Source organism: Durio zibethinus, chromosome 13, assembly GCF_047325235.1.
Source record: "Durio zibethinus cultivar Kanyao isolate XHJ-2024 chromosome 13, ASM4732523v1, whole genome shotgun sequence".
Classification (NCBI taxonomy): Eukaryota; Viridiplantae; Streptophyta; class Magnoliopsida; order Malvales; family Malvaceae; genus Durio; species Durio zibethinus.
Genome location: NC_143174.1, coordinates 22187579 through 22331757, shown reverse-complemented (window position 1 = coordinate 22331757; position 144179 = coordinate 22187579). Strand labels below are relative to the sequence as shown.

The 144179-nt window shown below is 30.8% G+C and overlaps 9 protein-coding genes, 1 long non-coding RNA gene and 4 pseudogenes across 22 annotated transcripts; 5 read left to right on the top strand and 9 right to left on the bottom strand.

Annotated features, from left to right (window-relative positions):
* Nucleotides 1-18391: 18391 nt before the first annotated feature.
* Nucleotides 18392-20182, top strand: LOC111304169 (transcription factor MYB1-like). Its single transcript, XM_089742482.1, has 3 exons — nucleotides 18392-18690; nucleotides 18838-18967; nucleotides 19273-20182. The coding sequence occupies exons 1-3, from the start codon at nucleotides 18558-18560 to the stop codon at nucleotides 19928-19930; spliced, it is 921 nt and encodes a 306-aa protein (XP_089598608.1). The 5' UTR covers nucleotides 18392-18557; the 3' UTR covers nucleotides 19931-20182.
* A 13354-nt stretch (nucleotides 20183-33536) lies between these two features.
* LOC111303059 (transcription factor MYB123-like) lies at nucleotides 33537-35099 on the top strand. Its single transcript, XM_022899065.2, has 3 exons — nucleotides 33537-33773; nucleotides 33909-34038; nucleotides 34209-35099. The coding sequence occupies exons 1-3, from the start codon at nucleotides 33641-33643 to the stop codon at nucleotides 34852-34854; spliced, it is 909 nt and encodes a 302-aa protein (XP_022754800.1). The 5' UTR covers nucleotides 33537-33640; the 3' UTR covers nucleotides 34855-35099.
* Nucleotides 35100-39709: 4610 nt separating this feature from the next.
* LOC111303060 (RNA polymerase III RPC4) lies at nucleotides 39710-42886 on the bottom strand. The gene is made up of 10 exons (XM_022899066.2): nucleotides 42716-42886; nucleotides 42559-42614; nucleotides 42391-42448; nucleotides 42245-42284; nucleotides 41324-41428; nucleotides 41191-41243; nucleotides 40991-41051; nucleotides 40680-40765; nucleotides 40363-40599; nucleotides 39710-40108 (listed from the first exon to the last, which is right to left on the bottom strand). Exons 1-10 carry the CDS (start codon nucleotides 42752-42754, stop codon nucleotides 39959-39961), a joined length of 885 nt encoding a protein of 294 aa, XP_022754801.1. The 5' UTR covers nucleotides 42755-42886; the 3' UTR covers nucleotides 39710-39958.
* Nucleotides 42887-44390: 1504 nt separating this feature from the next.
* On the bottom strand, nucleotides 44391-46329 carry LOC111304168 (mediator of RNA polymerase II transcription subunit 20a-like; annotated as a pseudogene). The gene is made up of 5 exons (XR_016326613.1): nucleotides 46209-46329; nucleotides 45965-46107; nucleotides 45702-45881; nucleotides 45512-45622; nucleotides 44391-44980 (listed from the first exon to the last, which is right to left on the bottom strand). The product of XR_016326613.1 is annotated as a mediator of RNA polymerase II transcription subunit 20a-like (transcript).
* A 227-nt stretch (nucleotides 46330-46556) lies between these two features.
* Nucleotides 46557-57342, top strand: LOC111303058 (protein CTR9 homolog). 2 transcript variants are annotated; one of them, XM_022899062.2, is made up of 24 exons: nucleotides 46557-46883; nucleotides 47145-47211; nucleotides 47337-47531; nucleotides 47849-47949; nucleotides 48275-48328; nucleotides 48428-48544; nucleotides 48680-48743; nucleotides 48834-49048; nucleotides 49625-49709; nucleotides 50062-50162; nucleotides 50265-50357; nucleotides 50645-50713; nucleotides 50835-50927; nucleotides 51129-51395; nucleotides 52024-52104; nucleotides 52198-52356; nucleotides 52619-52714; nucleotides 53529-53630; nucleotides 53711-53818; nucleotides 53908-54132; nucleotides 54819-55085; nucleotides 55205-55276; nucleotides 55797-56117; nucleotides 56984-57342. In XM_022899062.2, the coding sequence occupies exons 1-24, from the start codon at nucleotides 46743-46745 to the stop codon at nucleotides 57179-57181; spliced, it is 3291 nt and encodes a 1096-aa protein (XP_022754797.1). In that variant the 5' UTR covers nucleotides 46557-46742; the 3' UTR covers nucleotides 57182-57342. The 2 variants fall into 2 exon arrangements, with proteins under 2 accessions (XP_022754797.1, XP_022754799.1); XM_022899064.2 differs by lacking the exons at nucleotides 52024-52104; nucleotides 52198-52356.
* A 2029-nt stretch (nucleotides 57343-59371) lies between these two features.
* On the bottom strand, nucleotides 59372-61609 carry LOC111302570 (growth-regulating factor 1-like). Of its 6 annotated transcripts, none has more exons than XM_089742066.1 (4): nucleotides 60943-61581; nucleotides 60358-60817; nucleotides 59756-60222; nucleotides 59372-59610 (listed from the first exon to the last, which is right to left on the bottom strand). In XM_089742066.1, exons 1-4 carry the CDS (start codon nucleotides 61127-61129, stop codon nucleotides 59603-59605), a joined length of 1122 nt encoding a protein of 373 aa, XP_089598192.1. In that variant the 5' UTR covers nucleotides 61130-61581; the 3' UTR covers nucleotides 59372-59602. The 6 variants fall into 6 exon arrangements, with proteins under 6 accessions (XP_089598192.1, XP_089598191.1, XP_089598188.1 ...); XM_089742065.1 differs by having other exon boundaries at nucleotides 59756-60228; nucleotides 60943-61457; XM_089742062.1 differs by lacking the exon at nucleotides 60943-61581 and having other exon boundaries at nucleotides 59396-59610; nucleotides 59756-60231; nucleotides 60358-60831.
* A 2115-nt stretch (nucleotides 61610-63724) lies between these two features.
* LOC111302569 (uncharacterized) lies at nucleotides 63725-76789 on the bottom strand (annotated as a pseudogene). Its single transcript, XR_016326837.1, has 20 exons — nucleotides 76682-76789; nucleotides 75481-75750; nucleotides 72679-72977; nucleotides 71991-72176; nucleotides 71786-71869; nucleotides 71520-71579; nucleotides 71009-71053; nucleotides 70303-70502; nucleotides 69559-70019; nucleotides 69019-69145; nucleotides 68718-68908; nucleotides 68531-68638; nucleotides 68015-68077; nucleotides 67594-67668; nucleotides 67456-67506; nucleotides 66813-66890; nucleotides 66025-66159; nucleotides 65183-65290; nucleotides 64138-64241; nucleotides 63725-63951 (listed from the first exon to the last, which is right to left on the bottom strand). The product of XR_016326837.1 is annotated as an uncharacterized LOC111302569 (transcript).
* Nucleotides 76790-83127: 6338 nt separating this feature from the next.
* Nucleotides 83128-86399, top strand: LOC111303057 (12-oxophytodienoate reductase 3-like). The gene is made up of 5 exons (XM_022899061.2): nucleotides 83128-83311; nucleotides 83589-83729; nucleotides 84356-84486; nucleotides 84661-84843; nucleotides 85608-86399. The coding sequence occupies exons 1-5, from the start codon at nucleotides 83235-83237 to the stop codon at nucleotides 86264-86266; spliced, it is 1191 nt and encodes a 396-aa protein (XP_022754796.1). The 5' UTR covers nucleotides 83128-83234; the 3' UTR covers nucleotides 86267-86399.
* A 2652-nt stretch (nucleotides 86400-89051) lies between these two features.
* On the top strand, nucleotides 89052-89882 carry LOC111304167 (auxin-binding protein ABP19a-like). The gene has a single exon (XM_022900689.2). The coding sequence runs from the start codon at nucleotides 89105-89107 to the stop codon at nucleotides 89735-89737; it is 633 nt and encodes a 210-aa protein (XP_022756424.1). The 5' UTR covers nucleotides 89052-89104; the 3' UTR covers nucleotides 89738-89882.
* Nucleotides 89883-90755: 873 nt separating this feature from the next.
* On the bottom strand, nucleotides 90756-95608 carry LOC111303056 (O-fucosyltransferase 35-like). The gene is made up of 9 exons (XM_022899060.2): nucleotides 94869-95608; nucleotides 94110-94235; nucleotides 93870-93969; nucleotides 93643-93713; nucleotides 93466-93554; nucleotides 92880-93012; nucleotides 92414-92646; nucleotides 91687-92163; nucleotides 90756-91532 (listed from the first exon to the last, which is right to left on the bottom strand). Exons 1-9 carry the CDS (start codon nucleotides 95307-95309, stop codon nucleotides 91331-91333), a joined length of 1872 nt encoding a protein of 623 aa, XP_022754795.1. The 5' UTR covers nucleotides 95310-95608; the 3' UTR covers nucleotides 90756-91330.
* A 3904-nt stretch (nucleotides 95609-99512) lies between these two features.
* LOC111302568 (GCN5-related N-acetyltransferase 6, chloroplastic-like) lies at nucleotides 99513-101854 on the bottom strand. Of its 3 annotated transcripts, none has more exons than XM_089742060.1 (5): nucleotides 101565-101854; nucleotides 101159-101342; nucleotides 101008-101060; nucleotides 100113-100217; nucleotides 99513-100009 (listed from the first exon to the last, which is right to left on the bottom strand). In XM_089742060.1, the coding sequence occupies exons 2-5, from the start codon at nucleotides 101169-101171 to the stop codon at nucleotides 99875-99877; spliced, it is 306 nt and encodes a 101-aa protein (XP_089598186.1). In that variant the 5' UTR covers nucleotides 101172-101342; nucleotides 101565-101854; the 3' UTR covers nucleotides 99513-99874. The 3 variants fall into 3 exon arrangements, 2 of the variants coding, with proteins under 2 accessions (XP_089598186.1, XP_089598187.1); XM_089742061.1 differs by having other exon boundaries at nucleotides 101159-101375; nucleotides 101565-101794; XR_016326609.1 differs by lacking the exons at nucleotides 101008-101060; nucleotides 101159-101342; nucleotides 101565-101854 and having other exon boundaries at nucleotides 99513-99590; nucleotides 99692-100009; nucleotides 100113-100985.
* An 8405-nt stretch (nucleotides 101855-110259) lies between these two features.
* LOC149515427 (uncharacterized) lies at nucleotides 110260-111170 on the bottom strand (annotated as a pseudogene).
* A 2295-nt stretch (nucleotides 111171-113465) lies between these two features.
* On the bottom strand, nucleotides 113466-116313 carry LOC149515426 (uncharacterized; annotated as a pseudogene).
* Nucleotides 116314-116472: 159 nt separating this feature from the next.
* On the bottom strand, nucleotides 116473-120206 carry LOC111293148 (uncharacterized). 3 transcript variants are annotated; one of them, XR_016326607.1, is made up of 4 exons: nucleotides 119477-120206; nucleotides 118355-119010; nucleotides 116851-117009; nucleotides 116473-116716 (listed from the first exon to the last, which is right to left on the bottom strand). It is a non-coding gene; the product is annotated as an uncharacterized LOC111293148 (long non-coding RNA). The 3 variants fall into 3 exon arrangements; XR_016326608.1 differs by having other exon boundaries at nucleotides 116473-117009; nucleotides 119477-119744; nucleotides 119897-120206; XR_016326606.1 differs by having other exon boundaries at nucleotides 116473-117009.
* Nucleotides 120207-144179: the final 23973 nt, after the last annotated feature.

Genomic DNA, 144179 nt, shown 5'->3' with positions numbered 1-144179 from the left:
AAATTTAGAATTATATTGTTATATTATATTTGCTTTATTATGTTTATTTTTTATTTTATATTGAGACAATTAATCAATTTCTTTGTTTGTTTTTCTTTTCTTATATATTCATAAACATGCATATAGATTGCATATCATTTTTACCATAAGGATATCTTCAACAAAAGCTCTTATGGAACTTAAAGAACGTTTAGTTTCTACGTCGTTTGTGTTCTTTAAGTGTAAGTTACCTATGGATGTGCTGGTAGAGTAAAAAAAAAGGCAATGAAAGGAAGGACATTATTTACTATTTGGCTATGTCTTTACCTTGCCTATGGATGTTTGATTGCTCATTAAACCAAATGATCTGAAAGACCTGTCAAACATATGAAATAACATGGTTCTTTTAAGAAAACAAGTTTTTTGTCAAAAGTTTAGGCATATTGCACATCTCCTATCGGTGAAGGTTGAAAATTCACTCATTAAGGTAATGATATAGTTTTGGGACCTTTCTTATCATTGCTTCATCTTCAATGAAGTTAATTTGATGCAACCATTAAAAAGTATTCGATTTTGGTGGGTATGTATCTTCAGTATTCAAATAGGGTTTATGTAAAGAAGTAAAAGCTAGGATATCATAAAAAATTGGTTTTAAGGATAGAAAAAGAGCTCATACATTTACATGTTAAAAAAAAAGAAGACATCAAGGTATTCTATAAAATTTTTTTTGAGATTTCATCTTTAAACACTCTGATGATGACCAAAAAATGAATGTGTTTGCTTTAGCAATATATGAGATGGTGATACTCTTCAAAGTCTTAGGCCATATTAAGATAGAAGTGGTAGATTTATTTAAGCAGATGACAAGATTATGTAATCTTTCACCGATGATATTGGCAAAAACTATCAGATCATTGAATTATTATATATAGAATGATAAAACATGCTTTTTAGGTTACACACCATTATTGTATCTATGGATGAATGACCATTTCGAATACAAAAAGAGTGTTTTTTTCCAAACTCTATCTTCGCAATCAAAATCTAGTCAAGGAGTAAAAGCGAATGGCCAAAAGCAAAGTCCAAGGAAGAATGTGAATATTTGCTACACAAGCTCACAACTTGTCAGGTGAAATAGTTAGTTTCATGGATGAATCAAGAATCCATGCTGTATCAATATGGAGATGAAATAGGGGTTCCACATTTAGGCTTATGGGGGTCAACAAGCTATGCATCCTTAATGGTGAAAAGACATTATAGAGCTGAACAATTTGTTCTCATGACACGTAGGCTCAACCACTTTGATTATTTATATAAGGAGCCTAAAACATTTCAAAAGATTAATAGCATAATCAAAACTTGGAAGAAGCCTAAGCGAGTAAATCCTGGGTCATTTATTGATAAAGTCACTTATAGGTATTTGGTGTAAAGAGCCAAGAGGGGCAAATATGTTGTGTTTACTTTTAAAGATTATTATTAGCCAGTGAACCAGAAGTTGGATGAGATACCTTCAGAGTTGAAATTTATAAAGAAAGAATTTAAAGTTAAGAAAGATAAGATGAAGTAAGAGATTCAAAAGCTTCAAGAAGTGATGGAGTAATGAAATGACAAAGTAAAAAAGCTAGAGGTCAGAGTCCACAAGATCTCTAAGGAATGTGATACAGTATTTAATGATTTGACTGATTTTATCAGCAATATAGGAAGTTGAAAGCTAAGAGTAAAGCCCAAACAGTTGTTAGAGAATGAGATAATGCCCTTAAAGAGTTGATGGAGTTACATCAAGAACATAAGAGGCTACATTTCTAGGTGAAAGCTAAAAAGATAAATGTCGTTGATTTGACTTGTGAGAATAAAAAGTTAAAAAAAGAATATTATCACATAAAAGATGATTATGTTAAAGCCTAAAAGGAAAACGAGATGCTTAAGAGGTATATTTAGACATAAAAACAGAAATTGAATGAACATAGGGATCATATCATGGCACTCATAAAAAAACATAGAAAGTTATTCTACCAAGTATAGTTTGGCAAAAGAGAAAGTTTGAAAAGGCAAAGGTACATAGAGTATCTTGCAACCCAGGTAATCAAGACAGTGATCAAGATAAAAAAAAAATAGTAAAAGAGGCTAAGGCTTTAAAAACATTGGCCACACCAGTAGGAGAGCATAAGCAACAGCTGTTGAACTTCATTGAGGAAGCCAGAGATTAATATGAGCAAATTAAACATTTTTAGAAGTAGAGAATAATAGATTTGATGTAAAACAGACTTTTGTGTAATAAATAAAAGTTTACTTTTGTTGAAAATCTTTAAAAGGGCAAATATTTCTTTTTTTTTTTCATGCATTGCATTGCATTCATTCATAATTAATTTTTAATCATGTTAGTCCATAATAAGATCAATAATTTAAGATTATGGTACACAGGGTTTAAGGATAGCTCAATATCAGTATAACACCCAAGCCCAAGATAGAAGAATGGAATAAGATAACACAAATTGTGTGGAAAAATTAAAAAAGGCCCAAGAGGAAATTAAGAGAAAGTTGAGTAAAATCCTTGAGGCATTGGGCAAGTTGAATAAAGGAAATGCGGTAAAAAAAATATGTTTTATATGATATTGCTGACCTTTTATACCCTTTGGGTTATGGCCTTTATCAGGCTCAATCCACTCCAAGCTTTTCATCACAACTGTTTACATTTCTAGTAGGTTACACTTATTCATAAATGCCACTTGCACCCAGCTAAAGGAATGTCAAAAGTTAAAATAACCTTGTCCCTACTGAAAAGACAGTTGAATCGATCCAAGTTCTCAATTTGGATAACTCAAAAGAGAAGTTAAAAATGAATAAGCTTTGAAAGACTCAAAAGTTGATCAAAAGATGAGTATGCTTGAAGAAAGGTTAAGAGCTATGAAATGTATCAATTTTTATGGCTCTATGGATGTCGCTGAGTTTTTTCTAATTTTGAATGTGGTTATACTACCAAAATTTAAGGTGTCGAAATTTAAAAAATATGATAGTATGAAATGTCCCATTACGCATATTACCATGTATTGTCATAAAATGATAGCTTATGCTAGTAATAAAAAATTGCTTATGCATATATTTCAAGATAGTTTGACTAGGTCTGCTGTAAGGTGATGCATCCAATTGAACAAAACCTGTACCTGATCATAAAAAAAGTTCACTCACTTTTTTATTAATCAGTATCGCCATATTATAGATATGTCTCCTGATTGTCTTTTTTTATAGAGTATAGAGAAAAAGGCTATTGAGCCATTTAAGGAATATACCCAGAGATGACGGGACATAATTACTCAAGTCTAGAAATCTTTAACCAAAAAAAAGACAACGATTTTATTTGTAAGCACTTTGAAGTTACCTTATTATAAGAAAATGATAGAGAATGTAACTAAAAATTTTATTGATATGATGATTTCAAGTGAGATCATTGAAAATGCCATTGGCAAACTTGAAGGAAGAAAGCCTTTTGCTGTCAAGAGAATACCTTAAAAAAAAAGAAAGTGAAGCCTAAGCTATGAGTTTCAAAGGGTAACAATTCAAGAACTACATTATTTATCCATAACCCATTTACCCTACATCCTACCCCACCCTAAATAATGCTACAACCAGCTCTACAACCTTAATATCCACCCACCTATTAATCGATATTCAAACCATTTGCCAACATATACAACCCTAAAGTCTCAATTGCTGCAAGACCCTTTACATGTCCAGCCAACCCAATAAGTGGTCCATAAGAACCATAAAATAATCGAGAAAACCCTATATTCGATCCCATTCTTATGACTTATACAGAATTGTACTAAAAACTCTATAAATATCATTTGGTTACTTCGGTCCTTGTAAAACCACTTAAACATCCTATCCTAAGTGGTATGATTCTACTACCCATTGTGATTATCATTATAAAATTGATGGTCATTCCATAGAAAATTATACCATTTTGAAGCATAAGATGCACAATCTAATAAAAAAATGGTTGATTAATTTTGATACCAGTGGAAAGACAACACCTAATGTTATGGCAATTCATTGCTTAATCATGTAATGAATGCTTTGAATAAAGATAAAGAGCATTGCAAGAATAAGAGAGTAGAGAAAATTAAGACCTCTTTCAGTTAATTATTTGATATCTTATATGAGGCTGGTATGGTACAACCAATAAATCTACACTCCTATCATGAAAGATGTATTCCAAATTAAAAGTGTAAATACTATAGCAGAGCTCCAAGCCACTCTATTGAAGCTTGTAAATAATTTCATAAAAATGCATAAATTAATGGACTCTTATCAAATTGAGTTTTACGATGAAAGAAAAACTTCAAAGAAAGTTAAGGTGTTTATGATCAATAAGTCATTGAAGTGGATGCCAAAATTGATAACCATTTACTGCGGTGAAAAACTAAAGTCAATCATAGATAAGCTCATCCCAAAACCAGTAACTCTCAAAATTTGTAGCTTGTTCCCTTATAAGAATGAAAAGTCTATGCCATAGAGGTATGGTTATGAAGTGATAGTTTAGAGGCAGAAGGTGACCAAACCTAAGCCAAACGTAACCAACATGACTAGTGTAGTGGCATAACCAGAAATAGAGGTGTTATACTCTAGAGATACTAGAAAAAGAAATAAAAAAAAAGTAACAATGATGGAAAAAAAAGTTAAGCCAGAGTTAACTTTAGAAAAAAGTAGTTCAAAGCCTATGTTTGAAAAAAAAAATGCAAGTTCTTAAAGTTGATAAAGCATAGTGAGTATTTTGTAGTTGAGTAGTTAAATAAGATACCAATCAGGATTTTTTTGTTATCACTGCTATTGAACTTGAAACCACACCGTAACACCTTATTAAATGTGTTAAATCAAGTTTATGTGGCATATAATGTGTTTGTGAAATATGTGAACCATTTGACAAGAAATATAGTGGTGACATATTATATAGCCTTCAGTAATGATGAGATATCACCTGAAGGAAAAAGAAGCACAAAGGCTCTACATATCACTATTAAGTGTAAAAGTCATACCATAGTTAAGGTCTTTATTAACAATGGTTTGGCTATTAATGTTATGTTCATATCCATCTTAGCAAGGCTACCTATTGATATGTCCCATATAAAAAGTAGTCATATAATCATTTGAACCTTTGATGGGACTAGGTGTAAGGTATTGGGAGACAATGAAATGCCTTTAAAAATCTAACCTTACACTTTCAATGAAAAATTTTAGGTTATGAATTTTTTTTATCTTCTAGCTATATACTGAAAAGGCCATGGATTTACATGATAGGTGTTGTTCTCTCATCCTTACACCAAAAAGTCAAGTTCAATGTGGATGGACAATTTTTAATTATGGCTGGAGAATAAGATTTGTTGGTGACTTAGCCTATGATTGCTTTCTATGTAGAAGCTGCAGGGGAATCATTGGAGTGTTCTTATCAATCTTTCAAACTTGTCAATACAATGGGTAAATAATCTAAATTAAGCCAACTAGATTTTTCTAAGATTGTGGTCAATCATATTGTTAATAAAAGTTGATATCTTGAAGTTAGGTTAGATAAAAATCTACAAGGGATAAATGAGCTACCAATGATAACAAATAATAGCGAAAGATTAAGCTTAAGGTATAAAGCTAAGCAATGGGAAATAAAGAGAAAGTGAGATAATTGAAGAGGAAAAAAATTGGTGAAAAGCATACTGATGGTTATCCCGCACTTGTATAAAACGTTTAAGCCAAAAGCATATATGTACCAGGGTTAGAGGAAGATGCTGAAGAGAAAATGAGTATGGAAGAAGCTTTCATCAAGTTATCTATCTAGATGATAGGTGAAAAGGATGCATAAGTCCAAGAGGAAGAGGTGTTGGCCCATCCATGTCTATAAGATTTTGAACTAAAAAAATTAGAGTGTCATTGAGATACCTGTTGTCCTTAATATCTTTCTAATGTAATTATAACTCCTAATTGCTTATGTCCAAAAGCATTGGGATGGTCTTTTATGTATAAGCCTTTCTTCATTTATTATCTTAATAAAAGAGTAAGAGTGTGCATTTTTATTCATTTATTCTATTTAGTTTCTATTGTCCTTTCAGACAAAGCATTTCACCAATACTTCCTATTTCATTTAATTTTAAGTCCCCAAATGACTATGAAAATAATTATGATAACAGTTAAGGATTTAATTTTAAAAACTAAATTAATGCTGATGAACTTGACATCGAAGAAGACTCTAAAGAATAAAATTTACCTTCAAATCTAATAAGATTGATTGAACAAGAGAATAAATCTATTAGCCTTATCAAGAAGTCACTAAGATAATAAATTTATTGGATGATGAGAACAAGAAGAAAGTTAAGGTTGGTATATCATTTTTATCGGTTGATAGACAAATGTTAGAGGATCTGTTTCAAGAATTTATGGATATGTTTACTTAATCCTATTAGGATATATCTAGACTCAGCACTGAAATAGTGGAGCATAGGTTACTCATGAAGTTTAAATGTAGGCCTATTCAACAAAAGTTGAGAAGAATGAAGCTTGAAATGCTGTTAAAAATTAAAAACAAGGTAAAAAAGTAGTTTGACGTAGATTTTCTGCAGGTGACCAAATATCTCGAGTGAGTAGCTAATATAGTACCTGTTCTTAAGAAAGATAATAAGGTATGAATGTGTGTAAATTATCATGATTTGAATAAGGCTAGTCTAAAAGATAATTTTTCTCTACTTTACATCAATAAATTGATGGATAATACAGCCCAATATTTTGTATTCTTTTTTATGGATGGATTCTCCGATTATAATCAGATAACAATGGCCTAGGATGATATGAAGAAAACTACTTTTATAGTTATGTGGGTTACTTTTTATTACAAGGTTATACCCTTTGGATTGAAAAATATCAGGGTAACTTATCAAAAGGCTATAGTGACACTCTTCTATGACATGATGCATAAGGAGATTGAGGTATATGTGGATGATATGATCACAAAATCTCATGAAAGAGAAGACCATGTAGCTAACTTTAAAAATTTGTTTGAGAAGTTAAGGAAGTTTCAGCTCAAGCTAAATCTATCCAAATACATATTTAAAGCTAGGTCAAAAAAATTGCTAGGCTTTCTAGTTAGTGAAAGAGGGATTAAAGTAGATCCAAACAAGATATGTATAATCCAGAATCTATATATGTAATCCAGAATCTATCTCCTCTAAGCACATCAAAGGAAGTATGATATTTTTTTGGTGGATTGAATTACATCTCTCAGTTTATTTCTCAATTTATCTCCAAATGCAAACCCATCTTTGAACTTTTTTGAAAAAACAATCTTGGTGGGTGGAATGAAAAATGTCATGAAGCTTTTTATAAGGTTAAATAGTACTTATCAAATCTTTTAGTGTTAGTACTACCTATTTTAAAGCTATCTTTTAATTTTATATTTAATTGTACATGAGAAGTCAATGGGATGTGAAATGGGGTAGCAAGATGAATCTAGTAAAAAGAAAAAAGTTATTTACTACTTGCGTAATAAGTTCATAAAATATGGGTCTAAGTATTCATCATTGAAAAAAATATGTTGTGCTTTAGCTTGGATAACTAAAAAACTCAAATAGTACATGCTCTATCATATCATTTGGCTTATAGCCAAATAGACCCAATTAAGTACATCTTTGAGAAGCCATCATTATCTGGACAGATTGCAACGTGGTAAGTAATGCTCTTGGAGTATGATATTATATATGTAAGCTAAAAAATAATCAAAGGAAGTGCCATAACAAAATTTCTTACAAATTATGCTACTAAAAGCTATGATCCAATGAAATTTGATTTTTTAGATGAAGAACTAATAGTCATCTCTGAGTCAGAGAAAAAAATGATAATGAAAAGTCTTGAAAATGTACTTCGATAGGGCTATTAATACCTTGGGACATGGAATTAGGTAATTTGATATCTCACAAAAAACATTATTATCTCGTTACAACAAGGTTGAACTTCAATTGCACCAATAATATAATAGAATACGAGGCCTATGTCATGGGTTTACAAGCTAGTTTGGATAGAAAATTAAGGTATTAAAGGTGTTCGAGCATTCAATTTTAGTCATTTATCAATTGAAAGGAGAAAGAAAGATAAAAGATTCGAAGCTTATCCCATATCATAAGTACATCTTAAAATTGCTTAAACAATTCAAAACTATCCAATTTGAACGTTTACCTCATTAAAAGAATTAGATTATGTATGCCCTGGCTACTCTGACGATGATGATTCAGGTTAATAATAATATTAAGATTCTGCCCATTAAGTTAAATATCAAAGATATGTTATTACATTGCACCAATGTGGAGAAAGAGGAAGATAGAAAGTTTTGGTATTATGACATCCTGCAATACTTAAGAAATTAGTAATATTCAGATCAGAGTTATAAAAAAGTCTTGAGGAGATTGGTTATGAGTTTTTTCTTAGATGGTGATGTCCTCTATAAGAGAAGTAGAGATCAGGTGTTATTACGATGTATAAATGTAGCTGATACAAAGAAGATTATAAAAGATGTACATGATAGGGTATGTGGGGAACATGCTAATGGTTATATGATAGCAAGACAGATTATGAAAGCTAGATACTACTAGTTAACAATGGAAATTGATTGCATCAATTATACTTGAAAAATCATAAATGTCAAATTTATGCTGACAAGATCAATGCTTCACTCACTGCTTTACATGTTTTGGCACTATCTTGGTAATTTTTTATGTAGGGCATGGATGTTATTATTCCTATTACTCCTAAGACATTGAATGAGAATAGATTCATTTTTGTGATAATCGATTACTTCATAAAATGGGTTGAGGTAGCTTTTTATACAAATGTGATAAGATCAATGGTCTACAAGTTTATAAAGAAAGAAATAATCTGTAAATATAGAGAGGCTCATCTCAAATAGTGCCAATAACTTAAACAACAAGATAATGAAAATGATATGTTCTCAATTCAAAATTAAACATCATAACTCGACATCATACTACCCAAAAATGAATAAGGTAGTGGAGGCTACAAATAAGAATATCAAAAGAAATTTTAAAAAAAATGATTGAGACTTATCGAGATTGGTATGAGAAATTATCTTTTGCTTTATATACCTATCGAACGTTGGTATGCACTTCTACTAAGGCAGCCTCATTTTTCTTAGTTTATAAATGAAGGCTATATTCTAGTAGAAGTAAAAATCTCATTTATTAGAGTGTTAACGGAAGTGAAATTAAAGGAAGCTAAATGGATTCAAGAGCACTATGAGTAATTAAACTTCAATTTAAGAAAAAAGGATGGTAGTGCTATGCCATGGTCAATTATATCAGAGAAGGATAATGAAAGCTCATGATAAGAAAGTTTGACCTCATCAATTTTGAGAAAACAAGTTTGTATTAAATTTTTTTTTAAATCAGCATGATAATAGAAGACAGTGGACCCCAAATTAAAAAGGACCATATGTTATAAAAAAGACTTTTTCAGGTGGAGCATTGATCTTAAAGGAGATGGATGGAAATGATCTTTCCAATCTTATAAATTTTTATGCCGTGAAGAAATATTTTGCTTAAAAAAAAAAAGAGAGTTTAAATCAAAAAACTGAAAGGAGAGTTTGAACTAAAAAAGGGTTTATCCAAGTTGAAAGCTTGTAAAGGCAACTGGGATAAGGAGAATACAACATCATTTGAAAGGTTCACCTACATGAAAACTAGTATATTTTGAAGAGCTCTAAAGTGCTAAGGATATTGTATGGTTGAGTTTTTGAAAAAAATTTGAGATATATTGTCATGATTATCTGATCATTTATCTTAGGATATTGTTATCCTAAATAGCCATCCTTGTAAGCTTTTACCTTGTCCAGTTGCACAAGTTTATCTTAAATAGCCATTATTTGTAATCTGGCTTTTTTTTCAAATAAAAGATATTCATTTCATTCTATTATCTATATCTCATTTTCAATCATTGCATTTTCCTTTCTATTTAAATGCTTTGTAATGAATAGAAGAAATGTATAATTTGCATCTTATATATCTTGAAATTGGGATAATGATTGATAATTGAATAATATCATGAGAGATTGTATATTGCTTTAGGAAAGTTAAAAGAGACATTGACAAAAGATGAAACCCTCAAAGTTTGGTAAGAACATTGGGTTTGAAGAGAAAGGAAAGAAAATTTCTCGAAAAAAGAAGGCGAATGCCCATTTTGAATAATAAAGAATAGAATTAATTTTGTTCCTTTTGTTGGAAATTTGAAGAGTTTGGAGTTAAAAAAAAAAGAGTTTTGAGAACCTTATTATCACAATTGAAATTTCATGGCATTGCATTGGTATAATCTAGCATTTGCATTTTGGTTGAGGGATGCATTTGCACCCTATAGCAAATATTTGACTAATATGCATTATTATTTAGGACATACGTTTACATCATATGGATTTGTTATATTTGCATCATTCGCATTATCATATATCATATATAATTTTTTGACTTTAATGAAAAATTTTGAACTTGTGATTCTTTGGACAAGGAGTACATTTTTTGTATTATGAAGGCATTTCTTTTAGAGGAGTTTTTCTCAAAGATTTTTGAATATGATATATAAGACCTTCAGGCATGATTTATTACAATTTGTGGTTGTTATTTTCAAGATTATTTGATTTCATATTTCGATCTTAGCTCGATTTAAGTCATTTTATTTTTAGAAGTGTGATTCAATCCCGATCACTAAATTTTGATTTGGACTTAGTCCAGATCATTCACATTTCTAACTTGTGATTTAGTCCTGATCACTTATTTTTGGCTTTGGCATAGTCCATGTCATTTATTTTTATGACTTACGGTTCAATCCCAATTAATCATTTTTTACCTTGTCTCAGTTTAGGTTATTTATTTTTTTGACTTATGGTTCAATATCGATTAGTCACTTTTGACCTTAGCTCAATCTAAGTCATTTAATTTTCTGACTTGTAGCAAAATCTCGATCACCTTTATTTTTTTATTTTGGCATAACTCGGTCACTTTCGACTTTGGTTCAATTTGATCATTTTCACATTTGAATTTGGCTTTATCTAAGTCATGTAACTTTGAACTTTTACTTGACATATGTAATTTTATTTGTCAAATCTTAATGTAATGGCTATTTATGTTTTTGCAGCATTCCTATTTCATAGGAATGTGCAAAGAGAGGCAACTATAGACATCCCATTTCGTTATGGCATATATTCAAATTCTCAATTCGATTTTGTCAGGACCGTTGGGCTTTTGAAAAGCCATTTGGGTTTTAAATTGGCTTTGAATAATTGGGCATTGAATTGATTTTAGGCTTTAAGCCTAACATAAGTCTATTTGGCATTTCATGATTTCATTTCTGGTTTACTGCCTTAATAAAAAATTGATAATTAATTAAATAAAAGAAGAAAACAACAAACAAATAAAAAAAAAAAGGAATCAAGGGTTTGATTTGGTACTTGGGATTTAATCTAAGAAATTCAGCCTGAATAAAATAAAAATTAAGCCACGAAACATGATAATATCAATCAAGAGAATAAATTAGGTAATAAATGGGATAGAACATGTTTGAGATAGATTCAATCTTTGTTATTGAATAAGAAATCCCTAAAATTTTTGTAAAAAAACCTTATAAATCATCCTCAAACCTACACAAAAACGATAAAGGAGAATAAGAAAAAAAATGCTATAGTATATTTTAAGTTTTGAAGAGCTTTTGGGTTTCTAGGGATTTAATCCTGAAAATTTGATTTTAGGAATTAATTTCTGGTTTTGGATTCTATTTGTAGTTTGAGATTTTCGAGTTAGCTTCTAGGGAATTGTTTGGATTCTAGGATTGGGTAGTTTTTTTTTTATTTTTTTGAAAAAAAATCTAGAAATTGGGATGAATGTTTAAAATTTTCGGTTGAATTTTCCTACCAAAATTGAAGTTTTCGATTAGATCCTAATGAAAAATTTAAAAACTAGTGACAAAATCCAATTTTTGGTCACCTGAGTTTTAAGGGTAGAAAGAGAGTAGAGGAAAAAAGGCTTAGAGGAAGAAAGGGATAGGCAATTCTAAGTAAAATAAAAGAAATTGTGGTTTTTATATAGGGTTGGAATGATGCCGTTTTGGGAAAGATCTTGACTTGTGTGACCCGTGCGCCACTTGCGTGCAGGATCAGACTTGATTGCAAATGGCTTTTCTTTTTTGTTTCATTTTCTAATTTGATTTTTATTTTATTTTATTTTTGGTTTAATTTAGATTTTTTATTATTCTATTTTTTTAATTATTACAAAAAAATAAAATTTTTCTTTAACTTTTTACAAGACACTTTTATGAATTTTAATTTTATTCCATTCTAAAAAAAATATTTTCAAAATAAATTCAAAAATATTGTTAAACTATTAAAGAATTTCATAATTCAATTTCTATAGAAAAATAAAATAAATTATTTTAGTTTAATTCTACCAAACTATTAGACAATTTGAATTTTAAAATTAAATCTTATCAAATTATTGGAAGGTTTAATGAATTTTTTAAAAATAAATTTAAAATAAAATCTCATTAAACTATTGTAAAATCTGTATCAAAGTAAATTTTATTAAACTATTAGAGGATTTTACTAATTATTTTTTTCAATAAAATATATTAATGAATCCGACAACTTAGTTTATTTAGAGTGGAAAACTAGTCTTTGTTAATACTATTGAGATGAGAAAATTATCTTAAGTTACTATCAAACTATTAGACTAATTTTAAGATTAATTTATAATAATTAAATTATTAGGTAAATTATAAAGGTATCTTAAGGCTTGGATAATTTAAAATCAGATTAATACCATCTTTTGGATGAACGCTATGAGGGTATTATAATTTTTCTCACGCATAATTGTACTTTTAAACCTAAAATTTAATTTCATGGATCAGAATATGTTATTTAAATATATCTAAGTTAATCTTATAATTTCTCTTTAAATAAGAAAGATTTAATTAAATAACCAATTACATCTAAATAAAAAAAAATTAGTTGTGACTTCAAAATCTATATCTAATAATAAATTCACGATTTTATATGTTATACATTGCTCATCAAGTCTCGAGTGTAATTTTAGAAAAAATAAGCATAAGTAGTTGCTTGCCATTTGGAAGGCAGTGACTATTTTGCCTTAGTTTTCTCTTGGTATAAAAAATGCTTTTAGCTCTCTTTCGAAAAGTTGACCATTTTTTTCAAAATATAAAAAATTAACCCTTTAGATATGTTGCTTCACTTCATTTCAAAAGCCATTAATTTTATTTCAGACATGTTTATTCATAAAAGGGTGTCTTAGCTCCAATTGGGACTTACATATACTTCCATTAACTCTTAATTTAATGCATATTTACATACAATTTCTTCAAGGATCAAATCATTATCTCTCACTTTGAATCTTTTATTTTTTGATTCACATGTGTTCAAAAGTTTCTTGAAGTGTAATCTTAATTGTTTTCGTTTAGACGTTGTATTATAGAGATAATGCTTTCAAGAAGCTATTTATACTAAAATAAAAAACTCTTATCCTAATAAAAAAAGTTTCTTAAAAATGTATTTTCTAAATTTTTTTCTTCTTTTTCTTCTTCAAATCAATTGCATTAGTTATTACATATATAACAATTTTAAAATAATATACAAAAAATACATGATCGGATTAGTCCAAAAGGGTTGGCGCCAGGCATCGCCTTGAAGGTGTTATCTGTAATGCCTGGTCGGTTTAATTCCAAGTGTCTATTGCATCCGGTTTTACAATTATCATGATTCATGCATGTTTATAAGAAGTTTACGAAATTTAAATATGTTTGCCTAAAAGACTTCAAAGTCAATATTTTACAGTAACCAAAAAAACAAAAAAACCTTAACGTAAAACAGCAAACTACGTTATCAATGTGGTCTTCTTTTTTTTTCCTTCTTTGTTGTGTCATATTTTATAGATTACTGAAATGTTGGAGTTTTTATGTGAGAAATCTGGGTTCAACGCTTCCAAGATTCCAATAAGATTCTATCTCTCCCAATCATCGTATTCGATCATAAGTGGATCCTGCAGCCCGCAGCTTCTTAGTTTATTAAAAAGGAAGCAACAATTAAACCGAGAGCAAACAATTATTGACAATAATTTGAAAGAACGTAGATTCGACGCTGCTTTTATTAGAACTTGTGGCTCTGTCAGTCATAGGACGACTTTTTCAAGTCCCGGGCTCCCAAGTAAACGGACTTGTTGACTTCAAGACTGTTTAATTATCGGATCAAACAATAATTACCCTAAATAATTATTTGCCCTTGTTTTGGTTTTAAAAAAAAAACTATAATAAAGGAAAGAGAGTTTGATGATCAAAAAAGAGTTTGAATGAATAAATAAATATATATTATAAAAAATTATCTATAGATCATAATTCTATATTCAGAAAAGGATTTCCAAAATGTCTTAATATTAATTATTTGTTTTTATATTCCAAAATTTTCACATACAAATGCCAATTTAATTTCATGGAAAGATGTAAAAAATAAATGACCAACGTGCCAAATAGCATATTTTTCCTTAAGATGGAAGATAATATCACGCAAGGAAATCAAGCCACTTGCAAAAAATCTTTATGAATAAACTGTCTCATGCAGATTATTTTGATGAATTTTCTTGTCAACTATATGAATATTGTTTAATTTGAAATATTGTCAAAGGCTTCGAACACAATCCATCAGATACCTGGGGAATAAAAATGGTCCATGATTCCCTAATTTTATGTAGTCAATCAAATTATGCAAATTATAATTTTATTAATTATAGCTCCATCAATTAATGTTTGCTTTTCGCAGCCTTCTTTCAACATCACAGCTTTGCTTAGTAGGACTATTACCTATTTTATTAAGGAAATTCTTAATCTCTTCCCATGTTTCTATGTTTTGTTTTGGATTTGCTGATGTTTAATTTAACTTTCAGACCTTAATTCGCTCGTACGTTACCATACTCGAAACATGGTTGGGGGGCGATGGTTTGCATGTTTTAAGCAAGAAATGATCTACTGGTCATTTTGTCATTAATGGTGAGCAGGCAGGCAGGCAGGCATGCGTCGAAGATTATCAATCAAAATTTAATTACGACCTAACTAATTAAATTGTTTTGTTTAATGAATGTGCACTGTATATATTATATTTAAATGGAGGAAGATTATATTTTGATTCTTGTCCCTTCTCTCTCGATCACAAGTCATTGTTGGCTATATAGAGACCAAAGAAATAGACTCACTCAAATATCAATGTACAATATTAACGGGATTCTAACTTTTTTTTAAAGTACAGGGCATGGGGAAGGGGGACGAGGTCCAAGGGATTATAACTTAAGCACAAAGTAAATGATGAGATCAAGTTTATTATATATCCCATATCGGTAAGCGTTAATTTACATTTTGAATTAGTCAATGCTATAGCTATTGATCTCTACCTTTGTCTTTGGAGGGTCTAAGTATTTCTTGCCCTCAAAAATCTTGGACATAATCTATTTTTTTTTAATTATATAGTAATTCTTATAGGAGGAAAGACCTTAATTAATAATTTGTTCATAATACTCAACAATTATTTGGAATCCTAGAAAATTTTTTGTTAAACAAGCATGCTAATATGGAATTATTGTTGTGCCTTTGTGAGTTTCGGCGAGTATAAAGCAAAAGAAAAAACAAGGCTTTAAGGATGTTGCAAGTATCACTTTCTTTTAAATATATTTCATCCCATCAATTATGATATACAAGAGAAATGAATGAATGGAATAGTTTTAGAATACAATGATATCTTGTTTGATAATATTTTGCATTAGTTAAATCAAACCAGTGCATACTGATAAAAATATATATTTTTTATACACGATTTCGAATTTGACCTCATGAACTATATGTAAGAGATTTTTTCTATTTGAGAGAATGAAAGGGAAGGATTAGATAGATGTTGAGCAAGTGTTCTTCAAATGTTTTGGACAGAATTCTAACCTCTCTATTTACAAAAAATTTAATAAAAAACTTTAATTCTTCAATTGTGTTGATTATAAGTAATGTGAAAGAAACTTAAACTCGCTTACATATATACTATTGCTTAAACAAATTTAAATTTGGAGCTGTTTTAAAGTTCCTTAGTGATTGCAAATGATTACATGGGATGTCTAATATTGTTATCAATGTGATTCAACGAAATGAGAGAATATCAATTTCTTTCTTATTCCCCTTAACATCCGACAAAATAAATTGAATATTCTTAAACATGTTCATAATAACACTCAAAAAGAATCATATCATAATCATACTCATACAATTGGACAGAAATTGTCTACAATGAACATCACATAAGTCATGTAGTCACAGGAGATGGTCGCTTAAACATGTTTAGCTAACTTAATTACCTTCCTAATTAGTATATAATCATACCACACCAGCTGTCTTATTTTACTTATGGTTCTTGGGAAATGCAGGGTGCCAAGCTGTCTACAGTAAGCCCGCATGACTAAACTGTGTTCTTCCGAGAGAATATCAAGCGGATACCTTTACACATAGCTACCTGATATTCGCAAATACCTGCTATTCTGGCTGTAGATTCTTTCCTATTCTTGATTTAATTTGTTGTACTTTTTTTTTATCTGCTCAGATTTTACAGCTTGTCCTGGTTCTGATGTAATTAACCTTCTGCAACAGATTCAATTTCGAATATTCTTCTTTTGATGCCATCTGTTTGATTAATAAATTTTGAAAAAAAAAATGAAACATATAAGTTACGCCCACCACGTTGTTATCAAAGCTGGTAGTATAAGATTTGTCTTTTATTATTATTTCTTTCTCTTCTGTCATTCTCGTAGAAAGCTCAAAAGCTTCCAATCTAGAGGGTCAGTGTCGTTAAAAAAAGCCTTTTTTTTTTTAAATTTATTTCAATATTGTAAAACCGAATTTTCCACTCAAAATGTGAACCGTCCATGGGTCACAAAGAGACAAAACCAACTCTTATTATTGTACCATCTCGTGTATAACGACATAAGGCGATTGAAACAGAATAAAGGAAAAGGAAAAACAAAATGATGCACGAGATCCAAATTTGTTGGAATAAAACAGGCTGGAATCTAAAGGGGGTCCGAAAAATAATATTTTTAATGTCTCCATGGAGTGACCGTTCAATCAGGATGGAGCCCCTCTTTAAGGGTTTCACGTCAGCATGTTAGGTGCAATCTAATGCGGAAGTTAGTAAACCCCGAATCGACCGATTGGGTAGTAGGTGAAGTCATGTGGCCCTTTTGAACGATAGATAAGAACTATGCAATCCAATACTTCACGTTTCATTCGTTTAATTACTCAAACAATTTGTTTTTTGATTTTATCAGTTGTTTTATTTCTTGATAATGATGATGAATATTAGATAGTGTTTGATTTTAGAAAATAAAATTAGTTTTTATTTTTATTTTTTAAAAAATAAAAAAATAAATAAAAACTTGTTCGGTAATTAAAAATAAAAACAAGTATTTAAAAAACAAAAATGAAAGTAAATTAAAATATGAAAATAAAAAAAATTTTTAATTGTAAAAACAAAGAATATATATTACTTTTTTTCTTATGTTTTACAAGTTATTATATTGAAATATTTTTTAATGTCATTAATTAATAAATATACGATATATATATATAATTAAATGACATTAATAGTAATATTATTGAACATTTTATTTATTTTTGTATTTATTTTAAAAAATATTTTTATTTTTGTTTCTCAAATATATTTTTTAAAAAAACAAAAAATAAAAATAAAAAATATTTTCTCCAACAGCGAAGTCTTAATATTTCCTGTTTGCAGGCAGGTAGCCTTAAAATTTTGAATTTGTGACCTTGAATTTTGCAAAGCACGTGAATCTCATGCTACAAGTAATTGTTGAAAAACAGTACGTACTACCGTAAATGCTACTTAAGGAAATCAATTATTAGATATGTAAGCCGCATGTATAATTAGTGGAGTCATTATTGTAAAAATTCCAAGCGATATTTAACAGCATTTATTATAAGACAGGGAGAAGATAATTTTTCATTAAATTCAATTGTAAATAAATCTATTTGGATTGATCTGAAAAAATATAAAACTAAAAAATTCCAAAACCTTCAAAAAATTTTCCAAAATATATATACATAAACTGTTAGTCTAAGATCAACATTTCTTATAGTGAAAAATGAAAAATAAAAAGAAGACATTAACTGTTAATCCTTGGCAATATATTATACTGTAATTCTAAACTACTTAATTAGGTGAAAGTGTCTGTATGCAAAGGTCAGCCCCTGTATACGGTATTTGTTTAGAAGTAGTTGAGCAGCTTCTCTACATTTGTGTATATAAAAAGGCAGGACTTTCGCCCTTTTTTTATACAAATCAAAGAGAGGGTTGAAGGCCAAAATCATCAGTAGAAAAGGACGTGCAATAATAAGTTGTAGTAAAAGAATCCAAAGTATAGAGAGTATTAGTAGTGAGAGAGAGAGAGGGAGTGGTGATCAGCTATAGCAAAATAATAAGCAGGGCAAGGCGTACGTAAATGGGAAGGAGGCCTTGCTGTGCTAAAGAAGGACTTAATAGAGGGGCATGGTCTTTGATGGAAGATAAAATCCTCACAAACTACATTAACATCCATGGTGAAGGCAAATGGAGAGACCTTCCTCAAAGAGCTGGTACGTACTCATTGATTAATTGCTTGATCGATCAGCTTTAGTTTTAATTTTGATTTTCTGGTGCTTTTCTTAATTTTGTTTTTTCTATTAATCCATTTGTATAATAATGAATGAATGTGCTTATTGAGTTTAATTTGTATGTTATAGGGTTGCAGCGATGTGGGAAGAGTTGCCGACTACGGTGGCTGAATTATCTCAGGCCAGATATTAAAAGAGGAAACATCTCTACCGAAGAAGACGAGCTTATTATTAGACTACACAAGCTCCTTGGTAACCGGTATTTACTTGAGTCTTTTTCCCTTTTAAGTGTGCGAGATTGGAAAAATGTTGGCTTGGAAGAAAATGAGCTAATGAACAGTAGTAAATATCGGTGAAATAGTGCACTAAATTGTTTTGTTTTTGCCCGTAAAGATCTTTTTCATGAATGACTTTCTTTGATAGGCGTCACCATTTATGTCAAATTTCTCAATTATTGTTGTTTTGACGGCAAATTTCAACTGTGACCTAACTGATTCTAGTTCTGGATGCTTTTTAAATAAAGCCAAAGCTAAAAATTTTACATGTAAATTTGGGCTCATTCAGATGGTCTCTCATCGCCGGTAGATTACCGGGGCGAACAGACAATGAAATCAAAAACTACTGGAACACGAATTTGAGTAAGAGAGTGCAAGGCCAAAAGATTACTCCCAAGAGTAACCAAGCTTCTAAAATGCAGCTTAACAAGCTGAGTAAACTGAGTTGCATCAAATCCTCCCCGAAGGGGATCACGACAGATGATCAGCACAAGGTGATTCGAACCAAAGCAGTGAAGTGCACCAAGGCCGTCCATGTTATCCCACGACTGTTAGATAATCAGACAGCTGAAAACAATATTTTAGGCCCCAAATCTGAAAGTAACACAGCTAGTGAGACACCGTCTTATTCAGCCATCCATGAGGATAATTCTATCGATTTCTTGATGGACTTTGACATCAATGAGCTTCTTGTATCGGACGCTCCAATCTCGTCAGACTTGCATCCAATTCAACAAGTTGATGAAAATGGTGACAATGTGGTGGAGAATCGGGAATACGGAAATGGTTTCAATTTAATTGATGAAGTCGAGCTTAACAGTTCAGTGGATGAAGCAAGGCCTGATTACTTGGAGGCTACCACTGACCTTTTAATCCAAACAAGTGAAACTTTGGATCTCCGAAGTCTAGCATCTTATTTGAATTTAGAAGATGAATGGATTAATTAATTAAAGTTAAACAAAATTAATAATATCATAATTCAATTATTTTAAGTTGTTTATCGAATTATCATAAGAGTTGCCATATCCCGTAACATTTGATTTCAAATCTGAATAACTCAAATCCTCACCATAACATTAAATAGGAATTAACTGTAGCTAATTGGCCCCAGATTATGGTCATTAGAGAAAGTTGTAATTTCAATGTTAATTAGAATTATTGAATATGTATAGCCTTAAAGATATATATATCATTAATGTGAAAATAACAAAAATAAATGTCTTCAAATGCTTTCTTACTTTAATGTCATGCCTCACATGTGTAACGCTTGGAATCATATCAAAATCCATGTGCATAATATGTTGTTTTGTCGTTTATAAAGAAATATAAAAGGAATGATTAACTTTAATGACAATAAGCTAGGGGAATAGGCTACACCGTAAGTGAAAAAAAAGCAAGTGTCAAATGTACTGCATATTCATCGTGCATGAGATATTTTATTTTTATTAAAAGTAAGATTGGATAGTGCCAAGGGTTTTTTTTTTTTTTTTTTTTTTATCAAAATGAGATAACCAATTTTTTTTTAAAAAATTATTTTATATGAGTTTTAATATGCGCTAATGTTAATATTAATTATAATTAACAATACGTGCGAGAAGTAAAATGATTATCATATATAAATATAATATTGATTCATTAATAAGCAACTTTCATGTTATATTATATTTCAATTAATTTTAACAACTTAGCCATAAAATTAATACATTAACTAATATTTTCTCTTAAATAATAAAAAATATGATTAAATTATTTTTTAAAAATAAAATTAATTTTAAGATATTTCACAAAATTATATATTTTTAACTCAATAAAAGATATAAAAATTTTAATTCAATAACAAAATTCTATTCAAGTATTTAAAATCCAACGCAATGATACTAAAATATATATTAAATAAGTGTAAATGTAAAATACAATAAAAACTACACCATAGCAATTTTTTCATTGTGAAGATATATATAATAATAGCTATATTTATTAGTATTAATTAAGTTTATAGTAGTTGTTCTTTCTAAAAATAGTTTATACTAGTTATTATTATATTTTAAATTAATGTCTTTTTCTCTCATTTTCCTTCAATATTTATTATTTAAATGACTGATATATTATTATGTTTTTTTTTTTTACTATGGAACTTATTATTAGGTTGAATTAATTTAAAAAAATATTTGGATAACAAATATATTTTCTTTCTTTTATCTAAGAAAAATTGAATAAATAAAAAATAAGAAAAGTTAGATTAGATTAATTTGAGAATTTAGTGTGCAATTGTTTTTAACTAGCTAGTCTTTGTCCATTATTCTTACACTACTTTATATTAGGAAAGTATTAATTTGGATTTTGAAATTGGAAATCATTCTTCATTCTCCCCTTTAATATTCTCAAATATTTATAACCATTAAACAATCTAGAATTTAAACTTTAAGTTAAGAAGTTTTATATTTCAATTAAATTAATTAAGAATGGGATAAGATTTGTAAGACAAATAGAGATATATTCTTGTGAAGTAAAATTTTTTTGAAACACTTTGATCAATTAAAATTTTAATTGGCTTTTCGAGATGCATGAATTTGCTTTCTAAAACTTGATATTTTAAGATATTTTAGATATTTTAATTTTTCGTTTTCATAACAAGACTAAATTTTGTTTTTTTCTTAACAATAATTAAACCTCAATTATATTTTTCAACTCCAACTTTTTCAATAATTTTCTATGCAATGCTAAATTAGGCTTTTTTTTTTTTAATTACCTAACCTGTCAGAGAAATATTGAGAGCTAGCTAGCAACCAAATTAGAAGGAAAAGCACATGCAAAAACAGTACCATTTTCTGTGACAATTAATTCTCTCCGAAAAAGTCATGTTTGTACGACTTTCCCCACTAACCTCAATCTAATTATATTATTATAGCTGCGTCCTATACTTCCAATACTCTTGGGTTGGCCAAACCCTAAAATGATTTTGCCGAAGAAGAAAGTCTCGGCGGCAACATGAGTGCAGTGTGAAACCACTTTTTTGTAGCTTTGTCGATTGCCGTGCTCCATCTTATTAATCACGTCATATCCGATGTCTTTTTCTTAATTATTTTCCCTTTGTTCGGTTGTGTTGGTCGTGTTGTAGCATTCAATAAACCCTACTCTAAACTCAGATGTCTTGCTCTGTCTTCACATGTCGCTGTGGTCACATGTCTTTGGGCCCCAAGCTTTATACTGTTAATTTGTAAATTTTATACAATTATTATTGTTGTTGGTCTTACAATTTCTTTAGACCATACGGGACTCCTCAATCAATGTTGTAAATTTTGTTGACACGGCGATATCATATAATACTAAAAATTGATGTGACGTTATCACATCATTATTATATAATAAAAAATTAATAGTTGAATGATGAAAAAAATATTTATTTAAATTTTTATAATTGAATTCAAAATTTTAAAATATGGACTAATTTACTCTTGTTGGTCTAATTTCTTTAGACTATATGGTACTCCTCGTCAATCAATGCTGCACTTTTTACTATTAATTCTAATTAAGGTTTAATGAAGACTCGTAGTGGGTTTATATAAAATGCACAAACAGTTTTTTCAAAATTATTGTGCGAGGGATATTTTAATTTTGGTTTTAATTAAATTAATTAATCAAATTAATTTAATTAATTTAATCATTCTATCATTGAATAAATTTAAATTAGTTATTGAACATTATTTTATGAAAATTTCAGTTTTCAATTAATTTGATTCAAAAATCAAATTAATCGAATTAAACAAAATATAATAAACTTTATATATAAAATTAAAAATATATGAAATTATTTATTTCATTTCAAATTATTAAAGCTTTTAATTTTATATTTGGATATTTAAATATTTTTATTAACTATTTTTATTTATTTTATTTTAAATATAAAAAATTAAGAATTTAAATTATAATTTAATTTAATATATTTTATTATTTGATTAATTAAAAATTTAATCGAATTAACAAAATTAATTTTGATCAACTAATTTTTGAAATAAAAAAATTTAATTTAATTAATAAAAATAATTTAATTTAATTTTAAGTAACTCAATTCGAAATTAAGTAAAATATCCGAATGAACGGCCCTTATGAGCCCATTTGCTTCATGTGGCAGCTAGTGATCGTGTCTGTCTCAAAGAAAGATGTTGGTTCTGCCACTTTCTCAAGGACCAAAAATATTGAATAACATTCGCTTGTGGTTGTGGTCCTTGTGGTCCTTTTTTCTTTTTTTCAACATGTTTTTTTATCCTTTCTTTCGTCCCATTTATCTACTTAACAGCCTTTTTTTTTTTTTTCATAAACAACTTAAAAATATAAATAATATATATAAATCGAGAATTATTTTACATTTCACTAAACGATCAATCAAAATATACGAATTTATCTTGATAATATATAGTTATTACTTAAATAATACATAAAAATATGAAAAATATCTCAATAGCTGTTGCTTGTACTTACTACTACTTACTATCTAAAAGAAATTGAAAGGCGAAGTTCGTTGTGAAGAACATTATTAATGTAAAAAGAGTTTCTTTAAACTTGTCATTCAGTGGCAAAAAAAAAAAAAAAAAACCTTTTCATTCAATAAAACAAAGTGATGACATGGGTTTCAATTGATCGTTGAATCTTAATTAAATGATTGGCACCAAAAGTTTTGAGATAGCTTTAGTTAATAAATATGGTTAAATTGATCTTTCTCATGTGCCCAACTACCTAGCTGGCCACCTATTTTGTTTATTCACATTTTAATTTGTGATTGGCTATGGAGTTATTTTCTTATGGCCTATGCCCATTAATTATGAAGCGTCTCGATTCCTTTTTTGACAGCCACACCATTTGTCTTTTGATGTTAAATACAACTACACAAACGAGACTTTGTCATAAATTCTAGCAGATGATGATGGTGCATCGAGACGTTTAATTTCTTTCTATATTTTATTTCATGTTATTCGAAGAGCACCACCATGGGAATATGAGCCCATTTCTTGGGACATATCTGTGAAATTGAATTTTAAAACCCAAATTTCCCCTTTTTTTTATAACATGCAAATTAAGTTGAGTTTGACGTTTTATCAGTAATATATGCGTGAAAATGTATTAGGGAAAATTTTTCTAATAAAGAAAAAAGGAAAGAAGCTATCATTGTTTAATATGAATATGTGCTATTGATCTCCTGATTAAAAAAGGGCGTTGTTGTCTTGCTTATCGATTGGAATTTATTAGAAAACATATATAGGGAAGAAACGCAGGAGAAAAACATTGAAACTCATTTAAAGCTGTAGAAAACAAATAGGCATAGAATTGGTAGCTTGCCAACCCCCCAACTTAATTGCTCTATGTCAGTAATAGTACATATATGCTAATTGAATCCAAAATCAAGTCGTCAATAATACAATCCTATTAACTTTTAAACTAATTTTAGAATTATATAAGCATGGTTCAACCTAACCAATTTATATTGTAGCTATCAATCTGGTGTCTTACCTTAGATGAATAAATAATAGTACTAAACTGAATTTAGGATAGAGATTTTAGGTGTTCTCTTTTATGCTAAAAAAAATGTAATAATAATCAATACCATTCGATGCAAAGAAAATTAGAAAATTTTCTTTTAGATTGAACCCAAAATTTAGCTTTGATTTATGTAATCTCCTTTAAAATAAGGTATCTAATAGTTTAAAGTTCAAATCTAATCACTAGAGATGGCAATCCAACTTATCTTCGATGGGTTCCGACCTGACCCGATCTCTTAAGATTTTTTTTTTAAATCAGATTTCAGGTCAGGTCGATTAAGATAATAATAAGAAAAAGTCAAGATTGGGTTTTAGGCAAATCCGACCCCATACATATATAAAAAATTTTATTTTTTAATTAATTATTTAATTTTATATTTATATTTATATTAAAAATATTTTATATTAAAAATAATATTTTATTTATTTCGGATCGAATCATGTACTATTTATATAATATCAGGTCAATCAGGTTTAGGTATGGAAAAAATTTAAAAAAATCATCGACTGGATCAGGTTGGGTTTGAGGCAAGCAAAAACCCATCACAACCCAACCCATTGTCATCCATACTCATCACCTGTAATCAATCTCTTTTTGTATCCTCACACAACAATCTCTTTAGTATCAAAAAAGTTTTCTTCTAAATGACAACCTCTAATCCTTCTTTTGAATTTTTGCTTTCAAACTTTAAATTTAATATAAACTTTAGTAGCTAATTTTATTTTTCAAAAATTTAAAATCCAGTTACTGGCAGAGTAAGTTGACATTTGTAGTATGTTCTTAAACCTAAAACAAAAAGCTAAAAATGCATACAATTTCTTTGTTGGCCTATAAACTGAAGATGATTATGGTAACTGTGATGAGTTTTTGGTCAAGAAAAAAGAATGCATTTAAGAGCTAGGCAGGAGCAAACCAGACAGTTGTGTTAATGGCAATGCATAAAAATTTGTTCTTGTGTAAAGCAAATGCAAGAAAAGAGATTTAAAATCACCTTGTCGATTTCAATCTTTTTATTAGGAACGTGGGTTCCAGCTTATCGTTTTTAGCCAAGTAAAAGGCTCAAAGCCTTTTATTTTTTACTAAGGAATAAAAAGCCCTAAATAATAAAAGAAGTGAGGGGTTTTTTAGGTGTGAAAGTAAGAGTGTCACCAAAAAAGAAATAAAAAAAGAACCAAAAAAGATAGAGAGAAAAGGGACAAGGGATAGTTGGTTGAATGAAAGTCAATTCGTGATCTAATTGAGTTAAAATTTTGTTAACAAGTTCATAATTCAATGATTTACATTTTGAACAATGGAGATTGGGTTTGAAGCTATCTAGGAGCAAATCCAAAGTGTATTTGTTGAGTCACTTATTTAATGAGATTTTTTTAATTATCTTTTTAATTATTGATTAGCTCTAGTTTTAGCTAGAGAAAAATTTTGTATATCATTATTTGATAGTGAAGATTTTTCTGGTGATTTGTATTTTTTTTCTCTACACTTATTGTTTTTTTATGTAAATCTTAGTATGCTTTATTTTTTTCTTACGTTATTGATTATTGTCTATTATTATGGGCTTATTACAATATATTGCTTCTATGTTTTTGTGTGTCACTTCAAGCCCAATAAATGATATTAGAGCAAGGTTATTTTGAGACATCGATACAGAAATATCTTAAGATAGAAGTAAATTATGTTTGAGATCATGAAGAGTGATACATGTTTCATAATAAAATTGATAGCATTAAATTTTTTAATTTGAAAGCCTATGATGGAAGATTATTTATATTACAAAGATTTGTATGAGTTAATATTAGATGATTCAGCTAAACTAGTAGATACGAAAGATGAAAGCTAAAAAAAGTTAATAAAAAAAAGTTAGCCATAATCAGAAAATGGTTTGATATAAGCGTGTTTTATCATATAGTGAAAGAGATAGATGCCCACATCATTTGAAAAAAAAATTGACAGCATTGTATGAAAGAAAAACAAGCATGAAAAAAATTATGCTTATTAAAAAGTTTATAACTTTACAATATAATGATGGATAATCAATTATAGAACACTTAAGTGATTTTCAAGATATATTCAATCATATAACTACTATGAAACTTAAAACGGTTCATGAAATAAAGGCATTATTTCTTTTGGGTTCATTATCAGACAACTAAAATATTTTAGTTGTGATTATTCTTAATTCAGCTTTTGATTACAAAGTGATATTAGAGATGATAAATGACAATATGCTTAATGAAAAAGTAAAGCAAATGAATTCAGACTCTGAGAATCAAGCTTTTGTCATAGAGAATAGGGGTAAAAACATCAATAGAAGTTAAAACTTGAAAGGCTATAGTAAGTTTAAACATAGATCTAAGTTCAGAGATAAAGTGAAGTGCTACCATTATGATAAATTAAGTCATATAAAGTGATACTAAAAAATCTTAAAGCAAAAGTAAAAAGATAAAAAAGACAAGAATTTAGATGACAACAATATTGTAACGGTTAATATAGATAATTATTCAGTTACTTTGATTTGTACACATGACGATTATAATCATATTGGTGATCTTAGTGTTAAGTGGATAGTTGACACAAGAATGACATATTATTGTATTCCTAAAAAAAAATTATTTACAACTTATAAAGTAAGACACTTTAGTTGTATTAAAATGAAAAATAATAGTGTATCACAGATTATTGGGATCGAGAATATTGTTGTACAAACTAATACGGACTACACGTTGACTTTAAGAGATGTCAGGCATATTCTGAATATGAGAATGAACTTACTTGCTATTAATGTCTTTGATAAGGAAAGATATGAAAGTTGATAAAAGAATGGATAATGAAAGCTTCTTAAATAATTTATGATAATTGCAAATGAAAAACTATGCTGCATAATATACAAACATAAATGCAATTTAACAACAACCAAATAAATGTCGTTGAAAATAATGCTTCAGTAAACTTATGGCACAAGAGGTTAGCACACATGAATGAAAAAGGGTTATAGGTTTTGGTAAAATAATCTCTCATTTTCTTAACTAAAGATATGTCTTTCGATTCATATGATCATTGTTTATTTGACAAGTATCGTAAAAATTTTTTTTGTAAGTGTTCTCAAAGAAAAGAAAAAAGATTGAAATTGATTCATTCTTATATATATGGTCCCATTAAAGTTGAGTCATTAAGAGGTAGCAAGTATTTTATTACTCTTATTGATAATAATTCACGTAAGACTTAGGTGTATACATTGAAAAATAAAAATTATGTACTACAGTATTTTTAAAAATTTCATGTCATGGTGAAAAAGATGACAGAATTACCATTGAAGTATATTTGACTGATAATGATAGAGAATACGCATCTAAAGACTTTAAAAAATATTGTTCAAAGCATAAGATCATACATTAGATCAAGCATGAGATGATAAAACTTGAAAGATCGTAGCATAATGGTGTAATTGAAAGGATGAACTGCACTATTGTGAAAAAAGTTAGATGTATATTAAGGATGAAAAAATTACCAAATCCATTATGGGGTGAAGTAGTCAACACAGGTTGTTATTTACTTAATCAGTTCCTTTAGGCTTTAACATTTTAAAAAAAGTATGGATAGAAAAAAATGCTTCATATATATTATATCACTTGAAAGTTTTTTAGTGTAAAACATTCATATATGTGTCGAAAGAGCAGATGTCAAAACTTAATAATAAAGTCACACATTGTGTATTTATACGATATGGTGATGAAGAATTTGGCTATAGGGTATGTGATCTAGTGAAAAAAAAAAGATAATCAAAAGCAGAGATGTGATCTTTCATGTAAAAGAAATCATAGCAGACTTTAAAAAAAATGAAAAGACTATATGAGTTGCTGTGGAGTGTAATATTGCAATATCGATAGAGGTTCATAAAAAAGAGCCACGGATGATAAAAATGAATAAGAGCTAAAATTTAAGGATATAAATGAGCCAATTACAGTTAGTGATGATTAGATACAATTAATTTTGAGTAGAGAGAGTAGTCTTTTCTACTAGAGAGTGTTAAACATGGTGAGTAATCATCTCCACCAAAGAGTGTTGAGTAAAATGAGTTACCTTTAGCATCAAGTAGTGTAGAGTCTTAGCTTAAAAGATCTATCAGAGAGCACAAATCATCTATTGGGTATCTAAGTTTATATTTTATTTTAGTTATCAGTAAGAGAGAGTAAAAAAGCTTTTAAGATGTACAGACTACTTCAAATAAAGAGTATTGGTTAAAGTAATGAAATAAGAAATGGACTCATTGCGAAAAAATGATACTATGATTTTATTAAACTTTCAAAAGGGAAAAGACCATTGAAGAATAAATAGGTGTTCAAGCTAAAAAATGATGTTGACAAGCTGGTGAGGTACAAAGCTCAATTAGTAATAAAAGGTTTTTCTCATAAAGTTAACATCGATTTTGATGAGATATTCTCTCCAGCTATAAAAATGAGTTTCATTCGAATGGTACTAGAATAAGTAACTAGTTTAAATCTTAGGTTTGAGTAACTTGATGTTAAGACTGTATTCTTGTATGGTGACTTATAGGAGGACATTTATATGGATCATCTTAAGGGTTTTAAAGTGAAAAAGAACAAGCACTTAGTTTTCAAACTAAAGAAAAACTTGTATGGCTTGAAACAAACTCTATGGTAGTGGTACAAAAAAGTTGATTCTTTTATGGTGAGTCATGCTATAAAAGAACAACAACGGATCTTTGTGTATATGTTAAAAATAATTTTAATGATAACTTCATTATTTTCTTATTATATGTTGATTGTGAAATAAGATGTTGGTATCGTTCGTAGGTTAAAAAAAAATTGCCTAAGTCTTTTGATACGAAGGATTTAGGTCTAGCAAAGTAGATTTTCGATATGAATATTATCTGAGATATGAGAGTTAAAAAGCTGTGATTGTAAAAAAAAATATGTTGAATGAGTGCTTAATAGATTAAACATGCAACACGCTAAATCAATTAGCAGTCCACTTACCAACTATTTTTATTTGAGTAAGAAATCTTGTTCGAAGACTAAGAAAGAGCAATTAATTATGTCTAGTATTCTTTATTTTTTTGTAATCAATTTTTTAATGTATCTTATGGTTTGCACATGGTTTGACATTGCTCATACAATTGTTTTAGTGAAAAATCTTCTTTAAAATATGGGAAAAGGTTCATTGAAAAGTAACGAAATAAATTTTCAGATATTTAAAGGGCATTTCAAAAATGTGTTTGAGTTATGGAGCTTTACAACTAGTTTTAGAAGAGTTTACTGATGCTGACATTATAGATAATCTTGATGGTTAAAAATCTACTTTAGGATATTTGTTTTGCAAGAGAAGTTATGTCTTAGCAATCTAAGTTATAAAAGTGTGTTGTCTTATCAACTACAAAGACTGAGTATATTGCAGCAACTGAAGTAGGTAAAAAAATACTTTAGATAAAATATTTTTTTCTTAAATTTGGGTAAAATCAAAATGAGTATGTGGTGTTTCGTAATAACCAAAGTACTTTAGATTTGAGTAAGAATGTCATATACTATGCAAGAACAAAGAATATTGATATTAGATACCATTGGTTGCATTTGGTGATTGAGGAGCAACAAATACAGTTAAAAAAAATTAATACTGATAAGAATGTAATAGATATGTTAACTAAGACACTTTCTAGAAAAAAATTTAAGCTCTGCAGTAACTGGCCAAAATGAATTCCTTAACCAAAGTAAGTTTCAAATAAGACTACTATGGTAATAGATCTCCTCCTAATTAGGCTAGAAGGGGAGATTGTTAAGAATGTAGGGTCCAGCCCCATCGTTTTTGGCCAATTAAAAGGCCCAAAACCTTTTGTCTTTAACCAAGGAATAAAAAGCCCTAAATAATAAATAAGTGGGGGCTATTTAGGTGAAAAAGTGAGTGGCACCAAAAAAGAAAGAAAATAAGTCAAAAAAGATAGAGAGCAAAATGAGAAAGGAGAGTTGATTTAATGGAAGTCGATCTGTGATCCGATTAAACTGAAATTTTATCAGCAAGTTCATAATTTAGTATTTATATTATGATCGGTGGAGATCGGGTTTGAAGTTCTCTAGGAACAAATCTAAGATATATTTGTTGAGTCAACTATTTGGTGAAATTTTTTCAATTATCTCTCAAGTTGTTGATTAATTTTAATTTTACCTAGTGAAAATTTTATATATCAATTATTTAATAGTGAAAATTTTTTTAGTAGTCCATGATTTTTTCTCTACATTTGAGGGTTTTTCATGTAAATTTTAATATTTTTTATTTTTTTTCTACGTTATTAATTGTTCTTTATTACTATAAATATATTGTGATATATTACTTTTATATTATTGTATTTATCGCTTCAGAGTCAATACTTTTAACTTCAATCGGTACCCAAAAGCGAAGAGAAAGCCAATTTGTTTTGGTTAACTTTGACAATGATCAAATACTAGAAACCAGAAAGAACAAGTGCTATGTATTGCTACTCATAATAGGTAATAATGAAGGAAACAGAAGCTAACAAGGGATATTTTAGAATAATAGAATGCATTTACTGTTGGAAATTAGGGCCTCATGTCCATATCGATAGACGGTGAAATATGGTTATTTCTTGCCAAATCACAACAAATGCATGTTCAATTGTTCATGTATATACCTACAAAATCGCATTAATTTCGTCTTTTTTTTTTTTGGCATCTAAAGTCAACACAAGTCTCCTATAGTTCTTTCTAGTATAAGATCCTTAGATAAGTTTGTTAAATTGAAATGCTTCAGATTTAACTTGTTAATTTGATGAGTCAAGGTTGATTTAAGTTTGTTTTCAATACTACAAGTCTAATTATAGTCTTTAAGAAAAAATTCCGATTGTTAAAACTAGAGAGTCTAATTATTTTAAGATCCAGAATTCGAATTCTGAAATGATTAATTAAGATTCATGGAATGCAAAAAGACTATTTCTTATTGTTCGTGTAAATTTCTCTACATAAAAAAGAAATTTGGTGTAATTATTGCTAAGTTTATATATATATATATACATGCTTCATACATGTTGTTCTTTTTGTGGTTATTGTTTGAAATTTTATGGTTGAACTTGTCGATGAGGAGCTCCTTGAATTTGGAACAATGTAAATAATTTGATTTTCCCAAGTCAAATAAAATTGTAAGAAATTCTTTTATGTAAGTAATAGGAATAGGAATGAGAAATCATTATGATTTTGTTAAGAAAATAAATTTTATAAACATGAAAGGGTAACCTTCACCATTTGGAAAAATCGAATAGAACTTTGGATTTGTTTGCATCATTAAATTGTATTAAGCCTTCTAGTCTCTTTTTTTTCATCGGAAAAAAAAAAAAGGAAAAGAGTACATAATGATTGCATATAAGTAAACATGCAGATCATTGCCCCAAGCAGTACTCGAAGCACTATGAGCTTAAAACTCCCAAACTCCTAAATCAAATGTTATATTATGCATTGGAGACTTGAACAGGGTTAATTTATCTAGAAATTGAGAAAAAAGGGAAAAATTTATGAATAAAAAAAATAGATTTAAAAAATTTATTCTATTTATGAGATTTGATTCTGAATTAATCAAAATTTAAAGTGATTATTAAACATTGAAAGATCCTAAACAAAAAAAATAAAAAATATATACATATATATTATATAATGAAAAAAATATATAGAATATTCCTTTCAAAATTGTTCTCAATCTGTGAATTATTATATATAGGGGCCACAAGGTTGTTGACTATAGTTTAACCATTTGTTCAATTTTTTTTTGATTATATATATATATATTTATATATATACTATAACTAGCAAATTACTAGTAAGTAATATTAAGCAAGTAATTAAAATAGTAAATAAATACAGAAATGATGTAATGATTGGGACGTGAACGGTCCATGTTGAAGTGAGGCACAATTATATTTTGACGGAAACTTTTGTCAGTAACATAGCTTTTAAGACGGTGTTGGGTACCGAGTACCCCTCCAATTATCGCATTGGTACATTTTGTAATTGAAATGGGGAAGGGGAAGCTGGGGGCGGCTGGGGTTTGCAACAAACTTTCCAAGGCAAATGCAAGAAAGTTAGTTTGAGCCATTGAATGGAATGGAAAATTCTTTTGATAGCAAATAAAAAAAAAAAAAGTAAAGAATGGCAGGTGAAAGTCAAACATCCATCATGGTCTTTTTAGGTTGATCTAATTGTATATTCCAATAAATTACTTTTAAATTTGTATCGGCATTACTATACAGGAGCCGTTGGAGGACCAAAAATCAAATTATAAATATCATCTCTAATTGAAATGCCATTAATAAACCATTCCAAGCAACAGCTCCTTCACATATATGCATAAATTATGGTTCTTAGATATTTACCAATTGTATGGACTTATATCCTTTTTCTCCTTTTCGATAGTTAAGTTGGACGAAAGGGATTTCTACCTAAATCCTTCATTTTTTGCAAGATTTGGTTTACTGTCATTTACTTTTGGCAATAAAAAAAAAGGGTAAGATAAAAGCTATAGCTGCACCCATGTCTCAGCTGTTACTAACGTGTAGAAAGAAAATAACATGATCAAAACACAGCGATACTAGTAAGTTGAAAAGAGATCAAGAAATATTTTGGATTTCACAATATATATATTTGTCGCTTTTGCATTGGTTGCCTCAATAATCTGGCTTGCATCATCAAGGGGAGCAGAAAATTAATTTGCGTGGTAGTTATGAAGAATGCCAATGAATTTTAAGAAATGTTATATACTACAATTAAAGTCCTTATTGTTCCATGCGGAGGAATAAACGTGGCCCCTTTTTCAAATGTAGGGCAAAAGCCCATTTTATAATTTTTTTTCCATTTTTATATTTAATTTTGCAGACAAAAAAATAAAATAAGATTTGCCACATTGTTTTCATAATACGAAACCACAGTCACCCCGAAATTCATAAAATAAAAAAAATAATATAGTAGTATCAGAAAAAAAGCAGCTATAAATTATCCCCTGCACGAAGGGAGGCGTATCAAGAATCAATTAGAAAGTTGGAACAAAGAAACTCAGAACAGACCCATCTGCTCCGGAGAGAGAGAGAGAGAGAAAGAGAGAGAAAGGGCCAAATGGGGAGGAGCCCTTGTTGTTCTAAGGAAGGCCTAAATAGAGGAGCTTGGACTGCTCATGAAGACAAAGTTCTTACAGAGTATATTAAAGCAAATGGTGAAGGCAGATGGAGAAATCTCCCCAAGAGAGCAGGTATATATGTTTTTGGGGAGGGAGAGGGGACCAACAGTGTAATTCGGTTTGTTTTCTCTTCCAAAGTAAGGGAAATTAATGAAAAGTGAAAAAAAGAAATGGGTCAAACGTAGTAATCTTTTTTCTTTGTAACAGGTTTAAAGAGATGTGGGAAAAGTTGTAGGCTTCGGTGGTTGAACTATTTGAGACCTGATATTAAAAGAGGCAACATATCAGCAGATGAGGAAGAGCTTATCATCAGACTTCACAAGCTCTTGGGAAACAGGTCTCTCTTCTTTCTCTCTTTCATAGACATGTTCTTTGTTCTTCCTTTCATAATTTATTTAAAGCAATTTCCATGCAACTCCTGTTTTTTAAAGTTTGATGAAGTAGCAATGTACTGCTTGCTGATAAAGCTAGCTTTTGATATATGGTGTTTACAATATTCTTGTGTAGATGGTCTTTGATAGCTGGGAGGCTTCCAGGGCGAACAGACAATGAAATAAAGAATTACTGGAACACCAACTTAGGGAAAAAGGTTCAACATCACCATAACTCAGCAGCAGCTTTGAAACGTAATAAATCTAATAGAAGAGTTATGAAGAAAAGTGAGGCTGCCCAACTGGCCCCAACTGGTGGAACTTCGTCACAGTCACACGTGGTCCGAACGAGGGCAATCAGGTGCTCCAAAGTTTTCATAAATCCTCAGTACCCACAAAAAATAGGCCCTTTTGACAGTAACAGACAGGTTAAGCCTTCAATAGACTGGGACTGTCCAACGAATCAAACATCGGCATCTACACCAGCTAATTATGTGGTATCATCCATAGCTGAAAATGGAGAGAATGATTTTAATTTGTCCGATTTTATGCTTGACTTCAACATGGGGGAGTTTTGTCTATCAGATCTCCTGAATTTCGGTTTTTCTGATGTGGGTGAGCTTAACTACAGCAATGCTTTGTCACCTTCACCGGACCAGCCTCTCAGTTTCTCAGAGGAAATGCAACAGGACTGGACCTCCAGCCACTACGCTCAACAAAATGTGGGTTCAAATCTCCATTCTTTGGCTCCCTTTCTTGACAACGGAGAGGCTACACAATAAAAATGCTACAACATCTGACTAAATAATTAACTATCTTAATACTCTACAGCTACTACTTTTTTTTTTTGGTGGTTTTAGCTCAACGAGGACTGTGATCCTGACGAATTTTGAATCACATTTCACGTGGGATGTTTGTTTGTTTTCAGCTCATCACCTTGTTAAATTAAATAATAAATCATGGTGCATAAAATTAGCTGTGACTCAGCCAAACAAAAATAAAGAGCTTTTCTCTTTTCTTCTTGTTATCGCGCGAGCGTCACTCGTATATATACCATGAATCAGTTTTACAGCCTTGGCCACAAGGAAAAAAAAAATTGTTTTACGGCAAATATTCAGGGTGAAATTTTTTAAGATGCTTTTGAGTTTTGAGGCAAGTTATGCATAAGACAAAAGCTCGAACAACTGCAAATAAGAATTGACGCAAATAATTAAAAGTTAAAACTTAAATATAAAATATTCAAATTTAAACTCTCATAATCTTATATTAATAGACGATCTTTTAAATTTGAAAAGTCCCAAAAATTTTATAAATCTTATCTATAAATTAACGGCCTGTCACGAGACAAGAGTACTTTCTTTCCTCCTAAACTTTTTTTTATCGCTAAAAAAAAAAAATCATACACCTTGGGTATCCTGACATATTGGACATAAGGTGTTTGTTTTCTATGATGAAAAGTCAAGGCGCAACCTATGATTTTGTTTTTCTTGTTTTATTACCCTACATATATAAGTCTTTCAATATATATATATATATATATATATGTTTTATACACGTTTGTGAAGTGACGTTATGAAATTCAGAAATTGAGAGCCTTTCTTGATGCCACTACAAAAAAAAAAAAATCATGGGGCCTTTTCATTGACTAATTCTTCGTGAGGAGGTGATAATTGACATATAAAGAACAGAAGAATTTGAAACAAAAAAAAATAGAGTTTATAATAAATGCATAAATTTTATATATTAATTATCACATCATTAATAAATAAATATATAAATTTTATTTTTAAAAAATTATTAATAAAATAATATTATACAATATATTAATAATTTATAAAATTTATATTCAATAATACATCAAATATATACTCGTTAAAAAAAGGGTACCGACACTTCACATCATTTTTATAGTCTCGCTCTAAATGACATGGTAGTCATGCGTATATATCGTGGGGCCCTGATCCATTGAAAAATAATAATTATAAAGGCAACCTTTTCTCGCGTTCAATCAGTATCTTTTCAAGTAGAGTAGTTGTCAAATTTTCTTTCTTTAGTATATTACAAAATACAAGTTGTCTTTCTTTTTGTCAGGAACGTGGGGGAAAAGCTTTCATTTTTTTATTTTTAATGAGACAAGGTCTGCTTAAATTATCTTAACCGTCTGACCATTCTTTATAATAATAATTTAGGTTAAAATATTAAAATTTTTTTGAATTATCTATTCTTTAAATAATTTTTTAATTATATCCCAATAAATTTTTATTATTTAATTTATATTTATATAAGTTTTTATTTTAAATAAAATATTAATATATATCAAAAACTTATTTAAATACAAGTTAAAAATTTATATAAATATAAATTAAAAGTTAAAAATTTAATTGAGTATAATAAAAATATGTAAATTTATCTAAATAAACTAATAAAGTTTACGAATTTTTTAATTTCATCCAAATTATTATATACTTGTGCATGTTCGTTTAAAATTGAGTCAATTATTAATTAGTATTGTCAATAAACTTGCTACTTAATTAAACATAATTCAAATACTAAAATTTAAATGAAATTAGGATAAAAAGCAACTTTAAATTTAAAGAAAGTTTATTTTATAAGTTGGGCATTGAAAAGGATAAAATTGAAATGTTGAACTTTAAATTTTCGTTTGATCCATCCACATGAATATATTAGGATTACTAATATAACATTAAATTCTCTTAAATCTTAAAACTTTATTTTTAGGGTTTCATTTTCTTATCAAAGTGTTGACATACTTTACCAATAAAAAAGAAATTAAATTGTATTGATTTGTTTATGTTAAATTAAGATATATTTTTATTAAAATTAAGACAATATTTTAACATACTTGTCTTATAAATTGATTAGGATTTATTTTATAATTCAATTTGATATCAACTTAAAACTTAATAAGATATTCTAATAATTGTAGCATTTTAATTACGTTTTAATAAATTTTTATTTTGATTGAGAAAAAAATTAAATAGTCCAACTATAATTATTTTCATATAACATTCATAAGCTAAAGTATAATATTTATCTTGTACAAAAATAAATAGGATACCACAAATTAATACTCGAACAGATCTTCTGCGACCAACTGATCGCAGTTAACGAATCATCGGTACGAAAATCCGGTTCCGTAGAAAAATTTGCAGAGCCTGTCTAGGGGGGGACACATACTTGAAATCTAGACAATGGGATGGGTGCCCTCAGTTCCACGTATCTGGCAAGCTGTTGTAGATAAGGAATCTTAAGGACACCTTGTAGATGGGATGGCAAGCGGTGGGAGAAATGGTGTGGGACAGAGAGGGAAGAGTGGAAAAGTCTTTTGCTCCTGTCGTGTCTTCTTTAGGAATATTGTCTGATTTTGATGTATATATGGTGTAGAATATTGTTTTGTTTTTTAGTAATTAAACAAAATTACTGAGAGAAGTTTTATCTAATCGGGGACAGGTAACACTAGACAAAGACAGACCATGACTTGTTTGAAGATCATAATGTTATTAGCCATATGTTATGATTCGATTGTCTTAATCTATACAGTAGTTTGATTTTGTCAGATAAAAAGCCCATTGAATTGAACATCTGGTTTTGCAATAACTTTTTTCTCACTGTCCCATCTTAATCATACTATAGTACCTTTAATTCATTTCCCTCTTGAAAATTATTTTCTTTCTTTATTTTCCTATTCAGAAAACTAAATTTCACACCATGGGTTTTTTTTTTTTTTTATAAGTAAGATCGTAACTTAAATGATAAAAAAAATTATAAATATTAAAATTTGAAATTTGAAATTATTAAATAATATTTTTTAAAAATAACTATATACATTAATTAAATTAATTTTTTTTTTATTTCGTTTAAAAATATCTAAGTTCTCAAGAAAGTAATATCTTTTCATAAGTCTTTTACATCTTTGTGCGTAGAAAAAGGCAATCTTCGCCGCAACGATATGCCTGGGAAGCTTCCTTCATTATAATGCAACACTTTCAAGTTGCGTCTATAAAAGGGAAAAGGCAAACTTACTTTGAATTAATTGGGTCCATGGCTGCGAGTGGGCGTTGAGTAGTTGGTATAAATTGATTTCAACTTGAGATGAAAATGACAGTACTTACAGAGACAAATATACTGTTACAATTATTATTAGCAAAAATGGGAATTTTAAATGGATACAAAAATTTTGGTGAATATTTTATCGTATCTTCGGTGATCCTATCGTTTAGTTAACCAAGGCAAATATTTTTAAGTTTCGTAATTATATATATAAAGTACATTTAATAATTTTAAATATAATATAATAATATGATATAAAAATTATATAAAAAATGAAAATAATAAATTTAAAATTTTTACCAAAATTATATATAAGTTTTACAAAAATAAAAAAATATATTTTATATTTAACAGACATAAATAAATATAAATACACGGTTATCTTACTTAACGTGAACGGCGAGAAGACTGAACACTTTCAAGCCATTTTTTCTTGCATTTAAACCAAACTCTAGCTTGAAGCCAATTGGGCTAAACGTAACCCAAATTATCCATGTTGAGCAAAAGGGTTGTTGCCCTTTTGGTTCATAATTCACACATTGGTTTGTGGGTGTGTCCCTTTCCTTCTCAAGCCAGCCAGACAGCCACAAGCAGGCATGACAACATGTAAGGTTGTGATGGGTTTTTTTTACCCTGAATTTCATCAAATTTTATAAGCTTAATATTTAGATATGACTTAATCTATATTAAAATATTATTTTTTATATCTAAACTTGATTTGATTCGATTTATATATATATATATAAATTTATAATCGATTCAATTTGATTCGAAATTAATAAAATATTATTTAATATTATTTTTAAATATAAATATAAAATTAATTCAATAAAAATATATATAAATATAAAAAAAAGATCCTTTTTTTTTTCAAGATACCCACCTCCAAAACCTGATTAAGACAAAAAAATTGATCCTATAAAATCATGTTGGATCAAACCCAATGGGTACATGTTGAATTGTCAACCCTAGCCTGACATAATTTTCTTTAACATTAGCAGCGTAAGTATTTAGGACATAAGGCGACTTTGGATGGTATAAGAATTGACGGCTTTGTTGCATTTCTGCACGAGCGATGCAATAAGAAGAAAAAGACAACCCCAGTTGTTCCAGTTTTCTAAAGTTTCCTGTTCTCATTTGAATCAACGAATACGATGAAGAAAATGATGTATTTTTCTTGGATAAATTCAAATGAAAAGCTATCATCTGACCTTGGATCAATTGACAGATTATTAAAATTGACATTTAGACATGTAATATCTTCTAAGTAAAATAAATAGTAAGATACATTAAGAACTATAAAAAAATTCAAATGAAAAACTTATGTTCATTTTTCCTATGATAATCTGAGAGACAATGACAATGATTAAATGTCATAAAAATATTAATCCAGATGTAAAACAGAAATCAAGCGTCTGAAGTCAGAACTGAGCTCAACAATCAAAAGGATCAGGCAAACAGATGGGATTTTGACTACTCCTATGCCATAATCAATAGAATTTTTTGGAAGACAACTCTTTTGCAGTTCACATGAATGTAAAAAATCCAGATGCATAAGCAGCAGAATTACTTAGTAGAATTTAGTTTAGTGTATTTCATTAGTGTTTTTGTGACGATCTGACTGATTCAATAGTTCATTTATATTGGCAATCAAGCTGGATTTGAACCCCAGACATCGACTGAGTATTCACATTCTTTTTCCTGAAGAATAAATAAGTTTTTGTTTCAATGACCAATCTTAAATAACCATATAATTTTGTTCCCTCAATTTCTTCTTGTGTAAACTAATAACTAGATCCGAAGTATCAAAAACCATCAAAGATCAGCCAAACTACTCAAAACTGAATCCACATCTGGGGTTAAAACAGCACGCTTATTAAGCTCCCCAACAACACAACACTGCTTCTCTGCAGTATTAACAGCTACAACATCCTGGGAAAACACGCAACTCAAACCTGGTGTAACCTGCACCAGTTCAAAAAAGTTCAGAATGGTAATCAACAAAAGTTTATCATGCTGTAATGCAAAACATTTGACAAGTCAGAGAAATCATCATAAACATCAAAGCTATGAATTTTACACGTAATCAAATAACATAGTAATCCATTAAGCATCCTATCTATGAGTTCTAACTTCTAAGTGAAACCAAAAGAGCATGAATTATTAGGTACTTTTATTCTTTTAGCATGACAAGGTTTTCGCAATGTTAAGTTACTCACATCATAAAGTGTATCCCCTAACTTCAACTTGACAGCACCACTTTTATACACTAGCATTTTACCAATGAGACCTGCAGGTAACTCTTCTAAGCCACATGTCTTCTTTACAGAACCTACACTCCCAGTTGGCTTGGAGCTGCTATCAACCTCATGCCCAGCTGTGCTTCCTGTTTGCTTTATCATAGGTACAGTTGGTGGTAACTGAAGAAATAACATACTTGGTTCCAAGTTCTCCTCCTGTGTCCAATCATCAGTGAGAATCAGCTTAAAGAAAGTAGGCACATCATAATATTTGATTCACTTATTACACTACTAACCATTAGACCAAGCTCTATTGCTGGCTCCATTGAATTTTCATCATAAGTTATATTCTCTGAAGCAAACTCCTCCTCATCAAGAAACTCTACAATGGCAAATTTAATACTAGCTACTCAAATTTCAACTCCAGAAGAAGTACAGAAGATTGAACTTACAAGCAAACCACCCATAAGATATGAACCAGTTAAGTGAATAACACTGTCTGGTCCATTCCAAAATGGGTATTTCTATTGTCAGAATTATGGTGCACGCCTGATATTTAGAATGTAGGTAGTTTCCTTTTGCTCTTAAAATGAAAGTAACCACATACCTGGATTTCCTGAGTATGGTCTCCTCATAGGAAGTGTTACAGGATAATAACTGTAATAATCCTACAGGAGCATCCGAACAATGAAAAACAAATAAACCAAATATAATATACATACAAAGAGGGAGGAAACAATGTATAATAGAAAACTAGTAAACAGGCAAGTCATCTTGGTTTGCATTAACAAACCAAAGTTTACATACCCACGGTTCTTTGTATTCTTTCTCCTTTCTCAAGCCTGGAGTATGAACACCACCTGCAGAAACATCAACACTTTGTAACAGAATGAAATGCATCTCAATCACTAGTGAGACATCTTATATAAGGATAGCATACCATTGAAAGTTTCTCTGCTACTATGACTTGCACCTTTGGGAAGACCAAATGATTTTATTGAAGCTGATGCTCCTCCATAACCGAATGCAACTTGAGAAGATGCAACTGCGTGTCAAGAAAAGTGAATTAAGAACTCACATTTATTTTGTAACACCCAGTAACATTTTCAACTTGCAGAGAACACATGTAATGTGTCCTAATTCTGGTTATTTTAATACAGCTTGCACTAGTATCATTTGGATCTGCAATTAAACTAAAGCAAATGATCAACCCAAGTTTTTAAGTCTTAAAATGCAATGATAAAAGTAGAGATGTTTTCTTTAGTCTGATGCTTATTTAAGGTGTTGGTTGTATCAGATTTCAAAGCACAGGATGGCCAAAATATATTGAAGAAAAATGAGGCACAACTATGCCTGAATTAAGTCCTTGCACTAATGATACCATGCAACTTTGCATAACAACAAAGGCAAGAGACCTTTTTAGTTTCTTTCAAAAAATGTTGCCAAAATATGTTCAGGAACTTCTTCGAACAAAGGTAAGAAAGACTATTACAATGAAAACTAAACAAGCTTCCTTCCTCTTATTGCAATGCTGCCATTCATCATGTCATGTCTATATTTCTCATTCTTAACGTTTACACTCTTATACGCACTCTGCTTCTGGGTTGTTATAAACTTCAAATTTTCTCAATGAAATGCAATCTTATGGAATAGAATTGTTCTATCTGTAGGAAATTTAGGCAACGATTTAATTGTTATTTATTTTTAGCTCCACAGAAAGAATACGAAGGACCGGACAGCTGAAGAAGCAAAATAGAAACTAAAAGTACATCCTAATTCATAAATGTATTCCAATACTTATCTGTGGAATAAATTTCTGAATTAGATATTCAAAAGCATCCCATCATTATGAAGAATTTACCTTTCTTTTCAATTTTAGGCTTTGTCTTTGCCGAAGTTTGCTGTCAGAAAAGAAACAAAAAGATCAAAGGAGAAGAACATAACAAGGAAATCAATGCCAAATAAACATTTAGAAAATGGCAATAAAAAACTGGCAAGCACATGTACATTTAAACGCTGCAGCAAATCCCTCGCCTGAACAGCATCAATGTCTTCCACCACTTCACTGAAACCACAAAAAACAAAAAAAAGGCGAACATACAGATTAAAAAGGCGGTTTCAAGGTAAAAAAAACGGGCACCTTGCACTGCAATCCAAGTGCCAAATGATATATACGTTTTAACCTCAAGCTTTGGTGCTTGTCGAGGAGGAGCTTTCGGTGCAAATCTCATCTGCAACACTCCAGAAAAAACATATCGTCAGAGAACATAGATAGGACAATGATCAACAGTTCAACCATAGATATTAAGTTAATAAAGGTGTTGAAACAAACCTTCCTGGGGGCCTGGGTTTTGTAGTTTTGTTGTTCCATTGGATGAAGAAAAGGATTACTTGATGTCCGAATATAACCTAGGTGGATCTGATAAAGAAGGAGAATTGAATTGAGATGTGATTGTGAGGGATGTTAAACTTTGTTTGATGGAAACAGAGCAGAGAGGTAGTCACAAAGAAAAGAAAGTGGTAAAAAGCGGCCAACTAGAATAGCAATCTTGTATCGTGATCTAACGTGGAGTACTTATATGTGTAACTGAAACCTAGGTGACTCATCTTTGGCACCAAAAACAAAAAAGAAAAATGCGCCTCTGGTGCCATGAGATTTTGTCGGTTTAGACATCAATTCCGTTCTATTTCATGCTTAAAGGATTAAAATACCCTTAAATTTTTTTAAAAATAAATTAATTTCATAAATTTACCCTGTAAATAAGATCAGATCCAAATAAAAATATTTTTAAGATTTAAAATATGATTTTTAATTATCTTATAATTTATTTTTTATTTTTTTTATTTAAAATCGTTTTTTATTTTTTATTTTTTTCATCTAAATTTATACTTTTTCACTCTAAAAATTTATTTATTTTTTTAAATCAAATCAATTTTCTTTCTAAACTCACAGCAACCCACAAAACCCACAAGCAACAATATTCAAACCACTAAAAAATATCTATTTTATTGTCAACAAATAAGAAACTGTCAAAAATCGAATCAATATAAAAAGTCAAATTTTACAACACAAGTAGTAAAAAATTTACCGACAAAGTCTCAACAGAACAATTCAAAAACAAAACCAAAATTTCAGTAAACAACCTTAAAGAAAAATCAGCAATAAAAAATTCAATCATAAAATTAAAAAATTATCATCCAAGCAAGAAAATTTTAAAATGGTAACAATTTTTATTTAATGCTTTGATCTAGATTTGTGCTAGAGACCTAAGACATTCTAAAGAAAAAAGAAGCGGAAGAGAGAAAAAGAGGATTTGATTAGAGTTTTCGAAAATTGTTGAATAGTGCGGCATGGATGGATAGAAGATAAGTAGCACCAGTTTTTGGATTAATTTTTTTGTTTAAGATTTGAAAGTTTAAAGAGAGAGGAATGTGAAGAGTTTTTGACATTGTAAGAAGTAGTCGGTAGCAATAGGTGATGGCCGACGGTGTCATACGAAAGTGACAAGGGCAGAAGGCTACCGATTGCTGGGTTCTGTTCTTGTCTGTTTAAAACTGAGAATTAGAGAAAAGTTTGAATGTTAATTCGATTCTTGGCAGCTTTCTGTTTATTGACAGTAAAATGAATATTTTATAGTGATTTATTGAAAGCAAAATGGATATTTTCTAATGAAAGTTGTTGTTTGAGGATTGATTTGAATTTAGAGAGAATTAATTTGGTTTTGAAGAGGAAAAATAAATATTTAGAAAAAGAATATAAATTTAAATGAAAAAAAATAAAAAATAATAATTTTCAATAAAAAATAATAAAATAAATTATATGATCATTAAATGTTACGTTTTAAACCTCGATTTTAACCATAAATATATATTTATGAAATTTATCTTTCAAAAAAACCATAACTGGAAACAGCGGTAAATATTGCAGGTGCTAAAGTCCCTCGTCATTCAACATATGAAAAGATTTGCACATAACTCTTAAAAAAAAAAAAAACATGCATCAATCATTGGCCAAATGCTCAAGTGTCCAATTCATTTAAACAATTTGGGAGCATTCCTTGATACCAGGTTAGGGTGGCTTATTGTTACATTACATTTACATCCATGTTTGTGTCTAAGCTTACGCTAAGTCTCTCTCTTCTTCTTCCATTTACTTTACATGTTCCTTTCTAAATTTTCTACAAACTGAAGAGCAATTAATTAAGTTAAAAGAATATGACGCAAAGAAAACATGAGTAGAACCCCCAACACCACCTTTTCAACTACTTGAGAAAGGCTCCGGTCATACAAGTAGCATACATGATCATCTTAAACTCTCTGCATCTCTCTGGGCTTTAATGGACTATCAATGTCCCTAATTTCTTGCAGCTTGTACTGCTTGCACTGTTGCAATTAGTTGAGCCATGACTTGAGCGTACTGAACAGCCGTGTGTTGTGAAGTACAGTGGTCTGCAAGGCCATAATCCGAGAAGTTTGGTTCTATATGCATAAAATGGCCTGGCAATGATCGTTTGGACACAGCATCTTGCCAAATATCAACGAACTCCTCTATGATTAGTCTGGATTTCTCTAGTGAAGAAAGTGGAAGATACTCCACCTGCAAAGGAAGAAGCAACTTTAATTGGAACCAATTATGGTTCAACTATTCAAAATAGTAACTACTCAAACTTCACTCAATTAGTTTGACAGCTACTGATGTTACCATACTTGAAAGCTTCAAACACCGAACAACTTCTCAACGTTCCAGGGCAACAACCCCGAATAATTCAACCTAGAGACAGGATGACAAAAGTGTACCAAGTTTTGCACTGATTTTGATAAAAGAAGTAAAGAACATAAAACCAGTATCCAATGTTGAAGCAAATGTAAAACTTTTGGCAACAGATTGCTATCAAATACGACATCAGAAACACTTGACATCCCAGAAAAGTATGAACTTCCAGAAGTGCAATAATTTGCACACCGGTTCTGATTAACAATTACTGAAACCCTATCTATCCACTAGAGACTAGTATTGGGTATAGTGAAGAATCAACATCAACTTGTTTTCCAATCTTTATGGCACTGCTCTAAGAGAAAATGACACCAGCATTGAAAAATATGTTTTAAAGTACAAGACAACTAATACCTCCATTACTATTGCTCTCAAATTTTCAGAACGAGTAGGTACAACTTTCCCTACTCTCAATTGAAAGTCGCCTACTTGGTATTGAAACCCCTGCAAAGTAAAACAATGACACTGGAAAACAAAACCATTGCTTAGAAACCCCAACGATCAGTAAAAAAATGGAACTGAAAAGAGAAGTAAAATCGCATACCTCGATATTAAGGGCGACCCTGGATTTATAAGATTTGCAATTTCTCCATTATCAACTGAATAGAAGAATCCGCTTCCAGGACAATCTTATGACTTCGAAGTATGAAACAGTACTTGTTGGGTTGCTCTGGAAGCGAAATCCCGAGGAATTCACGCTGGAACTCGGTGGCTACCGCTTGATCTGAAGACTAACATAGTTAAAAACCCATAAATCGAATTAGAAAACAAGGAAAAAAAAGAAAAAGAAAAAGAAAGAGAGATGACCTCGTAACATGGGTTTGTAAAAAGTGAGAGTAGCTTTCCAACGACCTTCTTTGACGCCATTGATGCTCTCGACGCATTGCAAAACTTCGTTTAGGATCTGGCCGTTCACGGTTGATCCTGCATTGGGCTGCCAATTGAAAATCCTAGGGCAAAAAAAGAATAGAAAATGAAACAGGATTGTAAAGTAAAAAAAGTGGAAATCAATGGGGAGAGTTCGAGTTTGAGCAAAGATTTTTCGGTTTACCATTTAAGAGGGGCATCGTTTTGGGGTCTGGATTGTAACGCACAAGTTCTAGCAGGAAACATGACGGCGAGAACAGAGGCTTTAGGGATTTGATATTTTGCAAACAGGTTAAAACGGTGTCGTATAAGTTAGTTCAGTAACACTATAACAGGTCTGGATATATACGAATCAAAAGTAACTAGATAACCAAAAAAAAAAAAATGAAGTAACTTGCTATAAAAAAATGTTTTGAAAAAATTAGTTTTTTTTAAATAAACACATAAATATTTTAATTGTATTTTATTATTATAATTTTAAATTAATTTTTAAATAAGTTTATTAATTAAGTCGGTGCTCGATTAATTATGTGCGAAACCCTGGCCAACGATAATAAAACGAAATTATAAAAAACACGCTCCAAGAAGAAGAACTATCCGGTTCCTGCGTTCACTCCGATTGGCTCACAAACAGGGATAGGTTGTAGTTAGGGTTTATGTCGAATTAATTTCTTAGTTTCTTTTTCTTCGGAAAATTTCCAGTCTCAATCTGGAAACCATGGCATGCGTATATATACCGGTTCAGAACTCAGAAGAGGAAGTGCGGGTGGCTCTGGATCAGCTTCCCCGAGACGCTTCTGATATTCTCGATATCCTCAAAGCCGAACAAGCTCCTCTAGATCTTTGGCTCATCATCGCGGTTCGCTTTTTTTTTTTTTTTTTTAATTCCTTCAAATCTTTCATGTTTAACTTGAGAATTCCTCACAATCACGGTGACGTTTTTAGGGTTTTTTTTTTCTTTCTTTATTTCTTATCTTTCCAAAATGTTATTTTAAATGCTTGGAAAAATTCGTTGAATTTTGAAATATTAGTTTTTTTTTTGTAAGACTTGTCTCTAAGTTTAGTTTTTAAAATTTACTTTTCATTTATTATCTTTCTTTTTTTTTTTTTAATTGTGTAGAGGGAGTACTTTAAACAAGGAAAGATTGAACAATTTCGACAAATTCTCGAAGAAGGATCCAGTCCTGGTATTTATGCATTTTCTTATTCATGTTCTTTTGTGTACTTTAGTAAAATGTTACTGATTTTCTTGAATTTGCTATAACTGATAATGTTATACCCGTGATCTGATTATAGGTTTTTTTTGTTGCAGAAATTGATGAATATTATGCTGATGTTAGGTACGAAAGGATTGCTATCCTAAATGCATTAGGGGCTTATTACAGCTACCTTGGAAAAATTGAAACAAAACAAAGAGAAAAGGAGGAACATTTTATTTTGGCTACTCAGTATTACAATAAAGCATCAAGAATTGATATGCACGAGCCCTCGACTTGGGTTGGGAAAGGTGAACATTTTTGCGTTTTGTTATGTTATCACATATCTAATTGAAGTCCTACTTATAATGCAGACATTGGGTGATCAATCTTGAACTGGGTTTTAATTTGAAGTATATTTTTGCTACTTTTCCTGTTGACATCAGATTATACAGTTATACTTGATGTCTAGTCCTGTTCATGTATGAATTTATGATTCACTTGTAGATAACCTGTATTACTATCATTCTTGTTTCTTGCAAATAGGGTCTTGAATTGTTTCATATTGTTTGGGTAACTCATGTTGTTTGAAATGCTTTTAACTTCAATCAATTTCTACTGCTTACAGGCCAGCTTCTTCTGGCAAAAGGTGAAGTAGAACAGGCATTTGCTGCGTTTAAGATTGTCTTGGAAGGAGATCGTGATAATGTTCCTGCTCTTCTTGGTCAGGTATATTCAATTATTCATTTTTTCTTATTAATTGTAATATGCTAGTTGTTATATTGTTGATTGTGTTGAAGATTGTACCAAACAGACAGAGAGATTGCCTTACTCTTTGTTGTTAATTTTATGATGCTGTTGTGCTGGTGACCGTAGTCGTGGGACACTAAATGGATGATAAACAGTCAAACATGATTTTTTTAAGGGAACTTATTGTCTTCTATAAAGAAGTGAAGTTCTGGCTGGAATGGCCTAGGGAACCTAATTTGGGAAATGGCTCAATATGTTTCCGTGCTGCTTTTTTCTGTAAATAATTTGTTGTGCATATCTTCAGGCATGTGTTGAGTTCAATCGCGGTCGTTATTCTGATTCATTGGAGCTATACAAGGTCTGTTGCATTTATCTTATTCAGCTTTTCATGTTTCTTTAACTTGAGGATTTAAGATCATGACTAGTTCATTAACTCACACAACACAACTTTTACAAGAGGGCCTTGCAAGTGTATCCTAATTGTCCTGGGGCTGTCAGACTTGGTATTGGTCTCTGTCGATATAAATTGGGTCAATTTGAAAAAGCTAGACAGGCATTTCAGCGGGTTTTACAGGTAATGGATCAATCAATCACATTTCTTTCTTATGAAAGTCTTGTGGTTGTTTATGTTTTGAATTACAGCAATTTATGACATATGCCATGTGTTCATTGCTGATTCTTCTCTGTGTCCAAAAATTAATATTTATAGTTAGACTCAGAAAATGTTGAAGCTCTTGTTGCACTGGCAATCATGGATTTGCAAGCAAATGACGGTAGACTTCGAGATATGATTATTCCGCTTATGATCAATGTTCTATTTTCTGATTTTATTGTAGTGATGGTGCTTTGTTATGTCTCTACAGCTGCTGGGATTCAAAAAGGCATGGGACAAATGCGTAGGGCTTTTGAGATATATCCCTACTGTGCAATGGCACTAAATTATCTTGCAAATCACTTTTTCTTCACTGGACAACACTTTTTAGTTGAGCAACTGACTGAAACAGCTCTTGCTGTCACCAATCATGGACCAACAAAGTCACATTCTTACTATAATTTAGCACGCTCATATCATAGCAAGGTTCAAAAACTATCCCTTTTTAAATGTTTCTAATAGATCGCTAGTTAAGGTTTTTTTTACTTTGAGCTGAAAAATGCGGAAAAATGAGGATATTATATCTTGTTCTTTGTTGATGGTAAAACAGAAAATGCATTAAGAGGTCTCTCTTTTCCCCTTTTGATCTGATTTTGTCTTAAAGGAAAATAGGTGGGGTAGCTGCTAAATAAAACAATCTATCTAATGACTTCTTCCTTTATATGGTTCCTACTCAACAGTCACCATCCATGGTTACTCTTATATCAGTGATCATGTGGTGGTTCAGTGTGATAAATAAAATTGCTTCTTCCTTAATCTAGTATTGAAGTTCTGCTAGACAGATAATTTGCCAACTTAACTTGGAATAACTATAATGTTGTTTATATTTGCCTACCTAGTGTTATCAAAATCTCAAATAGGTGACTAATTTTTGTATTATGTCTTATGTCTACAATCTAAAACTTTGATTTAAGGTGGCTGAATTAGTCATGCTTTTCAAACTCTGTTGATTTTGATTCTTGAAATTACTGATGGGAGCAATGTTATTTCTCCTTAGTATAGGGGGACTATGAAAAAGCTGGCTTCTATTACATGGCATCTATCAAGGAAATCAATAAGCCCCATGAATTTATATTTCCTTACTATGGTAAGAAACATTTTTAAGATACTTTTTTAGTTCAAATATTCAACTGAATTTTGTGACTTATGCCAATGGATTGTTTAATTTTAGTTTTAGCATGAGCTCAATTATCACAGGTTTGAATTAACCTGTAACGCTATACCTCTTTGCGCCATTCATGTTGTCTGTTTGAATGTGACAATTTTTAAGCCTGGAAATGACATCAATGGGATGAAGTGTGTAATTTCTAACATTCAATGATGAGTGAAACTAGATGATTGTGATGAAAATGATTCACATGAAATTTTCAAGCTTGATGATGATAACAATGTTTTTCATGGACTGTCATTTGTCCATCAATTTGATTTTGTTGCAACAGGTCTGGGACAAGTGAAACTTAAGTCAGGAGATTTTAGGAGTGCACTTTCGAACTTTGAAAAAGTTTTAGAGGTTTACCCTGATAATTCTGAGACATTGAAGGTGATTAAAAGTGGCATGGTTGTTGGTTTTTCACTTATTAAAGTGTTTTGCTGTTTGGGGTTTTTCCTTTTGTATTTTATTGAATTTTGTTGTTTCTTGTAGGCTCTTGGACACATATACGTTCAGCTTGGTCAGGTTGAAAAGGCCCTAGAATTTATGAAAAAGGCCACAAAAATTGATCCCCGTGATGCACAGGTAATTTACATTCTTCTATAATATTTTAAGAAAGCTGCAATGTAAGTGGACTATTTTTCAGACTTTGGTGTGTACTATTGTATTCAAATGTTTCAACTTGAAACTTTCATGAAAGATTGACCTGAATGTTCAGAGATAAGCTGGTGGATATTAGGATTTGCCATTTTTGCATTTTCTTATCTTGCCATTGTACTTTCAAGTCTGTTTCAGTATTACAAGATTGATTTTAGTTAAGATATATTTAGTATTATTTGGTAACACAGTTTCTAGTTCTAACTTTTATGCAGGCATTTCTCGATCTTGGGGAGTTGTTAATTTCATTTGACACAGGAGCTGCTCTTGATGCCTTCAAAACAGTTGGGGTTTCCTTCTCATGAACTGTTACCTAGTTCTTTCTGGATAAATTTTAGTGAAAGTTCTAGTGCTATCTTATCTATTTACTGCTTTATTTTTTAAAAACTCGAAATATTTGTAAAGGCACGTAATCTTCTGGAAAAGGGAGGTCAAGCTGTGCCAGTAGAAGTGCTCAACAATATTGGCGTTATACATTTTGAAAGGGAAGAGCTTGAGGTTTGTACAGATTTCTTATGGCTTATTCGATGCTATTTAATTTTACTGTGTAAATATCTGTTTACATTGCTATTCAAGTTTATCCATCGTCTTGCAAATTAAATTATCGCTACTCACAGCAATTGACATTTTCACAATCTTCAACTTGCCTGCCCTTTCTTTGAAATTTACTTATGGCAGTTGATGCTTTATATTTTACAGCTTGCCCTGGAAAGTTTCAACAAGGCTGTGGGAGATGGTGTATGGCATGCTTTAACTGGGAATAAGCCAAAATCCTACATTATTGAAGCCATGGCATCTATCCTTGACTACAAGGACATGCAGTTATTCCATCGACTCGAGGAAGATGGTCTTTCTGTGGAACTACCCTGGAATAAAGTAACAGTTGTATTTAACCTTGCCAGATTACATGAGCAGCTGCATAACACAGGAACTGCGAACTTATTGTATCGCTTGATATTGTTCAAGGTATGATCTTCAAATTTGCATTCCATGTGTATTTTCCAGTTAAATTACTTTACACAACAGAGGATAAAGGAACTTTATCTGGATAAGTTGCATTTGGAAACAGTTGTTGGAGAAAAGCATTTATTTGACTAGTTATAGTTGATTATTATTGTTGGTTACAAGGGACCCGTTGCATAGAGGGAAATCTCATTTTTGTGCTACTTGATAGTTGGCTTAAAAATCAAGCTGATTTTTGCAAGTTCAAATTTCCCACTTTTCTGGGCATGACTTAAAACTATTCATATTCTTTTGCACATTATTTGAGACCTACCTTGATTTATCGTCAATCTAACCCCTCCCCCCCAAAAAAAAAAAATTCCAGGTTCTGTATTTGTTTTCTCTTTATGTTTGCGGACTCAAACTCTCTCCCATTAAGTAATCCTGCTATCCCTTTTCTTTTGTATATCTCAAAATCTGTTATAGATTTTCTTGATTACTTAAACTACCTCATGGTTCAGCAAATGCCCTATTTTTGGCTATAAACATGATGAGAACATCATCTTTTCATTTCTTTTTCTTGTTTTTCCTTTGCTCTATTGGTTTGCATGCACTCTCTATTTTGTTTAACGAGTTTGTTACTTCTTGACAGTATCCAGACTACATTGATGCTTATTTGAGGCTCGCTGCCATAGCAAAAGCTCGAAATAATCTTCAATTAAGCATTGATCTGGTTGTTATTAACCCTAAAACATCCCAGCTGCCATTTTCTTATCTTATAATATACATTGTTGTCTGATAATAATTCCAACCTTTACGAGTTTAGGTTAATGAGGCGCTGAAGGTGAATGACAAATGCCCCAATGCGTTATCCATGCTTGGTGACTTGGAGCTTAAGAATGATGATTGGGTTAAAGCAAAGGAAACGTTTCGTTCTGCTAGTGATGCAACCGATGGGAAGGATTCTTATGCTATTCTTTCTCTGGTGTGTTCACAGCGTTTTTTATTTTTTTGAGAAATTTCTCTTCTAATAACTTGCCATTCTTTTACTCGAGTCTCAACATTGACATGTTCTATTTCCCTAATAACTACTGACTATGCTTTTCCAAGAGGTTCAAATTCACTTGTTTTCATTTCATTATCATTATTAAAAGGCTTTTTGTTGTTTTTGTTTGTGTGTGATTTTCACTGTCATTCTTGTTACCAAAACAACATTTCAATCTGATGTTTATTTGATATTTTTGTAGGGGAACTGGAACTACTTTGCAGCAATTCGCAATGAGAAAAGAAATCCTAAGTTGGAAGCTACCCATTTGGAAAAAGCTAAGGAACTATATACAAGAGTATGGATTCTTTGGTTTTTCCATTTTTCATCCTTAAGTGCCATTTTTGCTGTAATTTTTATTAGCATATTATTCTACTAAAGATTCTGATGTCTTCAAATTTCTGAAGAAATTTTGTTGCTTGGTATGCATTTATTCCAGTTATAGTTTCCAGAATAGATTTGTAATTAATAAGATGGAATATTGTTTGTTTAGAATGTGTTTTTACCAGTCACATTGTGCTCTTTAGTTGGAGTTTAATAGCAGCAGATACTTATTAACAGTTACCTAAATGGTATTAATGGATAAGACAGTAACTATCATGCACTATAAAGTATGACATGTAAGTGAATTACCTGGGACCTTTCCAACTTCAGGTTAACTCTATGCTGAATGCTCCAACAATCAATTACTATATTTGACAGACTACTTCATCTACGTATCATTTAGATAGATTCTTGTCTTCTTTTTTTTTTTTTTTTTTTGGCAAAGCCCATGAGATTGGAGGGGATGTCTCTCATTATAGAGCTTTAGAAACGCCTTTTTGATGGAAACAAAAAGAAAATGTATGATAGTCTATTAAAAAAGATGCAAACGATGAGGATATGTAAATTTTTCTGACTGATCGAATTCCTCTGTACACTGATTTTCTTCTTTAAACTAAATAATCATTTTGCATTGAGAAGGAATAGAATCTATAGATCTAAACTTCTGATATCCTTGTGCTGACATAGGTTCATATTTAAATTCCCTATTTTTGCTTTTTGCATTGTGCTAATGCTTGCCATGAAGCCTAAGCTTAGTTACTTGTTTGGTCCATCCGCATACTCTACAGGTTCTTGTTCAACATACAGATAATTTATATGCTGCTAATGGTGCTGGAGTAGTCTTAGCAGAAAAAGGCCAGTTTGATGTTTCTAAAGATATTTTTACTCAGGTTTGATCTTGTAATTAATCTCATCTTTATACATGTAACATAAAACTTAAAAGTTTGTGATATAGTTATAGTTATTGTAGGTTCAAGAAGGTGCAAGTGGGAGTGTTTTTGTCCAAATGCCGGATGTATGGATAAATTTGGCTCATATTTTCTTTGCTCAAGGAAATTTTGCTTTGGCTGTCAAAATGGTGACTTATTGATTTAAAATGCTGTCATTCTTTTTTACATTATAACATCTTTTGCATGATTGCCATTGATGATTCTTGGTATCCTGCAGTATCAAAATTGCTTGCGGAAGTTCTATCACAATACAGACTCTCAAATTCTTCTCTACCTAGCTAGGACTCATTATGAAGCTGAACAATGGCAAGAGTGCAAGAAAACTCTATTGAGAGCTATCCACTTAGCTCCTTCAAATTACACACTAAGGTTTGATGCAGGAGTAGCAATGCAGAAATTCTCGACATCAACACTACAGAAGGAAAAGAGGACTGCGGATGAGGTTGTTTCATCAGTCATTAATTTTCTTCTTTTCTTTCTCCAATACTTGTCCCCTGGGGAATGCTGCTTATGACATTGCTGTGCAGTGTATGAGATATACTATTGCAATGCCTCATATCTTTAAACAACAGTTGTGTGTGCATATCATTATTTAGGAATAGCAGGGAACAGTAATAGAAATGGCTAGTGGGTAATCAGAAGTGATTCCTGCCTCCCTTTAATACTAAGTTCCAATTATGTGGAATGCATCCTTTGAGTAAAAAAAGCAGGTGTGTCTATGGTGGAGAGGTGAGTTTGGATTGTTGTATGACTGATAGAAACCTTGTAAGAAGGTATAGACATCTATATTCTTTGTAGAAGTTAAATGTATGTTGATAAAAGCTGCTAAGATATTTGCAATTTGATTCTGGCTATTAAAAGGATCTGCATTTTTTGAGGTGTAGTAGGTTTGATGCTACCAGGAATTTGAGGGTTTTATAAGATGCAGTTTAAATAGTGTCAAATTGTGAAGTGCTATTTTCTTCAGTTGTCCTAATGTACTTGAAATGAGGCTAGTCTCTGATCCATTTCATTCATGAGTGGAGATCTCTTGGAATAATATTTTTGTTTACAACTGGATGGCGGATTCAGTGGATGAAAAGAGATTGTTATGCCTTCTAATCATCTTCCTTGTTCACCATGTTATAGGTGCGTTCAACAGTTGCAGAGTTGGAGAATGCTGTTCGTATATTTAGTCAATTATCTGCCGCATCCAACCTTCATCTTCATGGGTTTGATGAGAAGAAGATTAACACCCATGTTGAATATTGCAAACACTTGCTTGACGCTGCAAAAGTTCACCGTGAAGCAGCTGAGCGTGAAGAGCAGCAGAACAGGCAGAAGCAAGAAGCAGCCCGTCAACTTGCATTGGCTGAGGAAGCTCGTCGTAAGGCCGAAGAGCAAAGAAAATTTCTGGTCTGCATTTGTAAACTTGCTTTATTCTTTTGTACATCTATGATTATTATGATGTCAATGTTGTTCTGTTTGAAGATGGGTAGCTTATGTTTTCTTAATTCCTTATTGTGGCAAAACAGTTGGAGAGAAGAAAACAAGAAGATGAGCAGAAAAGGCTACAGCAGGCAGAGGAACATTTTAAGCGCGTACAGGCAAGAGTTTGAACTATATAATAAAAAATGCTGATTTTGGCAGTATCAACCAATATCATTTTATTTCTTCCGGAAGTTAGTTATAAGTAAAACTTTAAAATAAAAAAAAAAGTTGATCAGTTTTCAGAACCTATTCCTTCTCTCTTCCTTTTTGGTGTTGCTGATTGGTCAGGAATTTGCAGTAATGGGTTCATCGCAATCTATATTTTGTTAGTCAGAAATAAAGAATTTCTTGTCAGAAGATTATTTTTTTTTGGCGGTTGCTATGGAGACACTAAAACTTGAGCAGCACCTTGTTATTTATACATGAAATCTTATCACTTATTTTATCCGCCTCAGGGATGCATAATCCTCTTATAGATGTCTTGTGCCTTTATTGGATATTATATCTACGCGACAATCCAGCCATTAACACCATCTAGGGTTCACTTAAATCTGCTTTCAGAGAGTTTTATTTAGTTATCTAAGGTTTAGGCTTTACAATTTTGAATATGATTTGTTTGGCTGCTGCCATCTCTAGGAGCAATGGAAGAGTAGCATCCCTGCATCCAAGCGAAGGGAACGGTCCGAAATTGATGATGAAGAGGGTGGACATAGTGAGAAAAGGAGAAGAAAAGGTGGAAAGAGGAGAAAGAAGGACAAGAAGAAAACGCGTTATGACAGAGATGATGAGGAACCTGACATGATGGATGATCGGGAAGAATTGGAAGATGAAGATGCCAACATGAACTACAGGGAATCCACAACTCAGATGAATGATCAGGATGATGAGAATACAGGAGAAAATGCTCAGGATCTTCTTGCTGCAGCTGGGTTAGAAGATTCTGATGTGGAGGATGAGGTGGTAACATTTTTACTATCATGTCTTTTAGTGGCATCTGATAACATATTTTAAAATCTACTTGCATTTTTTCAATGGTTGTGGCTGGGGATGGCAGCCCAATCCGCCTCTGGCACGTTTTAACCCGACCCGATCTCTTAGGATTGATTTTTTTTTTTTTTTGAAAATTGGGTTTCAAGTCGAGTCAAGTAATAGGAGAAAAAAGTCGGGTCGGGGTCGGGGTTTAGCAAACCCGACCTGATATATAAAAATTATTTTTAATTAATTATTTAATTTTATATTTATATATGTTTAATTTTATATTTATATTAAAAATAAATATTTTATTAATTTTAGATCGGGTTGGATCAAGTGTAGTTTATACAATGTTAGATTGGGTTGGGCTTGGATATGAAAAAAGTTTTAAAAAAAAAATTTGGTCGGGTTTGGATTTTATAAGTATAAAATCGAGTCGGATTCAGGATAAACAAAATCTCTCTGTGACCCAACCCATTGCCATCCCTACTTGTGGCTTCTTTTTAAATTGAATTGTTAGACGTGCAGTAGAATTAAAATGTATATGGGCATTTACTGCCTCGACCATTTATCTAGCAGAACTAACAGTGATGGCAGATAAACTTGCTGTAGTTTTAGAAGATTGCTCTAATTTCTTTAGGTGGTTAAAAAATTTTTCAAAGAAATGATTCTCTTATTATGCTGTATGCCCATTGTGTTGGCTTCTTTCCAGTTAGTATGTTTTCAGCCAAACTTATAACACACTGAGGAATAGTGCACAGATTATTGATGTGGAGGATACTGTGGTGGTGGCAAATTTTTTTTATTCTTTTGTTGCCTGAGTTGTCACTTCTTTTTTTTTTTTTGTGAAGCCTGTTGCGCCATCATCGGCTGCAGGAAGACGGAGACAGGCCTGGTCAGAATCTGATGATGATGAACCATTACAAAGGGGACCAGAGTCCAGTCCTGCAAGAGAGAATTCGGCTGAGCTACAGGAGAGTGATGGAGAAATTAGAGAAGATAACAGTAAGCTAAATGGAGCTGCTGCGCTTGATGATGAGGAGGATTGAGATAGAGCAAAAGGGAACTCGATGTTCATTTAGTTTAATTGTAGCAGGATGCACGATATTGTTTATAGAGATGCATCCATTCTCCTTGCCTATTTTATTTAAGATCCGATCTTCATTTTGTAGTAGACATCTTTCTTCAAATCTTCCAAGTTTCTTTGAAAGCTGTGGGATCTTCTTTCTTGGTTTTTTGGGAAACTAAAATCTGCTTCAACGTTAGTGTAATAGAGCCTTCACTTCTTCCATCCTTTTAACCAGTTCCACCCTGCACTGTGTTATTGCATATCAGTACGGTTTTTCTAAGCCGTGCAGTTGTTTGTCGATGGGGCGGGGAACAGGCTTTCACTCAAGTTTGTATATATAGAAGAACCAAAGAAAAAAATTCATCCCACCATTCAGCTTAGGACGTTATGGAGATCAATCTTATGGAGTGACAAGATCTTCGTAGAAAAATTTGGAGTAATTACAATCGGACTTGTCAAGATTTAAGAACATCGAGTGTGGATAAACATCAACAACGGCAATCTGTAATTCAGATTGCGCAGAAATGAAATGTCAAAATATAGAAACATTCAGACAGCGGAAGGTCCATCCATATCAAAGGTCGAGGTCTTTCAAGCGGCTAATTATTTAGTTACATTTGAAACGACGACGTTGGAAGTGGATTTCCTTGGAGTGTAGTTCAAAATGTAAGGTAAATGCTGTCAGATATTTCAGGGTGGTGGTGACTGACAAAAGAAAAAAAAAGACATGAAAGAGTCAGAGAGTCAGATGGGGTGGGGAATGTACGTGTATGTGTGTGGGAGGAGGCAGGATTAAAAGTGTACCTTCAGTTGCTGAGAACTACCAGCTTATGAGCTGATGCTGATGCGTGAGTCTTTTCCATGAGCACATATATAGATGTCTCTCTTATCTCTTTTTGCCAAAGCTTAACCTAACCTGACCTGACCTGAATTGCTCCTCGGTTCCTTCTTTTTCTTCCTGACCCAAATTGCCCTTCCTTTCGTCCATTAACCTTTGATGTTTACTTAATAGCCCAAATTCCTTTATGACGATATCTACAACTCAAGATTTTGGATGTTGCTATAGCCAAATCAAACAAAAAGCATTACAGTAATTCTTTTCCCTGAGAGACAGAAATTATAGCTTACAGGAAATACCCATTACTTCTATATCTCTAATTTCCTTTTCTCCTCGAAGGAAACATATAGTTTATGTACCAGTCTAATTGGCCTGAATCTGCTTTTAGTTAAAATGGTAAACTTTTCTTTTCTTTTTTCTTTACTTGCTTTTGGAAGATACAGTGGGAAACTTTCGGTGTTTGTGGGTACACGCTACTGTAATAATAGTAAGTACTACAGGAAAGGCAGTCCATAAAAGAAAGAAATGGAAACAAAAAGCTTGGTGGAACACTAAAGTTTTATGTTTGGTTATGCCAAAGCAGAAGATGAACATGGTTAAAAGTGGCTGGCCTGCAGCCCTGAAACGAAATATGGATGCTTCTTCAAATTTAATGGTGGAATATTTTCCGAAAAGCCTAAACAGAGTGAGGGAAATTCTCCATCAGTGGTTTTAAACCACAGTTATCAACTTAGATGATCATCGTTCGAAATTTTGGAAGCCAGTTAGAGAAAAGCATAGCCCTTCATTTAACTAGAACCTATGCTGTCGAGGTAATGCTATTTCCAAGTTTAACCAAAAGGATGGACTGATCTAGAGGAGATTCTTAAAAAATTAGTGAAGAGAATTGAATCCTGAATTCCCAACTCTACTTCAGAAAATATTATGGACCTTGACCATACAATGTTTTTCTGTCCTCTTTTCTTGATATTTTAAGAGATGAATCTCTTGATTTAGCAAAAAATAATAATAATAAAACCCGTTGTCTTTATTGTATAATGAAGAACAATGAGGGGGAAAATAACAAATATAGATTCGTTTGAAGAGAAATATTTTCTCCTAAAACAAGGGCATTAGTGTAGACTGCAAAAATCATCAATGGACATTTGGCTTGGCTTGCCAAAGTTTAAGTTAGGTGAACTCAGAAGTGACAAATTAGCAAATCGTGGGAACATAGGGTCCCCCAACTATTATTACAATACTTAGGAGGTTGAGTAAGTCCATGAAAATAAAAGCAACATAAAAACCCTAGAACAACACATCACCCTGTCAGATACCGGCAAAATCACGTTCGGAGGAGCCATTCAATCTTTATATATATGAAACATAAATTTGCAGTAGGAAAAGAACAGAAACCAGTTGGATCCTTCATTAAAAACACACAACCCAACTTCATCAAATTTTGCCAGAAAAAAAAGGAAAATAAATAAATACAGGTAAGACTGAACAGTCAAAATTCACAGAAAGATGTGATCCCCACTAAGTACATGCTTGGCCTAAATGCAGAAAACCACCAGTGGATACTCAATCATCTGCAAAACAAAATTTAAGTTTTCAGACCAGAAGAAGAAACGAGTTAAATGTGTCTTAAATTAGATAAACGAGTGGCTAGGAGCAAAAGAACCAGCATAAGTACAACTCTTTTTCTTTTTCTTTTTTTTTTTTTGTTTAAAATACCATTATGAGCTCTTGAATTGAAAATGGGAAAGTCATCTGAAGTGGAAGGGATGGATATTGAGAGCCTGGTTGTTGAAACTGATGAGCTGTTTGATGATTTATCATCCAAATCAAGCCATGAGTCTCTATGTTTTGGTGGCCATTCATCAAACAAACGATGGACTGTCTTTTGGGGTTCTCCTTTCTCCAATTTACATTTGATATCACTTCCCAATACGTAGCAGTAATGCTTATCATCCAGCTTGTTTTGTTTTGAGTTGTGGTCAGTGAGGCTTTGAAGCTGCAAGTAAGAGTATTCACTCTGTAAGCCAGTGCAGCTCCTCTGCTTTGAAGAAGAAGAGCTCATTGTTAGTGGTGTAAGTTGCCATGAATCGTCCACAGATGAACCTGAGAAGCTCCGCATTGTCCCAGAAGGCTCAGAGAAAAAAGCATGTTCATCCACCTCTTTTTTCAGTCCATAAACATAACTGTTTCTTCTTCACAAAAACCACAAGAAACAGAGCTCATTAGCAAATAGTGGCAGTAAAAATATGAAAAAAACAATTACAATAAGCAAAAGAAAACAAGTACAGTAGAAATTTCAAAGTTCTTTGTAACTGAACCTGTAATCTGTGTTTGTCTGGGAGTGAGAGCTCGAATCGAAAAGAGAGTGGGTGGTGTTTTCTTGAGGTGACTGCCCAATCCCAGGAGGTCTTGGTGCATAAGAATACATAAAGGGATGATTGACCTGGGAATGATAACCAAGGTAACAAAGTTGATGGTGGTGCTGTTGGGACTCGGAGGAGGACAGGGACATGGAAGAAAGAGAAGAAAAAGAAGAGGGGTGAGTTTTGGTAATTGATGACTTTGGGGTTGTTGTTGAAGGGTTTGGCATTGTTGTAGCAGTAACTTCCACAGGCTTTCTTGAACGGTTTTTGCCTCTATGCATGTGTCTTTCACAGTACTTCGAATCTGGGTAGGCTTCTTTCGAGCATCTCCATTTCTTTCCATCTGTTCTCCTACACCTCCCGGGCTCTGGGTCCACTTTTCTCCCCAATCCCATCTGGAAAAAATTCCATCCAACTGACAAATACAACAGGAAGGAACCTCATTATTAAAACCCAAAGGGGGAAAAAACGGCTAAAGAAAAATCAAAAGGAAATAAAAGTCACTAGAAAAGTTAAATTTAGTTGTTGTTTGGGCTTTACTATGTTGAGGCTGGCGAGAGAAAAGCCTGGAAGAAAGTGAGGAGTCCGAGCAGCTTCTCTTGATGGTGAAGAGGAGATCAGGTGGTATGGGGATGCCTGAGACCATATACTTGAAGATTAGAGCTTGGTGTTCAAGCTCTTGCCACTGAGATGCAGTAAAAGGAAATCTGTTTCTTCCACTCATCATTCAAGAGAGAAGAAGAAGGAGAAGAAAATTGTTGAACGCAAGCAAGCTAACAAGAAAAGGAGAGGGGGGAGGGAGAACTTATTTAAACCTCACAGTGCAGTGAAAGAAGAGAAACAAACATGCAGAAGAGAGATAAAAACAGGGTTGGTTTCTCTGGTAAGTGTGTTTTGGTGGGTTGATCATTACTTATTACTTGAGAGGTCTGCTGCTGTAGTCTTTGTAGTGTAGGTATATTTATTTCAGGGACCATTTTCCTGCAGAATCTTCTGTAAATGGGTAAAACTAATGGTAATGCTGCCACCACTCTTTTCTCTCTCTTTTCCTCCCCGACTCCTGAGTCCTGTGGGAGAGAGCTGCTCATATTATGACTGCACCTCTCTGTTGCCTTCTGGTTCTGCAGCTAAGCTGCCTCAGTGGCAGCCCTAGTCTTTGACAACACTACAGAAACCCACAAACTAAAGGTCGTGGATTAAAAAGACTGTAAAGACAAAAGGGAGAATTATTATTATTATTTTTATTGGAAGTGTTGCTTTAACAAAAACTCAGCTTTACAACCTGTAATAACTTCATTTTTAGTAACTCGCCAAGAGTTGTTGGCAGGGAATTATTATTATTATTAACTACAACTATAAGAGTTGTTGTCTGAAGTCAAATGCCTGCGCCCCGAGAAGTTTTGTACGGATTGGGGCTGTTGCTGTTAATAACTTTTTGAAGTTTTTTTAATTTATAAAAAAAAAAAAAGCTTCCTTGAAGTTTTCTGTTTCTTTACCTGAGACCCCAGCGTCCCCCTTACTATACGATCTTTTGCATATGCCTTTTGTTTTTTTTCAAAAATATATCTTTGTGTATTCTTTTTTTCAAATTATGTTTGTTCTTTTCCCTAATTCTCAAATGAGATGAACATGTGCTGGTTTGTCTGTTTCTGAAAAGAAGCAAAGTCTGCAAAATCTGCATAAACCAGCTCAGTTGGGTAATGTCTTAACCATTGACATAGCGAATCCATTCTTTTAAAATTGCTTTACTCGAGGACTAAAATTCTTTAAGCAAAAACAGGTGGTGATCCGCAGCTCTGTGGCAGCTTTTCGTTGTCACTCCTATAATAATATATAAGGGTTCGGGTCCAAAAAGTTGTGGAAAGAACTGTTTGAACAGTTTCGGATTATGCTTGTAGTCTGGGATTATTGTAGAGCTTTTATTTTAAGGTCAGTGAAGAGATATTGAGCATTTATCTGGATGGAAAGGGCATTGCAGGAGTAAGATAGGAAAGAGAGTGCAGTGCATTTAATTCCCTGGCACTTGTATTTATATATGTTTGGCACGTGTTGTACAAAGTAGTGGACTCTTTGCAGTGTTCACAGACGCTGTCCATATGCTTTGGCTGGTCCAACTTCAAACACTTGCAAAGCACCCTTTTTTTTAAATAGAATAATAATAATAATAAAAAAATTCAACCAGGACGGCCCTCCCCCGCTGCATTTCTTGAATAAATTCCACTTCCAAACTTCCCCAAGCATTTTGCTCCCAAAAGTAGTGACTGAAGAATAATGAGAAATGTTTTCTTATCTTTGGATCCTATAATTCAGTGAGGTAATGAACACATATTCATGGACACCAGTATTTTACATTCAGGGCTCCAGCTACTCAACTCAAATGTGGGTCATGGTCAACTCAACATGCTAGTCCAGAAATAGTTTTGACAGCCTACAAATATTCACGGTCATTCCTGACTTGGAATATCCAGTAAGTTTATGGCCCTAGCATTTGCCACTTTGCCAAGATTTGCACGCTGTCATTCCTTACTCTGCCACTGAAAAGCCTGAAAAAGACTATTCCTAGACCATTACTCAACAATCAAGATCACTATCCCTAATTAATTTTGAAGTTCAAACTCCATTAATCCAACCCATGTTTAATTTTCTCATACTCCCACCTGCTCTATGAGGAAAAGAGAGCCACATGCTGTGCCATAAGGGCCACGGAAGGTAGCACAAGATGTATCTTAACTCTAAATAGATTCAATTAATTAAAACTCATTTTTCACAATAAAAATATTTTAAAATCAAATCTTATCTATTATCATTTATTGAAATTATCTTCAATATATAACTTACAATAATATATTTTAAACTTTCAAATACAATATATTTTATTTTGATGTAAAAAACTGAACAATCTATTTATTTCAAATTTTTTTCTTACCAAAAAAAAAAAAACTCAATAGGTCAAGACACTTGGCATAAAGACACCCGCCCTCTTTGACTGTGAGTGCCATTATTTCCATCAATGGGGTAGTCACTGGACGATTCACGAGCTTGATAGAACTTTGGACCGACATTAGATGCACCATTCAACCATGTGTACTGCTTGCAAAGACGCCGTTGGTTTTGCTAAATGCTTGGTTAAGAGGGAACAAGAACCTTAAAAGTTGCCTCCCTTAGGTTCGAGATGTGATATTTAAATTGAAAACTTCACCTGCCACCTCTGAAAGCACTTATGACTCCAACTGAAGCAAATATTATTAACTGAGCACAAGCACAAGAATGTAACACGAGCAAATATTCTAATTTATCAATTTTCAGGATGCCAAGTAGAAAATGGCAAGAGAAACGGGGGAATTGGATGAAGTAAAAATAAATAATACAAATGTATAACATTTATGGCCGATATCGATAATATAATTTGACATTATACAATGCTGAACTTACGTTCAAGTTACAACACTACTAACAGGCCATCCTTGCATGGTTGTGGTCCTATTCCTACTGGATAAATCAGAGAACAAGATCTGTATGCACAGAGAAGAGCTGTGTGCCCACAAAAAGCTGCGAAAATGGTGGGAGGGGGGGCGGAACCGTGAGTATGTTTTCAGCTATTAATAGTAAAGCTTTTTAGACATTAGCTATTTAAGTAAGCTTATCATTAAAAAATATATGAAAATAATAATCCTCAAAAAATGAAATAAAATGAAAAACATAACATAGAGCAAAACAAGGTTGGATAAACTATACTTATTCTTAAATGGGACTGGTGGCATTGCAGGACTCACCTTCATAAATGGTCGATCATGACTAGGGAATGAATCAGTGAAACTCTCTTTTAAAAGCAATGATACCTGACATAGAAGAAATTCATGATTTCATCATTTGTTTGTGAATAATACAAGGTAGCAGAACATTATATATATAAATACTGGATTATACAACTCCATCTTCCATCCGCCAGTGCAAGACTAAATTCTCACATATAATACATACATAACCAATCCTAAGCCCAGATAAAAAGTTTGGATTGTGGGAGGTTGGCCAGCATAAAACTATAATTATAACTTCTGAACATAAATCCTTAGAAAATTTCCTCAACCAAAGGGAAACTAGAACCCCAAATTTTGCTTTAATGACTAGATTAGAAAGGACCTACTTTTCTGCCAAAGGCTTCCCCAATAGACATTTTATGTTCAATACAATGTTGAAATATCATTATTAATATATATCCTATTTCCTTTTGACATTTTACTGCATGGCAAAAATTCTTGAGTGGCTTATATGCCTACTAAGAATACAATTAATTTCAACTGATCTTTCTAGAGGGTAATAATGCAATTACAAAGTTCATTCCACTTAAGCTATATATCACCATCTTTTAACTGATATTTCAAGAGGGTAATAATGCAATTAATTTCAACCAATACTCTTCTTGATTAAAGTATATCCAATCCTCCAAGCTCCAGGTGAACTTTGATCCAATTCGTGCTAACACAAGACCAAGTTCTAAGTATGTTCGCAATATTCATCCAACAAAACCGAGTTTGTTTTTGACATCCTTATGACCCTATGGATCACATATCCCTTTCACAGAATCTTGTAACCTGTAGCTGGTAACAACAATATTGATGATGGGAAATTCTGAACAATTCATAATTGTAAATTATCTACTGATAATATAGTGTAAGACAAATGCAGCATGACAGCATGGTAGGTTTTTTTGGGCTACCAAAAAGAACACCCAAACAAAGCTGCTTTGCTGAAAAATTCTAATTATACGAAACACACAAACCTTATTGTTGTTGGACTGTACATTTGTAATTGTGTGTGACCGCATGTTAGAGCAAAGAGAATCCATGTATGATCTTAATACTGATAGAAAACCTTTGGCTGCTTCTATCTATACCATAAAACACATAAAAACAACAATTAGCAAACCACTGAATTGACAGCAACACTTCATTAGATGATCTTGAACAAGCAATTACACACCAAAACACATCAAATAAGAGATGGTTCAATGATTCACGTGGATAATTTCCCAAATAAAGAGACATGGTCAAACTATAACATTCAGAATATGGTGGTACTCAAGTCCCCCAAAATGGTAGAAATTATAGTTTCTAGTAAGACCTCACAATACATTCAATGCATATACAGATACTGATAAGTTGAAAATGCAAAACAATAACAACTCTTATATATGATTTTATTATCATAATGACAAAAAGGCTTAGATTCCATGAGGCCATCCATGGAATGCAAACTATTCCCTTGTGCAAGAAACAAAGTATTACAGGTACTCATCTATATGAGATAAATCCATAATGATGATGCTCTGCACATTGAAAGCTTCGTCAAACTATAATGTCACCAGTCAAGTTCAGCAGTATGCTGTCAGGAAAGAGTCCTTATCATCTACAATTCTATAATTTTACAATGTAAATCATGAATCCGTGGGGGTCCCCCAAATTTTATATGGAGCCCGTATGAGCCATACCCATGAATTTTTGAATCGCACGATTGTATACAACTCATTGTAGTAAGTAAGGTGAACTTGTCAGGAAAAGGTCTTTTGGGTTTAAGATTAGAATAGAAAATGCAAAAGTGAAATATAGATGGCAAAAAGCATACCTGCATATCTGTGCACTCATGTACCGGTCTTTTCCTCCCCAAATAACTTTCTCCAACAAGCTTTGCATGATAAGGACTTAAGCATGCAAAAAGCTCCCTATGTTGTGGCAGCTGTGGTATCGCAGATGCCTTTATCTGTCACATTACGCATAAGAAAGTTAGAACAAAAAAAGGGCTCAAACCTTAAACTAAAAGATCTCTCAGGAACAAACATCTTTAAATGCACAATGCAACCTACGTATAGAAATGTAATGTACAAACTCACAAGCATTAACAATATGCGTAATAAAAGCAAGCAATTTTATGAATTCAGCCTTTTATTCGCTAAGCAAGAAAATAGGCTTTACACATCCAGATTAAATATGAAAACAATTTGATTAACTTCTTACTGTTGACCTAAGAAAAATCAAACAGATCTATGAAAAATGTCATACGATTAGATATATATGGTGGTAAAGAAAAGAACATTAAACCATTGGTTTCTCCACTGAAACAATAATTTCTAAAGCACACCACCCAGATAGAATGAATAAATAAATAAATAAATAAGAGGAAAGGGGGAGAATAGTATACTAATCAAACTAAAACTTTATCTTTATTAGCAAAAGGAGCTAATATTGCAATCAAACAAACATATTAAAATTTGTAATGAAATAACATTATCATGCCATATTATAACTCTATGCCTTAGAATACAAATAATGTAAGTCATTATCAAAAAAAAAAAAAAATAGTCTACATGCATCTATAAGTCACAATGCCATGCAAACACATGAGAAGATGTGAACCTGGTTCTTATTAGCATCAACCAAAATGACGTTGGCTAACTTTGACTGCACTTCACTAGTTTTGTTCTTTACACCAACCTACAGATGAGTAAAAAGTTTATTAGCCAGTATAACATCAGGGAATAAACTAACTTTAAAAAAATTAAATAAAATGTGAAAGTTGCATTAAAATCTATATTCCACCATAATGAAGTTGAATTTTCAAATATGCAATAGTTCATTGAAACATATTTATGGGGACAAATTTTCTTCCAACAGATCATATTACTTTCTAGATGATAATCAAAAAACCTTAGCCAAGGGTCATTATTTGTACATATACAATAATAACCAAGCCCTTTCCCAGTATGTAGATTCGGCTACATGGGTTATCTAGACCATTGTGCTCCACTTAATATATATACTCATAAGCTCAATAAAAGCAAGATCCTTTTTGACAGTTTCCGTCATGTTTTCTTTGGTCTACCCTCCTTTTCCTTTTGACATGAGTACCATTCACTAAGAACATCTAGTCTCATTTGTACATATAAACAAATTACGACTTATAATTTCCTTTGAAGTTAAATAACTCAAGCGCACCAACATCAAGCACTTTTCTAAAAGAAATGGAGAACTTGAGCAGGATTCCATTTTGAAAACTTACCATGTAAGGAACAGGTGTATCTAAAAAGTCCAGCATATCATCTGGCAAAACCTGAAAATTTATTAAGGCAAGTACTGAAAATATGAACAGTTTAAATACCAATTTAGAAAATCTGAAGAGATCATTAAGAGATGATACCGGCATCAAGAGACTTTGCCATTGGTACGGACGGATCATAGGGACAATTGACAAAACTGTAGCAGATAAAATTCCCTGCAAAAAATTTCAAATCTAATATAAATTCAGAGGTTCTATATATATCTAACTATCAACCACTGAAGAACAAAAAAAAGACATAATCCAGATGATTCAAACACAACTTATGAGGTCTCCAATATAAAAATATAAGATCCACATTTGTGCTCCTAAAATGAAAAATGCAAACTGCAAAATCTAATTATAATACATTCCAGGCTAATGGATGCAACCAGCACTAGAGACCATGGAAGGAGATACCCTGGTTTTAAAGTAGGACAGGACAAATGAACACAATTATAGGTTTCAACATTAGTCAACCACTAAAATAAGATCATGAATTAACATGATAAACAATACCTACCAAATGTGAACAAACAACCACAATCTCTTTCTCCATCAATGCTCCAGCAAAGATTGTTAACACCTGCAGGGCACAAGAAAAATCAATGCTGCTAACCTCTCAATAATCAATACGAGACCAAGCAAATTTAAATCACTAATGCTCATCATAACTGGAGGAAAACAATCAACTCACAAAAAAGAACACAAATGGTGTTTGGTTGTTATGTTGTGATAACAAATAGAACAATATTAAAGCATCAGGAAAAAGCTGCAAATTTCAGATTTCACTTCACAGATTAATGAATAGCAACAGCTTAGAATTACTAAAGCAGCATCACCACAGGACATATTGCCCCATTTGAAAAAGTGCAAGAACAAATTAATGTACTTAAAATTTCACAAAATTAAAGCTCATGAGGAAAAAAGATTACAAGAGATCCAAAAAGCCAAGCATGACATCAACAACAATCAACTTCGAGGAAAACCTAAAACAGCACGTTATCCTTCTGTGAATAAAACAGGGATATATGTTTACATGTTCAAGCCGCAGAGATGCATACATGCATGCAACAGCTCATGTTGATAAAGCAGTTGCTTCGTCTTCTGCCAAATGGGCAGCTTGTGCCCGATAAAAAAAGAAATACTGAGATACAAAGCAACTGCCTATCTGAAATGAAAAATGCAACACTATTTCGCCCTATGAAACTAATAATCATGGTTACCTCAGCAAATTCAAGACTTGTACTGGAAGGTCTCAAATAAATCCAGCAATATGCAAACCTTTTTCGTCAGCTCTAGGCTATTCCAGCAGATGAAGGTGCTCCAAAGGAAGAAACCTAAGTTTTGAACCTCCTGCAGGGCAAGGTACCCCATAATATTCACATAGAATCTGTAATGATCCGTGATTGTTTGCCTGGAAATGGAGGGAACCAATTTTTCTAAGACATATCACAAAACAAGCATGGCATACCATAAGGGTAAGGTTAAAAGCTTAAATCAACTTAAAGCAAGATATACTCAGACCTTAGCCCATTCAAGGATATCAAGGTGATCAATGGAATCTTCCCAGCCAGAGATAGATGTCTCTTCTGTTTCTGTATCATCAATATCACTCCTCAAGTTCCTGTCTTCACAAGGAGAACCTTGAAAACTGCATAGACACATATAAATACCATATTTTCATCATACAAAAATCGACCAAGTCACTTCAACCTGCAAAAGTGTGTGCACATAAACATGTAAATACATGTGAGTTTGTGAAGTTAGACGGAAAGAGAGGAGAAAAGAAGACTTCCATTTAGATGATCGCTGAAAAACAAATGCATACCATATTAAGATTTGTTATTATATGCAGGTTAGGTAATATTCATCCACATAGTTGCGGTTGCAGAAAACAGATAGCATCAAATGCTACTTTCTGAATACTTAAAAAACGAGAAGACTCCTAAATTTAAAAGAGCCAAAAGAACACTTCAGCAAAACAAAATAAAACTGATTCACCATATAAGCATCTGTAGAAAAGAGTAACCAACTAAATAAATGGGGGCTTTGCACAAATTCTACCTGCAAGAAGATTCAGCGCTTTCATACTGATAATAGCACAGAAGTGGCAAAACAGCATTTGGCAAACGTCTTTCTGCCGCTGGATTATTTGTTGTCAAATCATTAACATCAGTATCACAATCTTCAGCATTTGCACCGGTAGATTTTTTTTTGTTTGTAAATGTCTCAGTTTCCAGATCAGTTGGAACAACAGGATCATCATTAAAAACTTTGTTTGAGTCAAGGTCCCTCTCAAGCATTTTATGCTCCAAGCTATTCCCATCATCGGTACCTCCAGGTTTAGAATCCTCTGAAATTAATCCAGAGGTTTAAGTCATTGTGTTCTGCATGTCCTCTAGAGCTCTTTGATCTGTTGAAATATCATCTAGATTTGCTCTGTTACTAGAACTCTCTGACAATTGCAAACCAATATCACCAATACATTTTTTGTTAACCATTCCAACCTTTCTTCATCAAATATGCTGCATAAAAATTTCAAGTGGAAAAAGGGTCATGATAACCAGTTAGATGAAATAAAACCATATAGCTCTTCAGTCCAAAAACTTTATCGAGTGGGATTATCTCCATCAATACATGAATCAAAAAGAATGTTTCACAGGTTTATGCAAATAAAAGATCCAATAATGGAAGACCAAATAAAGCTATAGCTTGCCCTTAATGATAATAATACTAAAAAGTTAAGAGCTTTCTAAGTGATCCTCATTGTCATTTGTTGCATCCAATACGTAATAAAGCCAAGCACACCTATTCAGCACACCAAAGTGCAACTCAAAGAATGGAAGCCACGAAAGAATGCAATAACATCTGTGAGTGGTCATCACATGGCGACTTAGTGACGGGTAAGTAGGCTGTCTATCTGAAATCAAGGAAAGGAATCCAGAGGGCTTTTGTACAATCTCTTCAACTAACACACAGCACCCATACAAAGTGGAATTGTCAGCAACCTAGCAGGAGAAAGAACAGAAATAAAAGATTAAAAATAATAAGAAATCTCATCATAAATATGCAAATGATAGAGCTACAGGCAGTGATCTAGTAAACTTTCAAGTTTAGTGTATAGATGGCTAAAAGGTTCAAAAATGAAGTACAAGTCCATAACAAGCATAACAAAAATTAAAGTAAAATCTGTCAGCAGAGAATAGTAGCAATGATAACAGCATGGATTTTGGGATCTGTAAAAGACCAGATCAAGCCAGTTCACTAACATTCAAGAATACACTAGCCTCTATTACTAGCTCTGGCTGAAGCATGAACAATTGAGAAGGCTTCACATCAGTTTCACTTCTCAATATGTATCTCTACAGCTGTAGAATTAAAATGACGATCAACATTCAGCATGTCTAACCTTAATTAAATAAGAAGTGGGTGACATAACTGAAAACAGAAAACACAATGAAAAAAGAAGATTTCAACAGTAGAGAACCAAATAGAATAATATTTCAAAGGTTACCTGTAACCAGAATACAAATGACAGGTCACTTTGTTTTAGGTGTTCCTGGAAGACAAGCATTGTGAGAAAAAAATTAGCATTTGACATGACATAAGCTTTCATTATGCATCCACATGTGCGCATGTGTGTGCTTATATAAGTCTCTAGAATTAAAAATTGCAATTGAACCAAATGCAGAGGCTGGAATTTGCTAATATAGCATATGGAGACAAGTGATCACAACCTGACTTAACCTCAAAATAAATTTATCAGTCACATATGACCCCACTTTGCCATCAGTAATTATAGAAAAAGGTAATTGATTTACATTGTCAATCAAGTGATAAAAATTCAAATTAAGCAATCTGAAGAAGCATTCAGTTAAATAAATCTAGAACTCATTTAGACAACTAAGGTTTATTTTTTAATGGTAATACTCAAAACAAGGATGATAGAGAAGGTAAAAGAAAACAACCCAAGATAATCTATCATTAAGTGGAAGAGCATTAACATCACATTTTAGCATAAATACCTGTGAAAGAAGAATCTCATTCAGCTCACTCATTGAAGGAGTTCTCTCAACAGCATGAACCTAAAATAACACAAAATGAATTTAGAGACAGCACCTTAAGGGTGCATCTATGTTGCAAAGACATATTTACGTGGGAAAGAAACAAAAATTAAATGGACTAAATCTCTCAACCAGGCATTCATATAAAAACATTTTAATATTCATATTTCATACTCAACTAAGCACAACAAAAGAAAAGGAGGGAGAAGAAGAAACCATTAGCTAGCCTCTACACCTCCAGGGAAGCAAAATGAAAGAAGATCCTTGTATTTAAGTGGCAGCTGCTTTTCTGGGGGATAAAAATATAAGACCTGAAAGTAGAGGACAGACAATCAATATCCAAAGCCATAAACCCACCCCCTCCCTCTCTCCAACGTACACAAAGACCCCTTCAAGACATAAGAAATCACTTGTTTTATGGAGAACACCCACCTGGGGTTCAAAGTTAGGTTCAACATGAAAATTATTCTGATAACTTAGAACACTTCGAAACTTTCCAGAACCTTCAAATTTTCTGGTGACATATAGCCTTTGAAGTGCCTGAATATCACAATTAGGAGGAAGTCCAACTACAACCATGCTCTCAAACCTCGATGGTTCTTTCAAAGATCTATGATCCTGCATACGTAACAACAAAATGTTATGAAAACACTTTGAAGATTTGGATTACCAGTTAAATATAATTACAAATATATGAAAGTAAAAATATGAGTTTATCAGACATCAGATTAGGCCTCACAATATATATATATATATATGTATGTACACATATACATATATATACGTATATATATATATATGTATATGTATACATACATATATATATGTCATATATATATATATATATACATACATATATATATATACATATATATATAAATATATATATACATATATATATATATATAAATATATATATATATAATTAAGTGACAATTAGACAAACAACCACTTCACTTTGAGAGCACTAAATGCTGGACTAAAAGACTTAATGAAACATACAGAATATGACAGCTACATAAAAAGAGTTACATCCCTCAGTAGATACTTGATGTTAAAACTCCATACACAAGTGTGATTACATTAACAAGAACATATAAACTTGAATTAAGGACCATACCAAGTATTGCAACTGAAAGCTTGCCCATTGACGCTTTTGGCTTGTCAGAACGTCTGGATTGTAAGTTCTGCTGCTCATTTCAGCAGGTTGTGAGAAGCCTTTTAACACTCTTGAAACATGGCGCTGTAGCTTCTGAAATTGGCTAACACCATTTTCCTCTTTAGATGAATATACAGCAGACAGTTGGGGAGAACGAACAGCAGTAACTGCTCTTGCAACATCCTCCGTTGTCTGCATGAAAAGGATGCACTCCATCCAGGGCTACCAGAATTTTCACTCTCATCCTTAAAGCTTCTCAACTGTTAACATATAGAAAATAAACAAAAGAATATGCATAAACAATTACAAACAAAAATTGAAAATTTCATTAACCAATCAAAATTACTAGCTTTATCACTTTCCTCCTTCAAGTGGAAAAAAAATGAAAACCCTTTTTGAACAATCCATAATCGATCATCTAAACATCGATTCTTCAGCTGATCAACAAAAAAAAGTTCAAGAAATTACTGCAATCACCCTTTTGACACAGACAAGTTACAGTAATTTAAATGCCTACTTGAGTTGAAAAGTATCATTCAGTTACAACTTACAACAAGCTTTGAGAAAAAGACAAAAGTTGGAAATACATAAAGAAAAAAAGGCAACCAATTTTCTTGTAATAAAGTATGAATCTCCGAAGCACGGTAATTCGCACATTATTTTACAGAAAATCTTGCAATTCAAGCATAAAAAAACCATTCAACAATCCAAATAGAAACTTTGAATCCACGAAGATCAGTGCTTAAAAGCAACGGAAAAACAAAAAAAAAAAAGTGTTTTGTTATAAACACAGGCACTGAAACTAAACCTCAAGAAAGAAATTAAACAAAGAACAAACAAATATTAAACTCACCTTCAAAAAACGATATGGAACCGCAACAAACCGAAAAATTCCTCTTTTCGCCTTTTAACTTCAGGAAACAATAAATTAAGAAAAAAAAAAAGGGAAATCCCCTCAAAATTAGTAAAGACAAGAAGAAAACGAAGAGGGTTTTAAGCGGCCGCCATATAAGGGAAAAAAAAAAGCTCTCTGCTCAAGGCAAAGAAGCATTTTTTTTTTTTTGCTATGGAAAAAGTAAAGACAAGGAAAGAAGCAAAAGAAAGAAAAAATAAAATAAAAAGGGATTTTTGTTGGTAAGATTATTCAGATCACGTTGTTATAATTATTATTATTATTATTATTTTGGCTTGTTTTATATTGACACGTGGCCATTTGACCATGTGTGCGGACAGGATACTTGAGACACGGTTTTTTGTTTTCAGTTCTGCTTTGCTTTTGAGTCGATCTTGCTACACCTTTTTGCGTAAAATTTTTTGTCAAATGATGTAAGATAGGTTAAACAGTGAGGAAAATTAGGGTTTTAATTTAAAATGTGGCGTGCAGAAGTAAGCAAATAACAGGCCTCAATAGCAAATTAGGGATGCCAAGAGTGTTCCCCTTTTGGTCCCTTTCACCTTCTTTTTTTTGGGTTTTTTTTTTTTTTTTTTAATTGCGTTAGTATGGTGATTGCATAATAACTGTAAGGGTGGGGAACAAAGTTACTGATGAAGCTAAAGCCCACATTTGTTTGTACGATTGAATCGACGGGAAGGAGTTAATCTGCGCTACCACATGTTACTATTTTGAATTTTTATTAAAAATATAAATGATACGTCAATACTCATAAATTATTTAAATTTAATTTAAATAAAATTTAAATTTAATACAATTATTATTGAGTTTAATTCGAACTCGAGTAGCTTGACTTATCGATCGAGTTGAATTAAAATATTTTTATATTCGAATAATTCGTGAACTTAATCAAATTTTTATATTTAAATATATTTTTATTATTTTAATTAATAAAATATTTCGAACATGAACTCGAACACGAGTTTAAATAATCAAATTTTTATTAAATATAAAAATCAAATTTATTTTTACATATTAAACGAATTTAATCAAACGAGTTCGAATAATTTGATTTCTATTAAGAGTTGAGTTTAAGTTAAAAAAATAAAATTCGATCGAGTTTTAGTTAAATTTTAAGTTTTAAATTCTGAATCAAATTTAAACTTAAATTTAATATTATATTAACTTGAATTCGATCGATTTTATCCTGACATTTACTCTTTCAATTGCTTAATTTTTGCTACGTTAATGAATGTGTTTAACTGTTAGTAATAATTCTCATTTCATGCTATTAACCCAAACATGCAGTCCATACCACCAACAGACAAACATGAAAAAGAGAATGTCAAAAGGGCATTTAAAGATTTTCCCAATTAATTATAAACTAAGGCCCAGGTTTGGTAGAATTTATGATGGCATCCTTACCCCACTAATATTGGGCTTGAATTTTAGCAGAAGCACAGTTCCATTGGGCGGGTCCCAAACTTAGGTGAAAATGTCCACCAAAAAAAAAAAAAACTAGGTAAAAATGGGAAACAACGTAGTTTATTACTAATTTGGATTTGGCTTAAATGCAAAATTTTCATAAGATAATTGGAAGGGAAACCAAATCAATTGGTCAAAATTCTACGAGTTTAAGATCTAACCAAGTAACATTATGATAGCATAGTCTTAATATAATTTAATAATTTATTTTAATTATTTTAATCTACAAAAGTTAAAATTTTTAAAAAAATTTACTATTTACTATCACCATAATTATAATAATATTTCATTTGAAATGTTAAAATATTGTATCTACTAGGAATATGTTTGTGTCACGGCCTACACGGGCACAATTAAAGCCCAACACCAATGACGATGGCTTAGACCTTGGGCTCGCAACAAGAACGTAAAATGCTCCTACAAGCACAAAAATCACCCGAATCGCCCGCACAAGCTTTACGGATCAAGGTAAACGCTTTTAGAAGGACCCTAGATGGATTAAGCCTTGGTGTAGGTAGATCAGGCCTAAGTGCAAGTGCACCAAGCCCCAACAGACCTATCAGACTGAACTTTCTAAAAAAACCTAGAGATTCTAAAAGATATGATAGTTCCTGCACAATTTTAACTCTTATGTAATCTCTTTGTGATCTTGAACTCTGTAATAACCATTGCATTATGTCAAATCTAACCACTGATTCATAGGGGCTTTAACTATAAATATAGGGCCTTCTTACCCTCAAATTTATAAAAACATGAATAAAAGTTACAGTATTTCCAAACACTTTTGCTTTTTTTATAATGTTTTTCAGTAATCTTTTGAGTGCTCATTCTTCTAGAATGTTTCAGGCTGACTTATTATTTAAGAGTATTTTCAGGCTAACTTAAGGATATGAGGAGAGAGTTCGAAAAGTGTTTTCAGGCTGACTTAAAGATATAAGGAGATAGTCCAGCCTAAGGTTGTATGAAGCATTGGTATGAGTCTCAAGCCGATTTAAGGATATAAGGAGAGAGTCTATCCTAAGGCTATACGGAGCGTTGGCATAAGTCCCAAGCTTATGACACCTACAAGTAATAATTTTTTTAAAATTTTTTGTTATTCGTAAATTGAATAAAATGCATCTTCAGTTATTATGGTAGAATAAAGAAATAGACTGCATACATGTATAGACAACACTTACATAATAAAACCATCCTAAAATGCTATAACATATTTGTATCCACCAAGCTAAAGCAAAACTCAATATACCAAGAAAAGATCAAGTATAATATCTTGCCAGCTCTAGCTATAGATAATTGCATGGAAAAAGAATATTATAATTATCTTTTATGTTACAAAAAAAACTCACCCACTGTTGACCTTAACAAAATATTGAAAAGCTTTGTACAAATGTTCATCTCTTTCAAACCTATGTCAGTGTATTGTGTCTATAATAAATTCAATGTAGTTAATGGTATCATTTCCATCCACATCAGCCTGCAACATAATACCAAAAAAAATAAATAAATAAATAAGGTTAGTATGTATGATATAAATTAAATAAAATCTAGATATTATAGATTCAAATAGTATCTTACAACTTTCATTACTTGTTGAACTTCAGCCTCTGTGAGTTTTGATTTAAATCGAGCTAATCTAGTCTTAAGTTCATCATAAGTGATCATGCCACTATTGTCAATATCAATGCTTGCAAACATTTGCTTTAGACCTTGGATTTCTTCTTCAAAAAATCACGATAACTTATAATCTATCAGGCTTTTTGCTAAATGGCAAGTAAAGTTGTTAGGTTGAGTTACCAAAAAAAAAAAAAACCAAGGTTAGTATGTATGATATAATCAAAATTTAAAAACATTTCTTTAACTCAAAATTATCGATCTAAAGATATAGATTTCATACTTTTGGAATTCTATTTTACTTGTATATTAAACATGAGAGACTGTAATTACTTTGAATGTCCTACGCCTTTCACTATTTACCATCTCTTTTTATTTCACCTTTAATCCTCAAAGAAGGAATGAGCAGCTACCACTAGCCACCAACAACCAAGCTGGCAACAACAATAAAAAAGAAAATAAAGTTCAAGTAAAATCATCTACTTACCATCTTTTTTTATTTCACCTTTAATCTTTAAAATAAGGAATGAGTAGCTACCACTGGCTACTGATAACCAAACCGGTAACAATAATAATAAAAAAAAAAGAAAGTTCAAGTAAAATCATCAAAATAATAGACATGGTATATGTAACAACAAATGTGAGTTTCACATATGCTATATAAGGTCAATCATCTTAATATCACAAAGAAATCTAGGATTACAAGGAATCAAACCAAATACTACATAAAGTTCATTGCAATAGAAATTAATAAGCACTTATGTCATTAAGATTCCAATTTTGCAATCATTCTATGTTCTTATTTATTTTCAAGAATTTTATAATTGAAGAAGATTATGTACAAATCTAGCTTCCCAATTTTTTTTTCTCAGATTCAAGATTATACATTAGTTAGTTAATTACACAGAATAATTGAACCACCACTATGCTCAATCTAAAAGAAAGAAACGGTCTTATGGTCATCATTACATTTAGGCATAGTAATAAAAGAAATACTTACATAGGAAATACAATCCCAACTCCAACGGCAGCAATAAGTTTATGAATTCAAATAATGATGTGGATACCAGCATTTTGCTTTGATATGAGTATACCTTCGTACATATACCGCTTATGTCTAATTTCAGAAACTTCTTGCAATTCAACCACATAAAGGAAATATAAAATTAACAACTAATCATATAAAAAAAGATACAGTAAGAAGAATGAGCAATGTGAATTACCAATTTAATCTCTACAATATCACCAATCCTAAAATCTGAAACTAGTCTTATCCTCTCTGTTACTTCATTTACTATTTTATTTAATATCTACTCAGAAAATAACAATCATGACATCAAATTAAATAGAAAATTATTCAGTCACACATCTTTAAAAGGATTCTCAAACCAACAGAGCAAAGTTAAGCTTTTTTATTGAACAACTCAACCATTAATTTTCTATTTAATTTTTCAACCTTAAAAAAGGGCCCTAAAAAATTTTTGGAATACTTTGAAAAAATAAAAAAATAAAATGCTTTGAAAAAATTAAAAAAGAGCAAAGACATGATATGTAAATTATATTAATTTTTAAATATTATGTAACAATAAGAAGTTTAATAAAAAAACAAAAACAAACCAAATGACAACAAATAAGTGAGAAAAGTGAAGAGGAATTAGAAGTGTTTGTTTGATACAATTAAAAGCATCATATGCAGAAGAAATGGCGTCATTTGTCTCTCGTGCACTTATGAAGGGAACATTTGCTATAATTTTCCCAGTTGAAGGGTTGTTAACCTGCAAATACAATTGAAATAGATTTAAGTAAAAGATGAAAACAAATACCAAAAAAAAGCTGAAAATTATGGTAAGAAACCTGAAAAGTGTTGCCATCACGGGTGCCAATTCATTTTCCTTATATTAAACCCAGGCTTTGGAATATATGGGAATTTTTAAGCCTATCAACGATACTCATATGATGTAAAACAATAAGATGTAATTAAAAAAAAAAACTTATCAAGGAAAAGATTTGTTTTGAAAAAAACAATGTAAATGCATTTGGATTTAAGACAAGAGAAAACTAGGCGAAAGGCATAGGGGTAGTACATATGAAGCAAATTTGATGAGACAATCTTGCAAAGTGGCGAATGAGCTACCCTCGTTTTTTCAACTTTGATTTTTGCAATTATAGTTATACAACCAAACAACCAAAGTTAAACATCCATATGTCAAAAATAACTCAAATTAATAGTTAAAACATTACCAAAAAAAACTCACAAAAATGAAGGAAAAAACATGAAAATAAAAGAACAAGCTAACCTTTTAACAAAAAGAAAATTAATTACTAATCTAAAATTTTTTAAAAAATCACTTAATAAAAAAAAATTGACATGCACAAAAAAAAAATCAAAACACAAAAATGAAACTCACAAAATACAAAAACAACAACACGAACAAGCATGAAAAACAAAAACAATAAACTGAAAAACAACTCAAATAATTGATTCAATAGTCTTGAATTTACCATCAACGAAAAAAATCCAAAAAAATTAAGAACAGAAACATAAGAAAAAAATAGACCCAAAAAAAAAGAAGAATAAACATACTTAAAAAACCCAAACAAAAAGAAGCAGAAACAGAGTTAGAAAGAGAATAAAAGCCTGAAAACAAATAAGAACAGAAATGGAATTACCAAACTTAAGCTTAAAACAAAACTTATTCCCAAATTAACCTAACAATCCTTTTTTAATGACATTGCTCCCCTTGTCAACGTTAAAATTTAAAGGAAACAATTATTATGTATACTTATAGATTATGAAATTTTCGTATAATTTTTTATTTTAAAATTTTGTGTTTTACAAAATTTTGATGCTATGATTGTAAAATATATCAAATTAAAACATAAAAAATCTCAAACAAAAGAAATTGTAAAAAAAAAAAGCAAAAAAATAATAAAATGAAAAAAGTTAATTGAAGGTGTCACATAAAAATTTCTATTGAGTTTAAAATATTAATTTCTTAAATTAAATTATTAAATAATAATTTTATTAAAATAATACATATATATATAAATATAATTAAGTTAATAATAAAATATATATTTTTATATATCCTAAAATGAGTTGGGATAAAATACTAAGAATACACTTTTGCCTTAATGTGGTATCTTATAAAAAAAATTAGGACCGTTTCAATTTAAATGCAATTTAAAAAATTCACCCCTATGAAATTAGGATGAGCGAAACTGTTAAATATATATTATTTTGATATCTTTATCAATTAATACATTTGTTGTAAAATTATTTAATTAAAAATAGAAAAAAAGACAAAAAAAAAAGCAAAATAAAGTACTACGTGTACATTTCTATTGCCTTATTTTTAACAAAATTAATTTAATAAAAAAACAAAAATAGAAAAAAATAAGAAAGAAGTTTATTGGGGGTAGTATATCAACATTTCAATTGAATTTAAAATATTAAAATTTTAAATTAAAATATTAAATAATAATTTATTTAATTAAAAATAAAAAATAAAAAAGAATGTCGTGTGCACACAATCATTTTATAAATAATCTTATTTTAAAGAAAAAGAAAGGAAGAAAAAAGGAAAAAAGGAAAAGATGAAAAGAAAAAATGGAAGAAAGTTGAGTTAGCACGTTATATTTGCAATGATGATATTTTCTTAAAAGATTTATAGCATTGATTTAAAAAACAAAAATTAAAAAAAATTAAAAACGAATGAACCAAAAAAAAAAAAATTCTTGACGTGATATTAACACCTTCTTTAAGATTATTTAAAAATCATCAAATTAAAAAAATAAAAATATATATAATAAATAATCATATTAAATGGACCCATATTAAAATTTTTAAAAATAAAAAATAAAAAGTAAATTACAAAAAAATACAAAAGCAAAAACATGGAGTCAAATGACTTGACATCATATATACCGTTGATATCAAGTAAATCTTTAAAATTTAAAATATAAAAATTATTTATTAAATATATTAAAATAAAAAGGAAAAATAAAAAAATAAATACATGACATAATATTAATATCTAGTAATTCATACAAAAATTAAAATTTAAAAATCTCTATTAAATGTTAAAAAAATAAAAAAGAGTAAAAAAATTTTGATAATGTATTTCACACATAATAAAATAAAATATTTTAAAAAATATTTTTTATAATTTTTAAAATATTTTAAAAAATAAAAAACAGAAAAACAAATTAAAAAAAAATGAATGTAACATGTTGCAGTAAAAAAAAAAAAAGAAACTATGCTCTGTACATTACCAAAATTTAATATTTAGATAAATAAATACTAACGATATTGCAGCTTCAACATGCCAGCTGAAAAGGCAAATACCAATCAATGAGTTTTTTTTTCGTACAAAAGGATATTTTAAAATCTTTATTCTCTAAATAAAATAATTTTGAATTAAAATTTTCAATATTCGATAATTACTTTAAATTTTAATTAATCTAAAATTAAATTAGATTTCATAAAAAAATAAATTTAATAAATTTATTTTCTTTACGAAATTAATATTTTACTTAAAAAAATAAATTTTTTATCATTTTAATCAATAAACATTTGTAATAATTTTAAACTTTTTCTTTAAACGAGGTACATTAGCTCCATGTCACATATTTTGACTAAATGGACTCCACATCAGCATTTTTTTTCTTCAATCTTGTTTCTTCTTGTCTTGGTTCTTCTCTGCAAGATTGTAACCGCTTGTGTTTTTTTTTTTTTTAAATCTTTGTTTTTTTTAAATCATTCTCATAGTATCAAAATCTTATCAAATAATAATAATAATAGATAAATTAGTTATAGTTTCAAATATACGCCTAGTTTTGATTTACAAAAATTCACAGTGTAAAAAATTTCTCACACAGAATACAAAAATATTAAATTGTCTACCAACTATCTTTCGAGTTTTCCATACCATTAAATCATCAAAAGCCAATGGCATTGATCGAAAGGAAGTCTTTGTCTATGTAAGAGCCTCATTCAACTGTTTAATAAGATTATCTTCCTCAATTAAAGTTTAAATCTTAAACACTAAAGACATTAACAATAGATGAATTTGTCTCAGCTACAAATAAACTCAATTTAAGTTATAAATCAATAGCTCCATCCGTATTCTTATCCTTATTGTACGTAGGCAGTAAAAGATCTCCCAAAAATGTTTCAATAAAATTATCTTGAAAAATTGCAACAAAATACCAATCCTCCATATGAGAAAAAACTCTAATTAAGGAACTTTATTTTAGGTTTAAGTTTAAAAAATTTTAATTAAGGAATTAAGGTTATAAAAGTGCCTTGGGTAGAGAAAAACCTCACCAATCACTAGCGTCGTGATGGTCAACGCGAACTCAGCTGAAAATATTTGTACTAACCAGCACGTGAAGCCCATGCCAAAAAGAAAAAAAAAAAAAAAGAAACCACACCACTTCCACCGGCTCCGTCCATCAACCAACCCTTCAAAAAAATCAAATCCCATTGAGGGTAGAATTTTCAACTCTAAATACGGCTCGCCTCAGCCTCATTCAATCACGTCTCTTACCGTCCAACGTCCTTTAGTCACCGGTTGAGATTTAAGCTTCAAATTCACACGATTTTGAGATTCGAATATTCAACCTTTCAGCATCTTAGATCAATCTGACCATCACGATTCACATCCTTGTGAGATATTATCCGTTCTGACCCCTCATGACCTCACAATTTTATTCTACAAAAGATGTCTCACAAGATAGAGATAGTGTAAACCCTTTTATACTCTAGTGACCCTCCTATTATGTTCGATATAGGATTAGATAGTGTGAACCTTTTTATACTCCAGTGACCCTCCTATTATGTTCGATAGAGTGAACCCTTTTATACTTTAGTGACCCTTCTATTATGTTCGATATAGGATTCAGCACTCATCGAGACCCTTTTATACTCCAATGACCCTCTTATTATGTTCGATATGGAATTCATGACTCATCTTTAGGTCCGTGACATTCTCCCGCACTCAATCTTGTGACGCCCTTGCCACGGAGGCTGGTCATCCTGCCTACCTCTCTCGAGGTGCTTGACGTGGATCGAACGGTTTAGGGTTGGCTCTGATACCACTTGTCACGGGTCGAGACTTGTCGAGACTTAAGCTCCGAACCCACGCGGCTCCAGGACCCGCGCATTCACCCTTTCGACGTCCTAGATCAACCTGACTGCTACGGTTCACACTCTTGTGAGGTATTGTCCGCTCTGACCCCCTGACCTCACGATTTTATCGCGCAAGACGAAAATGATATGAACTCTTTTATACCCTAATGATCCTCTTATTATATTCGATGTGAGATTCATGACTTATCTTTAGGTCCGTGACACTAATGTATGCTCATTTTCTCTCTCACCCACTACATTTCTTTTCTTTATATAGTAAGCAAGTTTGGGTTTTTACAATAAAGTAATAGAAAAAGGAGGAGTGGCCGTTTCTTTCTCAATTAAAGTATACCATTAACAAGTTCATCATCAGATCAGTTGGTAGAAAAAGTAACGATGGTGGAAACTAAATCTCAAGGAACCCCTACACTCTTTTCTCCTTACAAGATGGGCAAATTCAATCTTTCTCACAGGTTTGTCCACCGTCCAACTTTGACTATTCTGTCTGTGATTCAGTCTATCGTTTTTGCATCAAATTCCGTGATCCCGGAGCCGCCTTAGATCCTTGTCTCCAGGAAGCTTTTATTTCGGACATGTTCCGCCAGATCTCCTCGGATTCTGTAGAGCCGAGAGAAATACGGATGACCAATTTTGTTAATTTCATCCAATATTTTTCTATTAACGAATTTGTGTCCTTGAATTTAAGAGGAACTTTGACGGGTTGTGGTGGCTTGTTGTGTCTGATGGCAGGGTGGTGCTTGCGCCCATGACGAGATGCAGGGCGTTGAATGGAATTCCAAGGCCGGCGCTTGCTGAATATTATACGCAGAGGTCGACTCCTGGCGGTTTTCTCATTACCGAAGGAACATTGGTCTCCAACACTGCAGCAGGGTAATTTCGTAACTCAATTTTGACAACGAAAGCTCATATGAGTCACTCGCATTATTCTAGCAATAGTGGCTGCTGGGTCCATTACCCCCAACTTAGTGCTTTTTAGGGCCCACTAAGTCTTCTGTTACCAATCAGATTGGATTGCTCGTTGCTGACATTGGACCTGTCATCTGATCCAGACATTGCTCCAAAATAAAATTTAATCATGGCATGTTTAGTGGACTAGTATTTTTCTTTTTTTTGGTTAGACATTTTGTTTATTGTTACTGTTATATTAGTAGTGAATAGTAATGTTTGTTTCTATTGCAGTAATGATTATTTTGTTCGGATTTGATTATTCTTGAATTCAATTTTCTCTGCAAATGAATAAGAATCGCTTGTCTTTTGTTGTTGTATTGTTTGGAGTTGCAATATTTACTTAAATTATGGACAAATATAGTTATTTTGTATATGAAATTATGGCACCCTTGTTAAGCTTTCGACTCTTTTCATGTTAACAGAATAGTTGTCCTAAAATATAATCGTTTTCTCACATTTATTTCATGGTTTTCACTCTTAGCTCTATATGTTTTTAAGAGCATTTCCTTTAACTATAGCATTTGTCTGGTGTTGCAATGTTGAAGCAGGTTTCCACATGTTCCTGGGATCTACAATGAAGAACAGGTGGAGGCATGGAAGAAGATTGTGGATGCTGTTCATGCCAAAGGAAGCATCATTTTCTGTCAACTATGGCATGTTGGCCGTGCATCTCATTCGGGTAACTTCCCGAATCCTTTGGTACACTTTTGCAGTTCAATCAGCTAATCCACAATATAATTCATATACTACGTAGTGGGATTAAATTAAGTGTTATTCATTTTTCCTTTTTTTGGGTTTTTGACTGTTGAGCATTTATTCAAATGTTTTATTGGTTATTTGACTAATGAAATAGTGTACCAACCTGGTGGAGGGGCACCAATTTCATCAACAAGCAAGCCCATCTCAAATAGGTGGAGAATTCTTATGCCAGATGGGAGCTATGGCATATACCCAAAACCTCGAGTTCTTGAAATCTCAGAAATACAAGAGGTTATAGAGCACTACCGCAAGGCAGCATTAAATGCCATTCGAGCAGGTTAGATTAAATATTAATCTTCACTTTCTATTGGCAGAATGTCCTGAAGCAGTATTCATTTTAATTTACGGGTTCGATGGAGGCCTCTAGACAAGGTCATTGTTTTATTCTTAAATAGCAAGCTGAATTTAGAAAAAAGACAGTTATGTTTTATTTTTGTCAAAAGGATGGTGTCTGCTTTATTAAAATTTAACTAGGGGTGCATGGAGCCATGATTTCTTTCCAAAATAGGGATCTTTCTTATGCGATTTAGTAAAATGGGATACATTAATGGCTATGATTATGTCTCCTTTATAGTGGCTACATATACTCAGCATGGTCATGATGTCACATTTCATTATCCAACTAACTAAAACACTACTTTAACATAAGAGCTTGACTTCTGTCTATGTCCGCTTGTTAGTACAAAGACCAAGCCGTTCAGTCTTGGCATGTACTTGTCAGTGATGATCAATATCTTGAAAAACTGTGCCATACAACTTGGAATTTTAGCAGTGTATCCTTCCCCTTGGACCTGGGAGAACTTGTCGTTGAGCAGAGAAATATTTACTTCTGAAAGAAGTTCTGAGCTACATTTAGGAATTAGAATGGTGATAGAATTGATCCGTTAATTAGCATATAAACTAACATCAGATGTTACTGTGAGCTATTTTTTTCCTCCTCTAGTTCACTTTTCTTATTTTCAAGAAAAAATGTATAATTTTCCTTATTACTATGTTCTTATGACACCAATTTAAAGCATATAAAATTGTTAAAACTTGCAGGTTTTGATGGAATTGAGATTCATGGAGCACATGGCTATCTCATTGACCAATTCTTAAAAGATGGGATCAATGATCGCACGGATGAGTACGGTGGATCATTGGGAAACCGATGCAAATTCTTAATGCAAATTGTTCAAGCAGTAGCTGCAGCCATTGGTGCAGATAGAGTTGCTGTCAGAATTTCGCCTGCAATTGATCACCTTGATGCAATTGACTCTAATCCACTCAACCTAGGCTTGGCAGTGGTTGAGAGACTTAACAATCTCCAGCTACAAATGGGGTCAAAACTTTCTTATCTTCATGTGACGCAGCCTCGTTATCATGCTTATGGGCAAACAGAATCAGGCAGACATGGTAGTGAAGAGGAGGAAGCTTATTTAATGAGGACTCTAAAGAGGACTTATCAGGGAACTTTCATGTGTAGTGGAGGATTCACTAGGGAGCTGGGAATCCAAGCTGTGGCGGAGGGTGATGCGGATCTGGTATCATATGGGCGTCTTTTCATCTCAAATCCTGACCTAGTTTTGAGGTTGAAGGTTAATGTGCCATTAAATAGGTATAACAGGAAGACATTTTATACTCAGGATCCTGTTGTTGGATACACAGACTATCCCTTCCTGAGTAAAGACAAAGGTACCCAAGGACAGTCACGCCTTTGATGTGAAATCGCTATTTTTTGTTTAATCTCTAATTTTCGGCACATAAGTAGGTTAAAATTATGTATGAAAGATAAAAATTCTGTTATGAAACCTATGCTTCTTTATATATAAATTAATTTCTGATTTAGCTGCAGCTAGTTTGTACATACTTCTTATCTATCCTATAACCTTTAACAGATCCTTGGCTACCATATTTTAGCTGAGTTTCAAGTAAAGAAATTCTAGGTGAGGCTTAAAAAACGGGTAACTACCTTGTTTAGATCAAAGGAGTAAATGTGTGGATTAAGCAGGTTTCACGTTGGACTGTACAAGTCCTAAGTATTGCTAGTTAGGAAAAAGAGACCCAAAATGTTTCTGCGGCTTGGGGCTTCAGTTCATTTGAGATTTTCATTGAACAAGGCAAGAGAAGACAACAAAAATTACCACCATGTAAGTGGCTAGGCCCGATTGTCTAGGATCATATGGTGAAATCCCTCTTATAATAAGAATCTGAGGAATCAGAACGTCTGAACTCTGAAGGGTGGCAAGAACTAAGAAGCTCCCAAAGTGACCAAATACATCACAGAGGTCATTCTTTTGTTTTTTAGCCTTGTAGGTGTTGCATTAGTGGCTAAACGAATTGGCTGGCACTAGTGGGGACAGGAAGCATGGGTATCGGGGGAGACTGTTTCTCCTTTTTGTTTTTTAGCCTTGTAGGTGTTGCATTAGTGGCTAAACGAATTGGCTGGCACTAGTGGGGACAGGAAGCATGGGTATCGGGGGAGACTGTTTCTCCTTTTTGTTTTTTTTTTTTTGGGTGCCCTTAGAAGATTCAACAATACTAGGACATCAAGAGACGTCGCTAGTAGTACGTAGACGGCATAACAGTGAACTATGGTGGCTATCTGAGGGTTGAAAAGGTCATGAAATGCTGCTATGAAATTGAAAATCAGCTACGCAGGAGTTAGATTCACAGTTGGACGTCAATGTAGACAGAATAGATTTTGAAATCCAAATCCACCAGAAATCTTTCTTGATTTATTATAAATGAAGTTTCAACTTGTATGGATGCTTATGTTTCCTAGACATTCGAAATCGTTTTACTAGTTTGTCTTTGTCCTGCTGTAATTACCTTAGACATTAGCTGAGAGATGGCCAAGTCATTATTTACACTGAATTTGATTTCACTTACCTTAGCCTGGTTTCTTCATTGCTTTCTCGATCTTGTCGTTAGTCAAACCTAACATGTGTTGCACTATGTGAATCAAGAAAAACGCTCCACAGAAAGTTCAAATGTAATCCAAAGGAAAAACCTTCAGTGATGATGATACAACAGTAACAGGAGGATCCTATTTTACAGCTAGAAAATGAATTGGCCTGGCTCTGACCCTTCACTCATTGTCAATCCTTATCTCTGCTGCCACTTTTAGGGTGTGGGGGGACAACTGGTGATTTTTGTTTTCACAGTCATGCGTTAGGAACCGCTAGCTTTACTTGTTGGCAGATGAGATATTTACTTCAGCTGGAAGATTCCTATTTTGTTCCTTGATTCTTGTTGGCTTGAGCTTGAGAGTTGAGACAATAACCATCAACTCATTTTAAAATTTACATCAGAAACACAAAATCCTGAAGAAGTAGAATGACTTGGACTTCCTTATTTCAATTAGATCAGTTGTTTTGGAACAGAACTTTTTGTAAGCAGCTCTTCTCTAAGCACTTTGTGTGTGTTTAACCCAATGCTGAACTTTGGCGAGGTTCCTTTACTATATGTGGGAAATTTGTGACATGTAATGCTCAAACATAGCGAAGGAAAAAAAATAAAAAACTCAGAGGTTTCTGCATATTGTACTTGCAATTAAATGTAATTAGGAGACTTGCAGGGACTCTAACCAGCTGTCAAAATGTCTTCTATTGCCCTAGCTTCACTCCCTTCCAACGTGCCCGTGGAGCCAAGGGACCACCTTTTGGTATTTCTTCATACTCGTTCGAATCTCTACCACGTAATCAAATATCTTGGTTTTCCATGCTACTTAAGCCTTAATAACAGGCTACATTGATCATGTGCTATTGTCTAATATATTAAAAACTTCAAATTGCTGCTTGCAAATATTTTTTTTGCATAAATAGAGGAGCCGATGGACTTAAGAGAATCTGTCCAATTATGCAGGATGTCGCTATAAATCTAGCATCTTCTGAATGTTGCTGATAGCAATTGATGGATGGTTACACCTACTAGTTCTCATTCAAGGAAATAGAAGTCTTGCCTTTGATTGCAACGTTAATGGTACGCAAGAAGCAATGTAAATTCCTGTTTCATTGATGCTAGCAGATAGTCCGAGGCTAATACCCTAGTTGCTACTAGGTTCATGGTCATGCCTGAAGCCTGGCTGCGTTTATAAAATGATACAGAAGAAAAAAACTTCAGCTGAAGAAAGTTATAAAATGTGTGAGAAAACTAGGTGAAATGATTCAAAATCACTAATCGATTTCAAATTACAGATCAAAACACAGTCAAGAAATGAAAGTTACCCGCAATAATTGGATGCGAAAGATATTTTTCCCCTGCTCTTGCTTTTCGTAACGGAAAGAGTATTCTTGTTGTTACTGAGAAAAACTTTACCACTAATTCACATGCATCATTCCTGAAGATCTGTCGTTTCTCACACATGAAATCATTTTCATCATCACGTGAAAGTGTACATGGGCATATCTCTAATCAATAACTAAAGGTGGTAATTAATTTGATGGATGGATTGGATTGTTTTGAGTTGAAGAAAACCAATTGCAATGTCTCAAAATATCCACAGTTTCCCGTTCTATATAAAGGGTAACAAATTCCCTTCGAGCATAGCATAAAAGATGGCAAAGATGCTTCTCCCTATCTTTTTCATTTTTTCTTTCTTATTCTCTTCCTCCAATGCATTAGACTTCTGCGTTGCAGACTTAACGGCCCCTCAAGGCCCTGCAGGCTACTCTTGCAAGAAGCCTGAAGTAGTCACCACAGACGATTTTGTTTTCTCAGGCCTTGCTACTGCAGGCAACATCTCAAACCTTATAAAAGCTGCTGTAACACCAGCATTTGATGCTCAATTTCCAGGTGTTAATGGACTTGGCATTTCCATGGCTCGTCTGGACTTTGCTGTTGGTGGAGTGGTGCCTATGCATACACACCCTGGGGCTTCAGAAATCCTCGTTATAATTAAAGGGACAATTTCTGCTGGATTCGTATCCTCAGCCAACAAAGTTTACTTCAAAACTCTCAAAACGGGAGATATTATGGTTTTCCCCAAAGGTTTATTGCATTTTCAAATCAATGCAGGTCAAACTCAAGCATTGGCATACGTATCCTTCAGTAGTCCTAGCCCTGGTCTCCAGATCCTTGACTTTGCCTTGTTTGGAAATGATTTGCCTTCTGACATTATAGAAGAGACTACCTTCCTCGACGATGCTCAGGTTAAGAAGCTGAAGGGCGTTCTTGGAGGAACTGGTTAAGATATCTAAATCTATGGAGGTTGTTTTTCTCTTCCATAATCTTGTGCATGATTCCCTGGTTTCTTGCAAATTGTCATGTAATTAAAAACTGTGCAAGCATAAGTGTCTTCCAGTCAACGGTAGTTTGCTTAATTACTAGCAAACAGTCTAGTTGTACTTCTTTGTATTCCTTCCAAGCTCAAATAAAAACAACCATTCCCTGAAGGCAAATTCTTTTCCTCCCTGTCTGCAAATCTTAAATAAATGGATTTTGGGAGTGCAATTTTGAGGTTAGAATGGAATATTGCACTGAGAGAGAGCTTTCCAAAGATCACCTCATTAAGAATTTTTGGGATGATCATATCCGCTGGAAAGATTTTTTCTTTTTTTTTTTATAATGATGTTGTAGCTTAAGAATAACTGAATGAATTATAAGTATTGGGATTTTAATTTAAACTTATTGAATGCGGGTGATTACATGAACTGATTAAGTTAAATTATGAATTTGATAAAAAATGTTATGATTGAATGTTGTTCACAATTAAAATTTAAACTAAAATATTAAAAAACTCTTGCATTTTTTTCAAATTTTATAGATAAGGCCTTTTCTTTTTATTGTAACAAATTAAACTTTTAAAATATTACTTTTAATTAAAAATGGATTCCTTTAAGAATTTGTTGTCTCCTTTCTTGTCCATTGGTGTTATTTTCATTAATCAGTAATCAAGAGAAGGTTTATCCCATTTAAAGTAAGTATTATTTATGAAAATGAGTGATAGTTGCTATTTGAGGCTTCCATGAGGCACCAACAGGAGTTAGCCACATTGGTTGACTGACTTCCATATAGATTTAAATGACTATTGTGCATTTGTTACTTGACATACAAATTGGGAAGTGAAATTGACATGATGGGAATATCCTTGAGGGCAAGAGCTGCCAATATTCACCAATTAAAAGGTCATGCTTTGTTCTGTACAATAAATAAATATAAACATGTGCATTCTGCATATCCATCCATCATTGGTATTTATTCACTATGTTGAATTCAAAACTAATTGAAACCATGTTTTTGTATTATTAACGTCCAGATGTAATACAATTCAATGAGTATCAAATTCTGATATTTCCATCAGTTATTCAAACTCTAACTTTGGCATGGGAAAAAGCCAACTCATTGACACAACCTAAACCAATTCTTTTAGAAAAAGAAAATAAAAGAAAATCTTTTTATGAAAATAGAAGGAAAATAGACAAAAAAATAAACAAAATTTTCTTTCTGAAGGATAGTTCCGTGGACAAAAAAGGATATCCACTCCACCAAATGAATATTTATCTTTCACCTGTATCTCTTGAGAACAGTATGCCTGACCTATCTGCTGTGGCCATTGATGATGAATTAAGGTGTTAGTTTACATGCTACCCAGGGAATTTCACCCTCAAGCAGGCATTTTTCAACCAATGAGTTGAGTCATGATTTTGAACGGTATTTACACGATTCCATCCTTCCGGAATGGTATGTCTGAAACAATGCCAGCACACCCTCCTTTTTAGCTGAGCTTTTACTTTGTAGCATTAAGATTTAAGACAAAATTGCAGAAGCTGTGTTTTAGCTTTCTAAATTTCTTCTTTTCTTTCACAGATGCATCCTGGAAGAGGATTTGCATAAAAACTCTCCTCCAGTTTTGGAAATTCTCCAGGCTCTCTAAGATACGGAGCTCCGGCTCGATCTTTATGAAGCTTTTTCACTTTGGAACTGAATTTCTTCCAAGAAATATTTCCCTCATCATATTCATCCACAAGTTTTACAAAATTCATCCTGCACCAACAGATTGATAATTGTTTTACATAATTTCGTCTGGAAATGACAATGATTAGATTCTATAAAACTATTCATTCAAAAAAACAATGGAAACAACCATACCATATCAAAAAGGTTAAGAATAGTTCCAATCTAATAGGTAGCAAGTTACCTGTCTGGACTGATAGTCTTCTTGAAGTTCTCAAATCGCCTATGTCCTTGAACTGCCTTTGCCATATTTCCATCATAAGTATAAACAAATACATCACTCTGAAGGGCAACAACATAGTCTAAACCAGCCAACATGTTCTTATGATTCTTGAAAGGATGCAACTCCTCATCTGTGGAGAGGGAGGAATGAGAGAAGATGTTAGGAAAATCCTCCTTAAGAGAATCCATACTTCCATTTCCATAAGCTTCACCAGCGACCAAGTAAATCGGAGTACTTGGTGGGAAACCCAATGCTCTGAGCAAGAGGGAAGTCTCCCTAGGGGTCAGTGGACAGCCACCAAGCAATCTTCTCTCTGTTCCATTAATCTCTTTCTCCTTCCAATGGCTGACTTCATAACGCATCCTACGTAGCTCATCATCTTCTTCTGCTGTCAAGCTATGACTGCAGCCAGTAAATGCAAGCATATCCTTCTCATGCCTACAAATTAAACAAATAAAAGCAACAATGTACATTAGCCTTGATTTCTTTGCAGTAACATCAAGTTATCAATGTTGCTATTTATCATGAATGTAAAGATGATACCATACACCCATTTTCATGACAACAAATGGTTACTCATGCCAAATGCAAACAAAAAGAGTACGGAGCAAGGGAAATGTGGCATTTTTTGGGGGATAAGTGGGAAAGTAGCATTGATTTGCATAAGAAATAAATTTATTTTACTTGCCTCAAATGCAGAGCAAGATAAGGGCTGTCATTCTGGCGCATTCTAGAAATCAACGTGTTTCCAAGTTCTTCAATTGGAGCCGAATATTTTAGTGCCCTATAATTTACTCGGCACCTCAGCTTTTGTATGGAACTTGGGATATCATTATTGGCAAGACGAGAATCTGTGTGAGTAAAATAGATTACTTTATGCTGCTTCAAAATTGGGAGGACCTCTGCCTTATAATAGCTAACCTAAATCAAAGAATGTACATTAGTTAGTAGCTACTAATGTCAGAAGGAACCAGTAATACAAGATACATGTATGATATGATTGACTCAAGCAAATCCTCTTGTACAGTCGTATGAATGGGGTTCTCAAATGATTTCCATTTCAAGCCAAAAACAGAAACAACCATCCTCAATGATAGGTGTATTATTTATTTTCTGTATAGAATGTGCCAATAACAAGATAGGGTTGTGTTGACCTTAGACCAAGATATTGGTGTTTTGCTAAAAGGTTCAATTCCAGCATACTCGGGTGGTATCGTCTCAACTACGTGGACATCATCCTTCAAGGTCTTGATGAAGTGCTGCCAGTCAAACAGATCTTTAAAGCCACTGCAAATATATCAAACCAATCAATTAGCTAAGGATACAACTATAATGCATGCAATGCAACACTCTTGTGTGACATAAGTAGCCAACAATAGATGTCAAGCATGTCAACCTAGAGAATAACCATAAGTTAGCCATACATTAATATCAATAGATGTAGGTTTTTTAACGCTACAAGAAGAAAGCCTTATGTAGTTAGTGTGGAAATGTATCATTGAGAACTGATCAGAGGGGCTGCAAGAATCATTCAATTCCATACCTTCCTTGTCTATCCACTAGGGTATAAACCAACATTTATTTTGATACATAGTATGGCATATTTGTGTCCAAAAACATGTAAATGCAGGCTATTGGCTTAAGTATTCAACATTCAGTCAAATCGGATTAGGAACTGATGTACTCTTAGGTGCAAAACAAGCAATCTGAAACATTAGCACAATACAAAAAGAAACTAACCTTTCATCTGCCCAATATGAGGTGTGATCAAGTGAAGGAAGGACAAGTGTTGCCTTCATAACCTTAGCAACAGCAACCATATCACAGATCTGCATTCTAAAATTATTGATACATCAAACTGTAATAATAATAGAAGGTCAGGCTAAAAAAGCAATGAGAAACACACAACAAACGGACCCCAAATCTCATCTGATTCAAACCACCATTAGCATTTACAAGAATGCAGCCATTTGTCTTTGCATCTAGCTCTGCCAAGAAAGCAACATTTAGAAGCTTAGAACAAGCAAAAACATAGAAATCAATTGCAACTTTGCAACATAAAAAAAAAAAAAAATCAAGATGTCAGTGAACACACACATAGAAAGTAGGGAGAGGGTATTAACAAAGCAGTAAGAATTCCATACTTTTTTTATTCTTTGAATGGTCCGTGCTTTTCTTGTTCTTTGAATGGTCAATGCACTGGGTGAAAGTCTCACTATTTGGTTTTGACCAAATACCTGAATGCTGGATAAGAAATGAAACAAACCTCAACATTCTTTTTGCTAATCGGAATAATCAATTTTAAATGTTTTCATTAATCATGTTCTTCCTGCAAACCTATCAGAAATGAGACAATAAATTTAAGATATGGATTTTAAACTTACTTCTGTTACGTCTGATGTCACTGTCATTAAGATTCGATCAGAGTCACTTCCTCCCTCCCTGAATCGATAATCGTGAGAGCCTTGATCCATTAGCTTTAGTCGATTGTTGGAGGGATTAGATAAACCCTAATTATAATGATAGAGATAGCAAATTAGCAACGAACAATTTAAACAATGTTCTACAAGTTATCTAGAATTAAAACATATCCTATGCGTTAATAAAAATATATGGAGTAACATAAAATTAATGTTTTGCACAAAAGTTGACTCAAAATTCTGTTCCAAGGGATATACTAAGCATGCTTAGTCCTCAACTAAAAGAAGGTGAAATTCACACTCAGGCCACGCCCCATATAACGAAACTTGAATATTCTGCTATAAAAATCCAGAATCAGACCAGCATTAGAAGCAGAACTTCATGTTTCTATCCAAATATCCCAAATTTGATTAAGAAGAGTGCAACTTCTCTACTCCTAGGCTAATTTGTGGTCTTCCATTGCAAAACAATGCTTCAGCAACTAATATATATGTTACTCCCTAAATTCTTCTTTGTATCAACAAATATTTTCCTAAAGGGAAGAAGTGCACAAGATAATCACCCATTAATTTCACAAGCAAGATAATTAAAAAGCCTAACAGTCTCCAAAAAAAAAAAATCACATATTTCACATTGATCCATCTACATTAAATACCAGTGCAAGTCAATTCATAAACAGCTATAGCAAAATACTGCATAAAATTCAATAATTCATAAAATACCTGATTTGGTGTCACGGTTTCGATAGTAGATCCAAACCAACCAGTAGCACAAATCTTAAAAACACATAAAAATAAACAAACCCCACAAAAAACCAAGAACATCCAATGCCCAAGCTTCTTCCTCTCTTTCAACCCAAAATCCAAAACCATAGATCCAACACTTGGCCTCTTCAACAAACCTTTTCTTTGGCTCAACCCCTCGATTGAAACCGAACCCACAGCTCCAACCTCTGATCTGGGTGAGTTTAATGGTAGATCAATCTCATGATGCACGCTCAAGTTATTGCCGTTACAAGAACCAACAGTGTTGTTACTGGTGGTGGTCTGGGAGTTGCCATTGTTGCGCTTGAATGAGTGAGCTCGGCGAGTCATTGGACCCGAGAAACGCGGGCTGTTAACTCGCTGTGAAACGCCATCGCTGGTGTTATGGTGGTGACCCATAAATTTAATACTCTTTACAATCTTCCAATACTCAATTATTTATTTATAGTAATAAAAGCATGCAGACTAAGGCTGTTGATTAAACGTTCATAAACAAAAACCACGCAGAGAAAATAAGAGAGAGATTTAGCAGTATCTGGCTTGTATTTCTCTCTTTGTCTGTGGGATTTTTGAGTTCTGAAAACAATGACTCGGAAATTTCTAATAAGCGTGTGTTAGGACAGGACAGTGGCGTCATGCCTTGCTGCCGGATTGGCCTCCTGAGTTGTTCTATTACGCGGAAATGGGAAGAAACAATTATGAATCAGTTACGCATGTCTTTCGATTTAAACATGTAAATATATTATTAAAAAATTAATTATTTATTACATAATAATTTATAATTAAATAATAAAGATTTATTTTAATAAATTATTAATTTTTTAATAATATAAATACATGATTTAAGTAAAAAGTATATAAATTAATATGATAAATTATTTATATAAAAAAATTTTTCTAAAATTGAAACAGATCTTTTTGACTTTTATTTTTTACTATAATCTTAGTTATTCTCAGACTTTGTCTTATTTAAATTTTGAACGTATTTTCTTATGATTATTTTTGAAATAAATTGAAATTAAAAATATTTTTTTATCAATTAAATTAACGAGTTTTAAATAAGCCCCTTTAAAATATTATGTCCTTTCAATCTACCCAAATTGTAAGAATTGTATATATACTTATATGCCCCTAAATGATTGGATTTTGTATTTATTATTAATTTCATTTATTCGAATATCATTTTTATTTGAGAAAAGGGTTTCAAATTCTATTTTTCTAAAAAAATTATGTATCAACCACTTTAACCAAATGGTTTACATTTTTTTTCTTCAAGTTTTAGGTTAAATCGATTGTATAGTTTAAGAGTTACTATTATTTTGCATTATAAATGGCTTAAATTTGACTCTTAAGTTGAATTTTAAATTACACTCGGGCATTTGTTTTTTTAATTGGTGCATATACTTATTTAAAAGTATGATTCGATTTTTTTTTTAATTTAAAATTTATTTCTAAGAAAAAAGACATTTAGGTTTCTTTTTTAAATTTTTTTTAACCAAAGTAGAGTAGAGTAGGGTAACATGGTTAGCGTTTGTGAGACCTTGTTGTATTGATTTATAGTATAAAATAATGATAAGTAGTTATTATGTTCGATAAAATTTTTAGAAAATTATTAGTTAGACAGATTTTGACTAATTTGCTAAGTTTTTCAATATCTAATCTGTTTCACATGCTTAAATAAGTAAACTGGTTGCAGTCTTTCTTTTTTTTTTTTAAACGTGGTTCACTTATTAATTCTAAAAATAAAATAAAATTAAAACAAGCATCTCATCTTGAAAAGAAATTAAGAAAATTTGGGAAACAATATTTTATAGTACTAATTATAAAAACCTTTTATAATAACAACAAAATTAGCTCTTAAACAAAGTTTAAATTTGTTATTAATATATAGTCTCATGTTCTATTAATAGAATATTAATTTTATAATTTTAATTTTAACAATTTTAAATATTAAAAAAATTTAAATTTATTATTGAACGGATGTTGCGGTTGCCATTGTGTACAGGAATATACCAAAATAGAGAAATCCACCATTAATGTAACAAGTACAAAAGCAAAGCTACACAAAAGAATTCCAACCTTTCTTTTATTTTATTTTATTTTTTTTAATATTTGTAGGATATTCGAAAGGGTCTAAATCTGATATCGAAGAAATCTTTTCCTAATACTTTAGGAGGACCTCCTTCTAATATACTTTGTATCGTCAACTTTGATCTTTTACTATTAAAAAATAACCTACGAATGTGATTTTTGATTTATTAATAATTAAACTTCGTCACTCTTGTGTCGATTTACTTGTTCGTCACTGTTGTTACGATCATTATATAATTTTATTTTTTTTTATATATTTTATCACTTTTAGTTAATTATTAATTCAATAATATTGAAAATTAATTTTACGAGTGAAAATTTTAAGTGTAAACTTTAATTATAATTTAAAAGATAAAAGAGACAGAATAGATTGTTAAAATATATATATTAATATTGTTTACATTTTTATTGTTTCATGATTCGACAAAAACAATAATGTTATCAGTGTCTACTCTTTTGAGATTGGGACAAATTGATTACGATTCATAAATCAAATGATCGTTGGTTATAATTACAATAAAACAATTCTTAAAAAAATAATTGTGTTTTTTCATGTAATCAAATATTGCATACTTACTTAAGCTCATATGTATAGTCAAATTTTCACACTGTTTGATGACATAAAGTGGTATTAATTTTTAGATATATGTGAAAGAAAAAAAATGATTAATTTATAATGATATATTTTTATAAAATGATGGATATTTTTAAATTTTATCATATTATTTTTCAAAACATTTTAAGATTATTATTTTGATGCATTTATAATTTTATTTTAAAAAATATTATTCACAAAGATTAAGTTATTATCAACAATGAAAGAGAGTTATTTTTATCATTTAAATTACTTTTGTATTAAAGACTGTTGTATGATGAAAAGGAAAATAAAAAAAAAAAAAAAGTGCCTATCAAGTTTGAACCTCGTTAAACCAAAACAATTTTAGTTAAAGTTGAAGTAACAAAAAGAAACGGATAAACATGGATGATGAAAACAAAATGGAAATAAATCCAGCCTGACAGATATATATGTCCAATTAGCATTTGGTTGGCAGGCCGGGGCCAGGCCACCGAAATTGACTTGAATGAAAGTACAAAATTGCCTATCCATATAAAATATTTTTTAAATAAAGGTGTGAATTTTGAAGCCAATTTCCTATTGAAAATATAGTAAATGGCGACTCGATTCTACGCGGTGGGGAAATGGTGGCAGCATGGTAAATCATGAAGACTCTTTTGTTTTGGTTTTTCAAACGGTGGCTGCATGGGAAATAATAATGAGAAAGAAAGTGACGGCACGTTAGATTTTCACGTTCACAGGGCCCCACAATCTAGACTTTCCACTAATCAGCTGTCGTTTAGACTTGGTAACTCTTGATTGGAGCCGTTTTTGACAGAGTTGAGGCATTCTTTTAAAATAAATTGCGCGGTTCTTAACTTTTAGGTCAAATTTTATAAAAATTTTAAAATTTTAAAAATTTTTAATTAAAATTTTAATTATTTAAATATATATTAATGTATTTTTTTACATGTTAAACCGTTTAAATTTATTAATAAGTGATTAATTTAATTAATTAAAATTATTATTTTTAACTAAAAAATTTTAGATTTAAATTTTATTAATGATCATTTATTTAAGTCATTTTAAATATATAATTTATAATTATTTATTTTAAATTATTAAATATAATACATTTTATTTTAATTTAAAAAATTGAATAATATATCTACCTTTAAATTTATGTTTCTTACCCAAAAAAATCGTTTAAATTTATAAAAATTTTAACATCACATGATACATGATCTTATAAAATTTTATTACGTGAGATTTTTTTAATTTCTAGTAATCAAATCTTAAAAGACAAAAAATTAAAAACTAAAAAAAAAGGTAGATTATGAGTATTCAACCCCTTCAAACCGAAGGCTTTCTCTTCGTAAAAGACATAATTCCTTGCATTACATCCCGTCAATGGTAGAACATAGGGCCATTGATCCTATCCAATTGCAATTCCTGACGGAAAGGGTCAGAAAGATTATGAAACTTGAAAAAGACATTAACAAGGTAAACTCGGCAGCCTTATTTCTCATCTCCTGTTCTATCGATCTTTTCTTCCAATTCCTTGCCGAGAGATCGGCTAAAGTCGCCACCGAGAAAAAAAAGTTATATATTCTACATCCTTTCCTACATGTTCAATGGAGAAGTTTTATGAAAAGAAGAAAGTTCTTTGCAGGCTTCAGAGTACAATGGTACACAATATTATCCAACAAACTTCTTTCAATTCGCCGTCACGTGGTTTGTTTTATTTTTTAGGGAAGCAGAAAGCATATAAGAAATTCACGGCATTTACAATTTCTGATTATAGAAATCCCTGAGCAGTACTGTCAGGAGATTACATTTTTGGCTGAATCCTTTCCCCTCATCGGTCCTTCATAAACCTCAAGTTTACAAGCTGTATGTAAGTGTTTCTTTTTTTATTCAAAAAAAAAAAAAAGAAAGAAGAAGATGCTCATGACTTTGTGTTCAACAGAATTTTGTCTTAAAACAAAGTACATCTGCTGTTTTAACAACTGGAAACTTGCTATTTCAACCATCTGATGGAGAATGCAAAATGTATATCAGCCCCATGCTAAAATTGACACAAGAGCACACAATTAAACCAGAAAGTAAAACAGAGTGGATAAAGTGGTATTACCTCAAAACCAATCTTTTGGTACGGTTCGGGAGCAGTTCCATTGCTTCTATGCACATGCACATATACTAGTTCAACACCCGCAACCCATGGACTGACTTAGAAGGGAAATTTTCCCTCCAATTGAACCAGATGAGGTGCTTCTAAAGTAAATGCTTGTAATTTTTACCACTTGATCTGGCTGATTCAATGACAAAAATACAACATATTGCTAGCAATGCTTTGTTGATGGGCTGATTTTGCTACACATAAGTTGGAAATGTAAACATATTTATTGAGGTTTCTACTGTTGACGATGCAGAAGAGTTGCTTTTCACGTTCCTGCAAGAGGTTCAGATCAACTAGATTAACAAACAACTTATTTATTTAGACTGATGAAGTACTAGCAGTCTGAAACTCTGAATATAAAGAGTATGCACCGTACCCCAGGAAAAGACTCTCCATGCAACAAATGCGTAATGCTTAAATCAAGGGTTCCAACTACGCTTTTCAGCACGGTGCGCTTGACATTCTTCTCCTCCTTCTTAACCTGATAATTTGATATCAAAGCATTGTACAAGACTCTTCGTCTAAAGAAAACAACAACATAACACAAGAACTGTATCCCAGTAATGAAGAGAAACAGAGAAGCTCTAAATTCATCAACCCCCACCCGAAAGAGATAACAAGCACATTGAAATGAATACCAATATGGGGAAAAAATAAAAACATCATATCGTGACAACACATGTATATGTTGGCCCATGTTGCCCCTTGTATGGCCTTTTTATGGCATTTAACTCCTATAAAATAAGGAAATTTCTAAGCATTTCACATGTAACCAAAATTCATATGTTATAAGCAATTAATAGAAGACACTATTATCTCCTATCTGCACAGCAGATTTCCTTTTGAAGTTATCAACATAGCTGTATATATCAGGAATAGCTACAATGAGGGGCATCCAACATCCTTTCATATACATTGGCAAAAAGGGAAAACATTAGACCGTGGAGGCTGCATACAACCAGAGGAGTTGGAATCGTATCAAGTCCATTGTCAACATCTTAATAGAATTATCTTCCTCTAAACCAGATTGGCTAATAAACCTCCACAATCAAACTTTGAAACAATTTATACACAATAATTACATTTTTCCATAATGAGGTCAAGAAGTTTGCATAACATAAAAAAGCCACTCCTCTGAATCTATATCTCTCTATACCACAATTAGCTATCTAATAAGGACTTAACAATTCATTTCTTCAGATAAGACTAATCATGAAACAAATTTTATTCATTCACTTCCAAAAAGAAAATTTGAGAAATTTAATCCCAACCTTTTGCCTGATTGATCCTCCCATTGACTTTCTGCTCTCAGCCATGCTGCTGTCTACCACAAAAAAACAAAAATCATCAGCACCAAAAAGGTCAATTTCATCAAATAAAAGGGGAAGAAGAAGAATTATGGTTAGGCATGGCAAATCTAACCATAATTCTTCATCAAGGATTGCCTCTCTTGCCACGAATTTTCCAAATTCTAATATTTTATCTTGATTCAGCTCCTGATCCGACGGTTGCAGCTTGTCAAACCTAAGATTAGACGGTCTTGAAGTTGTCAAGTTAAGGAATTGACGACGTTTGAAGCTGCACCGAAAGTTCTTCCATTTTCACCCTGCCGGTTCATTTAGTATCAAATTTTCCAAATCTATTACCCAAAAACAAATCATCAAAAATTCATTAAATTAAAAAGAAAGCACGATAAAGACAAAATTTTTAAAAATTTTGAAAACCTTAAATTTTTTCAACATAGAAAAATATCCGGTTTCAAAAGCCAAAGTTCTCCAGATTGTTAACTTGAAGAAAAATCATATCCGAAAGGGAAAAAAAAACTTACACAGTTGGAGAGAGAGAAATTCTTTGAAATTTAAGGCGGGGTCTCGATCCATTGGTAGAAAAAGTCAAGAATTGAGTTCTGTGAATCAAAATGGTTGACATGCCGGCTAAGTTTTCCAGGATAAAATAATTCCGGGAAACTTTATTGAAACTTATGGCTTTCCTTTTCCTTTTCAATATCTATCTAGGACAAGGAGACAGAAAACCTCAAAGAAAAACCGCAATGAAATATATATAGATACATCTGGCAGCACTGTGAGGAGGAGCTGGCAATGGGAGACGAAACGAGAGCACATTTAATAATTTCAGACTCAACGCGATGATATTATAAAAATTATATAAAAAACTATATATATATTTAAAATATATATTTTATGATTATATGAATTTCGATATAATATAATTTATGTAAATATTAATATATCTAAATACATATAAGATAGAAAAAATACATTCAAATAAAATATTTTACACAAATATACATTTAACACGTAACACGAAATCAAAAATATGTTTAATTTAATTTTTTTATACAAATACACATTTAATATGTTTCACATGTTTAATACATTTTTTATTTATTTTAATTTAATATATACATATAAAGATTACTTTAATTTTAAATTTTTTAGTTATAATACCTAATTAGCTATTCAATACTATATAAAAATTATTTTAAACATTTAATTATGATATTTATTTAATAATTATTATAAAATTATTTTAGTACGAATAATATAAATGCAATATAAATAAGAGTAAATTACATGTAATATACCTTATAGTTAAATATGATTTGAGTTTATCTCTTTAGGTTTAAAAAGTAATACTTAACTATCTTATGATTTATTTTATTATTTTTTACTTAAAATTGTTACTTTTTTTTTACATTTTATTTTTTTCCTTCTTTTTCATCATCAATTCATTCTCTTTCTAATATCAAAGAAATTTTCTCTCTCTAAAATCAAATGTTCTATATCTCTTGATTTTTCTTGCATCTTTGTTATAAGATTTACTCTTATTCCCTCAAACTTATACTAACACGAAAATTGAAAACCAATTAAGATTTACAGACCTAGGTTAAGGGATGGCCCTATACTTCTTTTTATCATATCTTTTGACTAATGGTCTAATACGTATAATTTTTTTGATGGTTTGATGGTTATGGTTCTTGAAAACATTTACCATTCATGTGCTACAACTGAGTTATAAGGTATGAGCATTGTTTGGGTTTTTCAATGTCAGAGAACTTGTTCTCATTAAAAAGGCCATTTGGGTGGTTATTAGGCCTCATATGATACGATAATACAAAAATCAATTCTCAAATTTCAATTATATGCAAAAATGCTACCAAACAATAGAAAGGAGGTGAAAAATAAACCTGAATATTTTGATCTTTGAAAAAAAAGATGATCAAAAGCTAAAATGATAGCTATAAAAACCTTATTTCCATAAAAAATATAATTGTCCATCGACATTTATTTCCAGTTTGATTGTTGTTAAAATTGCTACCATTTGTCTAGTTTATCTGATTTTAGAGAATTTCATTTGTTTAGTTTTTAAAGAGAGAATTTGTTAGATTTTAGAGAGAAAGAAAGAATTGATGATGAAGAAAAAGGGAAAAAATTGTTTTTTGAAAAGTTTGAATATGAGAAATAGCAAACAAAAAAATTAGAGAAAAGCTAGGGTTTATTCGATTAGGTTTAACAGTATTAGTAAAAACTAACGGATTGATACGGATACACATTTTGATGTAATTAAGGGTTACTTTTTAAACCTTAAGGAGTAATTTCAAATTGTGTTTAAGCATAAGGTATATTTATATAATTTATCCTATAAATAATGCTAGTCCTATGCATCATTATTTTATTCTTTAATTTTTAATAATTCAAAATTTTGAATTTGATACTTAAAAACTAATATAATTAGGTAATGTATATATTAAAATTAAATATAAATTAAATGCATATTAAATGGATATAGAATTTTTTACACTTTTTAATATACGAGTATTTTTTTATATTATTAATATATCAAGTTTATTAAGTTGTAAATAATTGATAGTTTATAGTTGTTTATTATTTTAATTGTGTTTTATATATATTTATATTAGTCGTATCTATTAGCATATATTTATATTAATTATATCTATTTATGTATATTAGCATATATTTATATTAATTATGTTTGTTTATGTATATTTATATTATTTATATTTATTTATATTGTATTTAAATGAATAAATTATACACATATTAATTATATTATATTACATATAATATATATAATAAACATATTATATTTATATTTTAATAATTTATATTATTATATATATCAAATATGATGTAAAATATAATACGAAAACATGTATTTCAAGCCTAAACTAAAGGAAGAAACATTTTTGGAAATGGAGAAAATCTATTTTTAAAAGAAATTCTAATAAATCAACTAGTGGGCCTTCCGAAAAGGATAAGACGAAATTATCTTAACAGGGAAACCAACGAATATTTTGACACGGGGATGAGGTGGTGACATGGCGTGCAGGCAAGGGCTCCAAATTATTGGCGGGTCAATTGTTATTTATACTTTGCCTGAGAGAGGTTAAGCAGGGTTATTGATATAAATCATTTAAATATTAACTTATATGTTAATGAATGGTGTCGGTTTAGTAGTATTCCTTAATGTATTGTGTTTACACGATCTATAAAGATTAAAGATATGATCTAATATGACATATTAATTTTATTAAGTCGTGTTGTGTCAAGCGTAATACTATTTTTTATGTCAAGTTGAGTCAAACACATCTTATTAATATTTTTTCATAATTTAAATTATTTTAAAAAAATTTATCTATTATATTTTTCATGTCAAGCGAGGCTGAGTATACCCCATTAATATTTTTTTATAAATTAAATTATTTTAAAAAAATTATCTATTATTATTAAAAAATAACATATAAGAGATAGTTAATATAGAATGAAATAAAAAAGAATATATAATTTACATGATTCGATAAGATATTTACATCCATGTTGATGAATAATTAAATTTACCAAATAAAATTATTGAAATTACAATCTTAATAATATTTAGAGCTAAATATTATTAAGATTAAGTAACTCTAATTAAAATTGATAAAATATGATTTAGAGCTTAATTAAGTTATTAATATTTTAAAATGTTATATTTTATGATGATAAAATATTTTACTTGAAGCGATTTTGTGATTACAAAATATTGTTAGCTACAAAATATTGTTAGTTATATGACGTTTTGTACCTTTACATTTCTCACAATAATAATTTAATAATATTTAATAATGCTACTAGTTAATCCAACGAATGACTTAATTTTACACTTACTAAGTTAATTCAAGTCAAAACATTAAACGTCGTAACAAGTTCAAATCTTAAATTAAATCAATATTATCTCAACTAGTTTTAAATATCATGTTACAATTATAATATAATTTTATTAGTATTTTTGTCTTTAAAAAAATGTTAAAGATTTCGTAACAATTATTTTGATTTTCTTGTATAAAATATTAAGAAATTATAATTAAAATACTTAATAATTTAATTTAGTTAAGAATTACATTAATAATAAATAATTTATGCTTATATATAATATATACTATAAAAATAGATTGATGGAAATATTTCTTGTTAATTTCATATTATAACGTTTTGAAAAAAATATATAACATGAAATTCTAGCTTTTAACTTATTTTAAAATTTAAGAGAAAAGAAGCTGTTCATTACAATATAGTGTTTAATAGTATTTTTCATATGTACTAGATTTATAACTTGTAAGATGCACGAAATAATTTTATTTATTTAATATGAATATATATAAATTAGTTTTTTTAAAATATATTTAAATCTTTAAAACTCATAACATATATAAAATTTATATATATTAACTTATCATTAAAAAATAAATTTTCTGAAAACAGCAAAAAAAAAAAAAATTATGTCTTTCCTTTGAATAATTTTATTTACAATAATATTTATATACCTATAAAATTATATCAAATAAAAATAAATTTTGTCTTTTTAAAAAAATAAAAATATATATTATTGAATAATAAATTAAATAACAAAATAAGTATTAACATATTTTCACTTTAGTAATCTTGACCAAATTATTATACAAATTAAATATGAAAAATATGTGAAATATGTGAAAAATTAAAAAATAAATTAAAAAATATTATTTTTCATAAGAATGAAACTATAATAACAATAAAATATATCTTAGAAAAAATTTATAAACAAAAAAAAAATGCAATAGTAATAGAATATACCTTAGAAAAAAGTTACTGAAAAAATAAAAAGAATTAATGTATAAGAAATTTTTAGTGGCAATTAAGATTAAATAGATAATTTTTAAATTAATTTTTAAAAATTTAAAATGGATATAATAAGTGATAAAGATAATATTAAATTTTTTGCATTTATTTGAAATATAAATTTGATAATTAAAGTTCAAATGGATATAATCATTTCGATAATCTTATTATTTAAAGATTTAAGATTAAAATTTTTTAAATTTTGAAAATCTTACATAAAATTACTTGAATTTTTAATGTTTTATGTAAAATTTTTAAAAAGATAATTTTTTAAATCAAAATAAAAAAATTGTTGAAAGATTTGGATAAACTTAATCTTTGTAATTTTTAAATATGTCTGAAAGATTTTAATAAAATAATTTTTTAAATAAGGTTATTTGGTAAACAACTAAAATTATTTATTAACAAAATAAAATCCATATTTCATATTTTTAATTTTGAATATATATCTCTAAATTGATTTGATTTTCAATTATAATTTAAATAATTTTGATATTTGAATAAATTTAAAATTATCTAATTCGTAATTAGAAAATATCTTATATTTTAAAAAAATATCATATTTTTCATTTAATAGAATTATCCACATAAGCGCCTATGTAATAAATTTATTTGTGTATGTTGTTATATAATATACATACATATATATATATATATATATATATATTAGAGTTTGATACGCTTGCTATATGAGTGCAAAAATAATGTTGATTTAAAAATAAAAAAGGAAAGTTGTGTTTAAAAAATTAAAAAGAGTTGAGTATTTTTGTAAGTGATAATGATTTTTAATCATTAAGAACATAATATAACTTTTTTTTAACTATTACTTTTGTTCGTGTATAAAATATAAAAGAAAAATTAGTTATGTAATTTCTTTTTTTAAAATGTTATAAGTCTAAAGAGATTTTGCAATGACAACTTTTTTGATGTTAAACATTTAGCAACGATGATTAATTTGATAGTTACATTAAATATTAAAAAACTTTTAATTTGACAATGATTAAAAAAAAGATGTTGCAAATCTAATAATATTTTGAAACAATTGTTTTTTTAATTGTGAATATAGTATAAATATCATAACAATTATTGGTTATTATATAAAATATTTTAAAAAGGTAACTAAGCAACAACAAATAAAAGTCATTGCAAATAAAATATGAATTAGTACCAATTTTTTTATCGTTACCAATTTTATACGAAGTCGTAACAATAAAAATTATCATTGTTTAAAATGTAAAAAAAGTAGAGTAGGCAATGACATTTAAAAAGTTATTGAAAGTAAAATAAGTTTTCACAATAAATTATTTTTGTCATTATGAAATAATATGAATTCATAACGACAAAATTTATTGTTGTATATAATATTAAAAAATTTAATTAAGCAATGATTATAAAATTTATTATTATTATAAATATTATAAAAATTTTCATAACAATTGTTTTTATTGTTGTTTAAATATTTAAAAAATAAATTAAACAATGACATTAAAAAATAGTTGCAAATAAAAAAGATTTTCATAACAATAATTTTTTATCCTTACCAATATAACAAAAATTTTTGTAGTAAATTTTTTATTGTTGCATAAAATATAAAAAAATAAATTAAGCAACGAAATTGAAACATCGTTATAAATAAAATAAGTTTTCGCAACAATAATTTTTTATCATTGCAAACATATTAAAAATATTGGTAACAAAATTTTTTTTTGTTTTTATATAAAATATTAAAAAATAACTTAAGTAATAACATTAAAAAATTATTATAAATAAAATAAGTTTTCGCAACAATAATATTTTATCATTACAAATATGATAAAAACTCGCTTACCAATTTTTTTTGTTATTGTGTAAAATATTAAAAATTAACTTAAGCAACAACATTAAAAAATTATTACAAATAAAATAAAATTTTGTAACAATAATATTTTATTGTTGTAAATATGATAAAAACTTGCATAACAATTATTTTATCGTTATATAAAATATTAAAAAATAACTTAAAAGCATCGGTCACTTTCGCAAAGCACTAAGAATCTTCACAAAGTCACCATGCAAAAACATTAAAATTCTGCGCACATTAAAATTCTGCGCACCTTTCCACTTTCGCAAGGCACTAAAAATCACACCTCGGGTCACTTTCGCAAAAGAGTCATACTTGTTAAGAATCTTCACAAACTCTTTTAATTGTGAAGTCCGTTCTCTTTTAATGGCCAGCAAATCAATTCCACAAACTCTCTTGAAAAAACATGCCAGTCCCAGTGAACCAACCAATTTATCAGAGGTTAGTGAATTTCCCAGAGTTGTTCATTAGCTCGGATTAGTTTTTAGTTGTCGTTTTTTCTTTTCTTTTCTTTTCTCTTCAAACTAATAATTCCTTTCCTTGTTTGTGCAAAGTGACCAAGGAGAAAGTTCTTTCACCAAAATGTGTGCTACCGTCGGCTTCCTGATCAATGTGCTGCTGACACTCCTTCAAGTGAAGTATGAAAACAAGGACGTGTCGCCATTCGAAACACACGGACTAGTTATGATACTTTTCATTGTGACGATGTTAATCAACACTTTAGTTGCTGGGGCGGGGATAACAGTACAAAATTGGTTCACAAACCACTCACTTGTTCCCGTTCTAAAACAAATATTTCTTGTTTTTGGATTTCTTGCTTGTGACTTACTGGTACTGATCCTTGCCCCTCCATTGGGCTATTTTTTCTTAGCCATATGGGTACTTCTCCTACTTCTGGTATTGCTTTATTACGTGTTTACCCTAGTGTTCCACCAGCTTCTTCGCAACTGCTCTGTATACATAACGGTTCAAAACTTTTTCCATGAATGCATGGTAAGGTATCCCTTTCTTCATGCAGCGCCCCAGGCATCGACCGCATCTCCTATGGCTCGGGCTCCAGTGGGGCAACAAGATGGATTTAGTCAGATCAGTAATGAGATGAATGCCGACCTGACTACGCCATAAGCGTGAGGTGAAGTTCATGTGTTTCCGAAAAGATTTTTAGGTTGCTGGAGTACTTCGTGGATCTATATTCTATATTATATATTACTGCTATAGCAAAAAAAATATATTACTGCTATGTTTTTCATGCGTCTATAATTAAATTGTTTTCTCTACGATGTAGAACAGTACAAGTATTATTGTGTATCTGTGAATCATTGTAACAACTTTGTGTTAAATGTTTCTTTGTTTTACATTTTTTTTTATTTAAATGTAATTATTACGGGGATTGAGACCCTAGACCCAGACTTTCCCAGGACATATAAGCTTGAATCCTTGAACCCGAGCCTCGCCGGTCAGCCAATTGCAATCAAGTCAACCCCAGCGCCCCAGCCTTTCATCTCAATTTTTCTTTTTCACCCTGAAATGTTAAACCCTTGCCTCCCTTTAGTAAGTTATCTATTTCCGATGACATAATTAACACGGAAATTGGATAAAAAAAATCAAACTGAACAAATCCAGTGAATATAAAGAATATTTGACCCAAACTTTGGATGTTTCTAAACCCAAAAATTAAAACAATGTTAAAGTTTCAACCCATTAAACATTGAACTTATCAATCCATCAATGAGCATCAGCTCAAGCTTTTAGTTCCACGTTAGACTAATAAATCATAGTAATCCTAAACCGTTACTCCTATCTTAATTTCTTAAATTTATGGTATGCATTATGCAATGCTGCAACGATAGTATTCTTTATTTTAGAATTGCCTTCTTTTCTTTCTCTTTATTATGAATTTTAACAAATATTATTGATTGGATAGTGTGATTAAATATTATTATTTATTTTATATGAGATATTTCTGATTCATTTTTAGATAAAACAATGTAAAAAATTGTGCATATAATATGATAAGATTTAATATTGTTTAACTAAAGTTTGGGTACGTTTATATCTTGTTAATTTTGTTTCTTATACTTAAATAAAGTAATCAGACAGTCCATATAAATATATAATAATCTAAATATGTTTGATATGTGGTCATGAATTGGATTTTATTTTTAAACTATAATTAATGTTTTTTAATCCATACAAGTTTTAAGTCATTATATTTGTGTCATTTTTTTTAATTATATTTGAAGTTATCAACGATTAAATTTTGTATCATATTTCATCTATTAAGTACTAAATGAATATATTTAAGGATTACTTAAAAAACAGGAAAAATGTGTCATTAATCAAATTACAGTTCAAATTCCATTCCTTCTTTTTTTCAAGTTTTGAGTTTACATTAAACAAATTGAGTACTTTCCATGAAAATAGCTTCAATTCCCACGCTATATTGAAATTCCCTAGATTTGAAAAAGGATGATTGAAACCCCTCCTACATAGAGAAATTATGATCATAACCCAAATGAAACTGGCAAATTCATTGGTGGCGCTGTTGGAGAAGGTTTGAGACGTTGTGGCACAAATTTTCGAGCCCACACTTGCTTCCCATTGATGGTAAACTCTGCTTTGCCCATACCAGTAAGGATCACTTCAATGGCTAATGCTGAGTGACAAACAATTCGAGCAAAGAGCGATTGCTCATCAGGCGAAGCACTTCTTGCATGTGTAAGGACTCTATGCAATCCCCAAAAGCTCTGGTGAAGAATTCTCTGACATCCGATTCATATACTGGGTAGCCTTTAGAGAATGTGACAAACATAGTCCTATCATCTTGTGGTACTTCATTTTCTTGGGTCCAAGGAAGTCCTACATCACCTGGTCGAAATCCCATCTGAGGTAAACCTGGTTGAACCATTGGTTGCAAAGTATGTGACATTGCTTGCTGCAGCTGGCTATCAGCTAAGCTTTGGGCAGCATTTCTTTCAATGGCATGTTGCATGATGTCCCTTAACGCTCTCATACATACTTCATTTACAATTCCGGCAATACCTTGAGTCGCAATCAGCCGATTTTCAAAAAAGAATTGGAGAGACAGATCTCCCTCCATCAAGCTCTGCATCAAAGGAATGCCAAGGCCCTCAGACAAGGCAGCTAATCGATTATTGTTAATGATGTTGAGGCATGCGACAGCATCATCTGCAAGTTCATTTATCAATATATAAGGCAAGGACAATATCTTCTGTACGACATTTTTGAACCCTACCCTCTCCAGCCAGAGACATAGGGCTATAACCTGAATAGACTCCACAGGGTCCCGCCATAGGTTGATAACAAGCAGAGTGTATAGCTGCCGATCAATTGTGTGAAATATGTTGAATTCCTCTTGGGAAACGAAAGATGGGGGAAACATCATTTTCAGCATTGCCTTGGTTTAGACAGGTGAGCTAGAGGTATCAGGACCCTGTATAATAAGCATCGCAATCACTAAGTTAAGAGTAACAAAAGAAAAAGGGTGAACAGTTAAAGAAAATGTAACTGCAGAACAATGTAATGGCATCTATGGAGCCTGAAAAACAATTGAAATCTTATATATAAGCTATCATTTGGCCATGAATGCAAGCAGAAAGAAACCTGATTCTCAAATAGGACTGGATCGCCCTCGGTAAGCGGCCGCCTCTACCACCAATCAGCACAGGTAAAATCAAGGGGCACCCCCACAAGACAGCCTTTTAACTTCTCTTACTCCAGTCTAGTACAGGCCAACATATATGCACTGCCAGCTCAAATTCAAACTAAGATTGACCTAGAATCATAATGTTGTTCTTATCAAAATAATGCCTGCATAACACCAGAACCTTTGCTGGCTTTTGTCATTTCAGGAAAGAAATTCGTTATGGGAAGGTATAATTAATGTCTGTAGCCTTTCTATGGAAAGCAGAGTCGAGATTATTTGTAGTCTTTCTGTTTCAGGGTATAAAGTATTTGGCATTGAGGAAAATTTAAACGTCTAACAAGATAAAGAACCTAATAATTAGTTTACCAATCAACTAATTGTTTTGTTCAGGAGATATTTCAGGTTTATCGTTTGGTCAGAACTCTAGTTTTCATTCCATATATATGAAGCTAAGAAGGAAAGGGCTTAAATCCATCGATTTACTATTCTATTTACTCGCAAAAATCAGACTACTTGTCCTATGATGGAAACAAGTTTACTCTTTGATAGTTGCTGTTTATTCATTAGTCCTTTAAAAAAACAAAATATGTCGGCATCTTCGCCTGATAAATTTTGCCTCATTGTTTGCATAATTATGACATCAATTATACTTCAAAACTTCAGTCATTATGTTCACTTACAGCTCTCGGATTGATTTGGAGTGCAATGAAGTCTCTTGTTAATCAATGCTCAAATATCACACAAAATGTTTATAAACTTCAATCATTATTCAGATATTTTAAGTAAATATGATATATTCAAGTAATTATTGTCCCCTAAACAAGCTCCTGTCATCGCTTGATATAATCTACTGCAAGAACGATAGAACTATCTAGTGCTTAAGATTTTCTGCCCATACTTGGTATCGCCATCGATAATTTGATGCCATTATGAACTTCTTTGTATTTCATATACATCCAATTCAACGTCAATTCTGTTGTTTTGAATGTCATACATGAATACTAGGTGAGCACGTTAGCTGTTCCACAGAATCAATACATGGTTCAATATGTTTTCATTATGGCCGATGCCGTCCGATTAGTTGTATATCTCGTTCAGGAATCACAAGTTCTCTAAACATAAAACGTGACTTTTTTTGCACTAAGATTAATCTTTATGTCAATACTCTAACCTTGGTCCGTGTATGCATCCACAAGTGCATGTTAAATGGACATCTGCATGTGCCGGTGCAACCATCATCTGACTTCCAATAGCTATAATTTTGGTGTAAACACCATACTTCATCAAGCCGGATACAATGGACTTAAAACTTTACAAGATAGTTAACCAGGAAACATGACTGAGATAGACTGCACTTCCAAAGTAACAAAAGGAAAGTTGAAAACATTTCTAAGGTTTATTTCTCATTTCAAATTGTCTGCAATATGCAAAGTTTTTCTAAAGTTGCATTACAAAAGCATAGAAAGCCGAATTAGCAAATCGGATCTCTTCCATGCTGCTGATGACCTATATAGCAAATTCCACTATTAGCCACAGGAATTGACAAAAATCATAAACTATATGGACGGCCTGAACTAAGGATCCTACGGAATCAGTCACCAAGCCACTCTAAATCACAGATCATAGTACTATAACCATCACCCTCAATCCAACAAGAAAAATATATAACACAATGGTGAAGAAGGTAGAGAGGAGGAAAAGGAAAAACTGCACTGCTACAGCAGTAGCAAGTAATTATGTAAATAGTGATTGGTATCACTAAGAAATGGGAAAAAGGCCAATATTTGCTTCTTATGAAGAGAATGTATTTTACTTTTCGTATTATACAATAAAGCATTCTATCATTATCTCAAAGCAAACAAGAGATGAGAATGGTACAGCAGAAATTACTTCTCAAAATGCATGGCCACAGCATACCTAGCATTAAGAGTACAAGCATTAGATCAAAGCCGGAGGCTGTAAGTGACAGTCTCCAAGACCAATACCATAAACATTTTGGCAACTTCCAATTTCATAATTTTGAAAGTGAAACGTCAGTTAAATTCAATGCAGTTTGTTGTCCTTGTTGCCATTACGAACAGCCAACCCAGCTATGTTCGGAGTTGCAGCAGCAACAAACTGTAGGTCAGACAAGGAGAAAGACCGGCAAGGAGGGTTCGGTCGAGTAGTCGGTGATGATGATCTGAACACTGTGGATGTAGAGGTGGAAGATAGCTAGACGGCCATGATGAGATTGAGTTGAAGTCAGAGCTGCTTGTAGTAGTTCCAACTTCCAAGAGCCACTGTGCTTCGGTTGGAGTTAGCTAGTCTCTTTGATATCTCACTTCTGTTTCTCAAAGGATTATTACGATTCTTGTCTAACAAATAACCATGAGCTAATAAGTTCTTGCATTTCCTATTATAGGGATTATCTGGCTTTGCAAAATCTTTAACAGAGGAAACGGCAGCAGCATCAGCCAGACTTGTGAACTGCTTTGATTTGCCATTACAAAACTTGGTCTCTTCTGAAATAAAGCAAAATCACAAAAATAAGAAATTGAAGCACCCAACAATAACTGTGCAAAATCACAACAGTCCTTTTAAGAAAAAATTTTCCTGTTATTCAAGCAATTCTAGCTAAGAAAACTGGTAGTGCATGGCCCTTGGTTTATAGTCGGTAATCTTGCAAGATGAACTTTCATACTTCTGAACTGGGTTAATGGCATTAGATTAACAGAAATAGAGTGCAACTTCAAGTAGTAATTGGTGGTCAAATATTTTAAAGACCCATTTTCTCCACCTATTATGCTTTACATGCTTCCTGTCTTCCACGAACATTCTAAGAAGCTAGCATCAGCACTTCCGCCATTAAGTTCTTAAATGATAATAAAAAATTCACTGATGTATTTCAAAGCCGGTTCAACTCTCTTGAAGCAATGGAAACTCATTAAATTTCAGATATGGTCCAAATTAAGCAGTTACAAAATGGATATTTCTAATGAATTACAAAGATATTTGTTTTATTTTATTATTTTTATTTGATTATATAATTTATTATATATTTATTCAATTTTTAGTTATTTATTAATTAGTTTTTATTATACAATTATAAAATTTATTTGTTGTATTATATTAACAAATTTTCTAACAAAAGATTTAAATAAAACATCATAATGGGAAAATAGAAAACACAAAGGAATGAAAACAAGTACATTTTCATCGCGGGAGTTATGACCTTAGAAAAAATAGGCTAATGAAGGTTTAGTTTAATAGTAAAAGAAAAATTTTAAAACTTAGAGATTTTAAGTTCAAATCTCATTATATGAAGGTTTGATTTAATTTTATATTAAATTCATTAGATTAGATTATAATTTATTATTTAATTATTCAATAATTTTTTATATATTAATGTAATAATCAATTATGAATTTATATGTGATTCTTGGACTTATAATTAAAAAAAAAAAAACCAGAGGCTTATATGAAAACAAGGTGAGGAAGGTGAGTATTTTACTAAATCTTTAAAGGTCCAGTCAAATAAATAGGTGCAGCGCCCCAAATAAATTAATGATCGCTCTGACTCAAATGAACGGTGAATGCCGAATGGATGATCAGTCCAATTTGAGTTACTAAACGCGCATTTCCAGGCACAATCGAGAGTAGCGGGTCGTAGTGAAGGTTGGCGTTAAGATGCTTCACAGCCATGCTGTGGTTCACAAACATATTAAGATGCTTCACAGCCATGCTATGGTTCCAATATTAAGTCAAGCATTTTGAATTAACATTAAAATGCTGGAACCATAGCGTTAAAATATTTTAGCCTTTGAGTCAAGCATTTTGATTTTTTTATTAATCCTTGACTTGATTCTGGATGATATCTCAACTTTTTTATCTCTAGTTTCAATGTTCAAACATGCTTTAGAAACCAGCACCTGGTAGCTTTAGAAACATGCTTCGTTTAACGTGCTTTGTGTTTTTTCCTATTTTGATTTGCTGGTTGGTTTTGTTTATTTTATTTTATTTTTCTTTTATCGAGATTTAAGTTAACAAACAGAATATGCTGCTTTAAAGGCTCCATTTGGTTTCAGACGGACCCCAGTGAGATAGCGTTTATTTTTTTTTGTTAAGACAAAAGCTTTGGCTATCCATTCTCTTTTAGTTGCCAGCAAATCAATTCCACAAACTCTCTTGAAACAACATGCCTGTCCCAGTGAGCCAATCAATTTATGAGAAGTTAGTGAATTTCCCAGATTTGTTCATTAGCTCTGATTAATTTTTAGTTGTCGTCTTTTCTTTTCTTTTATCTTCAAACTAATAATTCTTTTCTTGTTTTTGCAAAGTGACCAAGTAGAAAGTCCTTTCACCTAAATGTGTGCTAACGTCCGCGCCCTGATCACTGTGCTGCTGACGCTCCTTCAAGTGAAGTATGAAAACAAGGACGAGTCTCCGTTCGAAACACACGGTCTAATTATGATACTTTTCATTGTGACGATGTTAATCAACGCTTTAGTTGCCGTGGCGGCGATAACAGTACAAGCTCGGTTCCCAAACTAGTCACTTCTTCCAGTTCTAAACCAAATATTTCTTCTTTTTGGAGTTCTTGCTTGTGACTTAACTGCTACTGATCCTTGCCCCTCCATTTGGCTATTTTTTCTTAGCTATATGGGTACTTCTCCTACTTCTGGTATTGCTTTATTACGTGTTTACCCCAGTGCTCCACCAGCTTCTTCGCAACTGCTCTGTATATAATACGGTTCGAAACTTTTTCCATAAATGCATGGTAAGGTATCCCCTTCTTCATGCAGCGCCCCAGACATCGGCCGCATCTCGTATGGCTCGGGCTCGAGTGGGGCAACAAGATGAATTTAGTCAGATCAGTAATGAGATCATGAAATCGATCAGACTGCACCATAAGCGTGAGGTGAAGTTTACGTGGTGACCTTGACTGCGATCTTTTTTGTATGCGTCAAGCTGGTCACACTGTTTTCATTGTAGAATAAAAAACTTTATTTCATGAATCTCTATTTTTCTTTTTCACCCTGAAATGTTAAACATGCTTTGACTTACAAAATGAATAACTGTTGGTGTCCCATGCTTTGACTTACAAAATGAATTTTAAAGAACATGGTTATGGAATAGTTCACTAAAAGACATTTACAGAACCGTGTGCTGGAGCAATGATGAAAAAGGAGTTTAAAGTTCAAATCAAACTTCCACGGCAAAGTTATGGTGCAGGCTCTTGTAAAAGCTTGAGGAAAGATCTAATTAAATGGTTTCAATCAATTTTAAACATGAGTAAGGCATTAGTTACTTCCCTGCAAGATTAAGCAAAATAATCAGTTTGGGCATTGGCTTTGAGGTAATTTGTTGATAAAGAGCCAAGCACCATTCTCTAACTATAAGTACTCAAAAATCTGAACAATTAAGGAAGCAAAATTGAAGAACTAACATATCTTGAGGCAAAGATGGCTAGGAGCATTAGCATTCCTATCTCACTCATTCCAAGAAGTTGGAAAGCATCTCCACTTATCTCAGCATCAAACAACTCTAAGTTAGACATCGCAGCAGCTACTTGAATCCACCGTTTGAGCCCGAACCCTCCTATCAACTGATGCCACCAGATTTTTCTTTCAGTAACATTTTTCAGTTTGAGCCTTTACAGATGAATAACAGACAAACAGGGAGTTCAAAATCTTTACCTCTTTGCTTCTTTTCCTATAATAGCTATGATACCTTTGATATAATTTATAACAATAATATTACTTTCACTAGAAACAGATTTTAGGAGAAGCATTTTTCTTTCAGGTTTTTGCATTGAAATTTTAATAATTCACTTTAATATTCAGATTTAATGGCTTTGTGGAAAAACAAAAGTACTAGAATATGTGAATCAATTTCAAATATAAAAAAGGTGAATTTTTTGCATCTCAATATAGAAGGCAGGACATTCAATTGGGATGGAGTATTAATTATCATTAAATGTAGACACCTATTAACATGATTAGTTGATTCCTGGGAACAGAAGCTAAGAGAGTAGAAAAGAAAATTGGTTCTGGTTGGATTTTTTTGAGTAGTAAAAACATATTGTTGTGTCATTTAAAGAAATCTAATTGAAATGACATCTTTTAAAGAAATCAAGTTGCACCAAAGTGATAATAGCATGAGCAAAATACCAATGAGTTCCACGTTCAAATAATGAAAGTTAGAAAATGAGAGCATTTTTTGGCATGTTCCCACCAACAAGAATCATCAAGTCAGCATTGGCATGTATTTATAGTCAATACACAGCAGATGAATTTGAATTATCCATGTGTGTCTGATATGCATGCTTGTCTTTGTGTATATGCATTTTCTGTGTGTGTTTTGATGTATTTGGTTTGTGTAGTAGTAGAATATCTCAGCATAAACTCTAAGCTATGATCATGGCTGACATAGTGGTATTTAGTGACATACAAGACCTTTGACTCTATCATTATTCGTTACTCTTCATCCATTTGTGCTTCCTTTTCCAAAAGCATAGATTAAGTCAATCATGCAGAAAACAATGAAAACTAAATCCAGTCAGGAGACCAATTAAGATCCACCTACTTAAAGTGTAGAATAAAAGAAACTTCTCCATTAGATAATATCCAATGCTTATTAGAAACCAATACATTAAATTAAGGGGGTTGCATATGACATTACAATAGAGGATTTCAACCTTGTATTCTTTCTCCTTTACCTTCTTCCCAACCCCCAAACCTCTTCCCTTCTTACCAAATCAAAATAAACACAAACTTAAAAACTATAGCCATTAGCAAATTTGTACTGAGAAAATGTTGCAAAAACTGAGTTTCAAGGTAAAATTATATGCTTTTTCAAGAATGAAAAATCAATCAACATGTAGCACAATGATAGAGAGTTGAGCTCTTATCAGTGGCCATATGACCTAACATGAAAAACAATATCATTACCACATCTGTAGTGTGTCCCCTCAACGTCATTGCAACTTCCCAATTTTCAACATCTGGGGGCTTTCTGCTGCTGAGCTAAGTCGTCCCAGAACCAGGCTTTGTCTTATAAATTAGAACCACTTGATCATTAGTCCCTGCTGCAACAAATCGACCATGCTTAGCCCACCTAACACGGTTAACAGACCCAAAATAATCATGCAAGGCTGCAAGAAGCCTCTGTGTAGATTCATCTTTTTCCTAGTCCCTGCCAACAGATTTCATGTTCCATATTCGAACCTGTATTTAAGATAATGCAAAAACAGTGATATTCAAGAATAAAAGATAATATACCAATTTACATATACACAAATAGAAGATGCTGTTTGTCAGCAAAATTAGATAATCTCAGGTCATATCATTGTAGTCTACGCATGCTATGCACAGCAAAAATCTGCAACTGCAGCCACCACCACCAATAGCAAACCTAAGACAACATGAAAAATTATGTCAGTTATTGAACTAAGTTACTTACACATCCTTGCGATGCTTACAAAAGCAGAATAAGCAACAAAAGAAAGGGCAGGCAAAAGGAACATTGGCAAAACCCAAAATGCCTTCATCTTCCAATTCAACTCCATGGATATTGTTGTCATGATGGCAGAAGCAACTGCAATAACCTGTAAATTGACAATAAAATCCATATGGGAGCCCATCCAGAAGGGAGTTCTTTGAAAAGGTAGAAAGTTATTGGAAGTAGTTTTTCACATTTTCCTTATCTTTTTTTTTTCCGAAAAAAAAAAATCATTTGGACAGCACTTCTTTTTGGAAGAAATCGATTCAACAAAGGTTGGATTTAGAGGTAAAAAGAAGATGGACAAACCAAATAAGGATGAAAAAAATCAGAGTTGGTGAGCAAGGCACTATAAATGGTTGAATGCAGAGTTTGAGGAAAATCACCAATGATATCTACCGTGAGTTTTTCCACATATTAAATTAAATAGAATAAGAATAATAAAGCTACATATCCATAGAAAAATGATTTTAAAGAATAATAATACCACCACCACTATTGTATGAGAAAAACGTAGAGCAATGAGTTGCAGGTAGGCATAGAGATAGAGTAATGAGGTTGGGGGTGGGTACCTCCTAAATGATAGAAAAGGCAATGAGATGCCTAATCATTCTCCTTCAAGACTAGGATCTTCTTTTCCTTCGCGCGAGAACAACGGCCTCTTACTTGGAAATGTGTTCAAGCCTCTTCTCGAAATCGTCTCCATTAATTTTAAAGATTGCATTCCAAATGCTATAGAGGACTCCCTTGCCTTTCTTCTTGACGACCGACAGTGGGGGACTGGATTCTGTGCTTTCACTGTCAGGGATGCCTTTGTCCTCCGCCATCGCTCACTATAGCCTTTTCAAACACAAACCAAATAATCTCAAACAAGTAAATTTAATGCTGAATCATAGTAGTAAGTTGAGAGAAGTTGGAGGATCATTTCATTTTCGATTCAACAAGCAGGGAGGAAATAAGGAAGAAATACATGGAAACTCTCATTTCCTCACCTAGTATTTTTTATTATCAGATATAAATATACTAGAATATCTATAATTGAAATCAAAGTTACAGATATGATCTTCCTCTTCTTTTTCTTCTTTCGATGATAAGAAAAACAATTATTGTTCTCGTTAAAAACAACGAATCAACTCGGTGGGATAAAAGCTAATTCCAGAGCCTCCTCCTTTTTAACTTCAGAATACCTAAACTCTTCCTGGCAAGTAATCAACCATATGTAACTTAAGCCTACTCTTCTATCTCTGGCTTTTGTTTCTCTTTTCTCTTTTAATTTTGATTCTGTATACAGGCATTTTATTTTTCTCTTTATTCTCTATAGGTTCTGGTAAAATAACAATATAACTACTATTATTTATATAAGAAAAATATTGCTTAAAATTTAAAATCTAAAGATGTTATTATCTTGAATATATTTATATTTTAAATATATTTTATAAAATATTAAATTTAAAACTATATTTATATAATTTTTATTATAATATAATTTATAAGTTAGATATATTTGGTTTTAATAAAAAATAGATTCTCAAAATTTAAATTAAATTAAAATTTTCAAATCCTTTTGAAAACAGTCCATACGATTTTTAAAAATTAAGCAAAAATTTATATATCAATTAAAAAATTAAATAAAAAACTCCATATCATTTTAAAAATTAAGTAAAAATTTCCTTATCATTTTTAAAAATTAATTTATTAATCTATTCATAATTTTTTCTATTGAATAAATTTTATTTTAAAAATTTATAAAACTACAAAAAAAAAAAAAAACGAACAATCCCAGCCATCATTGGTCCGGTAAGAGAAAGAAATTGGGTTATTGAAAATAATGTTTTTTATTTTATATAAATATAAATTTTTAGGATAAAATAATTTAAAATGTATTTTTTAAAATAAAAATAATTAATAAATATATTTTTAAATTGATATATAAATTTTACTTAATATTTTGGAATGATATAAAGTTTTTTGTTTAATTTTTTTAATGAATATAAAAATTTGTACTTAAACTTTTAAAACTAATATGACATTTTAAAAATATATATTTTAAAGTTTTAACTTAATTTTAATTTTTTTTAAATATATTTCCTAGTTGTATTTTTTTTAGGAAAATCTAAGCTCAGATTGGGAAAGAGAGGGTTAAGAAAAGCTCAAGGTGAAAATATGAGGGCCAAAGGGTGTCGGCCTGTTGCAGAGCAGAAGACAGAAGCGACGGTCGACCCCCGGTTTCTGAGTTGGAATGGTCGGCCTTTGTTGGTTTTGGAGAGTTTTTGTTAGAATGTAGGTTCAGTTCGGCTTAAGGAAAGGAATTCGGCTTGTGGCTGGTTAAACGGCTCAACTCAGCTAGAACGAGACTGCTCGAAAGTGGGTCAAACCGCACAAATCTGGGTCAGGGCAAAAAACACGCGAATCGCAGAGAGCTCAAAACGTTGCATTTCAAATCAATATAGAAGTTAAAATTTTTATTCTTTCTCATTTTTGCTACCCAACCTTTCTCTCTAACCTATATTTTCTGTGCCTTCTCTCTATGTTTCTAGAAGAAAGTAACCAGAAACTTTAAGCTTATCAAATTCTGACACCGTCCTACTGTCGCCACTGCTGTACATCGCTGCTTCTGCCAGTTTCTAGCATCGATTTGCCTCCAATCTCCACCAGATTGCTCCTTATTGACTCCTCTTCCCCTATTTAAATCACACAGAAAATTCCTAGAAATGCCTTAAACCAAAATTTCACAAAAACTCATTTTCGATTCTGGTATTCACTTGTGTTATTTTTACTGGTGAATTTATTTGTGAAATTTGGTTTCTGTTTTGATGGCTTTGGCTTTCGTTGTTGATGAATTGGCTGTGAATTGGGTTTCTTTGGGTGGGACTTGGTTTGAGAATTCTGGTGAACTTTTGGCTAATGAGTGACTTCAAGGAATAATGGGTTAGCTTGCAATGATTGTCGAGTCTTGCTTAACTCTTCTCTGCTGATGGGAAATGAATTTTTGGTGGACGAAATTGAAGCTGATTTTTGCCCTCAAATTTCTCCCTATAATTTCTATGTTTCTCCCAATTGTAGTGTTTTCCTTTCTGATTTTGCTATGCTTCTTTCTATGTTGTATTTGCTGTATGTGTGATTGGCGAGGCTTAATCTCGACTGTGGAGGGCAGACTGTAGATTGTTAAAGGCTTGGATGTTAGCTCTCTTTGTTTGGTGATTGTGTTGTTTGTGGTTTTGATGATTGATGGTTACTATAGATTTTTGTTTACTGAGCGTTAACTCTGTTGTGTTGCTGGCGAGGTGATGATGGCAATGCACGGTGGAAGGTTTGGTGGCAGCGATGAATTGGTAGTAGTGATGGTAGAGATGGCAATGTGGAAATATATTAAGAATGGTGATAAAGTTTTGCTTGGTTTTTCTTCACCGGTTCCCTTTTTGTGTCCTGAATAACAGTTTATATAAAGATGATGAAAACAAGATTTCAATTCAAAAATCGAGCATCCTATCCCTTCAATTTCAATTTTGATTTCATAAAGCACTGAGATTTCAAAAATTTAATCCACCGAATTTATCCCTTGATTTTTGAGATTTCAAAGATATGTTTCATTCTTTACGTGTATATACAAGATGAGAGAAAAAAATGACCAATTTATCAAAGAAACAAGCCATCCTTCGAATTCACTTCTTGTTCCTTCTATGGATTGTCACCCATCACCTTCCACTGCAGTTGCAATAAAGTTCTCTGCTTGTTTTCTTGCAATATACTAACACAAAGTTAGTTCAAATCACATATTATGCCTATTTAATATAAAAGGCGAAGCAAGTACATACTTTGGACTTTTGGAAACTTACTTCCTCCTAAAGACTTTTGCATTCATCTTCAAATTGACACCTCAAAGCTTTCATCTGAACTTCATTTTCATTCTTTAAGAGATGTTGTTTTCTAGACCAATCCTTAAACTATTAGCAAATTAAATACATTTATACTAATATGAATAATTCTACTTAACCCTTAACAACGTAAATACCTTTCTGAGTTCAGCCTGAAGTTGAGCACGTTTTAGCTCCTCATGATGGTCAGCTTTGAGATTTAGTTCCTTTCTATTATACTCTTGCTGAAATCAAATAAGCTTAGTTAAAAATCAAGTTGGCTAAAATGAGAACTATCCAAATGACCAAACCCTTTAAAATCAATTAAATAGATAAAGTTCAAAAACATTAGCCATTTGTACCTCAAGAAGTGACCATCAAGAAGGGCAGACTCAGGTACATCATTGGTGGTAACGGTCTGTCATAGTACAGAACAATCACCGTTTTGTAAGCCTATCAAATCCACTCCACAAAATGATGAATAATCCTATCGGGGCAGAGTCGAGGTGGATCCACCATTTACTTAACCCAAAAGCCTGCCAACCTTGACCCGAAATAACCCTTTCTTTTTTGATTAAACAATATCTCGGAAACCTCTCAATTTAATCTCAAACAAAATATGCAAAGTTAACAACAGGTTTTACAACAAACTTTAAGGTTTTGAAAAGAAATGATCGTAGGAAAAAAGTTGGATTTTTGAGAGAGAGATAAAAAGAGAAAGAAAGAGTTTTTTCCATAATTAAGATAGCTTAACATCTTAATTCTAAAAATAAGGTGCATTTAAACTTTATTCTCAAAAAAAGGTATTTTGATCTAATTGGATTCCATGTCAGTGAGCCAAAATAATCTTAACAAAAGTCAGCATTATATTAAATATTAAAATATTCTTCAATTAATATTTAATAATAAAAATAACATTACAATATTATTAGAAGAATAAAATAGTATAATATTAATATTTAATAAAAATATTATTAAAATCTTATTAAAAATCATATTAAATATTAAAGCATCAATAAAATAATATTCATGACCAATAATATTAAATATTAAAAATAATATCAAAATATTACTCAATTAATTTTTAAAATTAAAATAATATTGAAATATTATTAAACAACATGAAAATAATATTACATTGATATTTAACATTCAAGTAAGATTAAAATAATATTAAATATTAAAATATAATTAAAATAATATTAAAATATTATCCAAATAATACAAAATATTGAAATATTATTCAATTATTATTTAATATTACAATAATATTAAAATATTAGTGAAACTAAGAAAATATAATTTAAATATTCTTAAATATTTAATATTAAAATAATAAAAAAGTATTACAATAATATTAAAATAAAGTTTACATTTTGTTTTAAAATATTATTAAAATAATATAAATCATATTAAAATTTATTAAAATAATATTTAAACATCATTAGCATAATATTAAAATATTATTAAATTTAGATTTAATATTATCAAATTAATATCTAATATTATTAAATCAATATTCAACATTTTAAATTAAAATTTCATATATAAAATTAATATATTAATATTTAATACTATTCAATAATATTTAAATTTATTAAATAATAGTTAATATTATTAAATTATTATTTAATAATATGAAATTACTATTTAATATTATTAAATTAATATTGAATATTATTCATTAATTTTGAATATTATTAAATAATAGTTAATATTATTAAATTAATATTTTATTAATTTTTAATTAATATTCTTATAATAAATTACAAGGGCAAAATGGTCGTTAAATTTATTCCATCCATATTGTTTAAACTAACCAAATATATTAATAATAATTTCTCATCTATGCCATTCCAATGAATAAAATTTCGTGGCACGTATTATATTTTATTTCTCATAATTTTTATTCCCACAAAATATCAATTTTATTACCCCTCTATTCCACTCTATGAATCAAATGTGCTGCAAATAATGAAATACAAAAATCCTTAATGAAGAGTAATTTACTTAGACATGTGAAAAACTAAATTAATTTTACACTGCTTCATATCTTTTTATATGATTTACAATTATTAATCCTATCATTGAATTTATGTTCTATTCAAGCAAAATAGGCATGCCAAATTTTGAATAAGTTTAAGATATATAACTATTTGGGTGATAATAATAAAATTTTAATCATTAATATATATTGAAAATGATATTATTCTCAATCGAAATGATAGGAATACTAAATACTTAAAACTTTATGTGAATAATAAGTACAAGTAGGTTATTAAATCTAACAATTATTTTATAAAAATATTTATCTTAAATAAAGTCATAAAATGGTGTAAAACAAATTAATTTTATACTTGTGTAATTTGATCCTTTATTAAAATTAATAAAATATTTTTATGACTTTTCATATATTTGTAATTTTTCTTAAATTCCATTATTAGTAGAAAATGAAAAGTTTTTTTTTTTAAATAATTTGATTATGAAAGATTGAAATCAATATAATAATATTTATTAGATTTTCCTTTTTCTATCATTTTAATTTGCTTTGGTGGTAGAAAAATATAAAAAAGTTTGAAATTTTGATTTATATATTTGTTATCTTTCTAAATATTTATTTTTAAATCATTAATTACTAAAATATGAAACATAAAAAATTAATATTTTACCCTTTCATATTTTACTTCTTATTTCAAATAAGAATTAACAACTTAACAAATAATATATATATATATATATATCATTAATGAGCATATTTATTGTCTAGAATCTAATTATAAAGATAAATATGCTAACTTTTCGTATTCTATTTTTTATGTCAATTTATTAAAAAAATAATTAATACTTGTAAACATTGAAATTAATATAATGACTTTTTATATTATAATATTTTTAGAAATTAATACTTGTATATAATATATATTCTAATATAATGTTATCCTCAACATACCTCTTATATATATATTTTTTTTAGAAATGGAATTAAGTAAGGTACAAGCTTGATTTTTGTCTAATGAAATTATTAAGTAATAATTAAGAATATATATTAAACCAGTATCTTTTACAGATAGTACTACTCAAATCATCAATAACAAATGTAAATACAAACTAGTATATCTAACAAATAAATAAATTCAATTATCTAAAAAACAATAATTACGATTTATAAATGGTATAAACAATGATAAATTGAAGGTATCTCAAACATCCCCAACATTTAATTATAAACATTTAATTCTAACTTGAATACAATAATGATAAATTAAAAAAAAAGAAATATATATTTATGATTACTACAAAAAATAAAATTTATTACGTATGAAAATTAAAATTTTTAATTTTGATAGAATTTTGTTTGCTTACATGTATTAATTAAAATTACTTGAAATCTAACAATTAACACAAAAAAGTAACTAAAAATAAAATAACAACTATATTGTGAAAAATAAAAAAGACAAACTAACATAATATCAAACAATAGCTTTAACAGGAAACTTGTAAAATAACATGTGAGCAAAACTATACTTTTTTTATTTTCATGTATAAATTTACTTACCGAATGTAATTCATATGAAATATAATTGAATATAAAAACATAAAAATTAATATAAAATAATACAACATGGATTTTATAAAAAAAACTAGGAAATAATATGAAAACCTTTTAACCAATTTCACAAATTTATACATAGAAAAGGAACAGGTTATGAATAGCTTTTTACAAGAAAAAGTACTAATAAGAGATTAAAGAATAAAAATTATTCCTTTAACTTTAAGAACAAAAAGTTCATAAATGGTGGAAAAATAAAATTAAAAAAATTAAAGAGGTTAAAACATAAATTTTATAAGAAACCAGAAAAAAAAAAGAAATGAAAATATTTAATCTTTTTCACTTTTATATCCATAGAAATGAACGGATTGTTGACAATCCTATTAGGAAGATATCTTCATACAAAAACTATAAGCATGATTATTTAAATTAAAACCCTAAAAATTACTCAAAAAATCTTTAAAATTAAAATTAAATAATAAATAATAAATTTTTTAAGGAACCAAAAAATAAATTAATATCTTTAACCTTTCTCACCATTTCATTCATAAAAAGGTCAAACCCTAAAAATCACTCTAAAATTTTTAAAAATAAAATAAAATAAAGCATGAATTTTATAAAGAATATAAAAATAAATTAAAAATTTTTAACATTTCTTGCCTTTCATCCATAAAAAGGACTAGATTGTTGATAACTAAGTTCTGTAAAAAGATAAAACAAAACAAAAAGAAATTAAAACAATAAAATATTTAAATTGAATATTGAAAAATAGATAAGATTAAAAATTTAAAAGATTAAAATATGGATTTTAAAAGAACAAAAATATAATTTATATTTTTAATTTTTAGATTAAAAATATTAAAACAAATATTTAGTTTGTCAATAGATCTGTCATAAAAAATACAATTTAACTCGATCATTATCATAGTTTAAGAAAATTTAATATTATATTAACAAAGAAATCATTGTAGACATCCAATTTGGTCCAGGCCCGGATCAATTGGGCCTGGTCTAAATATGTAAGTCTATGTTCTTTTTTTCTTCATTTTATTTTTGTTTTTATTTTTTATTTTTATTTTTATTTTTTTTTTGTATTTTACATTCTTATTTTATTTCTATTTTATTTTTATTTTTATTATTATTTTTATTTATATATATATATTCTTTTCTTTTATTATTATTATTTTTTTATCTTGAGTATTTATGTATCTATTAATATGTATATATTTTTATTATTATTATTATTTTTTCTTCTTCTTTTTTTTTCTGTTAATATTTATGTATTATCTGTTATTTAATTTTAGTTTATCTGTTAATTTCTCTTATTTATTTTCGTTTGATTTTTTCTTTTTTTTTTTTATTTATCTGGCTGAAAATTGGATTGGGATTCAATCAGAAGAGTCTATGTTGGATTCAATGATTGAATCCCGATCCAAAGAAGAATTGGGATTGATCAGAAATTCTTCTGATCAATCCCTATAAAAGGGACCCTCTGGAACAGAAGCAAGACACAGAAAAATAGCGAGCAAAAGCTACTGATTGAGAGAAAAAGGGCGGATAAAAAATTATAGAAGGCTAAAAAAAGGTTTAGAAGTGTTCTAAGAATAAGCAAAAAATTTTTGGAGATTTTTGGAGATTTTTTTTCTGGGAATTTCTGGAAAATTCCAGATTCCGGTTGAATTTTTCGACGAAAGTTAAATTTTTCGACAAAAATTCTGGCCAAGTTTGAAGTTTCCGGCCAGCTGCCCAGTTTTCGGTGAAGGATCCCAGAAATCGACCAAATTTTCGGTGAACTTTCGACGAAAAACCCAGATTTCGACGAAAAATTTCAGAATCTGGTGAATATTCAACCGGAGTTCTTCGACCTTTTTAGAGAGAAGCGAGAGAAAAAAGAAGGAAGAGAGAGAGAGGGGAGAAGCTTTCTGTCGAAAAACGAAAGAAATAGCCTTATATACCTTTCCAAAACGATGTCATTTTTGCCTTAAGTGACCCAGAGGATCCGCGTATTTTATCGAGATCCGACCCGACCCGAGCTTCGAACCGCTTTCGACCCGCTCGTGTCTTCCCCCTCCGAGCCGAGCCGACATCCCAAGCCGTTTCTCTTCCTTGAGCCGAGCCGAGCTGAGCCGTACTCCGAGCCGCTCTAGGTTTTTTTTTTTTTTCCTTTTTATATTTATTTATTTATTTGTTATTTTATTTTATTTATTAAATTAGGATTATTTAATGTTCTTTTATCTTCATTTTACTTTTATTTTTATTTTTTTTATTATTTTATTTTCACTTTTATTTTCTTTAAATAAAATAAAAAAAATCAATTTAAAAAAAAATCAATTTTTGAGGAAAAGTTGAAAGTATCAATTTTTCTTGAAAATCGAAGTTTCAAAAAAATATTTTTAGGAAAAAGTTGAAAGTATCAATTTTCCTTGAAAATCAAAGTTTTCAAAAAATATTTTTGAAAAAAATTTGAAAGTATCAATTTTCTTTGAAAATCAAAGTTTGAAAGTATCAATTTTCCTTGAAAATCAAAGTTTTTCCAAAAAATATTTATGGAAAAAAGTTGAAATAATCAATTTTCCTTAAAAATAAAATTTCAAAAAAAAGGTTTTTGAGGAAAAGTTAAAAGTATTAATTTTTTTCGAAAATCAAAGTTTCCAAAAAATATTTTTGGGGAAAAGTTGAAAGTATCAATTTTTCTTAAAAATAAAATTTCAAAAAAAAAAGATTTTTGAGGAAAAGTTGAAAGTATCAATTTTTTCTGCACAAAAAAAATCCTTCTTTTCTTCTTTTTATTTTGATTTTTCTTTAAATAATCCGACGATGAAGCCTCTGCAAGTGAAACAGTAGTTTTTCTTGCATACTCTTGAGGTGAGGGAATTTTTTCAATTTTTTGCTAAAAATATTAGAGTCAATTGAGAATAATTTTTAATAATTAATTACTTGATAAAATTTTAAGGCTCATTGGATAACATAAATTTAAGCTGGTATCATCTTTTGATGGCATTGTGAGGGTGCTATAACCTTCCTCACACGTAACCAAACTCTCGAACCCTGTTCTGGTTAGTAGACCCGAACCTATTCTTTTAGGGACCCTTAAACTTAGGTGTTCCCTAAAATGACAGATTTCCTGGGTGGCTAATCGTACCTAGATAAAAAAGATTGGTGGCGACTCCCTTAAGTCAATGTCTAACGATAGATCTCCGGATCTAGACATTATGACAGCTTGGCGACTCCACTGGAGAACTTTGAGAGTCAGGCCAGCAAATAATTTATGTTATCCAAAAGCCTAATAAAATTAAACCTTTTTGTATGTATGTGTTATTATTCATTCATGTTTATTTACCTTGTTAATTATGTCATTCATATGTATGTGCATAACATGAGCTCTACACTCGAGCTCCGTCCCTCTAAGAGGGAGTAAAATACCTATTGCTTTCGTGAGGTTTAATGCCTCCACAGTGGCTAGCGAAATACTCCCATTCAAATTAAATATTTTTCGTTTGTAACCTATAATAGGTGAGGATTAGGGTGCCTTACTAGTCTGTGATGGACAAGGATGTAAGGAGCAATTTAGAAACCTTTAGATTTTAACCTTGAACCACATATAGTGAACCTTAGAAGTAGCTAACCCTAAGATAGAGCCATTTCTACCCAATGATAGATATACCCTGAAATTAAGACACAAAAAGGGTGTTTATCTAATCATTTTGATTGTTTAACTTTGTGCATCATTTTCATTATCATATGTAATATTATGCATCAGCATCACTTTCATTTCATCCATGGAACTAACTATGTTGTTTGTCTGATTGTATGCATCTGCATTACTTTCATGATCATGTTTTAACACAATCATTTGCACCCATTTTATATTAGATTTCATTCAAAAAAATTTACATTTCATTCGTACATCAAAGCATCATACATAAAGCATAGCATAACATTTCTAATCATAATTATGGTGCTAAAGGTTCAAGGATAGCTCCATCTAGTAAGAACCCTACCCATCGATACAACACAAGATCCAAAGCCAGACAAATGGAGCAAAAAAATTCTCACAGATTCGAAAAGATAAAAAAAGCACAGAAAAATATTGAAAGTGAGTTAAGCAAGATTTTGGATGCTCTTAATAGGGAAAAGAAGTTGAAGAAGATACAAGCCAACAAGTTCTCTCGTTGCAAGAAGTGGCTGACCTTTTATATCCTCTAGGTTTTGACCCACCTCAAGCCCAGTCTACTCAAGAGGTTTCGCCACAACACTTCACATATCCAACATATCCTGGAATATCGTCAGCTTCCAACCCAAGGCATTATAATAGTTATGTAAATTTTGTCTTTACTGAAAAGGTAGTAGAACCAATTCTTGATCTAGATGATCTAAAAGAGAAGGAAAAAGAAAAAATAAAAGTGAAAACTCAGGAAAGCTCCAAGATTAGTATGCTAGAGCAAAGGCTACGGGTTGTGAAAAGATTTGGTTTTTATGGGTCAGTTGATGATGTTGGACTCTGCCTAGTCCTTGATGTGATCATTCCTTATAAGTTCAAAGTACCAAAATTTAAAAAATATGACTGTATGAAGTGTCCCAGAACTCACATCACCATGTATTGTCGAAAGATGGCAGCTCATGCTTATGATGAAAAACTCTTAATGCATGTCTTTCAGGATAGCCTTACTAGCTTTGCGGCCAGATGGTATGTTCAACTGGGCAGAACCCGCATTCGCTCTTGAAACGATATGGCATATGACTTCATCTGTCAATATCGACATATTATCGATTTGGCCCCTGATCGTTTGTCTTTACAGAATCTGAAGAAAAAGGCAAACGAGTCTTTTAAAGAGTATGCCCAGAGGTGAAAGGATGTTGCTTCTCAAGTACAACCTCCTCTTACTGAAAAAAAAACTACAGTGTTATTTGTCAGCACTTTGAAGTCTCTTTATTATGAAAAGATGATAGGGAATGCAACAAAGAATTTCGTCGACATGGTAATCTCTGGAAAAATTATTGAAAGTGCAATAAAAAATGGTAAATTGAAAGGAAGAGAAACCAAGAAGGCATCAAAAAAGAAAAAAGCTCAAGCTCAAGCTGTGAACTTTGATAGATAATAATTCAGAGATTATCAACCCTATCCACCCCAAGGTTACTCTCTATACTATCCTGTTGTGAATAATACCTCATCTTACCCATACCAGCTAGCTTTACAACCACCTTATTCATCCACATACCGATCAATTTTTAACCCTCAAGATCTTACATATAGCCTTAACATTCAAGCTCCTGCAAGAACTCAAATTCACTCTACTAACCCAGCAAGTGGTTCACGAGAACAACGAACTACTCGAGAAAAACTTGTATTTGATCCAATCCCTATGACTTATACAGAGTTATATCCAGAACTCTATAATAGCCATTTGATTACCCCCAGCCATGTGGAGCCGCTTAAATCACCCTATCCAAAGTGGTATGATCTTACAGCCCACTGTGATTACCACTATGGAATTACTGGCCATTCTACTGAAAATTGTACTGCTTTAAAGCATAAGGTGCAACGGTTGATCAATGATGGAATGGTAAGTTTTGATCAAGAAAAAGTAACAATACCTAATGTTAGCGTTCTGAGTGAAAGTCAAGAGCAGAAAGGGTCCGGAGAGTCACAATGAATTGAGGGGCAAGATGTTAATAGAGATTCTTCACCTAATCGCATAGAAAAACAATTTTAAAGAATGGAGATAAGGCTGGTTGAAGGTTTCTTTTGTCATTTTAGGATTTCTTTTCGAGTAATTGTTAGATTTCTTTTTGCAAAATGATTTCGCTTGTTATCATCTTAATAAAGGCAGGTTAATGCATTTCATTATATTTTTCTCTTTCATTTGACCATTACTCCATGCTCTGTTACTTTTCATAACTTATACTCCCATTTTCAAATTTTGGATGATGAATATTTAGACAATGATAATAATAATTCTGAGATTTAATTTTGAGAACTTATCCACATTACTATGAGGAGATGATTTGAGCAAAAAAAAAAAAAAGAGGGTAAGCCATTACCAGAGGTGAAATAGATATGTCTTGAAGATATGTAATCTTTTATATAGGATCATGAGCTTTGTTAAATAGATGATGTTTAAGGAAAGTATTCACAATTAAGATGAAAAATGACCATTTTTTTTTTACCATTTGAAAAATCATTTATTGCTACCCCTTTGAGCCTATTATGATTTTTTTTTTCTGAGGAACCCCAACCAAGGATCACCCTCTACACTGGAGGGCAATTTTTGAAAAAAAAAATCATAAAAGGTCTCAAAGATGGAAAGAGAAAGAAAAGTAAAAGAAAAAATAAATGTCACACATGATTTGAGGCAAAATAATGAGAATCTTTTATGTGAGGAAAGAAAAAAAATAGTGAAACAATGTGGGGGCAAAATTCCAAGTTGTATCAAATGATCCTTTGGTTTTGAACCTTTTTAATACATGTTTTGAGCCTATTATATCCATTTTTTATGACCCTTCACCTTGGCCTACATTACGACCTTGAAAAGTCTATTTGGATCAAGTGTGAATACTCAACTTGAATGATCATATGTTGAACGAAGGTATGCTCATGATGAAGCAATGGAATCATGTTACATTGCTCTAAAGTTTGATGTATGAAAGATGTCAACAACGGATGAAAAATGAGAAAAAAAAAGAAGATGATGAAAAAAAAAAAAGAAAAAAAGAAGGAAAAAATGAGAAAATTCAAATTGAAAACCTAAAAGGATGATTTTGGTAAAAGAAAAATCCAGGTCAAATGGTTCACATGGATGGAAGATCAAAGACATCTGAAGATCCCTCAAATATTGGGGTAAAGTTTGCCAAGCTCAAGATGATTTCAATAGTAAATGGAATGAGTTTTTGAGAAAGAATCTTAGATTAATGTTGAGAATTGTCTGAATATTCATCATTTGGATATACCATTCATCCCAATGAATGTATCCAATTTATTTTCTTTCCCATTTATTTTGTACCAAAATATATCTTCATTGATTATCTTTACCATAATGCACATTGTATTCTCTTATTGTTACACCCCTAGAATGAATTGAGAAAATACTTGATTGCATTGTATTTGTCGAGAATTGAAATGATAATGAATGAATGAATATATGCTTAAAAGAGTCTTGCATTCATTGGAAAAAAAATCTAAGATGATGGTGGTAACAAAATGAAGAAATGGTAGAAACCTAAAAGAGATGATTTAGAAAGATATATGATGCCACCAAATGAAGAATATGATGGGACAAATCTTGAAAAGTGATATAACCAAGTGATGAGTACAAGGATGAATTAGTCAATATGACTTGCAAGTTATGATTGAATGATGAGAACAATCAGTAGATAAAGTTTATTTTGAAATGGTTAATGCTGAGACACCTATGAGTAATGACCCAATGATGGTGGATGAAATTTGTTTTAAAATTTGTTAGTGTTGAAAAGTTCATGGTCAAGTGATGATCGATTGATGAAGCTTATTCCAAAGTATTGAGAAACTAAACAAGGGAGAATGTGAGATGGTAGGATCTTGAGGACCATATTCCATAATTATTTAGAATTTTGTTACATAGACATCTGCATTACATGTATCATGGTGACATCGTTGCTTGAATAGTACATACACATAATTTGATGAATTAAACTTTGTTTAAACATGCATGGTACTATGAGAATATAGGTTGTCGCATTTGCATCATTAAGAAGGCATGTGCATATTTGGTCATAACATTCATTCATGTAAATTTTTGAGTCACTTGAAAAATAAATTATGAATATTTTGATGAGAATTTTTGAGAACTCAAATGAAAGTCTTTGAGGAGTGAAACCCTAAAGTTCGTCGAATGTGAATCTTCGAACAAATGAAAAGTTTTGAACTTTTGGATGTGAATCTCCAAAATACAAAGCTTCAACCTTTTGGATATGAATTTCTAATGTTTTAAATGAGAACCTTTGAACTTAGATGTGAAACTCTAAGTTTACTGATGTGAATCTCCAAAATTCAAGTGAAAAGCTTTAGATTTTTGGATATGAATTCCAAGTTTACCAAATGAGAACCTTTGAAAAGCCTTGAACTTTTGGATGTGAGCCTCCAAAATTCAAATGAGAATCTTTGATACGAGTCTTGCAAGTTGCAAATGCAAATCTTGAGATCTTGTAAATTTGAATGAAACTGAAATATTGAGAATCAAATTTCAGTAAATTCTTATAAAATTGAAAGGTTCTTGTGAATCTGAATTATGAATGTTGAACTCAAATTGTGAATCTTTGAGTTCCCAGTACAAAATTTTTTCAATCATGATCTATAACTCTTTTGGACATGATTGTCAAGGAGCAATTTACTTTTCAAAGTTTCGTTGCCTCTGTTTAAAGGAGCAATTTACTTTTCAAAGTCGTGGTGCTTCTGTTTAGAGGAGCAATTTACTTCCCCAAAGTCATGGTGCCTCTATTTAGAGGAGCAATTTACTTTTCAAAGTCGTGGTGTCTCTGTTTAGAGGAGTAATTTACTTTCTAAAGTCGTGGTGCCTTTGTTTAGAGGAGCAATTTATTTTTTCAAAGTTGTTGAGCCTCTGATTAGAGGAGCCATTTATGTTTCTCAAAGTCATTGAGCCTTTGCCTAGAGGAGCTTTGATCAAAAACAAAAAAAAAAACAAAAATTAAAAAGGTCGAGTTGAGTCTTGATTGAGTGTCTACGTCTTTGCGCAATTTCTGTTTCACAAAAAATGTGTAAAGAGGGGTAGTTGTAGACACCCAATTTGGTCTAAGCTCGGATCAATTGGGCCTGGTCCAAATAGGTAAGTCTATGTTCTTTTTTTCTTCATTTTATTTTTATTTTTATTTTTTTTATATTTTACATTCTTATTTTATTTCTATTTTATTTTTATTTTTATTATTATTATTTATATTTTTTTTCTTTTCTTTTATTATTATTATTTTTATCTTGAGTATTTATGTATCTATTAAAATGTATATATTTTTATTATTATTATTATTATTTTCTTCTTTTTTTTTCCTGTTAATATTTATGTATTATCTGTTATTTAATTTTAATTTATCTGTTAATTTCTCTGATTTATTTTTGTTTGATTTTTTTTATTTTTTTATTTATCTGGCTGAAAATTGGATTGGGATTCAATCAGAAGAGTCCATGTTGAATTCAATGATTGAATCCCGATCCAAAGAGGAATTGGGATTGATCAGAAATTCTTCTGATCAATCCCTATAAAAGGGACCCTCTAGAACAAAAGCAAGACACAGAAAAACAGCGAGCAAAAGCTACTGATTGAGAGAAAAAGGGCGGATAGAAAATTATAGAAGGCTAAAAAAAGGTTTAAAAGTGTTCTAGGAATTAGCAAAAATTTTTTGAAGATTTTTGGAGTTTTTTTTTGGGAATTTCTGGAAAATTCCAGATTTCGGTTGAACTTTTCAGCGAAAGTTGAATTTTGTAACGAAAATTTTGGCCAAGTTTGAAGTTTTCGACCAGCTGCCTAGTTTTTGATGAAGGATCCCAGAAACTGATCAAATTTTCGACGAACTTCCGACGAAAACTCTGATTTGGGTGAAAAATTCCAGAATTCGGTGAATATTCAATCGAAGTTCTTCGACCTTTTTAGAGAGAAGCGAGAGAATAAAGAAGGAAGAGAGAGAGAGGAGAGAATAAAGAAGGAAGAGAGAGAGAGGAGAGAAGCTTTTTGTCAAAAAACGAAGGAAATAGCCTTATATACCCTCTCAAAATGATGTCGTTTTTGCCTTAAATGACCCAGAGGATCCGCGCGTTTTGTCGAGATCCGACCCAATCTGAGCGTCTATCCACTTTCGACCCGCGCGTGTCTTCACCCTCCGAGCCGATGGTCGAGCCAAGCCGACGTCCGAAGCCGCTTCTCCAAGCCGTTTCTCTTCCTTAAGTCAAGCCGAGTCGAACCGTACTCCAAGCCGCTCCAGGTTTTTTTTTCTTTTTTATATTTATTTATTTATTAATTAAATTAGGATTATTTAATGTTCTTTTATCTTCATTTTACTTTTATTTTTGTTTTTTTTTATTATTTTATTTTCACTTTTATTTTCTTTAAATAAAATCCAAAAAAAATCAATTTTCAAAAAAAATCAATTTTTGAGGAAAAGTTGAAAGTATCAATTTTCCTTGAAAATCAAAGTTTTCAAAAAATATTTTTAGGAAAAAGTTGAAAGTATCAATTTTCCTTGAAAATTAAAGTTTTTCTAAAAAATATTTTTGGGAAAAAGTTGAAAGTATCAATTTTCCTTAAAAATAAAATTTCAAAAAAAAGATGTTTGAGGAAAAGTTGAAAGTATCAATTTTCCTCGAAAATCAAAGTTTCCAAAAAATATTTTTGGAAAAAAGTTGAAAGTATCAATTTTCTTTAAAAATAAAATTTCAAAAAAAAAAGATTTTTGAGAAAAAGTTGAAAGTATCAATTTTCCCTGCACAAGAAAAATCCTTTTTTTTATTTTTATTTTGATTTTTCTTTAAATAATCCAACGATGGAGTCTCTGCAAGTGAAACAGTAGTTTTTCTTGCATACTCTTGAGGTGAGGGAATTTTTTCAATTTTCTGCTAAAAATATTAGAGTCAATTGAGAATAATTTTCAATAATTAATTACTTGATAAAATTTTAAGGCTCATTAGATAACACAAATTTAAGCTGGTACCATCTTTTGATGGGCGTTGTGAGGGTGCTATAACCTTCCTCACACGTAACCGAACTCCCGAACCCTGTTCTGGTTAGTAGACCCGAACCTATTCTTTTAGGGATCCTTAAACTTAGGTGTTCCCTGAAAGGACAGATTCCTTGGGTGGTCAATCACACCTAGATAAAAAAGATTGGTGGCGACTCTCTTAAGTCAATGTCTAGCGATAGATCCCCGGATCTAGACGTTATGACAATCATTAATTTAAAAATTATAATATTTTTAAATAAATCAAATCATAATCACAATGAAAACTTTAGAACCAACAAAATAGTGAGAATATCATAAAAATGATAATTATTAAATATCAAAGAAGTAACGATAGCAACTTAAAATTTATATCGCAATCTTTATACATTAACTAGGCTTAAAACTCTTAGTGATTAAAGAAGTAAATATAACAATTTAAGATTCATTTCCAAAACTAAATGCATCTCTTCAAATTTAGAAACAAACTTGTCCTACAAAAACTTATAAACTTTTGATTTAAAAACAAAAAAATATTATTAAAATGACATTTACTTCCAATAATAATAAAAATTATTTTTTAAAACAAATCATTGCTTTTATAATATTACCAATATATAAAATATTAAAAAAATATCTTAAATCTTGAAAGCATAACACCATGAAATTTACGGACTCACCACCAATAGTTTGATGATAAGACAAATCTATGCAAATAATAACACCAATAATATCAAACAAAAAATTAAAATAAAAACTATTTTAAAGAAAAACACGTAAACTCAAAATTTATAATAAATTATCAAAAAATGAAACTATTAATCACTTAGCTAAACACTCATCAAAATAATCATAAGCTATGAACAAAAAAAATATCAATGAATATTTACACATTCATCAAGCATCTCTTTGATGACTGCATCATTAGGAAAAAGAATCATATCATTATCAATAATTATCTAATAATCATATTTATTTTTTACAATGAAAATTTTTTTGATATAATATAAATCCTTTCGTGACTCTTATTCTTCAATTGATATATATTATGACTCCGAATAATATAATGAATATAAAATCTCCATGAAGTACAAAAGTGATAAAATAAATCAAAAATAAAAATAACAAAAAATAAATTTATTTACGTACTTGTTACCAACCATTATCATTTATGTGCTAACACTTTATTTAATCTTATAATTATAAACATCTCACAATCTACAAACACAAATTTGATCATATGATTATCTTTTAAAAGTCAATTTTGCAATCTTGACATATTCCAACTAGCTAAAAGGCAAACTTGAAGTGAAAAAATCATGATCATGACAATAAATAAATAAAAATAAAAATGCAAATACCAAACAAAAATACATCAATCAGCTAAAAAACTTAAAATGCCAAATAAAAAATTATAGATCATGATTAAAAAATAAAAAATTATAAAAAAAAACAAAAAAAACTCATGATTGGGAAAAAAATGTAATGCAAATATGAAATATTCTTATATAATCATCTTTATCTTATCATTGAAAAAGGAGATGGAAAACCATAAGTCATAAGAAAATCAAAGTAAAAAACATAAACGTTAGAAAATCAAAAGTTTAATAAATAATGATTTTAAAGTAAACGAATAAAAGAAAATCAAAAGTCAAGAATACATATAAATATTAGATAACCAAAAGTCTATTGTATTTTATGTAATAAAATTAGGAGATATAAGTTTAGAATTTATGTGTAAAAGACTCACAAATTTATTACAAAATATTTGAGTTTTATATATTTATATGATATGATTTAACTTTTTTTTATTTACATTTTTAGTTATATATTTAATGAAATAATTATATAATCTTTCCTTTTCTTGAGTTTATTTTTTACTATAATATTAAACAATTATCAATTAGGCACAAAAATTGTATTCTTTTAAAAGACAACTTAAGAAATTAATATTGGATCCTAAAATTTTAATGATATAGAAATTAATATTAAAAATTTCATGTTTGAACCTCAATATTAACTAATAAATAAAAAGGGTTGTAAACTCTTTTGAAGGTCATGAATGTAAATTTTGAAATAGATAAAATAAAATTTATGAAATGAGTGATAATTATTTTTTATTCTATACTTTGACATTACAATAATAAAAAAAAATTATACTCCATAATATATAATAATTATAAAAGAATTCTAAGCTTTGCTTAATTTGGAATCTATATAATTTCATGCTAAACAAATAATTATGAAATAAAATTAATTATATAAATTTATTACAACTTTTTGTGTTACAATCTTATTATATTACTTGTGTATTGAAACAATCTAAATTCATTGAAAAAAATTGAAAAAGAGAGCCAAAGTTTTAACTTACAAGATGATACTTTAAATACATTTGTTTAGCTTCATAAGAGTAATAATAAAGGCTTAAAAAGAATTAAAGAAAAATCTTTATATTTGTTGCCGAAATTTAATTAGAGAAAAAATAGCATGGCATAAACTTTATATCTTTTCATCAATGATTGAAATTACAAAATAATATGAATTCGTGATTTAATTTAATTGGTTTGTACATTAATTTTTAAAAAGTAGCATTAAATAGATTTAAGGTTTAGTTTCAATACTTACATCCCTTTTCATTATCCTTAAATTATGGCTTATCTTATAAAAAAAACTTATAAATTAATATTAACATTTTAAATTAAGATAATTTATTCAAATGAAAACCTAAATTTAAGTGTTAAATTTTGGTATTTCGCCCAATAATAGTTTCATAACATTTAATAATGCTACTAGTTAATCCAGCAAATGACTTAATCGATTAATTAGACGTTTACACTTACTAAGTTAATTTAAGTCAAAACATTAAACATCGTAACGAGTTCAAATATTAAATTAAATCAATATTATCTCAACTAATTTTAAATATCATGTTGCAATTGTAATATAATTTTATTAGTATTTTTGTCTTTAAGAAAAAGCTAAAGATTTTGTAACAATTATTTTGATTGTTATATAAAATATTAAAAAATTATAATTAAAATACTTAATAAGTTAATTTAGCTAAGAATTACATTAATAATAAATAATTTATGCTTATATATATATATTATAGATTATAGATATAGATTGATAGAAATATTTCTTGTTAATTTCATATTATAACATTTAAAAAAAAAAACTATAACCTGAAATTATAGATTTTAACTTATTTTAAAATTTGAGAAAAAAGAAGTTGTTCATTGCAATACCGTGTTTAATCTTATTTCATATATGTATTAGAATTTGATACGCTCACTACAAGAATACAAAATAATGTTGATTTAAAAATAAAAAAGAAAAGTTGTGTTTTAAAAATAAAAAAAGAGTTGAGTATTTTAATTTTGTAAGTGATAATGATTTTTAATTATTAAGAACATAATATAACTTTTTTTAACAATTACTTTTGTTGGTGTATAAACCATTACAGAACATTTAATTATGCAATTTCATTTTTAAAAATGTTATAAATCTAAAAAGATTTTGCAACGTACAACTTTTTTCATGCTAAACATTTATCATCGATGATTTTTTTGGTAATTGCATAAAAAACTTTTATTTTGACAATTACTAAGAAAACCTGTTGCAAATCTAATAATATTTTGAAATGACTTTGTTTTTTTCTTTTTTTGTTGAGTGAAAAGTCATTTTGTTGTTTCAAAGATAGCATTCATGGGTAACAATATCTAAAATATCATCTGGGTAGCCATCGTTCCACGTCAGGGATACAGGGATACTAATCTGACTACGACCATTCTTTTCATGGTAGTCCAGCGTCATTCGGACATCCATCGCCAAAGTCCCCACTGCTGATAAATTGTTCCCTTTGTCCTGTGCAAGTTGTACTGTGATCCCAAGGGCATCTCCTTCCAAAATTAACTTTTTGGAAGTTGGAATCCCATCATGTGTGCATATTCTGCAGCTCTTAGAGCTGCCAGCCCCTCTACGATTTCTGGGTCCTTAATCCGTGGTGCAGTGCTGCATAATGAACCCAAAGCCTCCCCCTTAACTATTTCTCGCAATGACTACTAATCCAGCAATTGACCTTTCTTTGTCCATAGCTCCATCGAAGTTGAGCTTCATTGCTTTTTTTTTTTTTGTCATTATGAATATGGTATAGATATCATAATAGTTTTTTGTTGTTACATAAAATATTTAAAAATATTAAGTAGACATCGACAATGAAAAGTCATTACAAATATAGAAGAATTTCGAAATGATTTTTTTTTACCGTTGCCAATTTTATAGGAATTCACAATAACAAAAATTATCATTGTTTAAAATATCAAAAAAAAAAAAAAGTAAACAATGTCACTAAAATATCATTGTAAATAAAATAAATTTTTGTAATAACTTTTTTTATTGTTATGAATATAATATGAATTTATAATGATAAAATTTTATCATTGTATAAACTATTAAAAATTCAATTAAACAACGATTATAAAATTTTTTACGGTTACAAATATGATAAAAATTTTCATAATAATTTTTTTATCATTGTTTAAAAATATTTTAAAATAAATTAAGTAGTGACATTAAAAAGATGATTGCAAATAAAATAGATTTTCACAACAATAATTTTTAATCCTTGAAAATATGATAAAAATTTTTATAACAATTTTTTTATCATTGTATAAAATATTAAAAAAATAAATTAAGTAACGACATTAAAAAATTGTTACAAATAAAATAAAATTTTGCAATAATAATTTTTTATCATTAAAAATATGATAAAAATTTTCATAATAATTTTTTTTTTGTCGTTGTATAAAATATTAAAAAATAACCTAAGCAATGACATTGAAAAAATAATTACAAATAAAATAAGTTTTCGTAACAATAATATTTTATTATTATAAATATGATAAAAATTTGCATAACAATTTTTTTTTGGTCATTGTATAAAATATTAAAAATTAACTTAAGTAAAGACATTGAAAATTATTGCAAATAAAATAAAATTTCACAACTATAATATTTTATCATTATAAATATAATAAAAATATACGTAATTTTTTTTGTCATTATATAAAATATTAAAAAATAACTTAAGTAATTATATTAAAAAATTATTGCAAATAAAATAAATTTTCATAATAATTTTTTATTGTCATTACGAAAAGAAAAGAAATTTAACATTTTATAAAATATTATAAAATATTATAAAATTCAATTAACTATTACAGAAAATTGTAAATATAATAATATTTCGGAATCATATTTTTAATTGTTGAAAATATGGGCACTAAATATTCATTTTCTTATAGTACATTTTGATATCCTTGGTCATTTGCACAAACAAAGAAAAGAATTATTAGTTTGAAATGAAAAGAAAAGATTAGTGAAAATTAATCAGAGATAATGACAACTCTGGGAAATTCGCTAACCTCTTGATAGTTTCACTAGGACTGGCATGTTTTTTCAAGGGAGTTTGTGGAATTGATTTGCTGGCAATTTAAAGTCGGACTGAATTAAAATGTTTTTCTTCTCCCAAAGGCGTCTTTCGTAACCTTCTTCCTCTCCTCCCGAATTTAATCTTATTGAGGGGAGTTTTGTGACTCACAATAAAAAGGTTTGCGTTTCCAGGACCCCAAGCAATAAATTCAAGATCCGCAAGTTACCCACTCACTACACTTCATTTTAGTTCTCAGAGGGACCCATTTTGCAAAGCGAGGATCGCCCTCTGGACTTTATGCAATAAAGACAAGGAAACCCACCGACGATGGATAAAATGGTCATTTAGCAATGATGAGATGGATCCTATTTTGCAAGGTGTTTGCAAATCCCCACGCCCTCAAGAACAACTCCTGCTCGGATAAAATGGTCATTTAGCAATGATGAGATGGATCCTATTTTGCAAGGTGTTTGCAAATCCCCACGCCCTCAAGAACAAGAACAACTCCTCCTCAAAAATTCCATAGAGTCAACGAAGACCCACTCATGATAGGAGCAATGGTCATTTTCATTCTGAGATGGACCCTGTCTTACAAAGTTGGGTTTTCATTGTTTTCACAAGACCTCCCCTCCTCCTCAAGAAGGTTAAATAAGGGAGCAGAGGAAGAAGATTCAAAAAACAAACCTTTGCGAGAAAAAAAACATTTTAGTTCAGATTGCCAGTAAATCAATTCCACAAACTCTCTTGAAATAGCATGCCAACCCCGACGAACCAATCAATATACCAGAGGTTAGTGAATTTTTCAGAGTTGTCATTAGCTCTGATTAATTTTTAGTTGTTGTCTTTTCTTTTCTTTTCTCTTCAAACTAATAATTCTTTTCCTTGTTTGTGCAAAGTGACCAGTAGAAAGTACTTTCACCAAAATGTGTGCAACCGTCGGCTCCCTGATCATTGCGCTGCTGACACTCCTTCAAGTGAAGTATCAAAACAAGGATGTGTCTCCATTCGAAACACACGGTGTAGTTATGATACTTTTCATTGTGACGATGTTAATCAACACTTTAGTTGCTGCGGCGGCGAAAACAGTACAAATTTGGTTCACAAACCACTCACTTGTTCCCTTTCTAAATCAAATATTTCTTGTTTTGGAGTTCTTGCTTGTGGCTTACTGGCACTGATCCTTGTCCCTCCATTGGGCTATTTTTTATTAGCCATATGGGTACTTCTCCTACTTCCGTTATTGCTTTATTACGCGTTTACCCTAGTGCCCCGCCAGCTTCTTCGCAACTGCTCTGTATGTAACACGGTTCAAAACTTTTTCCATGAATGCATGGTAAGGTATTCCCTTCTTCATGCAGCGCCCCAGGCATCGGCCGCATCTCCTATGGCTCGGGCTGAAGCGGGGCCACAAGATGGATTTAGTCAGATCAGTAATGAGCTGAATGCAGCGCCCCAGGCATCAACCGCATCTCCTATTGGCTCGGGCTAATATGGCTCGGGCTGAAGTGAGGCGACAAGAAGAATTTAGTCAGATCAGTAATGAGATGAATGCAGCAGGGCAACTAGATGAATTTATAATCCATTTAGATGTGTAATAAGATAGATTTCAGTAAAATTGAAAATAATGATATTGGTGAGATTAGATAATATAATAATAAAATTAAAATTAATAATAGAATATATATTTGGATGTAAGCATAAAAATTGTATAAAAAAATCACCTCTATTTTTCTTGTTCT

Excerpts from the sequence above, each read along its gene's own strand:
- LOC111303056 (XM_022899060.2), bottom strand. The coding sequence starts at position 95,309 with ATGGGTCACCACCATAACACCAGCGATGGCGTTTCACAGCGAGTTAAC. Across the intron at positions 93,555-93,642 it reads TGAATCAGATGAGATTTGGG|ATCTGTGATATGGTTGCTGT; the intron begins GTCCGTTTGTTG and ends TTTAGAATGCAG. Across the intron at positions 91,533-91,686 it reads AAGACTATCAGTCCAGACAG|GATGAATTTTGTAAAACTTG; the intron begins GTAACTTGCTAC and ends CTGTTGGTGCAG.
- LOC111302570 (XM_022898420.2), bottom strand. The coding sequence starts at position 61,129 with ATGATGAGTGGAAGAAACAGATTTCCTTTTACTGCATCTCAGTGGCAA. Across the intron at positions 60,818-60,942 it reads CTCTCGCCAGCCTCAACATA|TTGGATGGAATTTTTTCCAG; the intron begins GTAAAGCCCAAA and ends TGTATTTGTCAG. Across the intron at positions 60,232-60,357 it reads CAGACAAACACAGATTACAG|AAGAAACAGTTATGTTTATG; the intron begins GTTCAGTTACAA and ends GTTTTTGTGAAG.
- LOC111303060 (XM_022899066.2), bottom strand. The coding sequence starts at position 42,754 with ATGGAACAACAAAACTACAAAACCCAGGCCCCCAGGAAG. Across the intron at positions 42,615-42,715 it reads AAACCCAGGCCCCCAGGAAG|ATGAGATTTGCACCGAAAGC; the intron begins GTTTGTTTCAAC and ends GGAGTGTTGCAG. Across the intron at positions 40,600-40,679 it reads CAATAGAGCTTGGTCTAATG|GAGGAGAACTTGGAACCAAG; the intron begins GTTAGTAGTGTA and ends GATTGGACACAG.
- LOC111303057 (XM_022899061.2), top strand. The coding sequence starts at position 83,235 with ATGGTGGAAACTAAATCTCAAGGAACCCCTACACTCTTTTCTCCTTAC. Across the intron at positions 83,730-84,355 it reads GTCTCCAACACTGCAGCAGG|GTTTCCACATGTTCCTGGGA; the intron begins GTAATTTCGTAA and ends ATGTTGAAGCAG. Across the intron at positions 84,487-84,660 it reads TGGCCGTGCATCTCATTCGG|TGTACCAACCTGGTGGAGGG; the intron begins GTAACTTCCCGA and ends CTAATGAAATAG.
- LOC111303059 (XM_022899065.2), top strand. The coding sequence starts at position 33,641 with ATGGGGAGGAGCCCTTGTTGTTCTAAGGAAGGCCTAAATAGAGGAGCT. Across the intron at positions 33,774-33,908 it reads AAATCTCCCCAAGAGAGCAG|GTTTAAAGAGATGTGGGAAA; the intron begins GTATATATGTTT and ends TCTTTGTAACAG. Across the intron at positions 34,039-34,208 it reads CACAAGCTCTTGGGAAACAG|ATGGTCTTTGATAGCTGGGA; the intron begins GTCTCTCTTCTT and ends ATTCTTGTGTAG.
- LOC111304169 (XM_089742482.1), top strand. The coding sequence starts at position 18,558 with ATGGGAAGGAGGCCTTGCTGTGCTAAAGAAGGACTTAATAGAGGGGCA. Across the intron at positions 18,691-18,837 it reads AGACCTTCCTCAAAGAGCTG|GGTTGCAGCGATGTGGGAAG; the intron begins GTACGTACTCAT and ends TGTATGTTATAG. Across the intron at positions 18,968-19,272 it reads CACAAGCTCCTTGGTAACCG|ATGGTCTCTCATCGCCGGTA; the intron begins GTATTTACTTGA and ends GGGCTCATTCAG.
- LOC111303058 (XM_022899062.2), top strand. The coding sequence starts at position 46,743 with ATGGCATGCGTATATATACCGGTTCAGAACTCAGAAGAGGAAGTGCGG. Across the intron at positions 50,358-50,644 it reads TTGATCCCCGTGATGCACAG|GCATTTCTCGATCTTGGGGA; the intron begins GTAATTTACATT and ends ACTTTTATGCAG. Across the intron at positions 52,105-52,197 it reads TTCAATTAAGCATTGATCTG|GTTAATGAGGCGCTGAAGGT; the intron begins GTTGTTATTAAC and ends TTACGAGTTTAG.
- LOC111304167 (XM_022900689.2), top strand. The coding sequence starts at position 89,105 with ATGGCAAAGATGCTTCTCCCTATCTTTTTCATTTTTTCTTTCTTATTC.
- LOC111302568 (XM_089742060.1), bottom strand. Across the intron at positions 100,218-101,007 it reads GAGGATCAATCAGGCAAAAG|GTTAAGAAGGAGGAGAAGAA; the intron begins GTTGGGATTAAA and ends TCAAATTATCAG. Across the intron at positions 100,010-100,112 it reads ATGGAGAGTCTTTTCCTGGG|GAACGTGAAAAGCAACTCTT; the intron begins GTACGGTGCATA and ends AACCTCTTGCAG.